Source organism: Urtica dioica, chromosome 10 (assembly GCF_054948205.1).
Source record: "Urtica dioica subsp. dioica isolate 48M chromosome 10, U.dioica_male_clone48M_v1_H2, whole genome shotgun sequence".
NCBI lineage: Eukaryota > Viridiplantae > Streptophyta > Magnoliopsida > Rosales > Urticaceae > Urtica > Urtica dioica.
In genome coordinates, this window is record NC_142765.1 from 22,091,533 (window position 1) to 22,211,678 (window position 120,146).

At 35.6% G+C, this 120,146-nt stretch overlaps 11 protein-coding genes, 1 long non-coding RNA gene, 2 other non-coding genes and 2 pseudogenes across 19 annotated transcripts; 7 read left to right on the forward strand and 9 right to left on the reverse strand.

Annotated features, from left to right (window-relative positions):
- Positions 1 to 8,004: 8,004 nt before the first annotated feature.
- On the reverse strand, positions 8,005 to 13,560 carry CYP77A5P (cytochrome P450, family 77, subfamily A, polypeptide 5). The gene is made up of 7 exons (XM_089629105.1): positions 12,857 to 13,560; positions 11,054 to 11,164; positions 10,525 to 10,741; positions 9,753 to 10,086; positions 9,140 to 9,201; positions 8,937 to 9,008; positions 8,005 to 8,315 (listed from the first exon to the last, which is right to left on the reverse strand). Coding segments are annotated over exons 1-7 (1,179 nt in total). The 5' UTR covers positions 13,238 to 13,560; the 3' UTR covers positions 8,005 to 8,313.
- A 4,675-nt stretch (positions 13,561 to 18,235) lies between these two features.
- On the forward strand, positions 18,236 to 20,922 carry LOC149384047 (Reticulon family protein). The gene is made up of 5 exons (XM_089629098.1): positions 18,236 to 18,383; positions 19,530 to 19,710; positions 20,214 to 20,355; positions 20,454 to 20,523; positions 20,596 to 20,922. Exons 1-5 carry the CDS (start codon positions 18,278 to 18,280, stop codon positions 20,763 to 20,765), a joined length of 669 nt encoding a protein of 222 aa, XP_089485224.1. The 5' UTR covers positions 18,236 to 18,277; the 3' UTR covers positions 20,766 to 20,922.
- Positions 20,923 to 35,128: 14,206 nt separating this feature from the next.
- On the reverse strand, positions 35,129 to 39,953 carry LOC149384048 (uncharacterized; annotated as a pseudogene). Its single transcript, XR_016301548.1, has 7 exons — positions 39,488 to 39,953; positions 39,165 to 39,396; positions 38,759 to 38,832; positions 38,016 to 38,165; positions 36,806 to 37,093; positions 36,160 to 36,345; positions 35,129 to 36,071 (listed from the first exon to the last, which is right to left on the reverse strand). The product of XR_016301548.1 is annotated as an uncharacterized LOC149384048 (transcript).
- Positions 39,954 to 48,316: 8,363 nt separating this feature from the next.
- LOC149384049 (uncharacterized) lies at positions 48,317 to 51,239 on the forward strand. Of its 3 annotated transcripts, none has more exons than XR_016301905.1 (3): positions 48,317 to 48,623; positions 49,389 to 49,500; positions 50,939 to 51,239. It is a non-coding gene; the product is annotated as an uncharacterized LOC149384049 (long non-coding RNA). The 3 variants fall into 3 exon arrangements; XR_016301907.1 differs by lacking the exon at positions 50,939 to 51,239 and adding an exon at positions 49,868 to 49,948; XR_016301906.1 differs by lacking the exon at positions 50,939 to 51,239 and having other exon boundaries at positions 49,389 to 49,587.
- Positions 51,240 to 61,622: 10,383 nt separating this feature from the next.
- Positions 61,623 to 61,703, forward strand: TRNAL-CAG (transfer RNA leucine (anticodon CAG)). The gene has a single exon. It is a non-coding gene; the product is annotated as a tRNA-Leu (tRNA).
- A 2,156-nt stretch (positions 61,704 to 63,859) lies between these two features.
- On the reverse strand, positions 63,860 to 64,330 carry LOC149384051 (uncharacterized). The gene has a single exon (XM_089627979.1). The coding sequence runs from the start codon at positions 64,328 to 64,330 to the stop codon at positions 63,860 to 63,862; it is 471 nt and encodes a 156-aa protein (XP_089484105.1).
- Positions 64,331 to 66,680: 2,350 nt separating this feature from the next.
- LOC149384052 (protein IQ-DOMAIN 17 pseudogene) lies at positions 66,681 to 67,091 on the reverse strand (annotated as a pseudogene).
- A 7,492-nt stretch (positions 67,092 to 74,583) lies between these two features.
- LOC149384053 (uncharacterized) lies at positions 74,584 to 75,051 on the reverse strand. Its single transcript, XM_089627980.1, has one exon. It carries the CDS (start codon positions 75,049 to 75,051, stop codon positions 74,584 to 74,586), a length of 468 nt encoding a protein of 155 aa, XP_089484106.1.
- An 11,854-nt stretch (positions 75,052 to 86,905) lies between these two features.
- On the reverse strand, positions 86,906 to 87,370 carry LOC149384054 (uncharacterized). Its single transcript, XM_089627981.1, has one exon. It carries the CDS (start codon positions 87,368 to 87,370, stop codon positions 86,906 to 86,908), a length of 465 nt encoding a protein of 154 aa, XP_089484107.1.
- A 1,742-nt stretch (positions 87,371 to 89,112) lies between these two features.
- On the forward strand, positions 89,113 to 89,184 carry TRNAH-GUG (transfer RNA histidin (anticodon GUG)). The gene has a single exon. It is a non-coding gene; the product is annotated as a tRNA-His (tRNA).
- A 150-nt stretch (positions 89,185 to 89,334) lies between these two features.
- Positions 89,335 to 95,035, forward strand: LOC149384056 (DNA replication licensing factor MCM7-like). Its single transcript, XM_089629245.1, has 15 exons — positions 89,335 to 89,452; positions 89,535 to 89,602; positions 89,877 to 89,936; positions 90,015 to 90,238; positions 90,326 to 90,503; positions 90,671 to 90,793; positions 90,882 to 90,971; positions 91,201 to 91,343; positions 91,583 to 91,760; positions 91,946 to 92,137; positions 92,352 to 92,524; positions 92,666 to 92,869; positions 93,063 to 93,228; positions 93,927 to 94,148; positions 94,447 to 95,035. Exons 1-15 carry the CDS (start codon positions 89,419 to 89,421, stop codon positions 94,549 to 94,551), a joined length of 2,160 nt encoding a protein of 719 aa, XP_089485371.1. The 5' UTR covers positions 89,335 to 89,418; the 3' UTR covers positions 94,552 to 95,035.
- A 298-nt stretch (positions 95,036 to 95,333) lies between these two features.
- Positions 95,334 to 96,380, reverse strand: LOC149384057 (uncharacterized). Of its 2 annotated transcripts, none has more exons than XM_089629247.1 (2): positions 96,193 to 96,380; positions 95,334 to 95,724 (listed from the first exon to the last, which is right to left on the reverse strand). In XM_089629247.1, the coding sequence occupies exon 2, from the start codon at positions 95,718 to 95,720 to the stop codon at positions 95,445 to 95,447; it is 276 nt and encodes a 91-aa protein (XP_089485373.1). In that variant the 5' UTR covers positions 95,721 to 95,724; positions 96,193 to 96,380; the 3' UTR covers positions 95,334 to 95,444. The 2 variants fall into 2 exon arrangements, with proteins under 2 accessions (XP_089485373.1, XP_089485372.1); XM_089629246.1 differs by having other exon boundaries at positions 95,334 to 95,729.
- A 154-nt stretch (positions 96,381 to 96,534) lies between these two features.
- Positions 96,535 to 99,005, forward strand: DIM1A (Ribosomal RNA adenine dimethylase family protein). Its single transcript, XM_089627610.1, has 3 exons — positions 96,535 to 96,900; positions 97,583 to 97,983; positions 98,529 to 99,005. Exons 1-3 carry the CDS (start codon positions 96,589 to 96,591, stop codon positions 98,857 to 98,859), a joined length of 1,044 nt encoding a protein of 347 aa, XP_089483736.1. The 5' UTR covers positions 96,535 to 96,588; the 3' UTR covers positions 98,860 to 99,005.
- Positions 99,006 to 100,148: 1,143 nt separating this feature from the next.
- On the reverse strand, positions 100,149 to 100,559 carry LOC149384059 (uncharacterized). Its single transcript, XM_089627982.1, has one exon. It carries the CDS (start codon positions 100,557 to 100,559, stop codon positions 100,149 to 100,151), a length of 411 nt encoding a protein of 136 aa, XP_089484108.1.
- A 1,780-nt stretch (positions 100,560 to 102,339) lies between these two features.
- On the reverse strand, positions 102,340 to 105,070 carry LOC149384060 (uncharacterized). Its single transcript, XM_089629587.1, has 4 exons — positions 104,890 to 105,070; positions 104,243 to 104,638; positions 103,231 to 103,645; positions 102,340 to 102,820 (listed from the first exon to the last, which is right to left on the reverse strand). Exons 1-4 carry the CDS (start codon positions 105,041 to 105,043, stop codon positions 102,559 to 102,561), a joined length of 1,227 nt encoding a protein of 408 aa, XP_089485713.1. The 5' UTR covers positions 105,044 to 105,070; the 3' UTR covers positions 102,340 to 102,558.
- A 5,442-nt stretch (positions 105,071 to 110,512) lies between these two features.
- On the forward strand, positions 110,513 to 114,851 carry LOC149384061 (RING/U-box superfamily protein). Of its 2 annotated transcripts, none has more exons than XM_089628902.1 (5): positions 110,513 to 111,297; positions 113,031 to 113,183; positions 113,572 to 113,670; positions 113,747 to 113,902; positions 114,432 to 114,851. In XM_089628902.1, exons 1-5 carry the CDS (start codon positions 110,842 to 110,844, stop codon positions 114,567 to 114,569), a joined length of 1,002 nt encoding a protein of 333 aa, XP_089485028.1. In that variant the 5' UTR covers positions 110,513 to 110,841; the 3' UTR covers positions 114,570 to 114,851. The 2 variants fall into 2 exon arrangements, with proteins under 2 accessions (XP_089485028.1, XP_089485027.1); XM_089628901.1 differs by having other exon boundaries at positions 110,514 to 111,297; positions 113,028 to 113,183.
- The last annotated feature ends 5,295 nt before the right edge of the window (positions 114,852 to 120,146 follow it).

Genomic DNA, 120,146 nt, shown 5'->3' on the forward strand with positions numbered 1-120,146 from the left:
GGATTTCATTTTCCTTCGAAAATCAAATGGAAAATGAGAATCTCTCCACATTTGTCTATGAGAGGATCACATTTGTCTAGGGTAAAAATGTAAAACTTTTTTAAAATGGGCAAAAAATGTAAAAAAAATAATTTAGGGGGTCTAATTAAAAAAAATTCAGGGGTAAAAATGAATTTTTTTTTAAAAAAATGGGTCAAAAGTGAAAAAATTTTAGGGTAAAAAGGTAAAACTTTTTAAAAATGGGCAAAAAATGTAAATAAAAAAAATTTAGGGGGTCTAAATGAAAAAAATTCAGGGTAAAAATGAAATTTTTAAAAAAAAAAGGGTTAAAAGTGTAAATTTTTTAGGTTAAAAATGTAATTTTCTAAAATGGGCAAAAAATGTAAATAAACTAGTCTCTTCGTTACTTTCCCGTCAATTTTCTCTCATATTTTCCATGACTTCCAAACACAATTAGAATTTTGACTTTTTCTATTATTTTCTCTCACATTTTCATTTTCTCTATTATTTTCACTTTCTCTCTTATTTTCCGGATTCCAAACGGAGCCTTACTACACTAGCTTTATTGTGAACATTTTATATTGTGAGTTTATAATACTAGGATCAAAGATAGATCCGCCACAAAGTGAGCTATTAGATACCTATTTATTTATTATGAGCATTATTTGCAAGCATTGTAAAAGCTAATTTGGTCATAATAAAATTGGCCCACCAAATGATAGCATGCACTCTCATTTGACTTTAACACCGCAAAATTACAATGATGAAATATTTTCACGCTAGTTTTGATAGCATTTCCACTAAGAGATTGATAATTAGCACTGTGATCACACATGCTTGTAAAAGTCATGATGGAATTCTCATTGTCATGCCTTATAATGATAATAATGAAATAGAAAACTATGACTCATAAGCTTAATTATCTTCTTTTTAGAGCACCACTACAATCGTTCTTGTTATGGTTCGATGTGTAATTGACTTTTTATTTTATTTTATAAAGTTTAGTGTTACATGTCAAATTTAAGAGCACTAAAATACCAACAGTAAGACCTTATCTTAGAATACTATCATTATCACACAAATTGTTATATAATTCGGTATATGATAAAAATATAGATTTTTTGAAAAGTTCAGCGGTGTATAATTATTTTATCAAAGACGACAAATAAAAAAAATCATATAATTTGAGACTAAAAATTAACATTTATCTATTACTTCAATAATATTAACAACTTCTTACCTATTACATTATTGTTCAGATATTATTAAGAAGAAACTATAATAATTACCCTCCATTAAAATTATAGCTGAACTATTTAAATAATTAAAGAAATACCTAAAACGTATGTCTATGTCTCTATTATATGATACATCTATCATGTCTTAGTTTTAGTTATTTTCTTAATTTTTTAATTAATTAAACTATAATTTTAACGTAGAGTGTTTGGATAGATTATATGCCTAACTTCCCCTATATTTAACTTGTAGCTTTTTATCAAATCATGTTACATAATTTTCTATATATACATTTCATATAACTTAAATAATTATAAGGGATATTGTAATTATAAACTATTATATATATATATATTATTTATAAAAAATAACATATATTGCATATCATATTTGAATACTTGATACACAAATTATGTACAGTAAAAGTACATCATACTGAATTATAAATAAACTCACATATTCCCAATAAAATTATAAGACTAGATAATAGATGTTTCTGATGTACATCATATTTGTTTACAATTAATTTTATTCGTAATGTACTATTTTTTGACATTTTTCAAGGTTATTATTTATATGTTAATCCCAGCCTAAATCTCCCCTCCGGAATCAATCTCTTTGCCAACCAAACAGCCTTGCTCAGGATGGACGAAGAAGATTGGGATGACACTCTCTGTGACTGCGGATCCCGTTCGGCCTCTCACCCTCGTTCCTCAGCTACGATTGGCAAGGTTCTTGCCCCACGCATAGGATCCCTCAAGCTTATCATCACCATCATCTCCTGTCTCTGGTGGGGTGAATCAACATGGTGCTCGAAGTTCCCACAAATCCGATGGCACTTTCTTCATTGGCTTCGAATTCTCCGACCCCAAACAGTGTGCACGCCTCATAGAGAAAAGACCGTGGTGCTTCACTGGCAGTGTCCTCCTCCTTATGCCTTGGCCCGACTCAGAACGATGGAAAGACTGTGCCTTTTCTTCAGTCAGTCTTTGGACCCGCATTTATGGCGTTCCGCTCCAAGCCCGACCTGAAAAAAACATCACCAGAATCGCTTGCACTGGAGGCGATATTGTTGAGCTCAAATGGGATAACTCCTTTTGTTCCATCCTAAATGAGTTCTTCAGGTTCAAATTAAAGATAGATCTATCAAAGCCAATTTGCCCCGGGCGTTATATTTCGGTAGCAGGAAAAGTAATTTGGGTTTCTTTCAAGTTCGAAAAGTTACCTTTCCTTTGTTACGGATGTGGAATAATCGGCCACGACCTTGCCTCCTACTCTGTTCCGGCAATCACCATCCTCAACTCGACCGGCACTCCACGCCACGCCTTCGGACCCTGGCTCCGACAGAGACCGCGTGTGTTTCATGTTTCTACGGACCTACAACACCCGCGCTTGAGCCCCCAAGCCATCACGATGCGCCAGACTCAGCGAAAGCTTCACCACCAAGATTTTTGTGTCCCATTGCCTCAGATTCTTCCGAGATCTGCGTCAATCGTAACAACCCCAAATCATCGCTCCAAATCCCCGAAGATCAAGCGTTAATCCCTCTATCTCTAGGAAAAATATCGCCGAATGTATCGAGATTGAATTCCCCTCAATTCCCGGCCCTAATTCCAGGCGATGAAGTCGCACGAGTCTTTCCCCTTGGATATCGCACGAAGAGTCCTTCACACCGTGTACCTTTTTCTGATTCAGACTATGGGCCTAATATTGACAAGCCCATCTCAAATCCTGATGGGTTGTTAGACTTAGGGTCAAATGGGATAGCTCAAGATTCACTCACTGGTGCTGATCAAAAAGCCCAAGGAAAAAAAGTCCTAATTTCTGAAACTGACCACCATCGCCCAACATGCATTTTTGGGCCCGTGCCATTGTTTGTCGACTCATCCACAAAGAAACACAGACTGCTGTCCGGGGAGGTTTCGATTGGCAATCAACTCGGCCATAGCAAGCCAGCTCGATCTCAGCGAAAATACAAAGGTGCAAAAGGAAAACATGGAGACCTCAAGGACGGCAACGACCTTATCGAAGTAATGGTTTTCGATTCACCGAGCTTAAGCACCCCCAAAAGAAATGGTTCTTTTGAGGGCCAGCCTAAAAGCTAGTTCTCCTTTTCGGAGGGCGAATGAGAAATCCCGTCAGATGTTTAGTGACATCTTTGTTACTGTTTGTCTCTCAGGAGTTTTAGTTATCTTTTCTGATTACTTCGTGCTTTTTCTCTAAACAGTTTAAACTATTTGTAGGAGTTTATCTCCGCTTGAATTTTGTATTCAATCTTCATAAAAATCATCAATAATACAACTTTCGTTTAAAAAAAAAAATGTCATGCAGTAGATTTTAGTTTGTTTGCGATTGAGATTAACATTTTTAAATAATTTATTGAGCGTTATTCTAAATTACGTATACAAATTAATTTTTAAAACAATTCAAATAATAGAAATTAATTTTGAATTAATGATATTTTTGGCCCCTCGTCTTTGACCTCTTTAACACCTTGGTCCCTGATTAAAAAACACTGCAATCTTGACCCATGATGATAGTCATTTTACACTTTCAGTCCTTCTGTTAAAAAAACCGTCAAAACAGATGAAAAATGGATCATGTGCGTATCACGTGCCTTTTAAATGAGGACAAAATCGTAATTTAATAATAAATTAAAAAACAAATCATATTACAATTAAAATTAATAAAATAAAAATAAATAAAAATAAGAATTCTAAAAATAAAAACAAATCATCTTCTTCTTCTTCTTCTTCTTCTTCTTCAGTCATGCGCACCATCAACAGACTGTGTCGCGCGTCCGCCGAGGCCGAGGAAAAGACACCGGGAAAGAGAGAGAGAGCATCTATCAATACCATCCTAACAAAACCTAGTTCATCAAGTCCATTGCCGAAACATAATCCTCCAAGAACACCAGAGCCCCTCGGTTCATCAAAAAGAAATATTGAGCACAGAAGAGAATTTTCTTGTTGATGTCAAAAGACATTTGGTGTGCAATAAAATCCCTGTTTCGCTCATCGTTAGACACCCAATCGACAAACAAAGAACATTTCTTCACATACATAACATCAAAGCGAGAACACTTGAACAAACAAAACCAAAATCAAAAGTCAACCGAAACACAGACCCTAGAAAATCGTAGACCATATACATCTCAACAGCGATTAAGAAGATCCAGAAAACACCAAAATGAAAAACCCTACGCCCTATCAAACGAAACACACCAGAGGACTCGAGAAACACATATATGTATAGAGAGAGAGATATAACCAAAAAAAAAAAACCTAAAAGAGTATCGTACCCGAGAAGTTTAGAACCGAAATAGGTGTGAGCGCAGAGAACAACGAACGATGGAGAGAGGGAGAGAATGAAAATTTCTTCGAAAGTGTCTGTGTGAACGATGGCGTGAGCGCAGAGAATGACTTGACGAACTAGAATAGTCTCTCAAATCTCACACTGCCCAGGCAGAGGGGTCTAATAAATATGACCTCAAATTAGCACTAGTAATACAGATTGTTCTTGGTCTTTATTCAAGCTACACAATCACGTACACACACGCACACATAATAACCCCACTTTACTGGCCTAGAATCGCAACCGGTGGATTGGTCCCTGAAATCTGTGGCACGTTGTTGATGATCTCGGGCTGAACGACAACGGCGCTGGGCACGGAATCGTTGTAGGCAGAGGTCGGCGGGCTCGGAGACGGCGGCGAACTCGGCTGCGACGCGGCGGAGCTTGGCGATGGGTGAAGCGAGGTCGGAAATTCGCGCCGGAGATGAGGTCGCCGTGGCGGCGGAGCAGGAGAAAAGCGTGGGGTTGGGGTTGGGGTTAGGGTTAGGATTGTGGATGCATTTGAGTGTTCTGAGGAGCGGAGTTTTGTGGGCGTTGTTGGTTCGGAGGTGGAAGAGAGAAGAGTTGGGGTTTGTGTGAGGGAATGAAGAGAAGAAGGTTGTGATTGTGGTGGCTCTGACGGCCATGGTTGCAGAGGAAGCTTCCATGAGAGAATATAAACATATATGAAAATATTGGATTAATTTATTGGATATTCAAAATTCCAAATTAATAATTTCCCAAATTAATTCAATCAAACGTGAAAAAAAATAAAAAAATCAATATTGAAATGCCTTACCCTCCACAATTCGCACACGTGACTTGCACGTGATGAGTATCCGTCAATTTTGACAGAAAAATTAACAGAAGTACCAAATATGAAAATTGACTGATCATAATGGGTCAAGATTGCAGGGTTTTTTAATCAGGGACCAAGGTGTTAAAGAGGTCAAAGACGAGGGGCCAAAAATGTCATTAATTCATTAATTTTATGTATTATTTTGTGATAAATTAATACAACCACCAATAAAATATAAATAAAATAAATTTTTCATTTTTTAAAATTAAATATAATTAAATTGCCACTCCATATATGGAGTCATATAAATAGTAAAACGCCAAATCTATTCATTAAATCAATGATATAGTGAAAAAACACAGTTGGTCAAAGCAAATAAAATTTTATTTTGACTCTCACCACATTATTGTGGAGTGGGTTGTAAATGTTCTTAAAACAATATAAAAACCAATTTATTATCTAATTAAAATTTATATAATATATATATATATATATATATATATATATATATATATAATGGATATTGAAATATATTTTTCTTGCCTATAACATTTGGTGTTGGGCCTTCATCCGAACATGTAAACATTATGGGGAATTTCCTAAACTATGAGAGTGTTTGAGAGGATATTTCCATTTTCCTACTATTTCAAAAAATTTACGACTAGCCAATTAAACCCTTACCACAAATTTTCCTATTCTAACCTCACTTTATATACTTAATTATTTTTCATTTAATTTCTCAGCATCAAATCTCATAATTTTCCACCAATCAAAACATTTTAAAAGATATCTTCTTTTTTTTTTTCCTCCTTAGAAGTAAAAACATACTTTATTATTTCTTACATACTTTAATACATATCTAAAATTTGGACCAATCAAAACTTCCATTAAAAAAATCTTCTTCTCCCTCCTCGTAACACTTTCTTTCTCCTCCTCTCTCATTCCCACAATTCCACATCCCCTACAAGACTCTTGTCAATAAATCTACGGAGTTAGTGACAAACTTGTAGCTAAATTCAATATATTTTATATTTTTGTAAATACATAAACTTCAAATTTGTACCAATGTTTCTCACAAATCCACTCGTGCGTATTTTTATTTATCTGTAGTTATGTGAGATCTTTTTACTTTCGTCAAGCATAGCGATTCATGGGTCAGAAATGACTTTTACAAGATCAGTTGATACTAATATCACTATTTACCTAAAATTTACGTCTGAAAGTGCATATTTACCTAAGATTTACCAAACGTTGGCAATTTAACAATGTCAAACATTTATGTTGACTATTTTCCTAATGTTTTGTTAAATAAAATGGTCTTTAGGTAAATAGCCACATTTACAGTTTGACATTGCTAAATAGCTAACGTTTCGTAAATCTTAGGTAAATAGCCACTTCCATATATTTACAAACGTAAATCTTAGGTAAATAACTACTTCTTTTTATTAGGTCACGTCATTTTTATGACTATTTGCCTAAGATTTACAAAAACTTTAGGTATATAACAATTCCAAACATTTTAGTTGGCTATTTACCTAATTTTTTGTAAATAAAATTAAAAGATATGATCTTATAAGGGCTCTCTAGATATATAGCCATATGAAAACTTAAGTTTTTCCATATAACAAACCTTTCGTAAATTTTAAGTAAATAGCCACGAGATTTTATTTACAAATACCAAAAATACGTTAATAGTTGTAAATAGTCGTTAATAATTGTAATACATAGTTTGGTTTATTGGTAATTCTACACCACTTCTAAAGTGAAAGTCGTGGGTTCAATCTCCACTGGTAGTAAATGTCATTTAAAAAAAAAAAAACACCGTGAGCGATTTGGATCACGTGGTGGCCAACCTTAAGGGCCCTCTAGTATATTTTACACTACGCTTCTCAACGTCGTCCATGTGGCTACTTGTAATTGGCCGAAATCATGTTTACTTGTAAATGCGCTTTTTTAATGAGCGTCGTAAAAAATAGTGCCGTTAAAAGCGTAGTGCTTGGGAATTCTTTTCCCTCACTTCTCGGTCATACATCTTTTCTTTTGGGGGTCTGATCACCACGCTATTCAGCTGATTCTTGAGCCGAAGACAACATCCAAGAATGGTGGCTTAAAGACGCCGACTGTACAACTTTGCTGACTATCGAATGAAACAAATGGGATCATGATGAAACTACTCTCTCTCTGAGTTCATGCCTCCCACAATTGTGGCATCGAACTGAAGATACGGTGCATTCCTACAGAGGATCAGAGGGTTGACTATCTCAGCAATCTCGGCAGTGGCGCCCGTACTGAATCAATGGTACGCAGGCCTGCGTAGCGGATTAGGAACTCTCTCGGCTTCTTCAAGTTGAAGAGTATCGCTAGCGTCAATGGGCTAGAGTTGACTGGTGAACATAAATCGCAAGAGCACCATTAAAGGTTTGGAAGATGAAAAAGGCCAATGGTTACATGGTATGGCTGAGAGGTGTTTTACGAATTTATTTCGCTCTTCTAATACTATTGATACTGATTTTATGCCATTCGAGAATCGAGAGGGCTTGTTTTTTTGCGAAAATCCGTTCTTGCCTTCTCACTCGCTCGAGAATGTTTTAACTTTGGTTCCGCTGTATGTTGGTGCTCATGGAGTGCCCTTCTTGTATTGAACTTGTTATATCAACCGCTTTGGTTGAATCTTATTAATGAAGGAATACTCTTTAAACGAAGAAGAAGAAAAAAAATCTGCAACCAAAATATCCGCTAATTACATATTTTACAGCAAAATAGTTCAGGGATATTTTACAGCAAAAAAGGGTATCACAAGACAACAAATGTCAATTCCTATAATTTTAGGACCACAAATTACATTTATTGCAGTAAAGACTACTGCAAGGTTTATTCCGTGTTTCTGATACAAACCTTTTGCAACTGGTTGAATATGCCAACCCAGAATCTACTTCGAATCTGATCTCTGCAAATACCAGGTTATTTCATTAGCATAAAACCATAGCTTATCCTATGCGGTCGATAGATTATTATAGATGCCTAAAAAACGCATTGGATTTGTCAGCTCAAATGATAAACAAAATTCTACTCTCTTTAGAGCCAAGAATATATAAATTCATTATTGACATACAAAAATCTATTAGTAACATTGGCATTCTCGTGGCTGCAAGAGAAATTTAATAAATTATGACGAGTACTACACATTGAATTGGGTTTTGTCATAATAAGCTCATTTAGTGTTTAATAAAGTATGTTTAATATCGCTTATCTTCGCTTAGTTCACGTCTCGGTTCTCGGGGCGTGACAGGTTTCTATCTTGAAAGTGTCGAGAATTATAAACATATACCAAAATATACTTGCAAACTTTTATTTTGTGACCTGTTTATAAAGCAAGAAGAAAAAAAACACAATTGTGTCTAAGGCGGAACGCAGATATTTGTTTTTAAAGCTTTTGAGGATATTTTAGTGTGAAAGATCATAGTAAAATTTCTATTGGTCATATTTTATCAAAAGATTCTCTCATGCAGACATTAGGCTATTTCCAATATATTGTAACAGAAAATGTTGAAACAGAGTGATGACTTACAAGCAAGATCATCCCAATGAAGAAATCCGCCATGGCCTCTAGAATTTGTAAACTCGTAAACAGGACCAGAAACTATTCAACAATGTAAGTAAGTATTGTTGTGAGTGTTCCATATATGACAGGCTAAATTTAAAACAAAAAAGAAAAAAGAAAAAAGAAAAAAAGAAGTGCCCAAATACATTTCAGACACAGTGCTCAAATACCTTTATAACCCCCATGGACCGGATCTTCTGATAGTAATAGGGGTGTGTCGAGGTCAATGAACCTGCAATAGGTAAATCAACACAGGAATATAGGTTTAAGGATTTATTTTTAATTTGTATTTTATTTTTTAGGCTTGGAAGTTGCAAACGGGAAAAGAAATTGAAATCCATAATAATTTAATTTACAACATAATTTTTTTTTCTCCTTTGGATTGAGAAACATTTAAGGGAGGAAATAAGCTGAATTAAACTAGTCCATTGCGATTTATTTAAGAAGGGCATTTTAAAAATTACTGGCCTTATAATTTACTATAAATACTACAAGTAAGTATTTTTTGTAAGCAACTAGTCGATTCTCTAAAGAATTCAGCCCAAGTTTCATTTTATTAGGAAAATAGTCCACCAGACCGAAGCTAATTAAATTAATTGTTCAGTTGATTGGTTAATTTAATTAATTTCGGCCTCGTGGGTTATTTTTTTAATAAAATGAAACTTAAACTATTTTTTTAAAAATATGGTAGATTATTGAGGTACTGACATAATTGCCCATAAATACTATGCCTTGGAGGGAATACAATCGGGGTTTTAAAAGGCTTTAGAAGACGAAACTTACTCAAAGCAACCAAGGCCGGCAGCGAGATGGCCGGCGAAACCCATGGCAAGCCTTGTCTCAACCATGCCCCCGATCATCAGCTTCAGTCCCGACGCCCTCGCTGCATCGATGATCTCTAGTGCTCCCATGACTCCAAGTTTTGCGAGCTTAATATTCACGACATCGGCGAGATTACCCTCGGCTATCTTCTTCACGTCCTCTATGCTCCGACAGCTCTCGTCGGCTCCGACCAACACATTGTATTTGTCTCTGGCAACGCGGCTCACATATCCAAGGCCTTCCCAATCGTCTCTTTGAGTCGGTTGTTCAAACAGAACAGGAGCGACTTTCATTTCTGCAAAGAGATTAGACCAAAATTCATTGATTAATAAGTATGATTTCGATGCTCAAAGTATTGATTTTGAGTAAACTCTTAATGAATTATTTCTTAAGACACTAAATAAAATTTTCCAACTTTTAGTAACTTGTAATTCTAAAATCACTATATAAAAGCTAAACGAATTTCGAATTTTGAGATTTAAATTTTTTTTTTTTTGTGATACTTTCTAATATCATAAAAATAAGTTCTTTAAGCTTGTAGAGTTACTTCATTAAAAACATGAGTGAAATATTCATGAAAAAGATCATGCTACGTAAAAAATAATTTTATGGATTAAAAAAAAAATTAGTTTATAGACCAAAATGTGATTTGCATAGTAGTTTAATTACGGACTATTTGCGGAAAAAAAAAAAAAAAAAAAAAAACTTACAACAACTAAGTGCATATGTTTACCATGTAGTTTCTCAAGAACTTCCACGGCTTCTTCGGGTTTGTATCCTTCATTGGCATCTAAGATAAACTCGCAATCGGGATGGACTTCACGTATGGCCCGAAGAACGTCAATATCGGTTCTTAGGTTCTTTCCCACTTTCAGCTTTAGAGTCCCAAAACCTTCTTTTCGGTACTTCAAAGCAAGTGCAGTGGCTTCGGCAGGGGCCACGATCGGAATCTGCACATGTTAGTTTCACGCGCAATTTTTCTTTAGCTCGCGTCACATTTCATTTTTTTTTTTTACCATTAGTATTTCTAAAACCATGAGAAATTCAAAAAAATGAGTAAATAAAAATCGAATTGAGGTATGACTAACTTGTACCATTTTTTTTTTAACTGACAGGTTTCAATGCCCCATTCTTAAGTTATTTTAGCAAAGGATACCGACATTTGATGTTAAATTATGTAAAAATGTGCGGTATTGATAGGAACGGAAGATAAATTATGATGAAGAAGCCATTAATGCCATTTTCACAATAAAGAACTCAACTGTGATATCAGTGGTTATGGTGTTTGAAACTCCGCCGAAGAGTCTCCAGAGAGGGACGCCGATGTCACTTGCGACCGCGTCAATCAGTGCCATCTCGAGCCCTGCTCTCACCTTCAAATACATAAGGCCCCAAACAAATTAAAACATAAAAAAAATGCTTTTAGTATTATAAAAATAAAAGTTATATATAGGGATTATTTAAAAAAAAATATTACTAAATGGAAGTTTTTCCTGTGATCTATTAGTAAGTCTTCATTCCACTTTTAATTGTTACTAAATACTTTTCATGACATATTTGTTATAAAACTCAGGTTTTCATGATATATGTTGTCATAAAATGAAAAAAAGGCCTTGTTAATTGATAATAACTTTTAGAATAATTTATAAGAAATTGCTATAACTACCCTTGTGAATGTGATTACATACTAGTATACTACCTGATCTATAAGAAAAAAAAACCATTAAAATTTTTCTTAAATTTTATTACTGTTTTTGGTGGACCCCACGGTAGAATAATCCTTCCCAATCCTCACTATTCTCTCTCACACTTTCCATCTTTAGGGCAACTCCAACCCATGCACCATATTTGGTGTTAATTCAACACAACTTTTGTGTTGATTTAACAACAAATTTTTTTCCAACTCCAACCACAACACCAAATTTCACACTAAAAATACTATTCATCATTATTATATTATTAAAATAAAACAATCTCTTTATTAATAAATATTTCAATAAATAATTATAATGTTTATAGTTTTAAATTAAATGATTAAAATTATTTATTAGTTACCAATATTTAACAAAAACTAAGATAAATAAAAAAGAATTAAATCGAGTTTTAAGTTTTTACTATGTCTTTTAAAATTGTGTTATTGTTTTTAGTTGTCATTTTATTTTGTGTGTTTAATTTAAACTTTGTAATCTATATTTAAATTTTTTATGTTTAATTGAACTTTGTTTTAATATTTTTGTAGTCATTTTATAAGTTTTTGTGTTTTATAAATATTTATAAGATTAATATATATATATATATAATAAAAGATTTGGGTTTAATTTGTAAAAAAAAAAAAAAAAAAAAAAATTATAGCGTGTATACAGTGACACGGCATATATGCCGTGCCACTCTACAAATCATCAAATTTGCCGTTGCTTTTACCGTGTGATTGGAACTATATTTACATCAATTTTAGCGTTTTCCCGGGTGATTGGAGTAGCCCTTACTACCAAACATATCCTCAAACTGTTTGTTCCCCAATTTTTCATGTTTAATTGGGCAATGAGCATGATTATACACTAATTGAATCTTTGGACCATACGAAATAAATTATATAAGATATTAACACGCATCGTTCAGGAATAGAAATAAGTATGGAAATTCTCCAAGATCACCAAAAAAAAAATAATAATAATAAAAAAACATCGCCATCTCAAGCAAGTCAAAGAACTCTTCAAAACAACGGCTTTGAAAAATATCTTCAACTCATAAAAATAAGGTTAAATAAAAATATTAGATTAGGAAAACGCCACATCAAGTTTACGTTTTTTTCAATTTTTACCAATTGAACGTAAAATAACTACTAATTCAAGGAGGGGCAAATTCAACTTGAAAAATCACTAATTTAGTTTTCAAAAATAGTAATTAGTCACATAATTAGCTCCTTTTTTTTTTTTTCAGATTTCAAATGTGTAAATTTCCTTCGGTATTGATGATTAAATATACCTATCAATTTTGCAACAAAAAAAAAAGTCAAAATAATAATAATAACAAATCAAGAAGGTATTAAAAAAGAGAGCGCTCACAGAAGCGTAGTCGTGGCCGGGAAGGAGGCGGTGGAGCTCGGCTAGTGCGGCGGCGAGCGTCATCTCCGGGAGGCGGCGGAGCATAGAGCATGCCTCGGCGGCCATGGTGAGGGCAGACGGAAAGTCCTCCGCCGTGACGGCCGGCAGAATCGGCGCCTCTCCCCATCCGACGCAGCCGTTGACCAGCTCCACTCTCACCGCCACGTTCTCCACTCGCTCCACGCGCCACGCCGCCGTCGTAAACGGCGCCGTCAGAGGGACGCTGAGCGGCCTCCCCTCCGCGCGGCTGACGTCCACCACCGCCGTCTCCGTCAGCCGACGGATTCCGAACCCCCGAGCCGGAGGAGCCACCGCCACCGACAGCATCGCTACTGATGCCATAATGCCTCTCTCTCTCTCTCTCTTTATCCAAATGTGATGTGAGGAAAAGCCATCGCTCTTGTTTTTTCTTTTGTCGAATATTAGACTCGGATTTGAACTGTTACTCGGAGAAGGACGTCTTTGTTGTGTGAATTATTTTTAATCATTGGACTTTTTTTTTTTCTTTTTTTAAGACCTGTGTATGTTCTCTGTTCTTCTTGGTGTTTCTGTTCATTATGTTGTCCGTTACGTTTGCTATGTACATCTCCCACTCACTCCCCCAGATGACCCCAGATATATTATTTTTTTGCTCTTGGTCACTCAGTTGTTTCTTTTCTTTTGGTAAGTTGAACGTTTTAATTTATTTTATCTATATATATATACAAAAATTTAGCAATATAAGCCACATAAACACAAGCGTTTGCATTTTAGCCAACGTTTTGTAAATTTTTCGTAAATAGCCAAAAACTGTTGTAAATATTTCGTAAATAACCATATTTACTAGAAATTTACTGCGTTTTTTGTTATTTTTATAGCGTAAATAGATTTACGTGGCTATTTACAAAAAATTAACGAAACGTTGGCTATTTTAAAATTTCTAATGTTTTATATGGCTAAATAGCAATTCGTGTCACGTGTCGTGTTCGTGTCGTGTCTTATTCGTTTTCATGTATTTTTTGACAGACCCAGACCCGACCCATTTATTAATCGTGTCTAGGAGTAAAACTCAAACCCGACCCACTATGTTTTTGCCAAACCCAGACCCAACCCATTAAGACCCGTTTATTAATCGTGTCTTAATGGACCATGTAACCCACGAACTCACTTAGACCCACAAACCTATTTAGACCACTAAACTCGTTTGAACACGTGAATCGGTTTAGGCCCTTAGACATGTTTATTTCAACATATTAAAATTCTCTAAATCAAATTAATTAAAAAATTATTCAGAATAAGTAATTAATAAAAATACTTCATATAATCAACTAAGCCACCAACATAATATTTGTAATACAAAAGAGAAATTCAAACACAATCTTTCAAAAAGCAATGTATCTCCAACAGATCATTAACTAGAGATACACCAAAAAGATCCTTCAAAACGTAGCATAGCAACAATATACAATCTTATAATTTGTATTGTATATAATATTTATTCTTATAATTTAATTTGATAGTTGTTTTTAATATTTTAACTGGGTCATTACGGGTCTTGATCGTGTTTACCCATTAACAACCCATTTAATATTCGTGTCTAATCGGGTCCCAATGGGTTGTCGTGTTCGTGTCGTGTTCACCCGTTATTTAATCGTGTTCGACACGGATGGATCCAGATCCATTTAAGGTTGACCCAAACCCATTTAAACCGTGTCGTAACCGTGCCGTGTCTCGTGTCCGGCCCAAATTGCCACCCCTACGTATATATATATATATATATATATATATATAGGGGTGGCAATTTGGGGGGAATTTTTTTTTATTGGAGTTTAGTCAGGTTGCAGAATTTTGTTCACAAAATATGATTGATTTTACAAAAAATTGGCTACTTAAACCACCTAAACTATAGGAATTGTAAATTAGTCAACATTTAGTAAATACTTTGTAAATAGCCAACTTGCATACGTGGCAGTCTATTAACTACCTTTTTTATATGTTTGGTTGGATTAAATAAGTCTTTTATTAATCTGTTAATAAATTAACTTGGCTATTTACAAGAAATTAACGAAAGGTGAGCTATATCTCAATTCACTATAACCGGCTTCGTTTATGCTTTTAAAAAAAAATGTTTATATATATTTTGTTGTAAAAAAAACTGTTACTTTTAAAAGTAGATAAGTGTTTGATAAACTGTTGTAAAATTGTTATAGTTGTTATCAGAAGCAGATTTAGTGTTCGATAAAATATGTATTAATATTTATAATTAATAATTATATATTATTTATATAAAATGCAATTAATAATAAAAAAATATTTTTAGGTATATCAAAAATATATTAAAGTAGGTGTCTATATATTGTAAAAAATAAATTATAAATTTTGGTAACATAAAAAAATATTTGATAAAAGAATATAAAAATAATTAAAATTAAAAATTAAAATAAGAAAATAAAATAGTTACGAAAAAGTATAAGAAAAAAGCAAAGTATAAAAAGCTTTAAATTTTTTAATTAAAACATTGAAAAACATTTTTTAACTTTTAAAAAAATTATTGTACCAAACACTTAAATATGATTTAATATTTAGAAATAACTAAAAACAAGCTTAATAAACAATGTCAAACAAACAGTGTCATTAATGTTCCTCCTAGTGTGGGTCGTCTTTGTGTATATTATATATTCAATCATATTGATTTCTTAAATAAATATCTAGCTTAGGTGATATGTATATATATATATATATATATATATATATATAAATATATATATATATATATATATATATATTCTAGGTGTTTTTTGTCCGTTTCTTATATTTCCTTCCCCAAATATGTTTGGGTCACTTAATTTGTTCTCTCTTGGCAAGTTTTTATCTTTTTAAATATAATGGGACCTCTCCGCACCCGAACAACCGAACAAGGGCGACGGAGATAAAAGATTACCCCTCTTGTCAACTGATTTTGAGTAGATCATTCTTGTATTAAACAAAATTTGCATGAATAATTATGCGCACTTCTACATCTTTGCTAATTAAACAAAATTTCTGTAGTGCCCTGCAAGCATGAGTCATCTGTGGAATAGTTGACATTTTCCGTGTGACTCACCCTGGACTTCGATTGTAACCAAATTTAGAAGAGTGAAACGAATTTAGGGATTATAATATTAAAATTAGGACTAAAATAGGACTTATTGTGTATTTAATCACAATGCCTTCAGAAGCCTAAATGAAATTAGGAATCAAAATTATTATATGGTTGGGAATGTGATCATAATTCCATGAATAATATAACCTAAATCGCCATCACCTCGATAACACAGCTTATTTATATTTAAGTTACATAATATAATATTATCGTCATTGCAGCTAATCATAGAGCATCTTTTTAGAGGGCTGATTAATCAACGTTATTATTGTTAATTCATGTTTTGGAGACTGATGAACGCCCATAAGGCATGCATAATATTAAATGCTTAAGCTAAAAAAAAAAAATTCTAATAAAGCATGCATAATATCAAATGCTCCCACTAGCTCACACGAAAGGCCATCTTTTTGAAAGGCCACTTAACTGGTACAACTTGCCAATTAATGTATTGGTAAATAGTTATGCTTTACCAACCGATTGGCATAAAAGCTATATGTCAAAAAGGTTCACCTGGGCGTAAAGGTGGGCTTTCGTCGCAACAGAAATTATGTTCAACCAATAAATATTCCGATCTTAATGGATCGGAACATAACATTCTATGAAAAATGCCAAAATTTTGGTCAAGCTGAAACGGAACATGGCGCTATTCACCAAATGAAAAAAAAAAAAAATTATTATAATTTATTTTCTGAAATAAAAAAACTGTTGATGAATATTACCGAAACACTACCAAATTTTTTTTTATATGAACAGTTCTGAACGAAACAAATTTTATCTAGATGCACAATGTGGCCGTTCAGTTTGACTTTGACGCCCAATCTATTGTGAACATCTTGTTTTTGAAAGCTATATGAACAAGAAGTTCCATATCCCCGAGCATAGTACACAATGGTCCGATAATTCACAAAATAGACCGTGCAAATATGAGCTAAAATCATGAAAAAAATCGTGACTGGCCTTCACCGTGGTGAAACTCAATGTTACCAATGCAAAGTCACAACTTGCATGACAATCTATTGTACCGTTGTGCAAATATGATTTTTAAAGCTTGCACGAGGGTCTTAAGCAATCGCCGTCGTGCAAGAATCACGATAAAAAGAGACAATAAGATAGACGTGACAAAATTTAGTTTCATACCAGTGAATCGAGTTTCACGATGCCCTCTTCATTCTAAATTAGTTGCAAAAAATGGTGGACCGATAAGTTCGTGACCGGCGTTCTAATGAGCTTAACCTTGACGACTAGTCACACATTGCGCGTCCGAATAGGAAATATTACACTACTCAAAGGTAATTATATGGTTGACTTTTTTAGGTAGAAATCATATTGTTGCATTTAGAATGAACTTTAACATTGTCTAAGTTATGCGTAGAGATGTAGATTCCTTGTTTTGTCGCCAAAATTAGTTTTGGATACGGCTTATGTCCTTTTTTCACTGCATATGGACAATGTTTTGAAACTAGTTTAGTATAATAAATAACAAGGAATGCGGTTTATATATGAATTTGTACCTGTTCGCGAATGATAACGACGAATAGTCGTATCTGCACATTTGAACGGCAGTTATAGTCGCAAACGACACGATTGTTGGCCAAACAACACTACTAATCGTTCAAATAGACACTAAAAAGTAACCACCATGTCATAGGAAACCGCACCGTTCTCCAGATTCGCCACGATGCTATGTCGCGCTCGCGCTCACTTGCATAAGCAAGACGTGAGAGAGTGACACTTGACAGTCTCTATGCTCCATAACATTTAATAATGGTTATTAATCAGAACATATAAAAAAAAAAAAAAAAAAAAAAAAAAAAAAAAAAAACTCTATTCCTCAGTGTTTGTTCCATTTGAGACTCTTTCCCACTTACACAATTTCTCATCCACAATACATTATTTCGTCTTTTAGTAGTGAACAATCAATAAAAAACCATCATTTATTAAAAGAAGAAGAAATCTTTCAATATATAGCTTTTCTAACATAAACAACACTAATTAATTTGAAGTTAATATGTTGTGCAAGACAACGTCAGAAAATTCAGTCTCAAAATACCCTAATTGTCAATGACAATTTACGTACCTTTGTAGTAGCTCCTCTAAAGCAACCTTCCAAGCGCTATTCCTTACTTTGTTCGAAGCTTACCTTACCATCAAGCTTAGAACCTGAAACCCTTTCATCCATATTTAAGGTTGGCATTGTGTTGGTTAGCTTTCATATTCATCTTCCCAAAGTCGTAGTAACTAAAATTAAAAGAGAATTAATTATGTCGAGTTATCACACGTATGACTCAGACAGCGAAACAACGGGAAGACCACGAAAGCTTTTCGGACGCGAAAGGCCTATACACAAAGTTCTTGGAGGAGGAAAAGGTTCTAATGATTTTTTCTTTTCTTTTTTTCTTTTTTTTTTTGGCCGAAACGTGGGCGGAACCACGATGAACAAATTAAAATTAGTCCAAAATTTGTTTATAATTTTACGTGCATGAAAGTCAGGCATAGCGCTAAATAACATATGCAAAACCAGAAAACTTAGCCTACCTTTAATGCATTGATTGTCGTTTGGACTTTTCTTCTCAAAATTCACTATATGGAATAAATATCCACGTGGCATGGATGTGTATAAACACATTACATAGTTGGATATTTTGACCAGTCGGTTAACCGAAATTTCTTACTTTTATTTTATTTTTCTAAATAAATTTCAGATGTTTATATGTTAAAAAAAGCTCTTATCCTGGTTAACCGAAAAATTGAAAATGAGAATTTATACAAATTAAACCACTTGAAAAATTATGACAATTAAAAAAAAAAAGTTAATACATTTTCTTATTACTAACCGGGACCGAGTTGCAGTAGACCGATAAGGGGCTCAAGCTCCCCTCATTTTATTTTATTAATTTTTTTTTTGTGCATTTTGGTTCATTTTTTCCCTTCAAAAATCAACATATAGAAGTTTCGTCTTCTAATGAACAAAGCGCCATTTAAAAAAAAAAAAAAAAAACACATTTTCTTTTTAACAAAAACGTAAAATAGAAAATAAAACAAAAACATCTCTTTTTGTAGTGCGTGTATATGTATCTCTATTTTTTTTTTCAATCGTCAATGCCACAATTTGTGGTTCAGTTTCCTATATGTTGTCTTGAGTACGTGTATATCTTTTTTTAGTTCCTTTAAAAAATAAATAATCACTTTTACTGCTACAAATATAATGAGTAATAAATATTTTCAGTCTTTAAATTAGACCAAATTTAACAGCTAATAATTTTTTTTTATCAAATTTAGTTTCTTACTCGAAAATGTAAAGGGTAAATTAGACCAATTATCTTAATTAAATGGCCACATTGGCTATTCATTTAAAACTTTAAAAACTATGGTTTATTTTGTAATTGCCAAAACTTAAAAATGGTATTTTGCTTTCTCGCCCTTGAAAAATTAACAATAAAAGTTAATGGTTATGCGATAAACTGATCTTCATATGGAAATTAATTATATATGTTGATATATAAAAATTTGCAGTGGCTGATGTGTTGCTATGGAGGAAGAAAAGGGTATCGGCGGCGCTATTAATTGGAATGACGGTGATATGGTTACTATTCGAGGTGGTGGAGTACAATTTCATCACCCTTCTCTGCCACATCTCTATCACCACCATGCTCGTCTTCTTCATTTGGTGTACCAGCGCCGAAACATTCAAATTGTAACATTTCCTCTCTCTCTCTCTCTCTCTCTCTCTCTCTCTCTCTCTCTCTCTCTCTCTCTCTCTCTCTCTCTCTCTAATTGACATTGAGGAACATACGCTACGTCAATAGTCCCTCTGAATCATTTCATTCTGGTCTCAATGATATCTTTGGTATACTTATTGAAAAAAATTTGCCAACTTGGATAAATTGGTAATTTCTTATTAAAAAAATGAAATTATGATCAAACTATAAAAACACATTTTTTTTTGGGATTATGTGAGTGAGATTGTATTTTAGTTAAAACTTTTTCGAAATTACTAAAAATATATTTATCAATATTTTGTAATTATATAGGTGCATTTTTTTCTTCATTTTTTTTAAAATGATTAAAATACTATGAAATCAATAATTTGATGACGATTTTACTTATAAAATTAGTTTACGAACTAATATTCCAGACATAATAGTTCATTGTTCATTAACTATTTACTCAAATTAACCATATATGTAATATTCGCAGGACTCCACCGAAAATACCTGAAATTGTATTAAAAGAATCAGCCTTCAGAGAAATGGCTTCCATGTTCCACAAAAAGTTCAACCAGTGGTCGTCCAAACTCCTTGACATTGCTTGTGGAAGAGATTTACCACGTTTCTTCTTGGTATAAAAAAAAAAAAAAAAAAAAAACCCCTCAGCTCATCACGTTAACTACAATTAATTATAGGATTTATTACCTCTAATACATATATACTGTTACAGGTAATTGTGTCTCTTTATATTTTATCGGTGATTGGGACATATTTCACCTTCTTGAATCTCCTTTACTTTGGTAAGATTATTTTTGCTAGTCCCTTATTATACAAGTTTGTTTTTTCCTCTGAGATTAGTTGTTCTTTTTCAGGCTTTGTGTGTATGGGAACATTACCATTTCTGTACGAGCGTTTTGAGAACGACGTTGATCGTATCGGTGTGAGACTGATGAGAGAGATGAAGAGATCCTATAGAAAACTGGACTCTAACTTGCTCAACAAGATTCCACGAGGTCCAGTCAAAGAGAAGAAATTTAAATAAGTTCATCATCAACCAATATATGTGTTAAAAAATCATGCGCGTGTGTATATATATAATATATGTATATAGAAAACTGTGTATTGAAACTACAAACCACAAAAGCTGAAATATACTATGAGCAAATATTTAAGGAAATATATATTCGTTTCTTAATTAATCAATCAAATTGCTTTCACTAATAATAATAAAAAAAAAAAATCGACATGCTATTATATATTAGGTAGCCAAAAAAGTTTAGTTTTACGTCTGTGAATATATCAAGCTCTTCCGATGAATTAAAGTCAAAGCGTAATGTTTAATCAACGACTCAGATCAAACCAAAAAAATTGCTTAAAGCCAAACCGTACAAACCGGAACAAAGCTGTTCCGGTCTGTCCCGACTTGTATTTATTCCAAACTAGATTTAAAATTCCCCACCAAAACAGAATTCTGGTGGGGCTTTGGAACCAGAAGTTTCTTCCGAGTCCAAACTTTCGGGTTTAAACAAGACTGCACAAAATAAATTTGTATTTTTCACATGGATTTTCTTGAGGCTCAAAATGTAAAAAAAATAAAAATAATGTAACATTGAATTCGTAATTCACTAGTACAAAATAGTGCACCAGGTGCGACAAAAATCGCACCTGAAAGAACCATAGTCGCACCTGAAAGTATCATCAGGTGCGACTTTCGATACGACAAAGTCGCATCTGAAAGTCCGCACCTGATGCTTTTAGGTGCGACAAGTCGCACCTGAAAGTCATCACTATCAGGTGCGACAGTTTAGGTGCGACTTCTCGCACCAAAAGTCGCACCTAAATATACTCCAAAATAAGATATTAAAGCAGGATATATACGATCAGATGCGACTAGTCGCATCTGATACCTTCGCGGGAAAAGTATCAGATGCGACTAGTCGCATCTGATAGTAATTCCCCGCCTAAGTTGTCCCGCCTAAAAATTTAAAACTATCTGATGCGACAAAGTCACACCTGAAAGTTTCAACATATTTTCAGGTGCGACTAGTCGCATCGGATTGTCAAAATCAAAAGCCAATTTGAGCGAATTTTTTCGGCTTCTGATTGACTATCCGATGCGACTTTTAGATGCGACTAGAGTTTTGCGCATCAGAAAATCAATTTTGTAGTAGTGATTGTCGGTAATATTAAAAAAAATGAAATTAAGGTATATTTTTGGATACCTTGCAGTTCTGGGAAATTCGAAATGGCAGAGTAGAATAGTGTGATAAGCACGCAAGGAATAAGAATGGTAAGGAATATGATAAGGGAAGTGTCTTGACTTTTGTTCTTAAACCCCAGGTATGGGTATGTAAAAAGTATTGGTTTAATAATTAAAAGGTAATTTCTTAATATATTACGATGGTGGATTTGTATAATATAAAATCTAGGTCTAATTAAGGCTACGATGAAACACAATTTCGGTGATTGACCGTTATCCCTGATTGTCTATTTGGAACCCCAAAAAATGTGGAAAAAGTAAAATTTGGAGGAACATAAAAATAGTAAGAAAAATACATGGAAAAATCAAAATTCTTTGCAATATTTGGTAGTGATGAAGAAAATCAAATTTATCTCTTATTTTTTTCAATTTAAATAAAACTAAAAAAACACAACGAGCTTTTATTTTTTACCTCGCATTCTCCGAGTTCCAAACGGACCGTATAGATGGAGATAGGTATAATTCATACAATTATTTATCGTAAAAGTGATAAATATTGATCATCAACAAATTAAATCATACATCCAGGTAATCAAATTATACAGTTTGTAACTAATTAGACTACTTTAAACATGTGATTTTGGATTTAGCCTATATTTGACAATTTTTAGGGATATAGCCAAATGACTTATGTGACAATAATTAAAGTCTGATTTGCCCTTATTTATTAACAAATTCGTCACTTTCTCTCTCCTATTTTTTTTCAAATAATTTTTTTTGCATCAAAACTTCAAAAAATCGTATCTTTCTCATACGAAATCGAAATTGAGTGATATCAGATCTTACAAATTCGTGGCGTCGAGATCTTCAAAAATAGACCCATTGTGTTTGATGAAAAATTATGTTTAATGTATCATATTTACGTTTCCATTTATATTTTTCATAATTTCAAAAAATTTCAATTATTTCTATATTTAAGGTAGTAACGTGATTTTTCTACATCTATGGTATTAAACATGATTTTTCATCAAACACAATGGATCTATTTTTTAAGATCTCGGCATCACGAATCCATAGGATTTGGAATCACTCAATTTCGAGTTCATATGAGATATATATGATTTTTTTAAGTTTTTATGTAAAAAAAAATGTAGAAAAAAGTAGGAGAGAGAAAATGACGAATTTGTTAATAAATAAGGACAAATCAGACCTTAATTATTGTCACATAAACATATTGACTATTTTCCTAAAAGTTGTGAAATTTATGTTAAAAACAAATTTCATAGTTTCATTTTGACTATTTTGCTACACTGACCTATAAAAAAAGGAGCACGGACCTTAACTGCAAGCTTGATATTTTTTATGATTATTATTACTAATCTGATGTGGCTAGAGATTGAACTACATGTCAATTCAAATCGTTTTTCATCGATTACTACTCTTTGAATATATTCTTGGTTCATATGATATGAATTTTGAACAACTTGAGAACATGGCTAGCATTATAAAATATAAATTAATTGTGCAGATTTATTAAATCATTTTCCATGGATAACAATAATAAGAAATATGCAAAGTATTATGATCACCAAGTTCCATTCAGATCAAAAACCAATTCTAATAACATGGATGTCAGCCTTATGAATATGAATCATCTCCAATGTCTGATCTCCTAGTATGATTCTCTCGATCAATGATGAACACTGAGACTACCACTAACTCAAAAATTGTTCTTAAGTGAACAAGGTGATTGAAATCAAATTTCGAGCAACCAAAAATAAAAATTAAGCACCGCCAGCAAGATGGGAGAGCGGAGGCGAGGCTTGCCAAAATAGAATGGGATGATTTCTATTTCTCTCTCGTTGACCTAAATACGAAATTCAAACATTTCAAAAGTTTGCAAGCTGTGATTTGATCCAATAGCTAAGAATCTTCTCATGATCACCTTGGCTCTGAATATGCAGTCTCCTCCGTGACTTACACAACACCATCGGTGAACAAATTAAGTCATATAAGTCAATCTTGAGTTAAGACATCATTAATCCATTTCAAAATTTCCAAAGATCGAACTGAAGAAATCACACGTTTCAATTTTTTGAAAAATCCTAGCCACATAAATTGGAGGCCAATGACCACCCGTGATCAAATATCAAATAAAGTGTGTTGTTACATTATATGTTGGTTTTATTTTTTAGTGCAAGTTGTATGGAAAGATGTCGGTCTTCATGCTCCAGTTTCTGGTAAGACATCATTCCTCCTGTGCGCAGACAATATTTCTGGCAAGTTTCCGATTTTGCCAGATTTCCTCGCTGGTGACTTTATTGCGTGATATTCTTGCGAGAATGGGTAAGGAAACCCTAGATACACTTCCAGGATTGTAGAGCTGTTATAAAAGCCACGCGCTTCCCCCTTAGCAGCCTTGACGCTTTATCAAAATACTTAGAGCTCCTAGACGTGACAGACCGACGGATTAGGAGGCTTTGTGTGTTGATAAAAGCGGTGTAATTCCTCAAACATTATTCGAGAAGATTGAGTGTTTGTGAGATTTGGGTTCTGTGTTGACATGATTGAAGTTTCACGTGCGTTGAAGACTGAAGTTGACCGAGCATAGACGTTTGCTCGAATAGTGGAATTGAGAGGGGTCTCAAATTCAGGGGGAGTCTCTGGTCTAGGTATTCACTTGTGGTAATAGTTTATAGGGCCTTGATTTTGTGTTGTAATCATATAAGACCTTGCTTGTATTATTGACTACTATATAGTGAAATCCTTTCCACTGGCAGAGTGCCCCCAGACGTAGGTGATGTTGCACCGAACTGGGTAACCATATTGTGCGTCTTTTATTTATTGCACATTTGTTGTTTATCCATTATCTGTGTTTAAGCAAGTTGTCGGACACATTGTCAATACATTGTGTGCGACATCTTGTCTTCGTGACTAAACAGAATTTCAATTGGTATCAGAGCAGGCACCTAGATCTTTGGGTGGTTTCCTGGGTATTTTATTCTGTTTACCAGGGATGGATAGTTTCAGAGAAGGAGGGTCTGTCAATCGTCCTCCAGTTCTTGATGGAACCAACTATGGTTATTGGAAAGCTAGAATGAGCGCCTTTATGAAATCCCTCGACATCAAGACCTGGAAAGCTATGATCCACGGTTGGGAAGCTCCCGTAACTGTTGATGATAAAGGGGCAGTGACCGGTCCCAAATTAGAGAATTACTGGAGTCGTACAAAAGATGAGGCATCCTTGGGTAATTCTTGTGCTCTCAATGCTATCTTTAATGAGGTTGATATAAATGTTTTCAGGCTTATAAACACGTGCACGAGTGCCAAAGAAGCTTGAGAAATCCTTGCTGTTGCCTATGAGGGAACCACTAAAGTGCGAGAGCAAAAGTTTCAATACATCACTACGAATTTTGAAGCGCTCACCATGTTTGAAGATGAATCGGTTGCCGATTTCAACGTGCGTATTTGAGATCTCACCAATGAGTCTTACTCTCTTGGAAAACATATGACGGATGAAGACTTGGTCAGAAAAACCTTGAGAGCATTGAGTTCAAAATTCAAGATGAAGATCACTGCCATAGAGGAGGTTCATGACCTTAAGAAGCTGAAATTTGATGAACTTATGGGATCTCTCATGACTTTCGAGCTGTCTCTTCCCAAGATCGAGAAGAAACACAAAGGAGTGGCTCTCAAAAGCTCTATCCTTGATCAGAAGGAGCAGTTATACTCTGACTCGGATAATGAGATTAATGATACTATAGCTATGTTGGCCAAAACCTATGGTAGAGTTATGAAGAGATTCAGCCAGATGACCGGGAAGAATGTCCCTCAAGATGTCGCAGACAACTTTCAGCAAAAGTTTCAGAAGAATGGAAATTTTCACAGAAATGGAAAAGGTGATGAACGATCTCACAATACTGCTAGAAAAGGGAGAGGTATACAGTGCCATGAATGTGAACGCTTTGAGAATATTCAGAAAGAGTGTCCTAACTTCTTAAAGAAGCATGAGAAGGGCTACAATGTCACTCTCTCTGATGAGAAAGAAGAAGATAGCAACTCTGACCAGATAAGCAATTTTGTTGCTTTCACAACTTCTATTCCTATTCATAACTCTGAATCCTTTAGTGAAGTTGCTGGTTCCTCAAAGAAAATTGTTACTGGTGATGAATTTTCTGATGATGCTATGAATGATGCTTATAACGTCTTACATACTAAATGGGTTGAAGAGTCTCAGGTTCTTGACAAGCAAAGTGCTCTCATCCTGGCTCTTACTGAAGATAAGACAAGACTCTTAGAAACCATTGTCGATCTAAAGCGCGAAGTCAGCCGCTTAAATGGGGAACTTGACCAGATGACAAAATCTGTCAGGATGTTGAACTCTGGCACCGACAGTCTTGATAAAATTCTCACAGTTGGAAAGCCTACAAAGAACATGAAGGGGCTTGGGTATACTCACGGTGCTTCCACGTCTCAGACTTCTTTTGTCCCTCAAAAGTCTACTGCCCAGATGCCGCGAAATATGTCTCAGACATCTGGTCGTGACAAGTTCCAGAATCGACATCAGCAACATCCTTATAGACCAACCAGGTCTCCTGTCAACAGACCTCGTTGGGTCTGCCATCACTGTGGACGTAGGGGTCATATTCGGCCATTTTGCTATCGCCTATATGGGAGGAATCTTCATCGGCATTAATCCTCCCACAGGCAAACCAAGTCGTTCCCCCCCATCTCGCATGAAATGGAGAGTAAAAAATGCGTCCTATCGCGCCAACATTGCTTACACCTCCCAGCGTGCCTCCACTGGTAACGATTGGTACTTTGACAATGGTTGTTCTCGACACATGACAGGTATTCAGACCTTTTTATCCAACATAAAACCTTACTCTAATTGTCATGTTACTTTTGGTGATGGAGTGAATGTCAAGATTATTGGTAAAGGTCAACTTAATTATCCTGGTTTGTCTTGTTTAACAGAGGCTTTGTTGGTTGAAGGCCTCACTGCTAATTTTATTAGCATTAGCCAACTCTGTGACTTGAACTTACGTGTTAATTTTACTCGTGATGAGTGTGTTGTGATAAATGAGGAACACGATGAGCTTATGAAAGGAACCAGGACTCCGGAGGACTGTTACATGTGGTCCCCGGTCAAAGACTTTCAAGTCACCAAGTGTCTCATGTCCAAGGCAGATGAAGCTAAGTTATGGCATCAAAAACTCGGTCATCTAAATCTCAGAAGCATGCACAAGATTGTCTCTGAGAAGGTTATTTTCAGGCTCCCTGATCTTAAGATTGTTGAAGGAAAAATCTGTGGTGATTGTTAGATAGGAAAACAGGTCAAGAAGTCGCACAAGATGGTGCAACATCTTACCACTTCACGTGTTCTGGAGCTCCTACACATGGACTTGATGGGCCCTATGTAGATTGAAAGTCACGGTGGAAAGAGATATGTGTTTAACTGTGTCGATGACTTCTCCAGGTACACTTTGGTTGATTTTATTCGTGAGAAATCTGACATTTTTGTTGTGTTTGAAATTTTATGCAAGCAAGTGCAATGAGAAAAAGGGAGAAAGCATAAAAGGAATAGCTCATGAATTTTCTGCCCCCATCACCCCACAACAAAATGAGATTGTTGAAAGGAAGAATCGCACTCTTTAGGAAATGACTCGAGTGATGATGCTTGCCAAAGACATTCTTTTTCTCTTAAGGGCTGAAGCGCTCAACACAGCCTACCACATTCATAACAGAGTTACCATTCATCCGGGTACTACTGTAACTCATTATGAGATATGGAGGGGGAGAAATCCAAACGTCAAGTACTTCCATGTCTTTGGCTCAGTGTGCTACATCCTTGCTGATCGGGATCCTCGTCGTAAGCTTGATCCCAAAAGTGATGAAGGTATCTTTCTTGGGTATTCCAGAAACAGTCGTGTTTATCGTGTCTTTAACAAACGCACCAAGTCTAAGATGGAGTCTATAAATGTGGTTGTTAATGACGTTTATGATGATTCTAAAAGTGATGATGATGTGGATGAAGTTTTATCTAGTAGCACAGATGTCAGGACGGATGTTGGTGACAAAGTGGACGACATTGTGTCTGAAGACGATTCTCCTCGTGATAAGTCGTTCCCTGACAAGGAAACTGAAGTTTTGCCTAAAAAATGTGCTCCTTCTACAAGAATTCAGAAAAATCACCCTGTGGAAGAGGTCATTGGTGATATTGAAGATGGGATACGTACTCGGACGAAGAATCCAGTCAACTACAGAGTAATGATCAAACAGATGGAGGATGATATTTTTATATCTCAAAGTAAGTGTGCCAAGAACATTGTGAAGAAGTTTGGCCTTGAAAAATCTTCTCACAAAAGCACTTCCACTGCCACTCATGTTAAAAGTACTAAAGATGATCTTAGTGAATCTGTTGATCAAAGCATGTACAGAAGTATTATTGGAAGTCTTTCATATCTCACTACCAGCCGTCCAGATATTGCTTACTTTGTTGCTGGCAGTAGCAGCACTCTACTCTTATAGTTGAAATAAATGATTGCTGAGTATGGTGTCGGCCAAGATGTCAAGACATTGTTCTGCAACAACATCAGTGGTATGATTATCTCTAAAAATCAACTAGCTGACATTTTTACTACGATTTTGGATGCTGATTGTTTTGAAGATCTTCGGTCCTCACTTGAGCTGTGTGTTATTGTTCAATAGCAATTACTGGGTCTAGGCCAGTATTGTCTTTTGATGGCCTTTGATTATTGGAATTTCTTCTCTTTTTATTCGTGGGCCCATTTATCTGGTTGGCTCATTCGACGCGTATACAGGGCTCTTATGCCATTTTGGTTCATAGTTTGGACTTCGTACTTGTTTTGGCCTAGTTGCTTTATGGTTACATTGAACTTGGTTATTGATTTATTCTGAATTTCGTATGATTTGTTTACAATTTTATTTTACATCCGGGAATATGTTAGACTTTGTGTTCATGTTTTCTAATTTTTATTATTAATCCGAATTAATCTTTGAATTTATAGTTATTTTGTGATGATTATGGTTAAAATCATATATTTAAAACCATTATTGTTTTTATTCCGAATTTCTAATAAATTATTTTCAATTTTTATTTAGATCCGGGAATATGTTAGTTTAGAAGTTTAGATCCGGGAATATGTTAGAGTTTGTGAATATGATTCATGACTGTTATAGTCTAATTTAATTTAGTAAATGTGATTCATGAGACGGGCGCAGAGGTATGAGTGATGTCATGTCATTTACGTCTAGCAATGGCGTTGATGACTTGTCCTACAACTTCGGATCGATATCAATTGGTCATCAAGGCACGGAGTCCTCATATGATGACGGGTCTTCCAGTTACAACCAGGACTACTATCCACCACCAACTCTAGCTCCCCGCATGGTGCGACCATTTCCAGGTTATCCCCTCCACTCCATGTCTGTTGCTGCAGCTCAATATGAGTACGACTATCACTTGGACAGATACTTTCGTGCACATGCTCATTACATGAGTTGGTATGATTACTGTATGGTCGCTATCCAAAGTAGTCTTTTTATTTCTTTTATGTTGAATTTGAACTATGGTATTTGGTGGATTGTGTTGAACTTAATCATTATGGTTTGTACTATTGAACTTAGTTTTTGTTGTGTTTGTAATTTGGTAGTGTATTGAAACATTGTACACTATTTTTAATTTTATGAATTTCATCCTACGTACTTTATATGTTTTTTTGTATTTTTTTCTGGATTCCTCTCGGTAAATACCGTATTTGACGGTATTCCTCTACGGTAACGGTAAGTTCAACGGTACCGGTTTCTTTTTTTCCTGCTTTCCCCGGTATTCCTTTACGATACCAGCGGTTACCAGTAAATTCTGAACCTCGGAACGGTAACGGTAACGATATTTAAATCCTTGATTTTGAGAGAGAGAGAGAGAGAGAGAGAGAGTTTATTTCAATTTTGTTTTAATATTTTTTTTAACATTTTAAAACCAAGAAAACACTTGGAAATTATTAAAAAAAAAAAAGTAATAATTGAGAGAGGATATTAATTTAATTTCCCTCATTTTGTGATCATGTGAGAATCACGTGGCTCATTTAACAACTTTTTTGACGGATTTCCTAACAGAAGGACTAATGATGAAAATGCGACTATCGCGATGAGGCGATGAAAATGCGACATAGTTGAGGCACCAAAAATGACATTTTTGCTTAAATTATTCATTATATAATTGTGGTGATAAATATTATAAACCAAGAATCTAATTTTAGATTATATAAATGAACGAAAACAATTAAAAGTAAATGAACGAAAGGGTGTGGACTAAGAATCAAGTAGTATAACGAAATTTATAATATAAAAGTTGAAATTAAACGACTAAAATAATTAAATCAAAATAAATAACGCTATTTGTAGTGATTATAAAAAAATCACCGAACAATTTTTAATAGAGTTTAATATTGGTGAATATATAACTTACTTGATTTTCTGGAAATGACAATGAGTTCCTTTCTACTAATTTCTTAAAAAAAATGTGCTTCCATGTATCAATAAAATAACATGGGTTACCCTGTGAAGTTTTTTAAGCTGAAAATAAAAAAACAAAATTAATTTTGTAGAGTTTAATATTGGTGAATATATAACTTACTTGATTTTCTGGAAATGACAATGAGTTCCTTTCTACTAATTTCTTAAAAAAAAATGTGCTTCCATGTATCAATAAAATAACATGGGTTACCCTGTGAAGTTTTTTAAGCTGAAAATAAAAAAACAAAATTAATTTTGTAGATGTATTTATTATTATAAATAAAATAACATCTTCTATATTATAACTTTTATGTAATTCATTTTTTATTAATATATCACAGAACTCCGATAAAGCCGTTAATGTTAATCTTAATTTTGAATAAATTCAAATAAACTTATGTTTGCGAAAGTATGTGAACTTTTAGGATATAGATGTAGGCAAGCTGATAAATGTCGTAAGAGACGAAAGGGATATGAAATCGGAAGCAACGAGTTTGAAGTCAAAAGCATCCGATCACCCGACTCCCAAGGAGACAGAACTCAAAAGCCTTGTTACCTCTCCACCTCCGAGACTCGATGCATCGGAGTCGACGAAAGCCAATCCTCCTCCGCCTCTTCCGGCCGAAGAGGAAAATCCGGCTAAAGAAATTATGGACGTCAAGTCTTTTAGGGGCTATTAGAATTGTCGGATGAGCTTCTTCAGCATAATAAACTAGAGGAGCTCTCGGGACATTGCTATATGGTTAGCAAAGAGCCTGAACGAACTGATGATCAAAGACAATGCACGGAATTCGTGAATTTTTCTCATGTCAAAGGCAAGCGAGTCCTGCATTCTTGGGTTTAATTCTATGGGTCTAGATTTTTCAAGCTTTTTGTTACACCTTTTTTTTGTGTGTGGCATATTCAAATTATTTTGAAGATGTTGGTTGTTGTTGTACATAAAGACACTGCAAAACAAAAACATGCCGTCCACCCAAAATGTAAGAATCTTCTGGCCATACCATTCCGTTTTTCAAGGGATATTATCACATTAGTCATTTTTTTACCTTCACTTTTCAAAACTCTCAATTTTTCTCATGTTCAATTTGTACCATGTTCAGTCAATTATGCCTTTTTATCACTAACGCACGCTTCAGTCAAGACAATTTCTAAAAATCACAAATCAAAATCAAACGTTGACAAAGCAAAGCTTCCACTCGGCGCCACTGAGCCTGAGCGAGTCGTTCCTGAAGTATTTGAAGCCCAGTGCGTGGACTAAGATGGGACTTGCTGATGAAAACAGCGAGATTTCACTGAACGAACGCACCCATTCTCATTCATGATCTCGATCATATAATTCATGTCCGTTAAGAGGCCGAGCTTGAATTACTTATTCACAAGGGCGAGCTTGTCGTACGTGTCCACAAGGACGAGCTTGTTGGCGAAAACATAGTATTGAATAATGTGACGGTGAATGTGGTATAGAAGGCGACTAGGAATGGGTGTGACGGTGAATGAAGCCATCGAATATCTCTTGTGGCCAAAACCCAATTTCTTCGTTATTCTTTCTCATTGCAAATCGCCATGTTCCGGTAGCTTTGTCCTGAAAGAAACGTAACATGAGAGATACATGTAGTCATAATAAAAACAAAGCAATTGCGAGATATTCATATCGGTTGTAAAATATATCAAGTAAATTATCTTCTTTAAAAGGAAAATGAATCTTTCAAAATATATATTCGCAAAATCTTGGAAATATATATGAAAAAATTCTTATAATTGTAACTGCTAATCGATTAATCAGCATACTGTATATGACTAAAAATCGTCAAAAATATAACTCAATATTATAATGAGTGAAATTTCTTACATTATAAACGTAAAAGTAATTATGAAAACCCTTTCCACCGCGTCTAGAAACAGGTGTCATACGTACACCAAGCGCATATCTAGGATTGGTTTGAACAAAACTTCCGCACAATGAATCATAGATGAAGATGTAGTCTGCAAAGGGAGAAAGATCAACGTGTATAATTGTAATATTAATATAATAAATGAATCAAGTCAGGGGAAGGCTTACCTTAGTGTATACATATACACGAGTTTGATTATCATATCTCATAGGATTTACCTGTAGAACAAGACATAATTAGCTAACTAAGTCATCAAAAGTAGAGAGATTGCTAGTTATTCAATGTTGCGTAATTTTTTTATCAATAACCACCAGCAATTATTTTCATCATTGAAAATACCTAAATACCTAGTAATTATTCATATTTGAGGCGGGAAGTTTCGGTGGGTATTTACGTCCTTTCTGCGGTATAAATAATTGTTAGTGGCTATTTAACAAAAAATTACGAAACTTTGACTATATTAAAATTTTCAATGTTTCATATGGCGCTATTTATCCACTGGACTTTTTTTATATTGATCTTTTATATCCAACAAATGAACAATTTAAAGACACATAATTTTTAATATAGGAAGACATGAAAAAGATAAATGGTTAAATATTTAAATTAAAAATAAAATTTTATTTGTGTATCTAAAAGTTCGTATATTATATAGACTTTGTAGCTAGATACATATAAAATTTAAATAAAAAATGGCGTGATAAATAATTCCAATTGAAAAGATGTTGTACATACAGAACTAGTCTCACCGTCCATCCAACTTCGATGCTTTCACGACTATTTCCTAAAGTCATTAATGTTGAGCTGTATTGAGTGGGAGATACTTTAGGACCATAAATGGACATTGATGTTCTAGCTCCATAAAACTTCGTATGAATTAGAGAGTTTGTTCTGACCACAACTCTCTGATATTTTATTACCATATAAAACAATTTATAAATATACATATTTTTATATATTTGTAATATAACATTTGAAGATTTGTGAATTTATTACGTACGTAAGTTTTTCCACCATCTGCTAAATTGCAGTACTTTTGTTTGGAATTACTACTTCCATTACTTGTCCTCCGAATCGGCACCGTTCCTGTAGGACATCCTCCACCCGGTAGCTCGATGATCCCGGCTGAGTTGTGCTTCTCATTACCAGTCGGAAATAACTTTGAAGGCACCTGATAAAATGTATTATATTCAGTAACTTCATAAGCATAATTAATCTCTTTTAAAATTAAAATCATTAACACTTAACAAACTTGATAATGATATGTGTGGTTTTTCAGCAAGGGGTTACTGAAAGCTGATTGTTCGAAAAAGTCCACGTAATCGTACACATCTCCAAAATACTTGTTGTACATAGGCTATTATTTTTAGTACAAAGTGGTACATAATACAATAAATTTACCAAAAACACGAACATAAATACCTCTAAAGTTTTGGCTGGTGGCTTAGTAAACAATTTGGGTTTTTTCTGGATTTCAAACCCTTCTTTCAATGTTGATTTCATATGACGTTTCTCATAGTTTACACATATGAACGAACACATTCCGAAAGCAAGAACTAACAACATCATCTGGATTTCAAACCCTTCTTTCAATGTTGATTTCATATGACGTTTCTCATAGTTTACACATATGAACGAACACAGTCCGAAAGCAAGAACGAACAACATCATCTTGATACCCATCGTTAATTTGCAATTCATCTACATAACATCACAATAAAAAAAAAATTCTTCTGAAATTCAAGAAAAAGAAAAAGAGACATATTTTAAAGAGGTTGAATATACCTTCTTGGACTACACCAATGGGGTTAATGGGGTTACGAATCAATGCGAGAGAGAGAGAGAGAGAGAGAGAGAGAATTCAAAGAGATAGAGTGCGTATCTGCACAGTTTTTTTTTTTTTTTTTTTTTTTTTTTTTTAAATGTATCTGCACAGCTATAAATACAAATAATCATGCTAATAAATTTCTAATATATAATAATTTAAGTGCATTCATAAACATATAAAAGAATCATTGACCAGACATATGTAAGATAATTAATATATGTAAGATAAGATCATTGACTAGACATTCCAAATAAAAGAATTAAATATTTATTTTAATTGACTTACAATTACAACTATATGAGACTATGAATATGGCCAAATACGCTATATATATTTTGTTTGTTTAATTCTGGACAGTTTTGACATTACTCTTATTCTAAAAATAATTTTTGTTTACAAAGTAGTCCATTCAAATTAAGTATTTAGCAAAATAGTCAAGGTTTCATAAGTTAGTGTACTCTAACCACTTATAATGTGAAAATACTAATATATTTTTTATTATTTTTAAAATAATTAATCTAAGTGTCCAAAATTTTAATCCAATGCACTTAATATATATGCCAAATTGGTTCAAAAAATTTACTTGTACCTTTAATATATTTACTCCCTCATCCAAACAGGCAACACAATGTAAGTCTAGTCATCTGCAAGAAGCAACTAAGTGTCAAAAAATTTAATCCTGTTTTCAAAAAAAATTAATCCACTCTTTGATAAACCAGAAGAAGAAAAAGAACAAGGAGATGTCAAAAACTTTACCTTGCTTTCAAAAAATTTAACACACTCTTCGATAAATAGAAAAAAAAATGGTGACGGAAATTGACGACGACGACCAAAGACTTTGGATAAAGTGCAAATTACGGAAAGCAAATTTATGTTTGACTGCGACTACCAGAAGCGCTCTGGATCCCTAAACAGAATGCCGAAATAGAGCCAAAAGCTCAAATCTCAGCCGGAAGTTTCGACGTCGAAGATCAAGAACCAGAGGGGCAAGATTTGCATCCTCTGCATCGATGGCAGCGGAGGAATGAGAGGAATCCTTTCAGGGAAAGCCCTATCTCACCTCGAAGCTTCGCTGAAATCGAAATATAAAAATTCAAACTCGAGAATCACCGATTACTTCGACGTTGCCGCCGGAGCCGGCATCAGAGGAATCTTCACTACAAACCTATAAATTCCTTGCCAAACAAACTCGCCCGATCTCCGACACTGACAAACCTGTAAATTCCTTGCCGAACACGAAAAAAAAAAAAAAAAAAAAAAAAACTTAACCGATCCACCAACGGAGTTCTCCTGCGAGTTTTCGGCAATTCCAACATATTACTTATTTTTATTTTTATTTGTCAGGGTGGCAATTGCTTAATAGATGGTTTTTGATTCGTGACTGGCGTGTGTCGGTGAGGTGTCACATATTACTATTAAATATTAATCAATGTTTAGTGATTATTATTGCAACAATATTTATGATTTTTTTTATTGTGCTGATTTACTTCTCTCTGTTATCCACAAAAATAAAATGTTCTCAAAGCTCACAGGCTTATTTCTCTTGCCGCGTTTTTTTTTCTTCCACGAAAAGAAAATGCATGATTTTGATTTTTTTTTTATCTACTCGGTGCTGTTGCGAAGTGTAACCCACACAAAAGCGTAAATGGAGTAGTCATCATTATTACCCTATTTCTATACATACGAGGTAGACCTGCACATGCACGTCAGCCTTTAAGTGGTAAAAAAAACAAACTATAAATTTATAGTAAGCGGTCTCATGGATCAAATTTACATGGTGAGCACAAAAGAAACGAAAAAGCCTTCACAGATCTCGACTTGGTGACACTCATTAGTAAATAATCATTTATGGTGAGAACAAGATCAAGCTCCGCATAGTGGTGCAACAAACTGAAAAACAAAATTAGTATTATAATTAAATAAAATTACTGATTTTCCAGTCTTGACTTGGATAGGAGTCTAGGTCGGTTATAACTACCTGGTGTACAGTGTCGTGGTAAAAGTCGTTCAACTTGACGGCATGTGCGAGGCTTCCCGTAAAATCTTGGGATCTACCAATGTTAGCACCGGCATACTCCTTGTATGGGAACGCGTAGAGATGACCTACAGCTTCATCTGTGTTCTTGATGAATCCCGATTTCGCAGCAAGGAACACCAATACACCCTACGTTTCAACAAACAAAAAACAAAAGTAATATATAAAATTCAAAACATAAGGGAAAGGATTGCAATACAAGCTTCACACATTTCCAAAAATGATTGCCAAAAAAAAAAAAAAAAAAGACAGAAACTACTCTGTAAATGTCAGGCAAATGAAAATTATCCGTGTAAAAAACAAAAGAATCTCAGGACTATCCAATCTCTTTATCCAACATGGAAGAATGTTACTAATAATATTAAAGGACACGTCCGGAAAACCTTTCTGCAGGTTCATCATATTTAAGGTTATCAAGGTTCTTATTCAGTGTTCCACTAATCCAAAAGCACGCAATTTTCATTCAAGGTTCTTTTTCAGTGTTCCACTAATCCAACATACTAATTCCATCACATCATACAAATCAACGAACAAAGAAGGCAAAAAGAATATACATGTATAGAGGACAATGCCAACAACATTTATTTACCTGCCAGTAAGTCAGGAAAACAACAGACTTGATTATGATGAACTTGGGAACCGGGTTGAATGGTTGAAGTAGATCTTTGCAAGCAACATAAAACAGTGCCAATGCATAAAGGGCCATCGTGTGTACGACAGTGTGTAGATGATAGTAAGATAAAGATATGATTGGTTTGGACTAAAATTTCCGTCCTTGTATTTTCCCTTCACGTAAAGTACGAGAGTGACAGCTACTAATATGGGTTTCAGAATCACAAACTGCAAACATCCTTGTTTACACCTTCCTATAAAGCGCCTGTCAACACAATAACAATTGTTAGCCTACGTCCAGCAAATAATCTCAAATATCAAGCTACTAAAATATTAAATATTTCCAAGAAAACATAAAGACCCGTATGGGTACTAATATAATTATTTTATTTCCTTTGTTTTAATAATTATGATTTCAGTATAAATAATTCATAAGGGTGGTCATTAGGGCTATTAAGACTTATTAAGTTTTTTTTTTTGGTTCACCTCTCCAATTGTCAGCCGAATATATAAAAAATATTAGTAATCTGCGCTTGAGCTACCACGGGTGGTATCAAATTGGGAACAGATCAATTTTCGGGGACTATGACAAATATCAGCAATTGATGGCTCTATGAGCGCATGTCAGAAATTACAGCTTTGTTGCGAATACTTTTTGACAAGCTGACTAGTTCGACAGAGTAGAAGGAGCAATTGGAGAAAGCCCAATTGGAGTCTCACACAACAAAGAGACTCAATACTAGTTCCCTTGCTTTGGATTTGTGTCCATCGGGTCTGAACGTTGGGGGTCAACAAACGAGCCGGTTTGCAATTCCATTCCTGACCATATCTGGTCGGAGAAACCAGCCAAGCCAATCTAGGTAGCAGCAAGCAAAAGGCAGCCTGGTTTTTCACACTTGGAGGCTTGTAAACATGAGTGAGAACGAGAATATTCTTTATTATTCAATATTTCTTTTCAATTGCTCAGCACGTTTGGTCATTCCTTTATTTCAATTACTCAAACAATTCATAGAACGGCCTACCAAAAAGGTATATTGGGACAAAACAGATAATAAAAAGTTTATCGATGTGCGAGGCAGTAGTAAAGCAAATAAAAAACAGAGGGTTCAGCAAATTTAGTGACAAATGAAACTTATTTTCATTATATGCCCAAATTTAAAGGAAAACAAGTGTTCTTGTGAGCTTACCCATCCAATGGCATCGGAAGCAAACAGCAGGTCATCAGATACCACGAAGGTTAAAGAACTCGGCCACTCAAACTAAGGACAACAGCTCCAGGGCCACCGACCCATGCCAAGCAAAGTGAAAGAAAATTGTATATCACCCACGCTTCATAGCTGAAAATAGACAATAATAGCACATACAGTTATATGAGTGGAAATCAAGAGTTTTTTTTTTCTATATTCAATTCACTACCTTTAACAAAATTGTGATATTAATAACGACTGAAGAAGTTTTAGCAAGCTTGGGTGAATCGGAAAAGCACAAAAATAAAAATTTCAGATTTTCTTTTCCTAACTCAACAAAGTACAGTCACCAAACAGCCATTGAAAAGTTTCCATCTAAACCCGAGAACTACCCGCCAAGTAAAAAAAAGAAAGTTTCCATGAAGACCAGCATAAGCTCAATGTCAAAAAAACATTCTTAATACAAGAAACCAACCAGACTCCAAAGTTAATAGTTTGATGCCAGAATATTGCATTTATAAATTAAATCTACTAGAAAAGCAACTTCATTCCACATTGATCGTGAAAAATATATGATTTTCATAACGAAATGATCGACTAAATCAAATTCTCATGTGTAACTTCTAAGAAAATGCAACCAAGCAGCTTCAGCAACTAAGGCCAGAAAGAAAACTAACAGCAGTCACCTAAACTAGAGCAGAAAATTTACACATGCGCTAATAGCAGAGAGTAAGACCACTTACACTTCTCGAATTGAATTGAAATAGATTGAACTTTCCGGCAGGACGAGGGACAAGAATGAAGTCCACGCATAAACCTGTCAATCATAAAAAATAAAATAAAAAATAAAAAATAAAAAATAAAAAAACTCACATGGGTTCTATATTCTTCATGATTAAAAGACAAACTAGCATTCAAGCCGCTTATGAAATTTTGGAAACAGACCAACAGCTGAACCGGTTACAAATGAAACAGAGAAACTAATTCATCATCATCAACTGTACTACGCCAAAACACTCAGCCATGCAAAACTAATGCTTAAGCATGTATGTTAAGTGGCTATTAACCAACACAATGACAAAACAAGCACTAAGACTCAATAATCGATGACAGAACAAAAAATTATACTAAAATAAATTAAGAACTCACAGGAACCATAAAGATGATCCGGAGTCCGGACTATGTATCTCTGATAGGTAGGTTCGGTATAGTTCTTTAAGTGCCTATAGATATGGAAAACCGCTAGAGCTATTGCTCCGACAGTGCAAAAGAACGCGATAATGCTCATATAAATTGGCACTGAAACCTCCATTTTCAGCCAAACCAGCTTCCAATTACTCTCTCCGCGAGAATCACCAATGACAATTGCTGAAACTTTAGCCTGAAAAATTAGGGAAAATCCGTAGACAGAAGTGATATCAGAAATAAGCCTACATATATACATAGACTCACGCTATTGAAACTAAATTTACCTGGTAGATATTCTCTTTGCTCTGTAGGACTTGTTAGAACTACTAAAGAAAACCTTGACCTTCAAGACTACCAACTTCTTTGAACAAAATTGAAAACAGAGAAAGGCAATGGGAAACCTAATCGACCAGTGCAAACCCTAAAATTGTAAATTCCGCACCAGAATATGGGGAATTGCGAAGCGAAATTAGGTGGCGAGGGAAAAAAATCTTCGACAAACGGACGGGAAAATGAAATCTCAAGGAGGAAGAATTCCTTCAGATCCGATGATCAACCATATGGAAAGTCTGAAACCTACAGAACGAAATGACAGAGAAGAACGAGACAGAAGTCAGAATCGTATTTCTTGCTTCACCACTGGCAGCCAATAATGGCGGCTCTCATCATCTCACTATCGCTGGGATTTTTTTATTTTTTTTTGGGCGATATGATTAGGAACTAATAAAATGAATTTTACGGTTTTTTTTCCTTTACATTTTTTGTTTAAATGAATGACCTTCTCTGGAATAATCAACGTATGAGAGACATACACGTGTACGTCAATGAGACATGCATCAACTCCTAGCCGTTGATGAAATTGATACCACGCTATGCTACCCTTTTGTAAAGTCTCCAACTACTCTTCTCTAACGCTGGTTTTTTAAATGCGTAAATTATAAGAACTGAAAAAAAAAAAAAAAAAAAAACTGGATTCTTAGTAAGGTGTTTATATTTTTTTTATCAGCTTTTATTTTTATTTGTTAGGGTGGCAATTGCTTATTTCATTAATACATGATTTTTGATTCGCGACACGCGTGTTTCGGTGAGGTGTCACATATACTACTAATCAATGTTTAGTGATTATTATTGCAACAATATTTATGATTTTTTTTATTGTGCTGATTTACTTGTCTCTGTTATCCACAAAAATAAAGTGTTCTCAAAGCTCGGGCTTTTTTCTCTTGCCGCGTTTTTTTTTTCTTCCACGAAAAGAAAATGCACGATTTTCATTTTTTTTTTTCGGTGCTGTTGCGAAGTGTAACCCACACAAAAGATCGTAAATGAAGTACTCTATCATTGTTTTTGTTACCCTATTTCTATACATACGAGGTACACCTGCATATGCACGTAAGCCTTTAAGTGGTAAAAAAAAACAAACTAGATATTTATAGTAAGCGGTCTCATAGATCAAATTTACATGCTGAGCACAAAAGAAACGAAAAAAACCCTCACAGATCTCAACTTGGTGACTCATCTCATCATTTCTAGTAAATAGTCATTATTACGACCTACAACTTTTGACAAAAGTAAATTATTATATATACGGAAAAACTCATTGAGTCATATGATACTTATATAATTAAGTTATTTAATTATTAATTTTAACATTTATATTTATATATATATATACAGGGACGAAGCTAGGAATATAAATTAGGGGGGGCTAATTTGCAACAAAAAGTTCAGGAGGGGCTGATTTGTAAATTTTGAGGGTAAAAAATGTAAAAATAAATTAAAAATTGGGTAAAAAGTGCAAAAAAAAAAATTTTGAGGGGGGGCTATAGCCCCCTCTGGCCACCACTTGGCTATATATATATATATATATATAAAACAAAAGAATTAATGAGATATTAAATAAATAGTAGAGAAATTTAACATGTATTAAATATTCTTTTTATCTGACGCTAGCTCTTAAGTGTTAACCCACCAAGCAAAAGAAGCAAACGAAGTAGAGAAATTAATTTTTAGCACCCTATTTCGATTTCCATGCATATATACTAGGCTGTTCATGCACGTAGGCTTTAATTGGTAAAAAAAAACAAACTGAAAAGCAGAAGTAGCAATCGTGTTAGTTCGTCTCAGAGATAAAATCTTTATATATACTTTGGATGGGTTTTTTCATTCTCACAAGACACAAAAGCCTCCGCGATCGCTTCCTCTTCTCGATCTCTCTCAGGTACCCAGGTCAGGCATCCAGAAACTGCTTTCGATTAATTAGGTATTTACAACTTTCCTCTTGCTGATTGTCTAATACTTTTCTTATTTGATTCATTGCTACTTTCTTCTTAATGGTAGTACTTTGATCTGGTTCCGAGAATGAATATTCGAATAGCATTTTATTCCAATGAAAAATGAAAACTAGGTAGTTACTGTTTATTCAGTGTCGTTCGTTGTTGATATTATGATCCTCATAGTGGCAAGATCAAGATCATAATATCAACAACGAACGACACTGAATAAACAGTAACTAACTAGTTTTCATTTTTCATTGGAATAAAATGCTATTCGAATATTCATTCTCGGAACCCGATCAAAGTACAAGCATTAAGAAGAAAGTAGCAATGAATCAAATAAGAAAAGTATTAGACAATCGATCAGCAAGAGGAAAGTTGTAAATACCTAATGAATCGAAAGCAGTTTCTGGATGCCTGACCTGGGTACCTGAGAGAGATCGAGAAGAGGAAGCAAGAGGAAAGCAGTCAGCTGGAGAACAAGATCAAGATCCGCATAGTGGCGCTGCCCAGGATGTGGCCGGGCTGAATGTGACGCTCAGAAGGTTTCTGAAAGAGGACAGCCCGAGTCGCGAGATCCTCCACACCGACCTCGTCAAGAACAACGACCTCCTGGCTTACGCCATGAACCAGACCGACCGCCAGCTCGTGGAGGAGCTCTTTGCCGACGGGCACGACAGGAAAAGTGGATGTTCCTACTCGGACGAGGGCAGCCCCCCTGTCTCTGCACGAGAACACCGTCATCGAGGACGACACGAACCTCTCGGCCTCATTGCCACCATCCGGCGCTTCAGTTCGCCCCTGAAGGTAATTTATTTTTTAAAACTAATAGTTTTTTATTTTAATTTAAATATTTTTATTTGTGGATTAATATTTATTTATTTGAAAATTTAAAGTTTTTTTTTCATTTGTAAATTAATATTTATTTTCTTTTTAAACTTATTGTTTATTTTTTAAAATTAAATACTTATCACATGTTTATTTTTGGATATTAAATAATTGAATTTATTGGTATGAATTCCTACTTGATAATTATTTTTTTTTTACAGCTTCGCACGTGGTTCTGTTTCTGGGTGATGATGTCATTTCTTGGCATCGCATCCGGTGACGAGAATATGGGGGGGTATACAGATAGTAGCGCCATTGACAAAGAAATGGTGGCAATGATCGTGGTGGCGGTTCTCCTTGGTGTACTAATTATGACATGGTTGTGGTGGAGAGAGCATGGTGACGATGGGGGTAAACTGGCATCCAGCTTCCCCATCGTGCACTTTCGTGCGAATGAAGAGGCGGCGAATAGAGAAGATTAATGCACCATATGCATCACCGAATTCGTCGAGGGGGAAGAGCTTCGTAGCTTCCCCCAATGCAACCACCTCTTCCATTTTGACTGCATCAACAAGTGGGTCAAGAAACGGAGCCGACGTTCTTGTCCAATATGTAGAAGGCGTGTTTAGTATGTATATATATTTGTACTTTTATCGCTTTATGTAATTCTAAATTTAAAACAATTAAAAATAAAAATAAATAAAATTAATTATAAATAAACAACGACTACTACATAGTAGATTCAAAGACGTGAAATAATTAAGACAATCTTCAAATCGCACGACTTAAAAAGTCCAAATTATGAAATTGCATTGCATGTCGTTTCTAAAACGACTCTAAAAAACTTTTTTAAGTCACTAGAATAACAACTTAAAAAATATCTACATTAATAATTTGGGACGATAAAAAAAATCAAATAGTTATATATATTCTAAGACGTCGACTCTAAAGGATATATAATATTGAGTATTTTTTTGTAAAGGACTTTATAACATCTACATAGATTTAATTTATTTACTTTTAGGTCATTTTATAAACCTGTCGAATATGTTTATGTTGAGATAAGTATTTATATAAAATATTTTGACACGTGTTCTTTGATTTATTTTTTTGTTATAAAAAGCTCTCTTTAATATTAGTCTAATATTTACAGAAAATCCACGTCTATTTTTATGAAGTTTTAAAAATGTTGCCCAGTTTATCTCACGACGTTGTTTTGTACTTCTCTGGTTCTCAGCTCACGCAATTGACGATTTTCTGGTTAGTGTAACCACTCTTTGCTTCGTGTTATTTTGTGGAGGTTATCTTGCAAATTTTGTCAGAGTGGTTGGAACAAGAAGCGGGAAGAGAACATCTGCCATGGCGAAAAAGAAAGTTGTCTCGATCACTCTCTTTGTGGTGGCCGATTTTTCTCTCTCTTCCTCCCCTTGGAATTAGTGATTCAATCCCAAAACACGACACGATGAAGGAAGCCATAGAGTTTCAGATCACCCAACGTGGTGTTCGTGTTAAGGGAATGTCCTCTAGAAAGAGTGTCAATGGTCAGTCCGGAGGTGCTCAACCTGAGAAGACTCTCCCTACAAGAGAAAATATTATTGCTAAGAAGAAGGGTGTGATGATTGCTCCAAGGAAGGCTGTTTTGTCAATCCAAGATATCATTGGGTCTGTCTCTTCCAAGCACCGTCTGCTGATCACTACGATGAAGATGTTCCCTCCAAAGAACAGGGTTAAGTTTCTCCAAGTGAAGCCCCTCTTGTGTGGATTCAAGGTATTTCTGGTTCTGTCCCTACTCCCCGTGGTGATTAAGAAAGAAAAAGAAGTTAGGGATGTTGATATTGATGAGAACCCAGAACCTAGTGCTATGGATGAAGATATTGTAGAGAGTGATTGTGATAACTTGGGATCTCCACTTTTTTCCTCTGATCCCCACATGCTGATGCTATCATTGGATTTCTTAGGCTATCTCATTATGTTGGTGCTTACAATCCGGTCGGTGAGAAGGATGTCGCACAAGATGTCCTTGCATCTTTCGTGAAACTGAGGTAGTAAGTATGCCTCCTAGTTATACAACTATGGAGATAGCAGAAGAAGTTGTTGTTGCTAGTACTGCTGATAAGGTTGTCTCTGAGACTGAGAGACCTTCTGAAAAGACCTTTGGAAAGAGGAAAGATGTTGGTGATGATGAAGCTTTGGCATCCGTTATGACAGAAGAAGAAGAAGAAGCATGTTGGGAAGAAGACTGTATAGGACAAGGGTCCTGTGACATAAAATGAGTTTGTGAAGACCAAGGCTCCTAAGAAGAAGAAGAAAAGCAAGCCTGTGAAGAAGGGTTTGAACTATAAGAAGCTGAGACAGAAGAATGTTGAGGAAGAAGTCACTAACATCCTAAACGACATTGAGGAAGAATGAGAGGTAGCTCATCCTGAGAGTTTGTCCTTGGCTAATAAAAGATCTGTTGGAGGCCAAAAGTTTCCTAAGGGTGTTCCTCCTGCCCATCTGGACAAGGTCTCCTTCCACGAAGAAGATCGTATGAGGAAGTAGAGTTGCGTGATATTCTTGCAAGAATGGGTAAGGAAACCCTAGATACACTTCCAGGATTGTAGAGCTGCTATAAAAGCCATGCGCTTCCCCCTTGGCAGCCTTGACGCTTTATCAAAATACTTAGAGCTCCTAGACGTGCAAGACCGACGGATTGGGAGGCTTTGTGTGTTGATAAAAGTGGTGCAATTCCTCAAACACTATTCCAGAAGATTGAGTGTTTGTGAGATTTGGGTTCTGTGTTGACGTGATTCAAGTTTCACGTGCGTTGAAGACTGAAGTCGACCGAGCATAAACGTTTGCTCGAAGAGTGGAATTGAGAGGGGTCTCAAATTCAGGGGGACTCCCTGGTCTAGGTATTCACTTGTGGTAATAGTTTCTCGGGCCTTGATTTTATATTGTAATCATATAAGACATTGCTTGTACTATTGACTACTATATAGTGAAATCATTTCCACTGACAGAGTGCCCCCAGACGTAGGTGATGTCGCACCGAACTGGATAATCATATTGTGCGTCTTTTATTTATTGCACCTTTGTTGTTTATCCATTATATGTGTTTAAGCAAGTTGTCGGACACATTGTCAATACATTGTGTGCGACATCTTGTCTTCGTGACTAAACAGAATTTCAAAGTGGGCACATCGTCTCATGTTATATTCAAGGAGTCTTTGGGACTAAAACAAGTTTTGTCACTATAAAAACGTTTGCTTAAAAACACCCTTTGAAACTTAAAAATCACGAACTTACTTTTAAAACAACGAGTTTTAGCGAAATGTTCTTGTTATGCATACCATTTTAACGAAATGTTCTTGATTTTGCATATCAATTTGCATCATTATTGAAAAACAGATATCTTGTTTTCGTGTTTTTTTTATGATGTTATAACGAATTAAGCAACACCAATATGTTAATCAGATTAGTAAAATTAAATAAACCGTAAATAAAGAGACAATGAATTGATAATCCAGTTCGGTTAATCGTATCTATTTCTAGAGGGATGAAACTCCCGGTGGAAAGTGAGCTTCATTAAAAGAGTAAGTATAACGACGGACAACCAGGAATGATCACCTTTCAAGTTTCTTAAACTTCAAAACTACCCAAGTGAATTCTAATCCAGACTCCCATGTGTTTGAGCTTCTCTCACTTTTACTCATTCACCAAGTGTTTGAACAACGCTTATAACAATGCGTGTTTTACAATATCATAAATGGAGTTTTCCAAAACTAGGAGTAAAAAAATGCAAATGACTTTTTTGGACTTTTTTTTAAAAGGTAACAAATAGGACCTCTGACACTTTTTTCATTTATGTAATTACCATTATATCCTTATTTATTTACCTTTTGTAAATGTCAATGTCTCATGGACCCCACTTTCACCTACCCCCTCTCTCTATTCTTTGTCCTTATATGTTATAATAAAGTACACATAAATAATTAATAAAATAGACACATATTTTTTATTTTTATGAAATTAGTTTGATTTAACTTCCCTGAAAATAATAAAGTACACACATAAATAATTAATAAATTAGACAAATTTTTTATTTTTATGAAATTAGTTTGATTTTATTCCATGAAAATATTAAAGTACACACAATAATTAATAAATTAGACACATTTTTTTTATGAAATTAGTTTGATTTAACTTCCATGAAAATAATAATGTACACACATAAAGAATTAATAAATTAGACTCATATTTATTTTTATTTTTATGAAATTAGTTTGATTTAATTCCATGAAAATAATAAAGTACACACATAAATATAATGTGGAAAATAAAAATATAAAAATATAATGTGTAAATAATGTGTCATGTATTGTGAAGTGTTGTTGACACACATTAATTTTTACAATTTCATCATTTCAAATGGGAAAAGAATGTTAATAGTCTAAACATATGAACATAGGTGAATGAGGTTTACTTACCTAGAAGATTATGAGGAAATAATGTATCATGTATTATGAAGTGTTGTTGACACACATTAATTTGTACAATTTCATCATTCAAATGGAAAAAGAATGTCAAGTAGTCTAAACATATGAACATAAGTTAATGAGGTTTAACGTCATGTCGTCCGACATGTCGTTTACCCCTCTAACTTATCATTAACGTGGAAATTGATTGATAACTCATGTATTAGCGTCGTTAGTCCTCCAAATCAACTCATTTAACAGTCTATAAGCAAGTTTATGAGGACCAAACGAGATAAAATGAACGAAAGAGAGCATGTTTCATGTAATTGACACGTATATCTAGGAAATCGTGACTTCTATGTCACAAAAAATGGGGATTTCGTGATTTTCTTGTCACGAAAAATGGGGATTTCGTGACTTTCCTGTCACGAAAATGGGGATTTCGTGACTATCCAGTCACGAAAAATTGGGATTTCGTGACGTATCTATCACGAAACAAACTCTTCAAGTCACGAAACAGTACGTTTTCATGACATTTCATACACGAAATTGGATACTTTGATGAAATTTAATGAGAAATCTCTCTTTTATTTCATTAAATACGTCTTAAGGGACCAATGGTTGTTATAAATTTCAAAATAAAAAATTGAAAAAATACATGGTAAGTCAAACTCTACTTACTTACAAGATCATGATGAAAGAATGTGTCATGTATTGTGAAGTGTTGTTGACATACATTAATTTGTACTATTTCATCATTTCAAATGGGAAAAGAATGTTAATAGTCTAAACATATGAACATAGATGATGATGTTTAACGTCATGTTGTCCGTTATGTCGATTTCCCGTCTAACTTCTCTTAAATGTGTGGATTTTATTGATAACGCATGTGTTAGGATTGTTAGTCCTCCCAAATCCACTTATTTAACAGTTTAGAAGCAAGTTTATGAGGACCAAACGAGATCAAAGAATCGAAAGAGAGCATGTGTAATGTATAAACTTTTGTAACCGCTCGACTTGTGAATTTGAATAAATGGACGAGTTTTAATTCAGATTCTTGTTGCATATGAGACGTCCTTAAATTTTAAATATCTTGGAATATGATAATATTTAAGGTCGATGAAATTTCGGAATGAGAATATTCGAGTAATCCAATATTATTATTCGAAACATACTCGGAGATTTAAAAATCTCAAGAGTAAAAATAAATTCCGGAATCCCTTAAATATATTCAAGATAACGAGAAATAATAATAATTTTCTCGGTTATTTTTCAAGATTATTTTTTAATTAATTAAGGACAGAATTGTGAGAGTTTATTTTGAAAGGACTTATGTGCAATATTTTGAAGGACGAGATTGAAAGAAAAAGAGGAAAATGGGGTCGTTTTAAGAGAATTGTGGAAATATTTGAGTGGGCCACCTGTACACGCGTGGCGTAGCGTGAGAGTGCCACTTAGGCACTTATTCCACTCTCCTTCTCTCTTTCGCTGCCACCTCACCACCCCACTCTCTCATTTTTTTCTCATTCTCGATTTCTCTCTCTCTCCTCTATCTCTTCTTCTTCTTCTCCCTTGCGTCTCTCGGCCGAACGAAGCACACAAGAAAAAAAAAATTTCTCAGCCCTGAGTCCCACGAGACCGAGCTCCATCTTCACCGTCACCAAGCCTCGTCATCACCGCCATCCTCTCTTACTCTTCTCCTTCCTTTCCTCTTCGCGCACCACCCAGCACCGAGCCACGTCGCCGCGCGTCCACGCCGAGGAAGAACAACGTCGCCGAGGACCGCCGTGGCGCCGGAGCAAGGAAAAGACGCCGGAAAGGAAATAGGGACCCTCCGAGAAAGCTAGAACCCGTGGGTTGAGGTGAGATTTCTTCTCCTTGGTTTGGATTCAAAGCTAGGGTTCTTAGATTCAAAAATTGGGGATTTTGAATCCGGATTGAATTCAGTGAAATTGCTTGATTTTAATCGATGTTTGAACTCGGTTGTTGATGTTTATGGCTCGAATTTAAGAATTGATTTCGTATTTCCTTGGTTTGGTATGAATTTGGCCGAAAATCATGATGAACTAGGGTTTGAGTTGGGGCTTTTGATTCCTGCGTTTCAATTGATGTTTCTGAGACGTTTTTAAACCTGTTTGAAGCTTGGGTTTTGATGAATATAGCTGTTTGGAATTTTGTTGAATTTTTGGACGATTTTCAGTGTTTTCACTTGTCTTGGCCGTGTGTGTTTTTGGTTCTGAAAGTCTGATGGTTGTGTTGGTTTGATAGTTGAAGCTGTGATGATGAATCTGAGAATCTATATGTTTTGGGTTGAGTAGTGGCTTGGCCGTGAGTTGTTTGATGTGTTTGGTTTGGTCATTTGTTTGTTTGGCTTTGATGAAGATATGTTTGACCGTGGACTTTATCATTGGCTGATTCGGTCTGTTTGTTATGGGTGTTTATTTCTGAGCCTCGGGTTGTTGAGTTTGTGATCGTTGTTGTGTTAGGACGGTTCCGGTTAGTTGGGTTTGTGTTAAGTTCGTTTGGTTTGGTTATGGGTTCGGGTTTTGAATTGTGATATCGGGATTTGGATTTTGAAACTGATAAGGGTTTGGAATTTAAGATGTTAACTCGTCGTTGGATTCCAGGTTGTATTACAGATCTTGACGGACGAACGGGAACCAGACGAGTCAAGAGCGACGAGATCAGTTTCTGAAGATATCAAGTGATAGAGTTATCGAAATAAAGCTCGATTAACTCGTGAGTTTTAAATCGCTTATAGCGTTTAAATACTCTTAGATATGTACTTTCAGAATTTAAATAAATAATTTATAAATTATTTATTTAACGATGCTTATGAATTTAATTTAATTATTCGTTTGGAATTCTCGGTTATTTTTAATTTCGGATTATTTGATTTATTTAAGACTCGTGATTATTCGTTGAACATTATCTCGTATCACTCTCGATAGGAGGATACGCGAGTCTTGAATAAACCTCCGAAAAACCGGGGAATAATAAATTAAATTCTCGAATTCCGAACCGACTCTAATCCCGACAACGAACCCTATTATCTTTAAGTAAACTCGAATCCAATAACTAACAGATGTTCAACTCCGGATGCTAGTTCTCTCGACGTTCGACAAGTGCCTAGTGTCTCGAAGAACGTGTGAAGCAAGACATCTTCAGGAATCGTCAAGCTTTCTGTCGAACAATTCCGGGTAAGTGTGGAGACATAAGTCAACTACTTACCAAGGGTATAATCCTGCTTGTTTGTGCATTTGCTTACTAGTAAACAAGAGTAGGTAAAAGCCTAAAAATGAATAAACTCGAAAGTTAAGGCTTCGGCCACTCTTGCTTGAAAACTTAGCTCGGGTTCACCCGTTAGGTTCAAACGCTAACTTAAACCAGCCTTGTTTGCTTTGTGTGTGGTTAGACTTCTCTTCTAACTCTAGGAAGTAGGTTAGAATCGAGAGGACGGAAGAGCGATAGACTCTCAAATTCAATCGAGAGTAGAAAGTTCGGAAGTCACATTTCGAGCTTTCAACTGAAAACACTAAACGAGCTTCAAAGGGGAACAATAACTTCTCTCGGGGTTTATCCCGTCACGCTCTTCCGTATATAAGTTTAACGTGTACGCTGCTAGCTGCAGTGTACCCAAACTTTAAACTCGTGTCGGTGGTACTCACAAGTCCCTGACTTGTGCTTGGCGGGCCATGTCGGTCCGTGCGCCGAGTACTCGAAGCAATGGGTGAAGGTCGCGCATCGCGAGCTCATTGCTTGCTGGAAGACTCACCGGAAGCTGCCTTGAGCACACCGGGGCGTAGTGGGTGATGGTCGCGGTTCGCGAGCTCACTATGTCAGAGACCAGTGGCGCTGACGTCATGATGAAGGAAGTACCACTAGTGGATCCCAGACAAGTGTTAAAACTTAGATCAGTTGACGACTGCTGCTCGAAGTTGGAAACTGGTCTCTAGTCGGACCGGAGGTTATAGCAATGAGGAGTGTATAACCTTGCGGGACGGCTAGTATTCTAGGATGCGCGCTCATTAGTCACTTTTAGGTGATAGCTGCATCCTGCATTCTTGTTTGCTTGTTCGCACGTCACATGCTTTGCATTAGCTGCTTTTCTTTCATAGGCTAGACTCCCGCTTGCTGAGTCATTCGACTCATAGTTTTATGTCCCTTGGTAATGTAGATAAGGGCAAGGCGGCAATGTAGACGACCAAGAAGGAAACTGAGACGGAACGCGTATCTCTTGACCTACGGGCTATGGGTTCTGGCTCGGGAAGTAGACCTCTATATATATAATGTTTTGAATAATATCGACTCTTCCTTAAATAATATCCCGTGTATATATGTAAAGTCGGGAGCTTCTATGTACATATATGTGTATGTATAAGGGTCGATATACGACTTCTAGTTCTGAAAGAAAAACGAAAAATTTCCCGAGATTTCCGATAACCACTTTTGTTGTAAACGTTTCCGCACTTTTAATAATATCGTATTTCGTATATTATATGTTTTGTAAATTATGTATTTACTTTAAATGTTTTATTTACATTATATTATTCATATATGATATGCTCCCGCTACATGATGTTGGTTCCGTCGAGTCGCGGCTTGCGGGCGAGGTGACGACGCTCGCGGGTCGTGACAGCATGTTTCACGTAATTGGCTCGGATTTCGTGACTTCTCTTCCACGAAATTATGAGAATTCGTGACGTATTTATCACGAAAAATGGGAATTCGTGATCTTTGTGTCATAAAAAATTAGAATTTCGTGACTTCTATGTCACGAAAAATGGAGATTACGTGACTTATCTGTCACGAAAAATGGGGATTGCGTGACTTACCTGTCATATAGATTCCACAACGGTACTGTGGTACCGTTGTGGAATCCCGGACATTCCACAACGGTACAACTGTACCGTTGTGGAAGCATATAGATTCCACAACGGTACTGTGTTCCGTTGTGAAATTTCCGTTGTGTAATCCAACATTTGTAGTAGTGACTTCATGACTTCTATGCCACAAAAAATGAGGATTTCATGACTTCTATATCACGAGAATTTGGAATTTTGTGACGTATGTGTCACGAAACAAACTCTTCAAGTTACGAAACAGTGCGTTTTTGTGACATTTTAGTCATGAAATTGGATACTATGATGGAATTTAATGAGAAATCTCTCTTTTATTTCATTAAGTATGTCTTAGGGGACCAATGGTTGTTATAAATATAAAAATAAAAAAATTGAAAAAATACACGGTAAGACAAGCTCTAGTTACCTAGAAGATCTTGAGGAAAGAATGTGTCTTGTATTATGAAGTGTTGTTGACATACATTAATTTGTACCATTTCATCATTTCAAATGGGAAAAGAATGTCAAGTAGTCTAAACATATGTCAATGGGGTTTAACGTCATGTCATTTGGCATGTCGATTTCCTTTCTAACTTCTCATTAATGTGGGAATTTATTGATAAAGCATGTATTAGGATTGTTAGTCTCTCTAAATCTACTCATTTAACAGTTTAGAAGCAAGTATACGAGGGCCAAACGAGATCAAAGGATCGAAAGAGAGCATGTTTCACGTAATTGGTTCGGATTTCGTGACTTCTCTGTCATGAAATTCAGAGATTTTATGACGTCTTTGTCAAGAAAAAAATGGGATTTTGTTACTTTTATGTCACAAAACATTGGAATTTCGTGACTTTTCAGTCACGAAAAATTGGAATTTCGTGACTTTCCTGTCACTAAAAATGGGGATAATGTGACGTATCTGTCACGAAACAAAACTCTTCAAGTCACGAAACAATACGTTTTCGTGACATATCAGTCACGAAATGGGGATAAAACTCTTGTTTATTTCATTAAATACGTCGTAGAGGACCAATGGTTATTATAAATAAAAAAAAATAAAAATTTGAAAATAATAAAGTATACACATAAATAATTAATAAAATAGATACATTTTTTTTTATGAAATTAGTTTTTAATAAATAATTAATAAAATAGACATAGTGAAGTGTTGTTGACATACATTAATTTGTACAATTTCATCATTTCAAATAGGAAAAGAATGTCAAGTAGTCTAAACATGTGATTATAAGTTAATGAGGTTTAACGTCATGTCATCCGACATGTCGTTTTCTCCTCTAACTTATCTTTAATGTGAGAATTTATTGATAATTCATGTATTAGCGTTGTTAGTCCTCCAAATCAACTTATATAACAATGTAGAAGAAAGTTTATGAGGACCGAACGAGTTCAAAGGAGCAAAAGAGAGCACGTTTCACGTAATTGACTGGGAATTCGTGACATCTTTGTCACGAAAAAATGAAAATTTGTGACTTCTATGTCACGAAAATTTAGAATTTCGTGACTTCTATATCACGAAATATTGGGATGTCGTGACTTATTTGTCACAAAAAATGGGGATTTCGTGACCTTCCTGTCACGAAACATTGGGATTTTGTGACGTAGCTGTCACGAAAAAAACTCTTCAAGTCATGAAACAGTACGTTTTCATGATATTTCAGTGCTATTGCTACCGTACATAAGTCACGAAAACGACCCCAATTTTGTGAAATAAGCTTTCTTTCGTTGTTTTTATTTCATTTGTGACGTAAATACATGCTTCCAGACTGTTCAATGAGTGAATTTTAGAATATCAACCCTATAATATATGATATTAATCAAACTTAAGATTAAAGAGAAGTTTGATGCATTTAAAGGATTCGCTTGGATCACGAGACTACGACATGGAGTAATTTTTACAACGTTTTAAATACCTAAATTACAAAGTTTATGAGTTTAGACTATATCTTATTATGTAAATTTTAAAATGACGACATTATACGAATAAATGTTTGAACAAAACTTTGAAAGACATAATATCATGATCTTCTATGTAGAGGCTGACTTACAATGTTTTTGTTTTTGTTTTAGTTTTTTTTATAACAACCACTAGTCTCCTATAAAGTACTTAACGAATAAACAAGTGATTTTTTTTTCCTAAATTCCCTAAAAGAGCCCCATTTCGTGACTCTGAAGTCACGAAACAATTCTATATCGTGACTGTAATAGACCTTTTTCGTGACAGAGTTCTCGTGTTTCGTGACCAAAGTTGCCACGAAAGTCTCAAATTTCGTGACATAGAGGTCACGAAAGTCCCAAATTTCGTGACATAGAGGTCACGAATGTCTAGAATTTTGTGACACAACAGTCACGAAAGTCAAAAATTTCGTGACACATAAGTCACGAAAATGACCCCAATTTTGATAAACAAGCTTACTTTTGCTGCTTTTATTTCATTTGTGACGTAAATACATGTGTTTAGACTATATGATATTCTTTAAATTTTAAAATGAAAGCATTATCTCATTATCCATGTGTATTCATGGATTATTAGTTCTCAAGTTTCTTTGTTATTTTATTATTTTAATTTCCAACGGCACTCTTCTACCACTTTAAAAACAACTATTTTCGGGTAAATTTTTACTTAAATATTTAAAGTACAAACAAGTCATAAAAATTTGACAAAAAAGTCACGAAATACATTTGTTTCGTGAGAAACAGGTCACAAAAATTGGACTTTGGTGACTTTTTGGTCACGAAAAGATTGAACTTTCGTGACTACTTGATCACGAAAATAATGTATTTCGTGACCACTTGGTCACAAATATAATGGATTTCATGATCATTTTGTCACGAAATTGGAAGATTTGGTGACAACATGGTCACGAAATAGGGTCTTTCTTATACACTTTCGTTTGAAATAATTTGTTCCTTTGACATATATTTGCTTACAGACTAGTAGTTCATTGAAGGTTGGATTAACTTTCAATAGAATAATACATCAAAGTATCCATTAATTTTGGATGAATTTAAAAAAAAAAATTCAAAATTTATTGACAATTTTGTCACGAAAGTGCTAAATTTCGTGAGTATATAGTCACGAAAGTGCTTACTTTGTGACTATATTGTCACGAAACTGAAAATTTCATAAAAAACTTTGTCATCAAATTGTAGTAGTTTATGATCCTCTAATCTACACAATTAAGAGTTAAAATTTCAAAGCTTCAATCAATGTCCATATGCCATCACATAACATCACTTTTTATTTTATTTACACGCAAATAATTTAAGATAGAAAGGAATCAGAATCAAATACAATACATCTAACATTATATTTGTTAGAATGATATAATATTTTTAATGAAACAGCGACGGGGAACACCCGCTAAACTCCGACACAACCATCATGCTCTTCTTTGCACCATTCAGCTCGGAACCGGCGTCTGAGTCGGAAAATCCCTTGCCTGCACACGATGTACTCGTACGACGTGAGGTTCATATTTATGTATCTAATTTCATAAAAATAAAAAAATGTGTCTAATTTATTAATTATTTATGTGTGTACTTTAATATTTTCATGGAATTAAATCAAACTAATTTCATAAAAATAAAAAATGTGTCTAATTTATTAATTATTTATGTGTGTACTTTATTATTTTCATGGAAGTTAAATCAAATTAATTTCATAAAAATAAAAAAAATGTGTCTATTTTATAAATTAGTTATGTGTACTTTATTATAACATATAAGGACAAAGAATTGAGAGAGAGGGGTAGGTGAGAGTGGGATCCATGAGATATTGACATTTACAAAAAGTAAATAAATAAGGATATAATGGTAATTACATAAATGAAAAAGGTGTCAGAGGTCCTATTTGTGACCTTTTGAAAAAAAAAAATTCAAAAAAGTCAAAACACTTTTTTTACTTCTATTTAGAGCAATTTCCCTATCATAAATATATAAACCAACTCCGTAAACATGCTCCAACAATGACAGTCAAGAGCAACATAGTAACATCACGCAAAGGGCAAGATTTTTCGACAATGAACTCTCTCGAAAATCCTAAGTGCAGTGGCAACCCAGGTGCTAGAGTCAGGATGCCATAGCCTCCCTCGACTCAAAAGTTCAGCCCAAGAAAACTTTTCAGCCCAAACTTTTTTTCGGGTGGATTTTCAGCCAAAAAAAAAAACATTATTGGGCACATCCAGCGTAAGCATGCAACAAAGCAACCCTTAATTCTATAAGAGAGTCAGAATATATAATCCTAAATGTAGAAAATAATGGTCCACTAAGATTGTGGTCACGTGTAGCTTATAAGGGACAAACATATATTGTAAACTTATTGACATTTTTTATGCTCTCATATATTTTTTGGTATTTTTAATGTGCCCATGAACAGAATTGTGGGCATGAAAAGCAAGATATACATGTGGTCTCGTGAGCTTTATCACAGTTATTTTCTTTTTCGCTATTACAGATCAATCTTTATTCCTCGCTCAAGTTATTATCTTGCTCTTGATAGATATATTTAACTTTTGTTCTTCTTCCATTTTCGACACACAGCACCACAAATGGTTCCCTAAAATATTGAGCATAGGTTAAATCATAAATGTGCATCAAGAGATATATACCCCTTAGGGGTTTATGTTGGTAAAGTGTTAAACATGAATTAAATTATAATTTAAAGCATCAATAGAAGCAAAATATTATAGCTAGGGATAGAAAGATCTTATTAGACATAGGAAAAGAGAAAGAAAAAAAAAATTACTATTCTCTCCCGATGATTCCTAAATAAAGGCTGTAATTAGCTATCTTTCACTAAATCGCATTACTTGAAACAAGGTAATAAATAAATTAAAAAAAAAAGAAGAAGAAGAAGGGGACATTACTAGAAAACTTTGACATATATCAATAAAAAAATTATTTGCCATACTCACTTTTCAAATTTATTATGGACTTTGTAAATTCTATAACATACTCTATGGTTTTCCATAGTGGTATAAAATTCTATTTGCCTTATTTTTGTTGATGTTTGTAATTTTTTATTTTCTTATAATGTGTTGCATATTTGTTTCTTAGAGTAAGAGTTGCTTAGAGTTTCAATTAAAAACTTCGATGGTATATATGTCGTGATCACGGAAATATTTAGAAGTGAAATTGTTGCCGGGGTTTTTTTTTTCAGTTTTGCGTGACTAAGGGGCTGTTTGGTAACATTTTTGTTTTTTGTTTTTCAAAATACAAATTCTGTTTTGTTTTGTTTTCTAATTTTTAAAAAATAAAAACATGTTTGGTAATTGCGTTTTTGTTTTTAAAATGAAAAAACAAAAACATGTTTGGTAATCACATTTTTATTTTTTTAAATAAAAAATAAAAAACATGTTTGGTTTGTCTGCATTTAAAGTATAACAAAAATCATGGGGTAAATTTGTTATTATTTAAAGTATAAAATACGAAAAAAAAAAATTAAAAATTAAGGTTTTTTTTTGTTGTTTTTTTTTTTTTAGAGAGCTATAGCATGAGCTAATAATTCTGGGAATGGGTTATAAACATATACAGTAATTTAGAAATAAGATTACTAAATAAGGCTAAATAATTCATTTATCTGTTAAGCAACAAATTAATGTGAAATTATTTAATAACAAATTTTTCTCGTAAAATAATGATAATTGTTTGTTTTTATTTTTTTTTTGCGGATAAGATTTCTAAACATAAAGAAAGAAAAAGAAAAGAAAAGAAAAAGACTATAGACCTGACGAGATTTGCAGTAGTCAAGGTCAGTCCAGGAATCCTCGTCAAAGACCTTCCCTTGAGGCCACGAAGGATTCAGAACCATAGCCGAGATCGACGATGTGATCACCACGCGCTTCACGCCCGCGTCTCTGGCGGCGCGCAGGACGTTGACGGTGCCGTCGACCGCCGGCGAGAGCAGCTCGGCCTGCGGGTCCCGCGGGGCTTCGAGCGTGCAGGGGGACGCTACGCCTCGGCAGCCTCGGATGGCGGCGGAGACGGCGTCGGCGTCGAGGCGATTGGCGGAGAAGATGCGGCGTCGGCGTCGAGGAGATCGGCGGAGGAGATCGGCGTTCGAAGAGAAGAAGAATCTCGAGAGTTTTTGTTTTTAAAAATTTTGAAAACAAGTTTTTTTTATTCTCCCGTTTTTGTTTTGTTCTCTCCCCTATTTTTAAAAACAAAAAACAAAAATGACTTTATCAAACACGTTTTTTTTTTTTCTTAAGGTCACTTTTTTATTTTTAAAAACAAAAAACAAAAAATAAAAACGTTACAGCCCCTAATATTCTGCCACACCCATATGTCGTGCAAAGCAGCAATTGTTGTATAGCGTTCGAGAAAGTTTTGGTAGTTGATGTTTTTAGAACAAGCATATTTGAGAAATTTTTTGGTATATGATACTCTTGGAACAAGCATAAATATTGGATAATTTACAAGAATACACCCTGAACTCTTGGTCGATTAACAATGTGCACCCTCAATTTCGATTTTCAACAAAAATTACTCTGAACTATCATTTTTCTTAACTTTTGCCCATTCCGTCAAAATTTAGCAGTTACCATCCATAAGATACGCACGTTTTAGTCACATGTTACCTCAATTGAGGGTAGAATAGTATTTTTTAGTATATTGAATTAATTTTTAATTTTTTCTATATAAAATCTCTCTCTCTCTCTCTCTCTCTCTTTCTCTCTCTCTCTCTCTCCTATCTCTTCTTTTCTTCTTCTTCTCTTCCCCCGCGCGATACACACCTGCAACAAAAGGAAAAAAAATTGCTACCATAAATAATCATCACCATCACCACCATAAACATTTCTCTTTCCTTCTTCTTCCTTTCTTCTCTTCGCGCGCCATCACCCGAGCCTCCTCCACCGCGCGCGCTCCAGTCGAAGGAAAAGTGAAGCCGCCGCGAGCCACGGTTACGCCGGATCGGGAAAGGACGTCGGGGAAGGCGCGAGAGCTCACCAAGGAGGCTGGATTTTACGAATTGAGCTCACCAAGAAGGCGCGAAATCTCTCTCCTCGGATTGGATTTTGGTTAGGGTTCATGGTTCATATTTTGAGGGTTTTGATTTTGTGTTGATTTATGAGAAATTGATTGCTTTTATTTGGTTATTGAGCTCGATTAATGATGATTATGACTTAGATTTGTGGATTGAATTCGGATTTTCTTGTTTTGGTATGGTTTAGGCCGAAAATGTGATGAGCTAGGGTTGAGAATTCGAATTTTGGGGGTTTGATGATTCTGAAATATGTTGATATTTTGGATTGATTTTCTAGCTCGGATTTGCGACTGGAACTGATTTCCTTTTCGATGAAGACGATGCAGGGGAGCCTTCTCGAAGAGGTCCCGAACCCTGGAAGCACCGACGCCCACGAAGACCTCGACGAACTCCGAGGCCGCGCACGAGAAGAAGGGATATTCTGAATAATCAGCCACCGGATCAAACTCGAGACCAAGGGATCTGGAGCGGGGGCTGGGCAAGGACGGCGAGTCTCACCGGACTGGTTCGCGCAGAGGCCGGGGTTGCTTTGGATCTGGTGCGCGAGCAGAGGCGGAGAACCCGGATCTGGAGCGGGGGCTAGGCAAGCGAAAAACGAGGAGGCACCGGCGAGCTGGGAGATCGGTCGCGAGACCCGGGCGAAGGGCAAGGAGGCGCCGGCGAGCCTGGAGAGCAGTCGCGCGCGAAGAAAGGGGCGCCGCCGTCGCCGGGGTTGGAGAGAACCGGCGCGCACACCAGCCCGTGGAACTCAGATCCACTGTTTTTGTTTTTGTTTTTTTTTCTTAAATAAAATAGAGATTTGATTTAGATTTGAATTAATAATAATAAAAAGAAATTGAAATAATAGAGGGTATTTTGATAATTTCATATAATTTAAGTCACATATGATATCCACGTCATAAAATTGTTAACGGAGTTAGTTAAAATTTGACGGAAGGGGCAAAAGTGAACACATATAGGAGTTCAGAGTAATTTTTGATGAAAATCCGAGTTGAGGGTGCAGGTATTCTTGTAAATTATCCATATTTTCTATAATATTAATCCAATGATCAAAACATAATTAGTGTTTTCTTACATGGAAAAACACCTTTCTCCACCATCCAAATTATACATGCATGGAGATGTAATAATGTCTGCAGGGATCATATAATTAGAGGAATATGAGACACCATTTTATGTAACAGAAACTGCACTATATAGTTATTGCCTCCCCCAGATATCATAATGTCATAATTTAATATCGTGCATTATGGAATGATTTATGGCCACACAAATAATACTAGTTTAATTGCTTGCAAAAAGAGCATGTGCTCTTTCTCCACATTTCCATAAATACAACCACGTGTACACTTGCATTTGGCTGTCAATCTCCAACGTAACAGATTAAATTCATGCCATTTTCCACCCAGAAACGAAAACTTTCATTACTAGAAAGAGTGGGACACAAACTGCACGACTAAGCCCCAAATATACTTTTAAGCTTTAACCATGCAATATGATCTGTACATATCTTCACCCACTAATCTTCGTGTGAAAGCTCTGATTTGTTTTCCCGGCCAAGGAAAGATAAATAAGAATTGCACCAGTGACTTTTGAATATTATGAATTACGCAAGATTAATTAATTTATTTCACCAGCCCTTTTTAAACTTTATAAATATGGCAATTATTTGATCTTTATGTAAAATAATAAATAAGGTCATTTGAGTTGTACACTTGAGATTTCGTACGTTCACATATTGATTGCAAAAAAGATCTACAATTTAAATTTTTCACAAAGTTACGAGACCTTTATGCTAAATAACCAAGAAAATTCGAAGACCACCTGTGCAAACAAACAAGAAAATAAAAAGACCACCCACTAAAATGCTAATGGACCTATACATTTTAAGCAACCAATATGTATCACATACATTAGAATATTATCACTGGCATTTGCTATATATATACGTATATAGCTCAACTCACACTCATATAGCACAAACATAGCCTAGATGGTGAGGCCATGGAGATACTCCGAAGGCAGCGGCGATGGCGGTGCTTCGATCGTGGTTTTGTGGGGTTTGTTGGCCACTCTTTGTGTTGTCACCGCCGTGATCTTCACTTGCACCGACGGTGTGTCCAAAGACAAATCTTCTCCGGCCGACACAGAGCTCTATGGCGGTGGTTGCGCTGCCGGATGTAGCGCTGGCTGCGGCGCTTGAGATCCCGATTATTATTATAAATTATATATATGAAGAAAAATATATTATTAAAGTGGCTGAGAGTGATTGATGATTTTTTTTTTTTTGGCGTGATCAGATCTATCTTTGTACTTATTAAAGCTCTAGATCATTTTCTGGCGAAATATTTGTTGCCGAGAACCTTGACTACACATGAGAGCTTTCAAGCTACATTTTATAATAACTATGGGTTTGAAAGGCTTATTGTCCATACCTGTCTCAACAGCTTTGTTTTTAGAATTTCAGTCTTAAAAGACTGTATATATGTGTAAGAACCTTGAAGAATGTTTGATTAGCCTGCTGGTAAAAATGATCTTCCTCTAGGATACAAAGATAATTTAGACAATTATTCTATAAATAATTTAGAATGGGATTTGATTAGCCTGCTGGTAAAAATGATCTTCCTCTAGAATAATTGTCTAAATTATCTGATAAATAAATAAAAATCACTTTTATCAGATAATTTAGACAATTATTCTATAAATAAAATTTTAATTTTCTTATTTTCTACCAATAGATTAAATTATATATAATTAACATATATTAACGGTTGGAGCGAATTGATCTTCCACGTGCTTGTCTGTTGGAGCGAATTGGAACATACACTTTTTTATTAAAAAGATGATCCCACATACTTGATTAAAATATATTCACGGTTGGATTAATACTCGTATATTCAATTATGATCTTTGTTTTTAAAATAGTCGTATTAGAGTTATTAGTGTGATTCTATTTCGTTCTATCCTTTTGTGTAAGTAAATTGAACGATATCCAGTGAAATCATTTAACATTCGTCAAGATGGCCGAGTTGGTCTAAGGCGCCAGTTTCAGGTACTGGTCCGAAAGGGCATGGGTTCAAATCCCATTCTTGACATTCTAGATTAATTATTCGGTTTCTTTTTATTTTTTTTTATTTGCGCAAATAGTTAATTTTTCATATTTATGACGTTTTAGTCACCGACCCTTTTATTGGAGCATGTTAATCCCCAGTCTATTGATTTTATGGCATTTTGGTCCTTTTCAAACATAAATGTTATAATGGAATTATACACCTTGTCAATAAAAAAACATGTTTATAAGCTTTAACCTAATGTCAATTTCATAAAACAAAATTAGTAAATTATATTTTGACCATAATAACTGAATATATATCAAAATAGTTTTAGACAAATGTTAGTAAAAAATGTGATGATTCGAATGCTTTATTGCCGCAAATCAGAAGTACACCTATAGATAAAGTTCTTTTCTTTTGAATCTCTCGTTATTAATTATTATAATTAGATAGCCATTGCACCCTTATTATGCTACAGTTAAGAGTTACAATATATAATTTACTCTGTTAAAGTGTCTTCATATCAATATCAGACTCATAATCAGGTCGCGCAGACGTTTAGTCTTGTAAATATTGATTGATTTCAATAGACATAAAAAATAAGAAACATGCGAAAACAGGAATATAAGAATAAAATGATCAACAGCGCAATGGCAGAGAAGAATGATAAGCATGGCATTACATCACAACTTAACTAAGCAGTTCAATAGATAGCACACAATTTGTTTTTCTTATCATTACATAATATTTCTTACGTTTTTTTTTTCATTACTAATTCGATTTCCGTATAATCATTATTAGGTGACGAGGGAAAGCGGTCCGGCGGTGAGGTGAGCGACGGCATTGAAGAGGGGATTGAGGATGCCGATGAGGGTGAGGGTGCCTTGGAGGATTCCGGTGGGAGGGTACGAATTATAAGATTAGAAACCTACTGTAAATATCGTTATCCTTTGTTGCACACAATCCAATTTGATTTGATTTAGAGAAGTGTAGAGATTTGGTTAGAGAATGAGAATTGATAGATTGTTTGTAAGATAGTTACAAGAAGACTAGAGTAATAAATGAAAGAGATGTATTGTTTACATAAAGATTAGAGAGTAATAAATCCAGAGAGAGTTAGCTAGAACCCCAAACCTTTGATTAATTTTATGTTACTCGCCTACTATAACTAACTATGACGGGGCACACGGGGTTACAAAAAAAGTTTAAGGAAAAGAATTCGTGGGTAATTTTTTCCTTCTTCGAAGATGTTGCTCGGATCGTATAGAATCATACTTAGTCAACATGTTTCTCTAAGTATCTTAGCAAAAAAATTATATTTGGTCAAGTGTAGGAGTTTATTAATATGAAGTAATAAAAGCTCATGTGGCCAAGCTCAATGGGATTGTAAGTTTTCCCATTCCATACTACGGACAAAAATATGTTCCACCAATTAAATTTGTGATATCTTGTTGCAAGGATCCATGACGTGATTGAGGAAGAAGAAGTGATGATTGAAAAGGGAAGAAGTTCAATCTTTGTGTTTTATGTTAATCTGAATGAGCTGAATATGATAGATTGATGATGGATGACTGCGACTTATCTGGAATTATGGATTGTAAATAAAAGATTGTCATTTTCAAAAGCATGAAGTAGATTTCAAGTCCAATACATCGCTGTGAAGCAGCTTGATTATAATAGTCTTTACGATGGACACAAGAAATTAGTATAGAACTTTATGCGAGATACTCAGTTTGCATCATGGATTATACTGAGAGAGAGAGAGAGAGACGCAATCGTAACATAATTCAAATACAAGTTCATTGTAAATTTACATAAACTATCCCCGATAGTGAAGTTGAGTTATTGTATATTCTACTTTGCTTTCTAGTAATTTGTTATCATTCAGGGCACTATAATCAGAAAGACCAAAATTAGATTGCACTACTGTTTGTCATATAACATGATTCGTTTACGCCATACAATACACATATATAACATCTAAAATTAAACAAGAAAACAAGGACGAGTTAGTTGAAATAAGATATATTAATTAACAAGAAGAAGATTACTGTATATAATATTAAGCATTGCGTTGCATTAACACCACAACTTTAGATCTTCTCCTTTCTCTGCTACAGACAGTATGATTAATAGATAATCATACTCTATTTAATTATTTTTATTAGTTCTTACTCCATAGATTTAGTAGGTATATTTTAAGTAATGAGGCTAAGCGGCCCGGCGGTGATGACAGCGACGGTGTTGAAGAGGGGTTGGAGGATGCTGACGGTGGTGAGGGTGCCACGGAGGATTCCGGTGGGAGGGTACAACCGACACCGCACGATGGGGAGACGAACCGCCACATAGCACTCCGAGGGGTTGAAGAAGAGAGACTGGAGCGTGTTGTCGAGGACGAGCTCGAAGAAGCCGTTCAAGTCCGTCACGGTCTCTACGAGGGATTGACGCCTCCCGCCGCACACGAGGGCCACGTTGGTGCCGTTCAGGATCGGCACAGCTTCCGGCGGCGGGGGCGGCGGTGGAAGATCGCATGTCACGAGCCCCAATACACGGACTTGGATCACCGGAGTTCCGTTGATGATGATCAACCCGTTCGACGTCGTTGCCGTTGTTAAGGCCACGAGGACAAGGAAGAAGAGGAGAGTTTGGCGGCCAGATATAAATGCCATTTTTTTTTTTTTGCTAGGTCAATGAGTTAATATTTTTTTTTTTTTGCTTTAAAAGTGTAAGGTTGAGAGGATTTGGTATGCATATCTTCTGTATTTATAGGTTTTCCGAAGAAGTATCAAGCAAGCAAAACGGTTGCATTGTAATTTCAATTAATTGAGTAATTAAGGGCCTGTTTGGTAGTTAACTCAAAAAGTTTTTGTTTTCTATTTTTTAATTTTTGTAGTTGTACTGAAAAATTATTTTGCAGTTGTTTTCAAAAAGCTGTTTGGTACAGTTTTCATTTTTGTTTTTGAAAAATTGAAAAAACTGTTTGGTACATTAATTTTCATTTTTGTTTTTGAAAAAATGAAAAAAATGAAAACTATTTGGTACACCTTTTGAAAAATGAAAAAAATGAAAACTATTTGGCGGCGATGGTGAGGCTAGGTGGTGATTGAAGAAGATGGTCGGATTTTTTTTTTATTTTTTCAAGTCTTGCGCGCGGGTGAGAAGAATGAGGAGAGAAGAGAAGAAATTTTTTTTCCAAAAACACCTTTTATTTGTTTTCAGTTTTCTTTACTTTCAACTTCAAAATTTTTAAAAAAATTTTTCCGAAAACACCTTACCAAACACATTTTCAGTTTTGTTTCCTATTTTCACTTCTTGGCCTAAGCTATCAAAATTTAAAAATTTATTAAATAATCAATCAATTGTAAATTTTAAGTAAATGGTCATTATAGTGATGTGACATTGTTTGGACATTATTAGCATTTCATTTATACTTTTGAAGTTTGATAGTTAATTATAATTATTAACGAATATTTACAACTATTAATCATGTCTTCTTTACTTTGTAATTACCAAAATTTCGTGGTTATTTGATTGAAATTTACCAAAGATTGACTGTATAATTAAATTATTTTTCATAGTTATATATCTAGAGAATATTGTAATTGAGTTTGTTATAATCCCATATGAAAATTATTTAATTGTTATATTATATACTTTACATTTGATTGTTATAATTAAAAAAATTTGTATATGATCATATCATTTTATGTTGAATGTAAACAATGTATATACTTGTTTAAGATGTTATATGATTGAATTTTATATAATAAAAAATATAATAATAAAAATTAATTTAACTTACGTTTGTGACAAATATATATATATATATGATATTTTGATTGTACCAAAAGAGAGGTATCAATTTATAATTAAAAAAATTGATGGGCGGAATTAGAGCTGCCGAATAAAAACTGCGGAGAGGCCATTGACTATAGCACTTGTAGCATCACCAAACCTGGCTATTTAAAGATGAAACTAAAAAGTTAAAATACAAAATTATATCATGCATGACTTTAAGTATATTCTTACATGCTGCTACTGGTCAACCTGGATAAAAATATAATAATTAAGAGTTTTAAATGGACAGTTTATCCACATGCAGTCTATATTAGGTAAGTAGCCATTGATTCCTTCTAAAAAAGTAGCCAGGGCAAACGAGCTAAGCCACGTCGCAGCATACCATCACAAGTATAATCCAGCCCACTACTAGTAGTCTAGTACTCTTGTTCAAAATGTTATTATTGAAACCAAATAAAAATAAATATATTTATACTTATATTTACATTAGCATTTGCATTTTTCGTTGACAAAAATACGTAACAAAAACATGTTTTAGCGAGAATATATATCGTATCAAGTAAAATATCTCAATGAGAACAAGATTTAGATATGTTTTAAACTTGTTTAGGAAATGGTTTCGCTGTTAATTTTTTTTTATTATTTTTTTTTTATGAAAGAGTTTTCGCTGTTATATAGTACAGCAAATTTTACGGTAAAATTTGCTTTCCAAATGAAGAAAAACAATAAAACACCGCGTCTGTGTACAGAGCGCCGTCTAATGTTGGAATTTACAGTATAAAGACGAAGACGGCAATCTATCTGTCAGCACCGACTATAGTATTTCATAGTGCTTTGTAAATGAGTGGCTTCGATGTAATCGATGGCTTTTAGAATGCGCCATCTTAAACTTTTAACATTCCCATCCATGCAAAACTCAAAAAGTGCTATTAAATGTTTTTATTTTTTGAAGTAGTGCCACGATATGAATTCTCGGACAAGATGACCAACCCCCACCACTACCACAGGTTAAGCTTTTGTGACCAGTCGCATCGAGGTTATTCCACATAACCATCAATCCGTTTGATTCTAACAGTCTTGACTAGACAAAAGGAATCACGATGGTACTGCGAGAGACTTGTGCTGATTTTATATTATTATAGGCCCTTTTCGATTGAATGTCTACGGAATCATTATTTCGCTGTTGTTAGGCTCGGAGGATGAGGCGAGCAAACTTGTGCTTCACTTTTCCACACGTCGACAATCCGGGAACGAGAGCCGCTTCTTCGCCCGGTCCCGCTCCGGCGTCCCCTGCCTCTGCCTCGGCGCGCTCTGCGACCGAACCCTCGCCTTCGCCGACTCCGTCGCAGCCATGTAATTCGGAAGCTGCGCCACCGCCGCTGCAGCCACCCTCGCTCGGCCGTGGCTGTGGTCGAGGTTCCCGGGGGTGTAACGGTAATTCGACCACAGGCTCGGCGTCTGCGGGGCCGGGCCGAATCCCGGGCCCGACGATCTGTCGTCTCTCGAGTAGCGCGGGCTCGCGGAGCGGACTTGGATTGGCCTGGACTTGGACGGCGAGGGCGTGGCTGGTGAGTTGCGGTGGAGAGGCGAGCTAGGGCGTTGATGTTGTTGTTGTTGTTGGTATTGCTGTTGGTTTTAAAACCCCTCTCTATTATATTTAGGGTTTTAAATTTATTTTATCAAATTTAATTGAAACAAAATAGTTACTTTTAATCAGATAATGACACGTGTATCTCCGTTTATATACTAACAGATTTAGTAGTAACGGATGGCAAAATAGTAACGTTAGGTATTTTTGCCAAATAATAAAAAGATTGAGTATATAAATCATGGTTTGATTAAACATTGGGTATTATTGTCACCATTTTCTATAAAAAAAAATAAATAAAAAATAAATAAAAAAGCCACGGCAAACGAGCTAAGCCACGTCGCACCATACCATCACAAGTATAATCCAGCCCACTACTAGTACTCTTGTTCAAAATGTTATTATTGAAACCAAATAAAAATAAATATATTTATACTTATATTTACATTAGCATTTGCATTTTTCGTTGACAAAAATACGTAACAAAAACATGTTTTAGCGAGAATATATATCGTATCAAGTAAAATATGTCAATGAGAACAAGATTTAGATATGTTTTAAACTTGTTTAGGAAATGGTTTCGCTGTTAATTTTTTTTTTATGAAAGAGTTTTCGCTGTTATTTTTTTTTATTATTATTTTTTTTTATGAAAGAGTTTTCGCTGTTATATAGTACAGCAAATTTTACGGTAAAATTTGCTTTTCAAATGAAGAAAAACAATAAAACACCGCGTCTGTGTACAGAGCGCCGTCTAATGTTGGAATTTACAGTACAAAGACGAAGACGGCAATCTATCTGTCAGCACCGACTATAGTATTTCATAGTGCTTTGTAAATGAGTGGCTTCGATGTAATCGATGGCTTTTAGAATGCGCCATCTTAAACTTTTAACATTCCCATCCATGCAAAACTCAAAAAGTGCTATTAAATGTTTTTATTTTTTGAAGTAGTGCCACGATATGAATTCTCGGACAAGATGACCAACCCCCACCACTACCACAGGTTAAGCTTTTGTGACCAGTCGCATCGAGGTTATTCCACATAACCATCAATCCGTTTGATTCTAACAGTCTTGACTAGACAAAAGGAATCACGATGGTACTGCGAGAGACTTGTGCTGATTTTATATTATTATAGGCCCTTTTCGATTGAATGTCTACGGAATCATTATTTCGCTGTTGTTAGGCTCGGAGGATGAGGCGAGCAAACTTGTGCTTCACTTTTCCACACGTCGACAATCCGGGAACGAGAGCCGCTTCTTCGCCCGGTCCCGCTCCGGCGTCCCCTGCCTCTGCCTCGGCGCGCTCTGCGACCGAACCCTCGCCTTCGCCGACTCCGTCGCAGCCATGTAATTCGGAAGCTGCGCCACCGCCGCTGCAGCCACCCTCGCTCGGCCGTGGCTGTGGTCGAGGTTCCCGGGGGTGTAACGGTAATTCGACCACAGGCTCGGCGTCTGCGGGGCCGGGCCGAATCCCGGGCCCGACGATCTGTCGTCTCTCGAGTAGCGCGGGCTCGCGGAGCGGACTTGGATTGGCCTGGACTTGGACGGCGAGGGCGTGGCTGGTGAGTTGCGGTGGAGAGGCGAGCTAGGGCGTTGATGTTGTTGTTGTTGTTGGTATTGCTGTTGGTTTTAAAACCCCTCTCTATTATATTTAGGGTTTTAAATTTATTTTATCAAATTTAATTGAAACAAAATAGTTACTTTTAATCAGATAATGACACGTGTATCTCCGTTTATATACTAACAGATTTAGTAGTAACGGATGGCAAAATAGTAACGTTAGGTATTTTTGCCAAATAATAAAAAGATTGAGTATATAAATCATGGTTTGATTAAACATTGGGTATTATTGTCACCATTTTCTATAAAAAAAAATAAATAAAAAATAAATAAAAAAGCCACGGCAAACGAGCTAAGCCACGTCGCACCATACCATCACAAGTATAATCCAGCCCACTACTAGTACTCTTGTTCAAAATGTTATTATTGAAACCAAATAAAAATAAATATATTTATACTTATATTTACATTAGCATTTGCATTTTTCGTTGACAAAAATACGTAACAAAAACATGTTTTAGCGAGAATATATATCGTATCAAGTAAAATATGTCAATGAGAACAAGATTTAGATATGTTTTAAACTTGTTTAGGAAATGGTTTCGCTGTTAATTTTTTTTTTATGAAAGAGTTTTCGCTGTTATTTTTTTTTATTATTATTTTTTTTTATGAAAGAGTTTTCGCTGTTATATAGTACAGCAAATTTTACGGTAAAATTTGCTTTTCAAATGAAGAAAAACAATAAAACACCGCGTCTGTGTACAGAGCGCCGTCTAATGTTGGAATTTACAGTATAAAGACGAAGACGGCAATCTATCTGTCAGCACCGACTATAGTATTTCATAGTGCTTTGTAAATGAGTGGCTTCGATGTAATCGATGGCTTTTAGAATGCGCCATCTTAAACTTTTAACATTCCCATCCATGCAAAACTCAAAAAGTGCTATTAAATGTTTTTATTTTTTGAAGTAGTGCCACGATATGAATTCTCGGACAAGATGACCAACCCCCACCACTACCACAGGTTAAGCTTTTGTGACCAGTCGCATCGAGGTTATTCCACATAACCATCAATCCGTTTGATTCTAACAGTCTTGACTATAGACACAAGGAATCACGATGGTACTGCGAGAGACTTAGGCAGTACCATTTATTGTACCAAGAGATAAAGGCAAAACCAATAGGTGTGCTCATTAAGAAAAATTATAGACGATCAACTTCCTTTTGGATTATCCCCTGCTCGTGAAGTTAAATTTCTAACATAAGCTACTTCGTTTTTCTAGTAATCTCATTCTGTTTTAATCGTGAATGAAACGTTGGATTAGATTTTCAACTAGGACAAGGAGAAGGAGGGTTTGGCTAGATATCGTTGCCATTTTCTAAACTAAATTAATCAATGAGTTTGTGCTTTTTTAGGGTTTATAAGGTTGAGAGGGTTTGATATACATATCTTCTATATTTATAGGTTTCAAAAGAAGTATCATGCAATTCGCTAAACTGTAATTTTATAATAGAGTTCGTTATAATCCCAAATTAAAATAATAGTTTTCTATTATTATATTGGGTAATGTTGTTACAAAAGATCTTATTTGATGTCATTTTATGTTGAATAATGTAACACTTTTGTCATGTGAACATTCAAATATCTCATAGACATAAAATATAAAATTAATGTAGGGAAAAAAAAATGGTTAATTGAAATGAGATATATGAAGTAATAATGGAGAAGATTATAATATTAAGCATTGCGTTGCATTACACCACAACTTGGATCCTCTCCTGGCTACAATAGATCATCATACTCCTTTTCATTCTATCATTTATTTTTCCTTATCATTCCATTGGAAGCTCTTATTCATTATCACTTATTAGTACTCCATATAATATTTAGGCATATATTTAAGTAACGAGGCGAAGCGGCCCAGCGGTGATGATGGCGACGGCGTTGAAGAGAGGCTGAAGGAAGCTGACAGCGTTGAGGGTGCCTCGGAGGATTCCGGTGGGAGGGTAAATGAAGCACCGTGCAATCGGGAGCCGAACCACAACGAAGCAGTCCGAGGGGTTAAAGAAGAGCGACTGAAGCGTGTTTTCGAGGACGAGCTCGAAGAAGCCGTTCACGTCTGCCACGGTCTGTGCGAGGGATTGACCCCTGCCACCGCACACTAGGGCCACGTTGGTGCCGTTCAGGATCGGTTCAGTTCCCGGAGGCGGGGGCGGCGGTGGAATATCGCATGTCAAGCGCCCCAATACACGGACTTGGGACGCCGAAATGCCGTTGATGATGATAAACCCGTTCGATGTCGTCGCGGCTGTCAAGGCCACTAGGACAAGGAGAAGGAGGGTTTGGCGAGATATCAATGCCATTTTCTAAACTAAGCTGATCAATGAGTTTGAGTTTTTTTAGGGTTTATAAGGTTGAGAGGCTAGGATATGCATATCTTCTCTATTTATAGATTTCAAAAGAAGTATATCATGCATGCAAGGGTTACACGTTGTAATTATTTAATTGAGTTTGTTATAATACCAAATTAAAATACTTATTTTTCTAATATTATTATTATTATATTGGATGTATTGTTACAAAAGATTTTATATGGTGTCATATATATACTTGTTTTAGAAGTTAGATCAATTATATTATATATTATACACAAACATGAATATGATTAAAAAAAAATACTTGTATATATAAGTTTGTTACACATATATTTGATAAGTTGATTGTATAATAAATAAAAACGTTTTGTGAAAAATAAATGTATAGTTAAAAATAAATGAATACGCCTTTTTGAATTCCTCACTTGCAGCATGTTTTTAAGTACTGAAGAAAATTAAATTGTTTTGCTGTAATGTATTAATGAGTTATACAATATGAGCATAAATTGCTAAAAGAAAGGCATTAATTTATAATTTTAACATTGCTATGCGGAGTTAGAACTGCGGAGAGGCCGTTGAATATTGCTTATCAAGTACCAGACTATCTATTGAGAGTTGAAATTATAAATATAGACATACATGTATATATATATATATATATATATATATATAAATAATTATACCATGCATGTTGTTCAATTATTTGCTTACGTACTGCTACTAATAATTTAGAGTTTAAAACGGACAGCTTTTCTACATGCACTGCTATTTTAGGCAAGTATGCCATTGGCAAGCGAGCTAAGCCACGTAATATACCATCTCAAAGATAATCCAGCCCATCACTAGTACACCCACTTGTTCATTTCATCATATAATGAAATTGTTATTAATTAATAATATATTTATGTAACATATATATATATTTATATATAATATATATATATATATATAAAGACCATGATTACTAACAAGTCGTGGGTTACTAACAAGTGTTTATAAATCATCAATTAGTTGTGAGATGAAATCTTATGATATTTCATATGATATCAAAAGCTCATCCATTAGGATTCGACTCAAAATGAGCAATTGTAAATAGTCGCAATTTTTTAGAGGAGTATGTTAGAAATCTCACTTTGAAATTGAATAGATATTTAGTAAGATCATGGACTACTCATTTCATCGCCAATTGATTTTGAGATTAAATAACGTGATGAAAAACCAACTAAAGTCAATTGTATCGAGTAAAATAACACGGTGAATCCTAAGAATCATGTCGGATTATATATATAATTGAACAATCTAACTATAAAGAGATCAAGTAAACAAAATATAAGTGGGAGTGTTCAGAATATGTGAAGAACTCCATGATCAAAATGGTGTATGAATCATAATGAGAGTAGCCATTTCTTTGTCTTTATTCTGGTTCTTATAGCGGTGGGATTTCTTGGTCGTGGGCTGTTGATGATAGTAGTTGTGTTGCTTCTTTACTTATTTGCTCTATGTTGTGTCGTTTCCTTATGAGCACTGTCGTATGGGTTTTCTTCTTTACTCATTTGGTCTGTGTTGTGTCGTTTCAATATAAGCACTGTCGTATAGGTTTAGTGTCGTCTGCATCTGTATTGACAAGCTGGCAATTCATTGTGCCACGCTGTCACTTGTAACGAGCCAATTACGACTCTCATATATAATGCTCATACGCTTCGTTCGGAAGCTTTGAGATTCTCTGCAAATTTAAATCTCCGATTTCCTTTTCATAGGTTGATAACACCCATGTCTTGACGGTTATATGATTTTTCAATTTTATCATATTCATTTTTGTATCATAATATGGGATAACAAGTCGTTTTGTGACGGAGACAATTATTATATGAATATTTGGCCACGTATATATAGTATGAATACAAACATCTATTATATCCATAACATATTTGAGTTGCATCTATAGTAGCTGGGTCTCAAAAATTAGACCTGCAATGATATGTTCAAAATTCTGAAGATGAATCAGTATATTAGGGCTTTCACTGCTAATTTAAGTATTTTCGACAAGATATGTTTAGACACATAGGTCTATAGTTTATACACAATATGTGATGTCTTCTCCGAGAGATTAGCAGATGATAACAGGTCTACCAGTTTGTACTCCGGATAACGACATATAATAAGTATTGTTAGATTTATCTACAAAAATGTTAACACTTGATCATCGTCTAGCCGACCTCAATTCTGAGTGGTAATTAATAATCTTGATGTCATTTACACCACGCGAATCTTTTGGCTAATAATTACATTAAATATGATCTCTTTGAGAAGGCATTAGTCATTAGTATGAAATCTATAGCTTGGCTAAAGAAACAAAAGATGGCTCTTTAATGGTTTAAAGACCTGCTATTTAGCCCTCTTCAATAACTTTATCCTCGTGTCGTAAATATCTCCGTTTCTTCGACAAAGAGTTATACTTGCTGCAAAGATCTTCCATAAGGGAAGTTCAAAGGTCACTCTCACAAAGCTGGACTAAAAAGGACGAGTGGAGATTAATTTGTTTTTTTTTAATCTTGTTGAATTTTGAAAGTATTTATTTATTGCATTGAAGTTTTTGAATCTTAATACTTGTAATTTGTGCTTAAATGTCCAATACAATGGATCATATATTGTTTAATGTAAACTTGAAAACTAGTTATCTTATTACTTGTATTTTCTTATCATTCCGGATATATTAAACTTAAACTTATATTTCACCAAGGTTTTAAATGCCAGTGAAAATTGGCGACTTTCTCCGATGAAGACGTGTTTTGTCGTTTCGTCCTTGGATGTCGTTCAAAAATCGGCGAAACGACTTGTCGTTCGGCTGAAAAACGGCCGACTCCCTTTTCGTTTATTTTAAAGAACAAAACTGCAAGCCATTCGAGGAAATTCGAAGAAAGGAGAAACGGAGAGTTTTGGATATATTCTTTCATTCCAGTCAAGCGAAAAAGACGATCCAATTTTCTACGACAATCGGTGAACTTTGGTCCTTTTGATAAATATTTTATTGAATTATATTAAACAACTATTTTAATATATTATTATAACTGGAGGCATGTATTTATATTCAAACCTATTTAAATTTATTTTTAATATAATTTGTTATTCTAGTTAAAAATTTAACATAATTAACATAATATATATTTAATTATATTATACAACATTTTTTCGTTCGGTTTTTCATCGCTATGTCATGAAAAACAGCGTTTGAAAATGGCATACCAATTGTCATTTTTCACTTTTTCGGACTTTTAATCGGTGTGACGGTTTTCTATAAAGCATGAAACTCGAAACGGCATCGAAAACGACATTTCGAATCTTGAATTAATTTTACTATTGTTTTTTCATGTAAATATTGATTTTCCGTCGAAATAATATAAAGTAAAATGAAATGAAACAAAAGAAAAGGGAAGGGTTATAATGAGATATAGGAAGTAATGATGGTAAACGATAATTATCAGAGCACAACTTAATTAGAACATCATACATATTTTATTCTAGTCTTTTTGACTCATCTTCCCATTACAAATTCTTATTCATTATAACTTATTATAGTACTCCATATAATTATTCGGTACACTTAAGTAACGAGGCGAAGCGGTCCGGCGGTGATGACAGCGACGGCGTTCAAGACAGGCTGGAGGAAGCCGATGAAGGTGAGGGTGCCTCGGAGGATTCCGGTGGGAGGGTAAATGAAGCACCGCGCGATCGGGAGCCGAACCACCACGAAGCAATCCGAGGGGTTGAAGAAGAGAGACTCGAGCGTGTTTTCGAGGACGAGCTCGAAGAAGCCGTTCACGTCCGCCACGGTCTGTGCGAGGGATTGACTCCTCCCACCGCACACTAGGGCCACGTTGGTGCCGTTCAGGATCGGCTGCGTTCCCGGCGGTGGGGGCGGTGGCGGAACGCCACATGTCAAGCGCCCCAATATTCGGACTTGGCTCACCGGGGTCCCGTTGATGATGATCAACCCGCTCGACTTCGTCGTGGCTGTTAAGGCCACGAGGAGGAGGAAAAGGAGGGTTTGGCGAGATAATATCAATGCCATGTTTTTTTTTTTTGCTTAGCTTGGTCAATGTACTTTTAGGGTTTATTAGGTTATGAAGCTTGAAATATATATACCTTTCCTATTTATAGGTTTCAAAAGAAGTTTCATGCATGCAAGGGTTACACATTGTAATTGTTAAATGAGTTTGTTAGACTACCAAATTAAAATACTTATTTCTCTATTATTATATTGCGTATGTTGTTTTAAAAGATTTTATATGATGTCACTTTATGGTGAATGTAAGCCAAGGAAAAAAATGCCGATTTCGTTGCCGTTTCGAGCCTCCTGATTTACGGAAATTCGTCATGCCGATGGAATTTCCAACGGAAAAATTGTGGAAATGGGCAAGTAAAATGTCGTTTTCAAATGCCGATTTCCATGGAAATTCGACGTGCCGACGGAAAACCGAACGGAAATAATGTTGTAAAATATATTAAAAATATATACATATATACATTACATACACATATTTTTTTTATTTATATATATCTTGTTTATTTTTTTGTTAATAAAGAAATTTTCTTTAATGGGCTTATTTATTTATTTATTCATTGTTTATTTATCTATTTATTTATATCGTTTATTTATTTATAAAATACGTATATATATATACACACTTTGTTATATTATATAATGGGCTTATACAATTATATATACGTTTACTTGCATAATGCAAGTTGTTATATTATATTATCTCAAGTAGCATTTGATATCAATAGGTGTTTGTTTTTAATGGGCTTATAGTACCATATATTTCTTTCATTCAGCCCATGGACAGTTTTTTATTTTGGCCCACTAGGGCACATTTTATATCATCTTCTTCTCCAAAGTAAAAACGCCACACACGCAGACAACTGAAAAATTTCGGAGAGTGACACCACGAAAAGGAATTTCCACATACTCGACCGATTTTCGCCGAACAAACGCTGATTTTGAACTCCGGTGTGACGAAAACGAGGAAAGTCGCCGATTGCCCAGGAAATTCGCCGACAAAACTTCGTCTTCTTCGTTGGATTTGCAGTGGCCGCTCCTCTGTTTTTTTTTCTTTTCTCCCGACATTCGACGATATTCAGCGACAAATACATGTTTTTATACTGAGACTTCAACGACATTGAGCGATCGTTTTTCAAGGAAACGGCGTGTCGTTTCGCCGATTTTCCAGCGACAAAACACAACGAAACGAGCTTTTTCCCTGTCGTCCGCCGCTATCCCTCCGGCAACGAATTTCCCGGCGAATTTCCTGGATTTTCGGCGGCATTTTAATCCTTGATGTAAGCAATGTATATACTTGTTTAATATATGTTAGATAAGCTGAATTTCACAAAATATATATATATATATATATATATATATATATACATAATAAGTTTCACTACTACAAATGTTGGATTACACAACGGATATTCCACAACGGAACACAGTACCGTTGTGGAATCTATATGCTTCCACAACGGTACAGTTGTACCGTTGTGGAATGTCCGGGATTCCACAACGGGTCACTGTACCGTTGTGGAATGTCCGGGATTCCACAACGGTACAACTGTACCGTTGTGGAATCTTTATGCTTCCACAACGGTACTATGGTACCGTTGTGGAATCCCGGACATTCCACAACGGTACAGTGACCCGTTGTTGGATCTCGCCGTGGTCAAGGCATCAACTCGCCGCGGCCAAACTCTTCCACAACGGTACAATGTACCGTTGTGGGAGATCTGTAAAACCAAACATTTCGCCGCGGCGAGCTTAAGCCTTGGCCGCAGCGAAATGTTTCCACAACGGTACAATAACCCGTTGTGGAAACATTTCGCCGCGGCCACGTATATATTTCGCCGCGGCGAAATGTCGCAGACTGGAACTTAAAAACTTCCCGCTCGATTTTTTTTTCAAAATTTCAGAAATTTCATTCTCTTCTTCTTCTCTTTCTCTCTTCCCGACCAAAACCCACTATCTCTCTCTCTCTCTCTCTCTCTCTCTCTCCAACCCACGCCCACTCGCCGCCCCTCCTTCTTCCTCCGCCGCCGTCGCCGCCCTCTCTCTCTCTCTTCTCTCTTCTTCTTCTCCGCCCTTCTCTCTTCTTCCTCCAACCTTCTCTTCTTCTCACCTTTTTTTCTTCCCCGCAACCCTCTCCTTCTTCTCCGCCCTTCTTCTTCTTCCCCGCCCTCCTTTTTCTTCTCCGCCCATTTCTTCTCCCCCGTCCTCATTTTCTTCTCCGTCCCCTTCTTCTTCTCCGCCCTCCTTCTTCTTCTCCGCCTATCCTTCTTCCAAACCCACTCTTCACAAACCCACCAAACATTCCGACCCACCCCCACACAAACCCACAAACCATGCCTTCGACCACAACCCACATCTCCGACAACTTCATTGACTCACCACGCCCCATGCTCGTCGTCTTCACTCCGGGTAAGTATTTTTTATTTAATTTGTATTTTTATGTTGAAATTAGGTTAGAATTGTTTATTTGTGTCTAAATTATATAGATATTGAATAATTGAATTTGATATTTATGTAGAAAATGAGTGTGGAATTGAATTTTGGTTTGAGTTTATGTTGGATTTGAGTTAGAATATTTGATTACCTTGAGTTTGAGTTGGAATTGAGTTAGAATATTAGATTGAATTTCGGTTTCAGTTTGTGTTGGAATTGTTTTGAATCGAAATTGAATTTCGGTTTAAGTTTATGTCGGAATTAGTTTGAATTGAAATTGAATTTCGGTTTGAGTTTGTATTGGAATTGGTTTGAATTGAGATTATGTTTAATTTTGTTTTTTCATAGATTATATCTACTACAACCAAGGAAGTGGATAAAAAAGTAAATTAATTACATGTTATTTGAAGTATTTCATCTACACGAATATTTTTTTTCTAATGTTTTTTGTTGTTGTAGTAGACAATAACAAAAACCTTGCCTCCGACCACAACCCACATCTCCGACAACTTCATTGACTCACCACGCCCCATGCTCGTCGTCTTCACTCCGGGTAAGTATTTTTTTTTATTTAATTTGTATTTTTATGTTGAAATTAGGTTAGAATTGTTTATTTGTGTCTAAATTATGTAGATATTGAATATTGAATTTGATATTTATGTAGAAAATGAGTGTGGAATTGAATTTTGGTTTGAGTTTATGTTGGATTTGAGTTAGAATATTTGATTACCTTGAGTTTGAGTTGGAATTGAGTTAGAATATTATATTGAATTTCGGTTTTAGTTTGTGTTGGAATTGTTTTGAATTGAAATTGAATTTCGGTTTAAGTTTATGTCGGAATTAGTTTGAATTGAAATTGAATTTCGTTTTGAGTTTGTGTTGAAATTGGTTTGAATTGAGATTATATTTTATTTTATTTTTTCATAGATTATGTCTACTACAACCAAGGAAGTTGATAAAAAGGTAAATTAATTACATGTTATTTGAAGTATTGAATTTACACGAATATTTGTTTTCTAATGTTTTTTGTTGTTGTGCGTATAAGGATTTTTTTTTCGGATTTCAAGCTTGACAACCAAGGAGCCCGAAGTAACAGTCAATCAAAGTTTACGTAGAATTGAAGAAGTCATATACACCGGATAACTTAAAAAAAGTTCGAGAAGAGTGGATATTTTATGTACAAACTTTTATTGAATGTGAATATTAGTTTGATTTTGGATGATATAGATATTTGTTTTGGATGTTTTTTTTTATATATATTTGGTTTTGGATGTTATGAATATTTTGTTTTGGATATATAATTTCATTTCAGGTTTTTTAATTAGAAAACTACAAAATAAGCTCTCAGGTACAATTTCGCCGCGGCTACGTGTACAGTTCGCCGCGGCGAATCTTTCCACAACGGTACAATTGTACCGTTGTGGAAAGATTCGCCGCGGCGAACTATACACGTTGCCGCGGCGAGATATTTAAATCTGTTAAATTTTTCCACAACGGTACTGTACCGTTGTGGAATCCCTAAGATTCCACAACGGTACTGTACCGTTGTGGAATCCCTAAGATTCCACAACGGTACTGTACCGTTGTGGAATCCCTAAGATTCTACAACGGTACTGTACCGTTGTGGAATCCCTAAGATTCCACAACGGTACGAGTACCGTTGTGGAATCATTACACAGCGGAGGATTCCACAACCGTACAGAACCGTTGTGGAATCATTCCACAACGGTACTGTACCATTGTGGAATCCACTGTTTGTAGTAGTGTTTGTGACGTACATTTATCTGATATTTTTATTGTATAGTAATTAAAAACTTTTATTGGAAAAATAATATATAGTTAAAAATAAACGTCTATTTGATTTACCCACTTAGAGCTTGTTGATTTAAGAAATTAAAGAAAATACATTAACATTCTAGTGGAGTTTCATATTAGACGTTTATCGGGGTTGGTTATAGTATGTCGTATACGATGGGACTGTGTACTCCTTGGATGTAAGTTGCTCGAGCTAGAGTATACTAGCTAATTTGAAACATGAAATTGATAAAATAGTCAATCTTTGATTTATTACTCTAGCTAATTTGAAACATGAAATTGATAAAATAGTCAATGTTTGATTTATTTTGTAGATTAGCTAATTAACCACATTAACCAACATAAATAGACAATAATACCTTTCATTTTAGCTTCATTTCAAAAGAAAGGTTACCAAATATAAATTAATTAATAAAAATAAATAAATTAATAAAAAAAATATGACAATAAATAAATATTTCATTAATAGATTAAAAAAAATCTCTAAAGATATTACGAGATCTTCACTGCCGGTCTTAAACGCCAAGTCAACTTGTGTAATTTTCTGTCGATCTTCACCGTCGGTCCGTCTCGAACCATCAACTCTCCGGCCGGAGACACAGAGTTGCCAATTATCTTACAAATAAAAATCAAAATTAATACGAATAAAACATATTAACACAAATTAACACATTCCAACAACATTTCAACACTAACTCATAAATCAACACAAATTAACACAAACCAACACTAATTTTCAAATCAATAGAAATCAACATAAGTCAACAGATTTAATAACAAATCAATACAAATCAACACGTATCAACACAAATTAACAGATTCCAAAGACATTCAACACTACTTTTAAATCAACACAAATTAACAGAAATCAATAGACTAATTTTTTTACGGGTTTCTTTCTTTAATGTGAATAATTTCATTGCCCGACATTTTCAACAGTTTCCATGACAACATATACACAATCTAACACAAATCAATACTAGTTTCACAAATTAACTCTAATTTCAAACCAACATCAATCAACACCAATTTCAAACCAACATCAATCAACAAAAATCAACACAGCCGAACAAAAACACATAAAAACACGATCGACATAAACTCTAAAAAACACGACCAGAAAAAACCAATAACAAACAATCAAGAAATTTCAACAACAAAATACCCACCCGTGCCAGATCTGAAGGGCGAGAAACCACCGGGCCTGGATAGGACCGGGTGTCGTGGAGTGCGACCACCCGTGCCAGATCCGAAGGGCGAGGGACCACCAGGACTTTGTCCTCACCCAATGCTCGCCAGCTTGCACTAGTACAAAATATAGCATCATGTGCGACTTTTTTCGCACCTGAAAGTGCAAAAGTCGCACCTGATGACTCTTTCCGGTGCGACTTTAGATGCGACAAAGTCGCATCTAAAAGTCCGCACCTGATGATTTTAGGTGCGACTTTCCGCACCTGAAAGTCGCATCTAAAAGTTCGCACCTCAGCGGGGGAAAACTCACGCAGAGAAGACGCTGCCGAGTCTGGATAGGACCGTGCGCTCCAGATCCGAAGGGTGAAGGACCACCGGGCCTTCATCCTCACCCGGTACTCGCAGGTACTCACCGAGTCTTCGTCAAAGAGAGGGAGAGAGAGAGAGAGAGAGAGAGAGTTCTATATCTGATATAAATGTAAAATCTCTCTCACGTCTGACTATTCAATATATATACATATATATGTTAACGCCGTTTTTGGGTTAAACACTTAGAATCACATGTGGCTCGATCTAGGACCGGACCCTATGATCTCACGTGGATCTAGAGATGGTGAAGTTGATCGCTTCTTGAATTGTTTCGTCTGAAGTGGTTTTCGAGTTCGCTTTACTCTCCGAGATCTTCGTATTCTTCGGTTCCTTCGGGTTCTTCGGGTTTGTTGTTTTCTTTGAGCCCTTCAAGTCCTTCGGTTACTTCGGCTCCTTCGGGTTAATCGAGCCTCTCACCTAAGAAACAAAAAACGTAAGCTTAAAGAGACGCAGAGGGTTTCCCCTCGACGCGCGCCCCGACGCTCAACATTAGTCCAATCGTGGTGCCGAGGTGGGTGATATCAAGTTCGTCTCTAAGGATTTTAGAGAGAGAAAGAACGAGTTGTGATTTGGGCAGCCTTTTTCCAAGTTTTCATTACTTACCTTATGTCTTGTGAGGGTGGGGTATTTTATAGGTGAGCTTTGAGGTTGTGGCCAAGATATGGAGAATCATTGAAGACCATTGAGAATGGCCTAGCATCTGAGCATTGACTTCGTCCAAAAATGTGACTCCGATCATCGTCATGAGACTATCGGCATTGAGTCTTGCCGATAGTTTATGAGATGATCGATGGTTTGCACGCCGAGGTTCTACACGCCGATCAGTCTGATGGGCTCGTGTTCGCCAAAGGTCATGATCGCCGATAGTTTCACGCCGATAGTCTCGGTCATGAAGCTCGCCGATAGTTTTATGGCGATGGTCTCGGCCATGAAGTTCCCCGATGGTCTAACGCCGATGGTTTTGTGTCGATAGTCTCGGTCATGTAGGTTCACCGATGGTCTTGTCACTTGGAGGCTCGCCGAAGGTTTTCGAGAATTTTTACTTCATAAATCGCCTCGCGCGATATTAGTTATGAATTTTCCTCGATGGCATTCTTGATGACTTGACTTTAGGATTTTAGCTCTTTGTTATTGGTCTTTATGTAATTCACTTCGAGGTTTTCCATAGAATCTTTTTGTCTAAGGATTATCCCCTAGTTGACGTTGCGGGACTTTTCTTGGGATGTCGTCTCAAAGCTATTCACGGTTCAACGCTATTCATGGGATTTGGCGACGCATCGACTTTAGTCCAATCTTGACACATCAAGTTAATGGGCTTCGTTATTGGAGGGATGACCCAATATTTCGTGGGCCTATTTTTTCGGTGGTCCGCTAATTTCGCATCTCGGAAAAATAACGGAATAACAATATATATATATATATATATATATATATATGAATCTTTCTTATTTTACATTCTAAAATAACGGAATAACAATATATATATATATATATATATATATATATATATATAATCTTTCTTATTTTACATTCATATATATATATATATGAAATACAAAATCAAAGAAACTTAACGTTTTAATCAATTTTGATTTTCTTAAATTATATTTTTTATTTAAAAAATAAATATTAAAAAGGGCAAAACTGGAAGTAAAAATATTGGCTGAAACGTCGCGTCAGCGAAATTAGTTATTTCTCAAAATAAATTTAAACGTTATCTAATATGCAATCTTAACGTTTGAATTTGACTAGTCCGTCTAATTATTCAAATTTTAAAGATGTATAAGCTCCAACAATAATTTTTTTAACCTGATATATTGATTAGTTTTACAGTTTGAGCATAAATTGCTAAAAGAAACGTATCAATTTAGTATTTAAAAATTTGCTAGCCGGAGTTAGAACTGCCAAATTCAAACAAATTTGTAATATATAAATTTTTTAACCTAATGTATTATTGCACTTACGACCTATCTATTGAAAATTGAACGTATAAATATAAAAAATTATATCATACATTCTGCTCAAGTATTTGCTTACAGCTACTAGTCCAGCTACTTACAAATATAATAATTTTTAAAACAGACAGTTTTTCTACATGCATACTATTTTAAGTACGAGCCATTGACAAAAACGATTAAAGCCACGTCGTCTCATGCCATCACAAAGATTCTCCTCCTATGCCCATACTAGTACTCACACTTGTTCTTATAAAATGAAAGGGAAACTGGATAAACTAAAGCTAACGAGGCTTCACTTTTGAAAATCAAGGTCTTAATTGTGCAGTTTAGGTAAATTAAGGTGTTAGACATTTGAAAGGTTCAAATACAAATACCTTAAGTTAAAATATGAACACGTAACTCCTTAACGCCTCTTTTCCTTCTCCCATTTCCTCATTTCATGGCCAAACACATCTCAGTTTCTCTATGAGAAGCTAGGGTTTCGAATATCGTTGAAGATCTTGCAGTTTCGTGGACTTTTTTTTTTTTTTACAAATTTCTTACTTTATCGGATATTTTTTAAACAACATGTCAACCTAATCCATTGCTCTTTCATTCGCTCCTCAAGTTCATTGCCAGAAGCCTTATTGACAGAAGAGCACTACGCTGGTGTCAGTTAACCGGATTATTTACCCTTTGTACCAATATCTAATAAAATATAACATCTTCTTACGATACCTTTGAAAAAAAACATCTTCTTAAGATGATGCATATGCCAGCAAGAGTTATTACTAAAGGTTAAATGTGATCATCGTAATTTAAAGGTGAATGTATAGATCGCGGGTAAAGGAAATTGGCCCCTCTCTGACCTCATATTATTACCAAGTAAAAATTAATCGATCATTAATTTAATTTTATTTTGTTAAAAGGGTGAATTAGCTAAATAGCCAATTTAAAGTTATGAATTTGTAAAATAGCTAACGTTTGTCTTAATTTAGTGAAATAGCCAAAATGTGCAGTCATCTGGTTTTTTTTTTTTTTTTAAATTGACCCCAAGATTAATTTTTTTGAAAGTGATAAATTGCTTATATTAATTGTTAAAAAATTTAATCTTGGTTGTCAAAATTTTTTTGAAAACGTTAACTTGGTTATTTTGCTGAAAAGTTGAAATTTTGACTATTTTGCTAATCAATAAGTTTCAAATGACTATTTTGTACAATTTTTCCTTGTTAAAAATATTTAAAACCGATTAAGTTTAACCGATTATATCCAAGTTAACCGTAGTCTACAAAAAAATGAAAAAATTGCAGAAAGAACCAAAAGGCACCTTTATTAAAAACAAAATCAATTTAGACAAAAGAAAAAACAGTGAAATCAAAATTTCATCGTTATTCATCGGATACATTTAAAAAAAAAATTAAAATTTAAGGAGAAACATCGACTCCAATCCAAAGTGTTGTTGGTCGTAAATATCATTGGATGAAAAATGAAAAACAATGAATTTATTTTAAGAAAAAGTATTTTCGTCCAAAAATATATTAGAAGTCCATTTTAACAAATATACAACTACTACATGTAATCTTGGATTTTAGCTGTTTATAAAAGCAAAGATGGTCTTACTGTTACCGTTATCGTACCGGGACTTCAATTTTAGGGGAAAACTGCTTATCGGAGTGGAAATCGAGGGAAATTCAGACAAAAAAAAAGAAGGAGAAACCGATACCAGTAAGAAACCGCTTACCGTAGAGTAAATGTATAACGAAATAATATTAATGGAATAGTAGTTAAGAAGAAAAAGTATACATTAAACGTTCAAAGAACAAGTCATCAAGAAACAGATAGCATGAAACCACTTGCATTTCATTCCCATATTATTTGGGAAATAGGTCATTGCCAGGTATCACTTAAGTAGGATACAATTTTTGTTTACTGTCAAAACATGTCTTCTAATCCAATAGTATCATGCATTATCAAGTCGAGGTTGGCAGTTTTCGAACCCAAAGGCCTCATATATGGGAGTAGTCATGTCTGATAATTATGTAAGAATTCAACAGATATTCACGTGCACATGGTTCACAAGTGTGGAGGGAACCAGCTAAAGGTTCAAAGATGTTTTTAGCACTACAACAAATACAAAGTTTAGCAGCGACATTTGTCGCGGCTGTAGACCAAAAAGCAGAGGCGGCTCAACCTTTTTAGGGGCCTTGGGCGATGGATAAAAAAAGGTCCTTTTTTATCAAAATATTTAGGATAAATTACATAAATGCCCCCTGAACTTTTGATCATTTAACAACGTAGTCCCTACTTTTATTTTTCTTACAGCGTCGCCCTTGAACTTTGACAATTTTACAAACTTAGTCCTTCCGTCTATTTTTCTCAACAATCCATCCATTTTTTCCCATGTGATTGGCATGTGACTATTTAAACAGGGACAAAATTGTAAAATAACAAAAAATATTGATTTTATAATGATTTAATATTATTAAAAATTATTATTTATTATATAAAAAAATAAAATAAAATAATTATGTAAAGTATGAATTTTTAATAAAAATGAATTATTATTTATTATTAATTTTCTATTATCGTGAAAAAAAGTATAATGGAAATGTATAAAAAAAATATTAAAAAAAGACAACAAAGAAAATGAAAAATGAAATTTTTTAATTTTAATCTATTAATTTTAAATATAAAATAATTAAATAAAGGATATATAGGTAATTTTAAATATTCAAGTTATTACACAAGTTAAAATAGACGGAATATACTCCCAAAATTTGACGGAAGGACTAAGTTTGTAAGATTGTCAAAGTTCAAGGGCGACGCTGTAAGAAAAATAAAAATAGGGACCACGTTGTTAAATGGTCAAAAGTTCAGGGGGCATTTATGTAATTTAATATTTATGTTAATATAAAATTGAAAAATTCAATTTATAATTTTAAAAGTTAAAAATGTAATTACCAAACTATACTAGAATTAAATTTAATTATGTCATTGTAATATCTTTTTTTACATATAATATGTTTTTTTGTAAACACAAATTCATAATTTAAAGTTTATACACATAAGCGTCTTAGGCCTACAAAATATAGAATGATGCTTGTCATTTGTAAAATTGTAAAAGGAATGGTTCTTTATTTTCTTGGAACAAGCTTTTGTTTTATTTTTTATTACTTTTTCAAAAGAATTAATTCATAATAGCATGTATAAATGTATGTTTATGTATATTTTCACACATCTATTTCAGTTTTATATGAGTGCAGTACGTGAGATTTTCCTAACTCTACATTTTCGATTTATATTTAAAGTCTGAGGACCTGTTTTTTTATATTTTTTTTATTGAAGTATGTTGGCTCCTTTTCTTTTGACTTGAATATGAGCTTTATTTCTGAAGAAGACCTGTTGCTTTATTTCAAGTCAACTTGAAAAAATGTGCCTCCTAAAACAAATATTCGCTGTACATAAAATATGGGCCTATATTATATTGAAGAACAAAATATGGGCCTTGCTCTGAAGGGGCCTGGGGCGACTGCCCCACTCGCCCCACCCTTCAGCCGGGCCTGCCAAAAAGTTGCGGCTAAATGATTTAGTCGTGAAAAATACCGTGGTTGTTGCCTCGTCGCTATCAAGTCGCGGCTAACTACTTCCGCGACTATTTAGCCACGACTAGTCGCACGCAATAGTTGCAGCTACAAATGTCATGAAAACGTTACATTTGATGAAAAATAGGTCATAAAAAATTGTTTTCAATGCCATTTGTTGTCATACCTTTGGATTAAATGACATCTATTGGATAATAAGAAATATATTACCAAATTGTCATGCTTTTGGAATAATCATTTCAAATACATCGTAACTTAAAAAAAATATAGGATTAAAGTAGAATACAAAGAAGGGTCAATCATAATGAGATATATGAAGTAATGATGGAGAAGAAGAATAATAAGCATTGCGTTGCATTACACCACAACTTGGATCTTCTCCTTGCTATAATAGATAACCATACTCCTTTTATTTTTATCCTTTATTTTTCTAGTCTTTGTTTTCTTATCATTTCATATTGGAAGCTCTTATTCATCATAACTTATTAGTACTCCATATAATTATCAGTTATATATTTAGGTAACGAGGCGAAGCGGCCCAGCGGTGACGATGGCGACAGCGTTGAAGAGAGGCTGAAGGAAGCTGACAAAGTTGAGGGTGCCTCGGAGGATTCCGGTGGGAGGGTACACCCGGCACCGTGTGATCGGGAGCCGAACAACAACGAAGCACTCTGAGGGGTTGAAAAGGAGCGTCTGGAGCGTGTTGTCGAGGACGAGCTCGAAGAAGCCGTTCAAGTCCGCTAAAGCATTTGCGAGAGATTGATTCCTCCCGCCGCAATTGAGGGCCACATTGATGCCGTTCAGGATCGGCTCACTTCCCGGCGGCGGGGGCGGTGGTGGAATGGGACATGTCACCTGCCCCAATATTCGGATTTGTGTCACCGAAATTCCGTTGATGATAATCAACCCATTCGACGTCGTCGCCGTTGTTAAGGCCACTAGGACAAGGAGAATGAGGGTTTGGCGAGATATCAATGCCATTTTCTTTAAATTAAACTTGAACAATGAGTTTGTGTTTTTTATAGGGTGTATAAGGTTGAGAGGCTTTGATATACATATCTTCTCTATTTATAGGTTTCAAAAGAAGTATTATGATAGGGGTGAATTGTAATTTTTTAATAGAGTTTGTTATAATCCCATATTAAAATATTAGTTTTCTATAATTGTAATGGGTAATGTTGTTACGAAAGATCTTATATGATGTCATTTTATGTTGAATGTAAACAATGTCTATACTTGTTTAATATGTTAGATGAGTTGAATGATACAACAAATCTAATTATACCAAAAAAAAATTAATATCAGTTTGTGACAAGAAGATATCTGATCATTTGATTGTATACCAAGTAACAACTTTTTTCCTAAAATTAATAAGAAATGTATAGGTTAAAATAAACGTCTCTTTGAGTTCCACGCTAGAGCTTTTTTTTAACTTAAAGAAAACAAAAAACAAAGAAATAGGTATCGATTTAGAATTTCAAAATTCATATGCTGATTTAGAGATGCCAAATAAAAACTGAGGAGAGGCCATTGACTATTGCACTTGTATCAAGTACCAAACTATCTATTGAAAGTTGAAACTCTAAATGTATATTAAAAAAATAATTATACTAGATACATGCTGTTCAATTATTTGCTTATTACACAATGCTACTAGCCATAATAAAATAATAGTTTAAAACGGACAGATGGTCTACATGCATGCTATTTTAGGTACGTAGCATATCCAACCCATACTCACACTTGTTGAGTTGTTGTATAAAATGAAATTGCAATTATCGAAACAAAATACATACAATATATATGATGAAAATTACACTACTGCAAAATATGATTTAAAGGGCATTATTTTTTACAGTTCTCCAAGAAAAAACGCCATTAAATTTTTTTATTTTTAAATTGTTATATGCTGCTATGTGTGCTATGCTACAAAGCGTCGTGAGATATATCACACGACGCTCTTAAATAAACGCAGTATATTATTTTGGCCCAATCACACACCACCAAATAAACGTGTCAAGAAAACAATACACGACGTTTATATAAAAACGCTATGTGTAATGCTAGTCAAATAACAGCACGCACGTGGACGTGTCAAACTATACACGGCGTTTTTTTTATATAAACGCCGTATATAGTTTTTAACTTACTCGATTGTGTTCGTCGATTCATTCCAGACCATCTTTTTTTCATTCTCTCTCGCAATTTTTTCCCTAAAACTTCCATTAACGTTTACCTTCTCAACTTTTACTGTCTCCATTGATCACATTCCGCCTCGTTCCACTTTTGTGATTGATTTATCACGAAATTCTTCAATTTTTTTTACCGATTGATCACGAATTTTAGAATTTCGTTATAAATTCATCACGAATTCTCAAAATTTCATAAAAAGTCCATGTTTTTTAAGACGTTTTAAAAAATGTCTCCAAATTTTTAAGAAAAACAACTCTACGTCACTAAAAGAATGACTTACAAATGAATTCAAAAAAATTCATTTATATATACCAACCTCAATGCCAATTAAAACGTATCACCTTATTAATTTAAAGGTTAGTAAATACAATATTGTCAAGTTACAAACTAAAGTTTCATTCTTCACTCACACATCCCTCCAATAGCTTGGAACAGACGGGAACAACTACTAAGAAGAAAGAGCTGGTCTAACAACTCTTTCAATATATCAAAAATATGTCTACATTAAACTTGTAACAGAAGAAACAAAAGTGGCTGTAGTTTAGTGGTAAGAATTCCACGTTGTGGCCGTGGAGACCTGGGCTCGAATCCCAGCAGCCACACTTTTGTTGTTTTACAATCTTTTTTCTGGACGGTTTGATCATGCTCTTAACGGAAAAGCCATCGATCATGACCGTCCATTGCAATAACATTAACCCGCCAAAACCTCTCTTACGTCAATAGATACTCCCTTTTGCCGCCAAATACTCAACTCCGATTTCCCTCTCTCTCTCTCAGAGCTCTCAGTCTTGCTCTCGCTTTTTTCTCTTAGGCTCTTCGGTCACTCTTAAGGTACGATGATGAAGGACGTCGATTTTGACTCCGACAAAGGTAAACCTAAACTACTTCTTCAGATCTGAATTTCTATTCGCCTCACTTTTTTTTCTTTCTGATTCGATCTTCAAATTCTCAGTCCTAGCCAAGGACTTTCTCTCCAACTTCGCCGACATCGATGGAGACGCCAAATACATGACCATCCTCGTAAGTTTTGATTGTTTCTATCGTATCTTCTTTCACTCTATAATTGCATTTGGCTGCGAGAAATAAACCTAGAAATCGTGCTTCTCTTTTTTCATTTTTGATAACTTTGGTGGTTTTTTTTTTTTTTGGTATATCTTTCAGAAAAGCATTCTGACTGAATTTCTTACTTTCTATTCGCTAAGCTTTTTTATTCAGAAATTGAGTGAATACTGTTTCGTTCGAAATTTGTGTCGGCAAAACTATAACTTGTGCTCTGTTATGTTTTATTTTTCAGCAAGAAGTAGCAAACCGCAAAATCCGATCCGTACAAATCAATCTCGATGACTTGTTTAATGTGAGTTCATAATTTGGTTTTGATTTAGCCTTGCCTGCAGTTTTTTTTTCCTATGGGTATTGATTATTGCATTTTTAGTGCAAGGATATGGACGAAGAGTTTTTCCGAAGGGTCACCGAGAATACTAGGAGATACGTTGGAATATTTGCAGATGCAATTGATGAGCTCATGCCAGCGCCTACAGAGGCATTTATTGATGATGATCATGATATATTGATGACACAAAGGTCTGATGATGGACCCGATACGATGGATGGTTCTGATCCTAATCAGAAGATGCCTTCTGAAATCAAGCGCTACTAGTAAGCTATGAGCATATCTTTTATTCTTCAATTTGGTATTTTAGCTCACCTCCTTGTTGATTTAATGATAGTTAATTATATTTCCAGTGAAGTTTATATCAAAGCATCTTCGAAAGGAAGGCCTTTTACCATTAGGGAGGTCAAGGCTTCACATATAGGTCAGCTCGTAAAAATATCAGGCATCGTAATTCGATGTTCAGATGTCAAGCCACTGATGCAAGTTGCTGTGTACACATGTGAAGAATGTGGTTTTGAAATTTACCAGGTGATCAATTACTTTGATCACATAAGAATGTTACATGTGTTACATTTTCATTTAATTTTGTGGGCTTTGCTCGATATTTGCGGTAAAGCAACATTATTTTAATTTTTTTGGTTTTCTATCTCTCTATGTAATCTAATGCTCTCGTTTTCCCTTTGTGACGCTAACAGGAAGTAACTGCTCGGATTTTCATGCCCCTATTTGAGTGCCCATCCAGACGTTGCAATATAAATAGAACAAAGGGTAATCTTATCCTTCAACTCAGAGCATCAAAGTTTCTGAGGTTTCAGGAGGTTTGTGGTTAGTCATAACTTCATGATCTTATGTTGAATTATATTTTTCCACAACAGGGGCTAACATTTTGATATGGTCAATTTTCAGGCAAAAATTCAAGAACTAGCTGAGCATGTTCCAAAAGGGCATATTCCAAGAACAATGACCGTTCACTTGAGGGGAGAACTCACAAGAAAGGTTGGTTATCTCAACCAGAATTTTTCTCTTTCAAGATAAATTTATCTGCACATAACATTGGGTTGACATTACAACTTTTAAGGAGAAAAATGCAGACACATTAAAACACTACACTTTCAATTACATTTCGGTGTGAACTGAACAGCTTCAGTTGGCATCACTATTGCTTGCAATATGTGGGTCTTTTTTAGTTACTTTAATTGATTTCTCTTTTATATACCATTTTTAGGTGGCTCCAGGTGATGTTGCGGAATTTTCTGGGATATTCCTTCCTATGCCTTATGTTGGGTTTAGAGCGATGCGGGCTGGCTTAGTTGCTGATACCTATTTGGAGGCCATGTCAGTTTCACATTTCAAGAAAAAATATGAAGAGTAAGCGTTTCCAGTTCTCAGTGTTGTACACTTGCTGATTCTGAATTTATGATAGTTAACACTCCTTAACACTGTTTAGGTATTATTTACCTCACATCTGTGTTTATATCACTTTACTTGTTTCAATCTCTGAAAATAAGCTCTTAGACTTTTCTAGTCAGTCATTGAAATCAGATGTTTCTTCAATTTTCTTGTGATCCTGTTATCTCTCATGATGTTTAAATTGCATTCTGGCGCAGTTACGAATTTGCAGGAGATGAAGAAGAGCAAATCGCTCGCTTAGCTGAGGATGGAGATATATACAACAAGCTTTCACGTTCCTTGGCTCCTGAAATTTTCGGACATGATGATATTAAGAAGGCTCTACTTCTGTTACTCGTCGGTGCTCCACACAGGAAGCTAAAAGATGGAATGAAGGTATAATAATTGACTTCGTATATTAAATTAAACATACAAAACTTCATGTAAATAAGCAACAATACAAAGTGGAGATAAATAGCTTGTGTGATTGAGGTTATTTCTTGATACAATTATGATTTTTTAAGCGGTTGTCGAATTGGGCTCCATATGATTCTTTTTTTATTTATTTTTTTTTATTGCAGATTAGAGGGGATTTGCACATTTGCTTGATGGGTGATCCTGGAGTTGCAAAGAGTCAGCTTCTTAAGCACATAATTAATGTAGCCCCGAGGGGAGTTTATACCACAGGCAAAGGAAGCAGCGGAGTTGGTTTGACCGCTGCGGTTCAGAAAGATCCAGTCACAAATGAGTTTGTTCTTGAAGGCGGAGCTTTGGTGAGCCATACTTTGCTCTGTTTAGTGTACATCATTGCTCGTTTAACCTCCCTTTTTTTTCTTCTTTACTTTACAATATTACTTGTATACATTTTTGCACTCACGATCCTCAAGCTTATCAGTTAAAAGAAACTATGGAATTTGGTTTTAGCTGAAATGCCGTTTACTATATTTCTCAACTTTGATTTGATTTCGAGTATTGTGGGCTGTTCAGGTGCTGGCAGATATGGGTATATGTGCTATTGATGAGTTTGATAAGATGGATGACTCGGATCGGACAGCGATCCATGAAGTCATGGAACAGCAAACCGTCAGCATTGCCAAGGCTGGAATAACTACATCCTTGAATGCAAGAACTGCTGTCCTTGCTGCTGCTAATCCAGCATGGTATATTTCCTCAATTTCAATATCTTCCTCATTTCTCGAGTTTATATATATATATATGTGTGTGTGTGTGTGTATGTATGTATATATGTATTTAGATGTATAATTCTCTCTAATCAATCCTTGTTTGTGTATATCTTGAAGGGGGAGATATGACATGCGTAGAACTCCTGCCGAGAACATCAATCTCCCTCCAGCTCTGTTGTCAAGATTTGATCTTCTGTGGTTGATTCTGGACCGAGCTGATATGGATAGTGATCTTGAGATGGCTAGGCATATTGTTTACGTCCACCAAAACAGAGAATCTCCATCTCTTGGCTTCACTCCACTCGATCCATCTGTGCTTCGGTAAGTCTTACACACTACATACTATTACTGTATGTATATATGTCATCAAACTTCCCGAAATGAACATATTTAGGTCCCCTTATCGTCTTTTTGATGCTATAACACAAAGTTTAGCCAGTTGGGTGTAGCTGGTTATCTATGATTTGTTTTCATCTGATATTTTCCTGTATTATTTGTGTGGATGTGTTTCCAGAGCATATATATCTGCGGCGAGAAGATTGTCTCCAACGGTACCGAAGGAGCTCGAGGAGTATATTGCCACTGCCTACTCTAGCATCCGCCAAGAAGAAGCTAAATCTGATGCTCCCCATACTTACACAACCATCAGAACTCTCCTCAGTATTCTTCGCATATCAGCTGTAAGTCTTATTTCTAAATTCACTTTCTGAACTACATTCACACCAATTCCCTCGGTTCATTACAGGACAGATAAAAGTTAGAAACATCATTTTATAGTCGGTACTCATTTACTTGTACTTGAAGGTTAGAAAATATAGAAATGAAATGGTTTGGCATGGGTTATTATAGATTTCCGTTTTTTTCTTGTTGGATAGATTTGGTCCTTACTCCTTATGTTCGACTTGTTATGAAAAAACTGATAGGACCCAAAGCACAAATCACCACTACCATTGATGAATTCAATTCAGTACTCAAAGAAGTGAACTAAACAGCTGATTACTCAAATTATCTAACTGAGCAACTCTTCTCATAAACCCTAATGATCTATATATGCTAAAAATAAATAATTAAATAATGCGATCAAACATGCAAAACGACTAATTTACCCTCCCGACAAAATTATAAATAGGTCATCAGGATTCATGAGAAGAGTTATTCAGTTAGTTTATACTCCGTAGTTGTATCACAGTTAGTTTATCCCGACAATGTAGAGTGATGCTATCGGAGGGTTGGTTCACCTCTTGAGTATTGAACCGAATTTATTAGTAATACTAGTGATTTGTATCACAAGTCTTGACAATAACATTGCTCTAGTATTTTGGCGTTATCCAAGATATGATATGATATGCCAATGTGAACCGAGTTCATTTGTTTGCAGGCACTTGCGAGGCTGAGATTCTCGGACACGGTGGCCCAGAGTGACGTGGACGAGGCTTTGAGGCTAATGCAGATGTCGAAGTTCTCGCTGTACTCGGACGATCGCCAAAAATCAGGGCTCGATGCCATCTCCGATATCTACTCCATCTTAAGAGACGAAGCTGCTCGCTCCCGCAAGATGGACCTCACCTACGCTCATGCCCTCAATTGGATATCTCGAAAGGTCACTTTTCAATATCTCTCACACCATGACTTACATGGAGAATCGGACTCGAGTGTTTCTGCGAGACAAAGGACAAAAATATGTAGACAAAAAGTTTTCAAAAAGACATCTTTTTAGGAGTCTTTTTATGCATCTTCAGAAAATTTCATGCATTAAGCCTAAAACTTTGAAAAGACTCCAAAAATGTCTTTTTGAAAAACTCAATCATATGTTTTTCTTTATTCATCTGCAAAGACTCTTTAATATTCAGGTCTTGATCACATTCATAATATTTTTGTTTTGGTTTTGGTTTGAGCAGGGTTATAGTGAAGCCCAACTGAAGGAGTGTTTGGAGGAATATGCGGCTTTGAACGTTTGGCAAATCCACCCTCACACATTTGACATCCGATTCATCGATGCTTGATTTGTTTGCTTTTGCTTGATTTACCATTTTACCGCATTTGAAACCCTGTTTATGCGTTTCATTTGTTTAGTTTTTATGTTCTATTTCTACCTAAGAAAATTACCTAGGCATGATTAATTAGGAGATGTTTTTTTTCTCATTTTATTAGTACCGTGGTAAGTATCGATTTAGGAATACTAAAAATTTAGACTAGATCATGTCTGCTTCAACCGCGAGAACTAGACCCTCGGATCGCTCTACAGGCAAAAGGGTGTCATGGCTATGCTGAAGAAGAATTACAAGACCGTCCATCGTTATACTTGTTTTTTTTTTTTCCTAGTTTGTTTTCTTTATTTTAATTTTTTGTTTATTTATAGCCTTTACAAAGGTTGATACTATTGTATAATGTAGTTTCGACTAGAGTTTGAAATGCCAATTTTGTTTTGGTTTTCAGTGGCTTCTTGTAATTAATTACTGAAGGAATGATGCAACACTTTGTGTTCAACCCTTTTTTTTTTTCTTTAAAAGTCATCGTCAGTTGCAAATTGCTATTCAAAATCCTTGATTTCCTTTGTATAACATTAAATTGCTATGAATACCATTTAAGTCTCTAGTGCTATACAATATGTATAACCAGTCAAATTAATCAAAATGCCAAAAGAGTAGGTGATTGTTACAATCACATTCACAAAAAGGCATGATTGTTTTTCGGAGAGACAGATTTTTTAAGCCAAAATTAATTGCCTTGATGCTAAATTTGTGACATACACAACCAATCTCATGATCTCAATGACTACTTAATCTTATGTAAACCAAAGCTTGCCTGTAGCAGTTCTTGAATAAAAACAAATAGCTTGCTATCAACAAAAACAACATAAACAAAGTCCGGTCTAAAAATAGAAGAGAATTCAGTTTCAGTTTCTTTTGGTCTTCTTCGGCTTCTCGAGAACCTCATTGTCGTCCTCGGAGGAGCTCATCTCGAGCGGCTCATCGGGAACTTCGATAGGGACATTGTTTTTGGTGATGTACTCCTTCAATATCGCCATGCTTGCCTCTTTTAACCCACTAAGCTGCTCGGAAATAGCTCCTCCTCTGTTCGAGCTCGCAGAGTGCTTTTCGGAGCCAAGGCAAAACGCCACTTTAACCAAATCAGGCTTGCAATTACTTGCCTCTTGAGCTTGTACCTCCATTTAACTTTACTACAATCAAGCAATTGAGTCACAGTAAGCTTAAATAATATACCTTCTTTTTTTCTTTTTCTTTTTTAAAAAAAGCAATAAAAAATATATCAAGGGTTTTTACATCTTGAGAGTAAACATAAGACGAATTTGTTTATATATTTATTTATCATTAAAAAAAAAAAAAAAAAAAAACCCATTTTTTAAAATTCTAGTTAACATGGAAGTGATAGTTTTTAGAACTGTAGGTAAGCAAATCTTACTAATCCATTATCCATATATACTCTTGTGTTTATTATGGCTCAAATTTAAAACCTTTGAAGTTTGAAAAGCTAGCAACTACACACTTCTCACGCCCAACATCACAGCATTGTAAACAATTACATCCACTAATTGTTTCGTTTCCCTAAAAAATGTGAAATTCCCAACTTAATAGAATAACTAAGAGCAGAATAAAAAAATAAAAAACAGTAATATGCATTACCAGGCAATAAATGCTCGAGATGATGACGATGGACTTGGTGGCGGATTCGGACGGAGAGGGAAACGATACTCGATTATTAGCAAAATAAAAAATAAATAAAAAATCTACTATGGCAAAATCAGTATATCCTAATCATAACGAAAAAACAGAAAGAAATTGCAATACAACATGAATGAAGCAATTTTTCTGAAGGCAATGATAATAGTCATTAAGCCAAACGACTTGGTTGAAAAAGTGGAAAACTTGTCGTATGCAAGGGAAAATTGTCGTATAAACTATTTGTCGTTTATCGTTTAATACAAGAGAATGAAACCCTTCTAAGACCCTAATTCCCAACTCTCTCTCTCTCTCTCTCTCTCTCTCTCAAGCCCCAAGAAAGAGAAAGCTCGAGCGTCCATGGCGGGAGGGAAGGCGAGGAAGGAGAAGCCGCGGCAGAGCGCCGGTTCGGCGCCGTACCAGGGAGGTATATCGTTTCACAAATCCAAGGGACAGCATATCTTGAAAAACCCGATGCTCGTCGACTCGATAGTCCAGAAAGCCGGAATCAGGTCCACTGACACCATCCTCGAAATCGGTCCCGGTACCGGAAACCTAACAAAGAAGCTTCTCGAGGCCGGAAGCTTCGTCATCGCCGTCGAGATCGATCCTCGCATGGTTCTCGAGCTCCAGAGGCGTTTCCAGGGATCGCCTTTCGCCACTCGCCTCAAGGTCACTCGCTCGCTACTTCTCGTTTTCAATTGAATTTCGCGAAGGAGAAAAAAAAAAAAAAAGCCTCGATTGATTGATTACATTATTGACTGAGTTTAGCTTAGTTTTCTGAGCCTCCACTGTGTAGAATTTTTGTGCTCTTCTCAATTTTAATCCATCCTGATTTTGTCGATTTCATCACTTTGAGAGTGTTCATCGTGACACCAGTCTTCTGGTTCCAAAGTCCAAATAGTGTCGTGTCAATGGAATGCATTAATTGTTGTTATCGCTTTTTTTTTTTTGCATGTCTACGAAACCTTTCACAGCTTAGTCAGGCATTTTTTTTTTTTTTTTTTTTGTGCTTGTACAGCCAACATGATTGAATTCTAAGGGTCTTTTTTGTTAGTATTCTGAAAGATTTATAGAGAGAGACAGAAAGATTTCGTTACTTCTAATTTTTATTTTTAAGTTAGCCTAATAAATTCATATATTCTTGCTTGGTGTTTGAATGTAGTTGAGTGAAATAACTTAGCTATGAGAAAACTTTTGGTGTTTGTTTGTGGTATTTATATCTTATTATCCCAAAATGAAAAAATTCCGATGAACAATAGAAATTTTCCGTCCTCTTCCGGTTCCGGTGCCCCGGGATCAATGATTCTTTTGCATTGCGTAACTAACGATGTAAAGACACGTGTGGAGGCAGGTGATCCAAGGCGATGTTCTGCGAACGGAGCTTCCGAACTTCGACATATGCGTGGCGAACATTCCGTACCAGATCTCGTCGCCGCTGACGTTCAAGCTTCTGAGCCGTCCGACTTTCCGGAGCGCGGTGATCATGTTCCAGCGCGAGTTTGCGATGAGGCTTGTGGCCCAACCGGGGGACAAGCTCTACTGCCGGCTCACAGTGAACACGTCTCTGCTCTCGCGGGTCTCGCACCTCATCAAGGTCGGAAAGAACAACTTCCGGCCGCCCCCAAAAGTCGACTCCTCCGTCGTCAGGATCGAGCCCCGGACGCCCCCAATCCAAGTCAACCAGAAGGAGTGGGACGGCTTCCTCCGCGTCTGCTTCAACCGCAAGAACAAGACCCTCGGATCGCTCTACAGGTAATTTTATGCTTTATTCGCTCCCTTGCGTTTTCACTTAAACCATGTTAGGGCCTCGGTTATTAGGGGGTATTAGAATAATAAGGGGTCCATTAGGAAAATAGTCAACTTAAACGTTTGACATTGCTAAATAGCCAACGTTTGGTAAATCTTAGATAAATAGTCACTTTCATATGTTTAAAAACGTAAATCTTAAAGTAAATAGCTACTTCCATATATTAGGCCATGTCATCATTTATGGCTATTTATTTAAGATTTACTAAACGTTGGCTATTTAGTAATGTCAAACGTTTAAGCTGTTTATTTTCCTAATTTTTTTAATAATAAGTGTAGAAGCCAGGGGTTTTGTTAGAACATCTAGAAGTTAGTAGAGAATAGATATCAAGAAGAATCTGAAAGTCTTTTGTTAGGTAGTTTTTAAGTTGGAGAGCACGGACCTCGCGAATGTCCGATACCTTTTTTGTATTTCTTTCACTCATATACCAATCGATACAAGAATTTTTTTTTTATTATTATTAACCCAAAGCTGTATCTGTTATGTACAGGCAAAAGGGCGTCGTGGCTATGCTGGAGAAGAATTACAAGACTGTCCAGGCATTGAACAACAACTTGGGTCAGAGTCATAGTCAAATCCCGAAGGGGGAGGGTAAGATTGAATTTTCGGGGATGGATTTGGATGACGATGACGACAAGGATGAGGATGGGATGGAAGTTGAGGAAGAAGAAGAAGAAGGTGGGCCGTCGGAGTTCAAAGAGAAGGTTCTTAAGGTCTTGAAGGAGGGCGATTTTGAGGATAAGAGAGCTTCGAAGCTCACTCTGCAAGAGTTCTTGTACTTGCTCTCTTTGTTTAACAAGGCTGGCATTCACTTCTCCTGATTTCTTCTTCTTTTTTTGGCATCGTTGTAGTTATTTTTCTTAGTTTTTTTTTTAATTATTTATTTATAGCTTTTACAAAGGTTGATGCTATTGTATAATGTTACTTCAAGGAGAGTTTGAAATACCAATTTTGTTTCGATTTTTAATGGCTTGTGTTATGGGTCGTTTTCCCTTTTGCAAGAAACATGACAACCCATCTCAGAGATAGAAGAAAAGAGACTCGCCAGACCCGGCTCAAGAAAAATTAAGACAACCCGAAAAGGCTATGTCCAAAGTAAGCTCAAAAGTGGCAAGTAACACCACCATCTCGAGAACCGGCAAGCGACAAGGCCGTCCTAAGTCCGTGTGACAGGGCAATCCTAAGTTCGAGCGATAGGGCCGTCCTAAGTTCATGCGACAGGGCCGTCTTAACTCTCGGAAAAGATGAGTATAACTACCACAACTACATCAAATTAAGCCTTTGTGACCAGTCGCAACGTCATTATTCCAAATGATGAATATGTAGATATTATCGGAGGCCCGATAGGTAAGTGATTGGAGAAGATAAATTTTCTCTTTTGAGGGGGAGGGGCGAACCCAAGCTTCGGACGAAGACTAGATAAGAAGAATTCAACAGATATTCACGTGCACAAAAGTGGAGGGAACCATCTAAAGGTTAAGGCTAGAGAGTTGGTGATGAGTTTTGACCTTCTTTAAAAATGTTTCTAGCACTACAACAAATACAACGTACAGCCGCGACATTTGTTGTAGTTGTAGACCGGAAAGTTGCGGCTAAATGAGATCTGATCGTGATCAATGTCGTGGCTGTTGTCTTGTCGCTATTAAGAAATAGCCGCGAATTATCGCGGGTATCTACTTCCTTGACAATTTAGCCGCGACTAGTCGCACGCTATAGTCGCGGCTACAAATGTCATAGAAAAACTATTCTTAATGCCATTTGTTGTCATATTTTTAGAATAAATTACTTCTGATAATGAGAAATATATTAACAAATGGTCACATTTTTTTAATAATCCTCTTTCAAATACCTCGTAACATAAAACAAATATAAAATTAAAGTAGAATACAAAGTAGTTTCAATATGAAGTAATGATGGAGAAGAAGAATAATAAGCATTGTGTTGCATTACACCACAACTTGGATCTTCTCCTTGCTACAATAGATCATCATACTCCTTTTAATTTTATTCTTCACTTTTCTAGCTAGTCTTTCTTTTCTTCTTATCATTCCATTGGAAGCTCTTATTCATTATAACTTATTAGTACTCCATATAATTATTAGGAACATATTTAGGTAACGAGGTGAAGCGGCCCGGCGGTAATGATAGCGACAGCGTTGAAGAGCGGCTGAAGGAAGCTGACAGCGTTGAGGGTGCCTCGGAGGATTCCGGTGGGAGGGTAAATGAAGCAGCGTGCAATCGGGAGCCGAACCACAACGAAGCAGTCCGAGGGGTTGAAGAAGAGCGACTGAAGCGTGTTGTCGAGGACGAGCTCGAAGAAGCCATTCACGTCCGCCACAGTCTGTGCGAGGGATTGACCCCTGCCACCGCACACTAGGGCCACGTTGGTGCCGTTCAGGATCGGCTCAGTTCCCGGAGGCGGGGGCGGCGGTGGAATATCGCATGTCAAGCGCCCCAATACACGGACTTGGGACGCCGAAATGCCGTTGATGATGATAAACCCATTCGATGTCGTTGCCATTGTTAAGGCCACTAGGACAAGGAAAAGGAGGCTTTGGCGAGACATCAATGCCATTTAAAAAAAAAAAAAAAATTAACTTGATCAATGAGTTTGTGTTTTTTCTAGGGTTTATAAGCTTGAGATGGTTTGATGTACAGATCTTCTCTATTTATAGATTTCATCATGCATGCAAGGGTTACATTGTAATCTTTTTTTTAATTTAGTTTGTTATAAATCCATATTAAAATATATGTATTTCTATTATTATATTAGTTATGTTATTTCAAAAGATTTTTTCTATGATGTCATTTTATGGTGAATGTAAACAATGTAGATATGCTTGTTTAATATGTTAGATGAATTACATATTACTGTATAAAAGAAATGTTGTTATAAAAAAATATGTTAATATAGATTGTGACAAGGATATATCTGAAAATTTTATTGTTTACTATGTAAAATCTTCTATTTAAAAAAATGTATGGTTAAAAATAAAAATCTATTTGAATTCCCCAGTTAGAGCTGCTTGTTTGTATGTAGTTAAAGAAAACAAAAATGAATATTGTGGTGGAGATTTATATAGAAGTTTCTCGTGGTTAGTTATTTTATGTCGTATAAGCTGAGAGCGTTTAATCCTTAGGGTGCAAGTTGTTCGAAAAATTTGAAGATATATAAGTTCCAAAAATATTAATTTAGGAAATTTTACTAATTTTACGATGGTTTAAAAAGACCGTTGTAGAAAGTAAATTTCTTCGAAAGTTATCAAGAATTTTTTTTTATTGAAACTCACATTCTACACATTTTTGAACTCTTGTAAAAAGTGAACGCAAAAACAAAGGTTTAAGAATCACGGTCACCCACAGTTTCGGTACAAAATTATATTGTAAAAATTTGGAATTCTACAATAATTTTTGTAGTATTGTAGAATCTTGAGATTCTACACACCATTACAAAACTGATTTAAAAACTTACAACAGTTATTTTTTCGTGGTAAAATATTGTGTGTAGTAGTGTGTGGTGAGTTATACAATATGAGCATAAATTGCTAAAAGAAATGTAAATGCCGAATAAAAACTGCGGAGTGGCCATTGATTATTGCAATTATACCATAAATATCAGAAAAACTACAAAGTACCACTGTCTATTGAAAGTTGAAACTATAAATATTAAAAAAAATTATATCATACGCTCAATTACATTTTCTTACATACTGCTACTAGTCCAGCTATATAAACAAATATAATTTAGAGCTTAAAACGGACAGTTTTTCTACATGCATTCTATTTTAGGTACGTAGCCATTGACAAACGCGCTAAACCACGTCGTAGCATGTCATCACAAAGATAATCCAGCCCATACTGCTACTCCCACTTGTTCTTATAAAATGAAATTGTTATTATCGAAACAATACACAATAACCATATGCATACATAAATACAAACACACATATAAAAACTAAGACCGATCATCTTTAAATCGACAACTATACTTCTGAGTCCGTCACGACGACATGTGGAAGTTTTTTTTTTTCTTTTTTCTCCTGCCTCTCTCTGCATGTGAGGTTTTTTCTTCTTCTTTTTTTCTTTTTTTTTTCTCTCTCTTTTTATCCTGATTCTTTTGAACTCCTCTGATAGTCCTTGGCGCCATTTCAACAAAAAGACGAATGACTGAAACAGATCTATATCAACATGACTGAAAATTATTTATGTCAACAACGAAGAGTAATTCTGACTTCTGATACGGTTTTATAGCAAAAACAAGAGCAAGCACAACAGAACTGCTCGAGAAGTAGCAGTGTAACTTATTGCTGAAAATAACACCAAAATCAACCTACGCGCCCGTGATGGATATAAATATCAAAAGAAAACTCGTACATTTATTCAAAACAACTTAAAAGTATCGAAACCACCCAAACAGGTGCAGCAAAATTCGGCAATGTACAGAAAGAGCTCGAGTCAGTCTCGTCAACGCTAACAAAAAAAATAACCAATGGTCCAGCGACTTGGATCGAAATCTACGGCTATGAGTCAGTAGTAACCGGTTTAACCCTTGAAGAAGCCTTCTCTTCTCTTTCTCTAACACAATTTGCAGCGATGTTAAATCGCCGCAGTCCCGTTGCCTTGGCACGCAATCTTTCCATGAAACCAGGGGTTTCCCTGAGTCTCTCCTTGACGTAACCAACTAGGGCATCGTCGACTAGCTTCTCGGCCTTCTTAGCCTCCTTGGTCAGGGCAAGGAGGGTCCTCAAGCAGTCCTTCCTGTTTTCCTCTCGGTGCTCAAACCTATAACGGCAAGGAGCGAATTAAGACGATAAGTGTGCATACAGTACAATATTTATTCATTTTTTTGCAGTGCATTTCATGCATTTGGTGCCTTGATTTCTTTTGAATCAGGAGGGGAAAGCAAATGGAAGAGGTCAAGAATATGGTTCTCTTCGACACTTTTTTATGACTCCGAGGATTAGTGGGTAACTAGCTCGCAGAGAACCTTTCTGATTTGTTCTCTAGTGAAAGACCAAAGCCTTGTCTAATCAGGCTATTTAGTTGACGTTTAGATTTTGACTTACTATTTCTATAATACGAATTCAGTTGAGCTCGTTCAACATACAATTTTGCGGTTCTCAAAACATCATTCCCAGGTAACTGTAATTCCATCAACTTTCTTATGAACAATGCAGCGAGATGAGATTTACCTCTCACTGGTGATCACGAGCTCGTCGGTCTCTGGGTGGTAACGCTTTTCAACCAACTCTATGAGCCGACGGAATTCATATTTCGATAGCCCAAGAGCTTTCACCTTAACCCACAGTTTGACCTTCCTATTCTTGGGATGCCAAGAATTACCACCGGGGGCAACGACTACCCGTGTCTTCCATCTAAGAATAGGCCCCTCGTCTTGTGAGACAGTTAAACTCTTCTTCTTGTCAACACCTTTCTTATCATCAACCTTCCGGGGAGTTGCGGCTTCAAGCCTCCGCGTATATTCGTCCACAAGCTTATCCTCGTACTCCTTAAACCGCTTGTAAGCTTCTTCGGGTTCAATCTCTCCTCTTTCACACATATCCCCAAGTTCATCAAACCTTGCTTCAACCATCTTTCTGATATGGTCTGCAAAATACAACACAAAAACAAAATATGCAATTCAACTTATAGTCAAGAGTTGGAAAAATTTATCTTGCAATGGTCTACTATAAAGTGTTATTCCTACAAAAAAGAATGCATTGCCCATATAGTCTTCCTCAACAACTTGCAGATCTCTGATAGTATTCCAGGAAGGTCAAATAAATGGCATAAGATCGGGTGAATCTTTGAAGACAAACCTCTTTTATGCGAGGAACTTTGGGATTCGACTGAATCTTTTGCTCTTTGGCTTTCTGTTCTAGTTTTGGTGTTTTTTAAATTTTCTCAGGCAGACCTCATTCGAGACTGCACTAGCACTTTTTTAAGAATGTACTTTGCTTGGGCCTCCTAAAAGCCTTCTTTTTTTTCTTTTTAATTGAATTACTTATAAAAATAAAATAAAACAAAACAAAAAAATGCATTGCCCAAGTAACCATTTTCTGTTCTGAATCTGATTATACTAACTATTCAAGTTTTAAGTGTGCACTGTGTAGAAACATATCGATATCCCCTACCAATATAATCCCAGATCACATAAACATTGAAGACAAATAATTTAGCCCCGGAACTTAACAGGATAAATACCTGGAATAAGCTTATCCCAATTGAGCATCTCCTCGAGAATATCCTCACACTGTCTCGTGTCCTTGACAATCCCTTGCTTGATTCCATCCTTAACGAGCTCATTCCACTTCTTGTCGGTCATGTAAAAGTACTCGTCCTCCTTAAGTTTCTTCACAACACTGCTTTTCGGATCGTACAAATTATCAATCTCCCTATCGGTTTCATGGAACTTATCGAAATCACGTTCAAAGTCGTTGGCTGAAATCTTTTTCAGCGGCTTCGTTTGAAGGTTCCGCGACAGCTCATCATCCGAGTCAGCATGCTTAGCCGTCAACTTCCTCCGCAAAATCGATTCGAAGATCGATGGAAGAGCATCCTCGTTACCCTTGAAGTAATTCTCGATCTGTTCCTTCAACTCTAAAAATAAAATTAAAAATTCATATCACATATAATCCAATCGTGAAATCCGAAAACCAATGTCATATGGTAACCTTAATATAGGTAGTCTTATATCAAATTACACGAGTAACAGAAATACACAATCTAATTCCCTAACTTAGGTTTTTCATGTGTAAGAACAAGATTCAGTAAAATAGCGAAAAATTCAATCATCCACTGTTTTTTCGTTTCTCTTTTCGATACTTGAAATGGAAAAATAAGTGACATACCTTCGTTGGAGACATCTTCAACGGAGTCAACCTTGGAGGAGGCGATCTCGGAGGAGAAAAGCCTGGAAGGAATCGAGGGATTAAGGTTCGGTGTGGACCGAAGAATACGAGCTCGAGCGACGAGAGAGAGGTTTCTGAGCAGAGATGGGTTCATGTCTGATTAGGGTTTTAGACTAAGGAGAGTGAGGTCCTTCAATTTGTTTTCAGAGAGAAACTTGAAAAATAATAGAAATTTTGATGAACTAATCTCATTACTAGCTTTCTTAATAAAACAACTCGTTAGTGTAGCAAATTACATTAATAGGCTTCGTATTAAATAAGTCGTAAAAAAAATTTTTTTTTTATTTTGTTGGATAAAAATGTCCGTAGTCTTTTTCTTTTTTTTTTTTAGCAAAAAAATCAGACTTTCATTAACTTGGCATATCAGCCCTTAAATCAGCGTACAACTAGGGAGGAGCTTCATTGCGCCACATAACATCAGAATTAAAATTAAGAGTATCTAATAAGTTTGTGGAATAATACAATCGCAATTCAAAAAAGAGAAGTGGGTCTCTTTGAAGTTGTCACGTAGGAACATGATTTCCTCGATTAACATACCAAGCTCGGTTGCTGGAGGAAGATTTTGCTGGATCATGTCATTCAAGTCTATAGTTACTCAACACTTAACTCGAAACTGTGCATTATACTAATTTCCAAAATAACTCCATTTTTACACTTAATTTATTTTATAACCCGAGACTGTGCATTATTATAATTCCCAAAATAACTCCACTTTTGCACTTAATTTATTTTATTCATCGCATCATCGTGTGTCTTTCCATTTTCACTTTTAAAAGTTCGATAATCACATTCATAATTCATTTCATATTTAAAATTCATTATTATTCTATTTTTTTGCGAATGTTGAGATTATTGAATAAAACATTGAATGTAATGGGAATACATCTTATCATATTGAAAATAATATTAAATAAAAAAAATGTTGGCATTTGTAGAATTCAACGAATTTCGAAACCTGCATAAAATATAATTGACAAATTCCACTTCCAAAGACCTCAGACGAAATTAAAATAATTTCGTAATTTTCTACAACATGAATCAAGATATCCGAAAACACGATGAAAATAAAATACAAAATGAGTTTTATTTAATGGATTCTAAATGTAATTATTAGGCCTTTGGAAGTAAGATAGAGACACAATAGATGTATATAATAAGTATTTAGAATGAAAAATATATACTGGAATGAAGGGGAGAAAAATAAAATATTTAATTTAAGGACATTTTAGTCCCAAATAAAAGAAAAATCTATTTTTATAACTTGTTAATAAATAAGAAGTCTATTCATATAACATACTATAATAGTGAATCTTAGTTAACGCAATTTATCATAACTAATCATTTTAACAAATAGATTTCATTTTTGAAGGTTATAATGTCCAAAATTGAAAATTGACGACTTGAAAACTTATATCATCTCCAATGATAACACCATTTTTGTGTGATTTTTAAACTAAATATAGTGTAATTTGTACATCAATTTTTATTTTCAATGGTACTACACAATAGTTTACACTTTAGAAAATATTCTAAAAATATAAGTTTATAAATCTAAGATGCTTTTATATTGAGTTTTTCAATTTCATTAATTATTCAAGATACGTCTAAATCAATGATTAATAAGACCCACAAAGAAGCTTGATCCCGGCCGACAAGAGCCGAAAGCCCTTCCAAAACGGGCTCAAGCCTAGCCCACACCCACACCGTAGCCACGCACAAAGCAGGCCGCGTGCGCCACGCAAGGGAGAGCGTTTGTTGCTGCTGACATCGCGCGCGCTCCAAAATCCTTCCGCGCGCGCCTCAAAATTGAGGCGCATTGCGCCCTTCACCTGACGCACCGCTCCTAGCGCATGACGCGGCGCGTCTGCCTCTGTGAGGCGTGCATGCAAGCCACTACGCGTGCGTGCGCCAAGGCTTGCCATGCACCGAGGGGCTCCTTTACAGCCTCACAGGCACTATAAATACCATTCCTCGGAGGGGCCAAGGTACGCAATTATTTCTCAACACGATCACTTGATTACATAGTCACAAAATGATGCCGAGGACCATCCGCACTTGCTTTCAGTATGTCGATTCTCTCAAATATTTTCCACGAATAACGGCGCACCCACCTCCCTCATAACAATTAGACTAACGATGATCGTTGTAGCGGGCACCAGATGCACCGCATCTCGCCCATTTAGGCTTATTTTTTTTCTTCTTATTACTCTCAGGTCTTTGCAGCGAACGAAGAACTTTCTTGAGCTAGGGGAGGGAACTCGTGACTTTCGAGTTTCTAAAAATCTGGCTCAGGTGCGCGGCGTGCGCCCACAGCCATTTGGTCAGACCTTGGGTCGAACCGTCCGAAGCCTTCGACGTTGTCCGATTTTCAGCGACAACATATACGACTTTCCTTAAAATGGTTATTTAAAAATAAATAAAATCTAAATAATTAAATAAGCATAAATAGAGGATAAATATTTATTGGATAATTTAATATATATTTTACTAAATTTTTGTATAAATTTATTTTTTAACTAAAAATTAGCGCTTTAGAGCACATTGTATCGTTGAAGCGTATCGTCGAAGATTTCACTATAAACATGTCAGTTCATAAAAATGTTACAAATAAATATTTAAAATATAAGTAAAATATAACCAAAGTACAAATGAATAGATAACAACTAAAAAAAAAAATCTAAGCTATAAATTTTAGGTGTTACATAAACACTGCCAAAACAGAGCATCACGTGATTCTTACGGCAATCTCGAATACTCGAGGCATCCAAACTAGGCACAAACTAGACCGAACTGGTTCTCCGAAATAGCACATTATTTTTTTGGCTTATTAAGTTATATAGCCACACGGTTATAGTGAATTGAGATATAGTCCACCTTTCGTTAATTTCTTGTAAATAGCCAAGTTAACTTATTAACAGATTAGTAAAAGACTTATTTAATCCAGCCAAACATGTAAAAAAATGTAGTTAATAGGCTGCCACGTATATGCAAGTTGGTTATTTACAAAGTATTTACCAAAGGTTGGCTAATTTACAATTCCTATAGTGTAGGTGACTTATGTAGCCAATTTTTTGTATTTTTTTAAAACTAGAAAGCCGAACAAAAAACTTTACCCAAGTATGCCTAGCGCAACTTGGAACTCTAAAAACGCCGTAAATGGTGAACTAAATTAAAACGCACTCTAAAAATTAAAACCTATATCTAAGACATTAAGAACTAGATCAGAGACATAAAAGTTAAAAAAAAAGGGTTATTAAGTTATATAGCCACACGGATATAGTGGATTGAGATATAACCCACATTTGGTTAATTTCTTGTAAATAGCCAAGTAAACTTATTAACAAATTAATAAAAGCCGTATTTAACACAACCAAACATATATTTTAGGTAGTTAATAGGCTGCCACGTATGCAAGTTGGCTATTTACAAATTATTTACCAAAGGTTGGCTAATTTACAATTCTCGTAGTTTAGGTGGCTTACTTAGCCAATTTTTTTTAAAAAGGGTTATTAAGTTATATAGCCACACGGATATAGTGGATTGAGATATAGCCCACATTTGGTTAATTTCTTGTAAATAGCCAAGTAAACTTATTAACAAATTAATAAAAGCCGTATTTAACACAACCAAACTTATTAACTCATTAAAAGAAAAGTATCGACTGTCCTTCCGCTTCCCTTCCGCCGCAACTTATAAGCTGTCTCCCAAGGCCACGCCGATTTCGCCTAGATCTGCAATGAGCCACTCCGGATAGAGACACATCGGTCTTCACGGTCTCCTGAGGACCACCCTGCTGAACGAGGAAGCCTCTGTTATCGATGTCACCGGATGGAGTTTCGCTAACCAGTCGAGATACAGATCCACGACCGGTGTAACGGGTCAAAGTAGAAAGAACAGCGCCGCACGCATCGGGGAGAGAGTGAGACAATGAAACTGTTGACGCCGTACGAAGAAAAGAAAAACGTCCTCCACTTGGTCCGAGTCGTGTAACCGACGTCCGGTCCCAGAAGGAGGCGGCGGCACTTTGAGTCTGGGGTTTTCTCTAGAGAGAAAAAGACGAATATCTTATGTATCCCCAACAACTATCGGAGAAAAAAACGAACAAGAAAGATTTGTACCTCAACATAACATCTATTTTTTTTGGCAGTTTTTAATATATAAAATTGGATATATTTTTCAAAAGCTATGATTTTAGTTTCTACCTATCCAACTCTCCCTTATATTTTAAAAAAAACATTTTTTAAGTTTTAGAATATTTTTTATTTTGACAAACTTTTAGAATAATTAGTTAAACAAAAAATTAAAAACAGAGGAGTTGTTTGGTTTGTGATTCAAATTTTGTTTTCTGTATTATAATTCTAAATTCTAGAAAACACTTTTAGAAAACATGTTTGGTTATAGTACTTAGAAAACAAATTTAGAATTATGTTCATTTTTCTTTAAAATTTGTTTAGAAAACAATGAAAATGTGTATTCTATTTTATCTCTCTTATATTTTAAATTAAACTCTAAAACAATTGAATTTAAAACATAACCAAACAACATTTTAAAATCTTCTGAAACGTAATTCTAATCTGTTTTTTAAATTTAAAATTAGAATCAGAAAGCAAAATTTAAAAACAAAAAACAAATTTAGAATACTAAATTAAACGGCCATACAAATTATGAAAAAAGAAGAAGCTGACAACAGATTGAAAAGCAATACCAAACACGGCCAACATCAGAGTTTATCTACCATCAATCCGGTCTGATCTACACAAGAGTTTTAAACTAATAATCGGGTTAAACTCTACCCACAGTTTACATGAAATGGTTCACTTTTGAGGTTTTCCAGTTTTTTTACACAGCCTGAAATAGAAGCATCAATCAATCAAGTTTCCATTTATCAGGATTTCTCAGTTTTAAATTAAATAAATAGTAATGGGAATCGAAAGAAAGAAGACACGTGAATTTGTTTGTTGGATTTGGACCTGAATTCGGTAATGCTTGACTTGACGCACAAGACACGCATTGAGAGTCAAAATCAGACCATCCTTCAGGTTAGCCAAAAGTACTGTAGGGAATGCAAATATATAATTAGTTTAGTTGGAAGAAAAAAAAAAGGGGATTTAATTAAGCAAACAATAACTAAATTAAAATAAAATGAAATTAAAATATCTCATTCCAATGCATGAGAAATTTTTGGACTCATGTGACTGTCTATGTGGGGTCCTATCAAATTCTGTCCACAGGGACTCACTAATCCTCAAATCTGACTTTCATTACCAGACAACATTTACTGGGAAAAATAGAGAATAATATATGCTAGTGTCATAGTTAAAAATAATTTACTCGCTTTACTTTTTGGTTCTTGTTGAAGAGACAGTGATGACTTAAAGTAAGGTTATATTTATGACCATCCTTCTTCTTCCTTTTCTTTTATACGTACCTTATTTAATGCACAAATTGGAAACGCATATGTTATGTACATATAACGCTGCTATGGCTATATCCTATAATTTTTTTTTTAACAAAAAAGAATTAGAAATAAAAAAAGAATAAAAAGCGGAAAGCAAAAGTTTGAAATTCACAGATTCCAGAGCATTCTTTTTTATCATATCTCTCTCTCTTTCAGTCTTTAGCTGGTGGATGATAATATGCCCACAATACCCAACAAGCAGACAAAGCACAGCCCACCTAACAAACCCACAAAAAGAAAATCCTCTCTCTTTTCATCATCAATTCAAAACTTAATAATAAATAAAAAAGAGGAAGAAGAAAAAAAGTAAAAGCGAGACTCTCTTCTTCTCTTCCGCTAATCCAAAAAAAAAAAAAAAACTTTCCTTTTTCAACTTCCATTCATCAATTTAACTTAGTTATTCAACAAAAAAAAAACAGAGTAGAGGTAGAAAAATGGATGTTGATTATCGAAGACAGAGAAGCCAATTCGGAGCGGTGATCTCCGAAGCAGATCCGATTCCGAGTCAAAGCCAGAGTCGTAGCAAATCCACAATCTCGTCTCTCCTTCTCTCCACTTTCTCCAACAACAGCGACGAAGAACAGTCATGTAAGAACGACGACAAAAAGAAGAAGAAGAAGAGCTCGTCGAGGCTGAGAGGGCTGGGATGCTCTGCGGCGTCCTCACAGCAAGTCTCTGTGCCCGCGGTGATCCGTACCTCCGCCGACTGGGAGGCCCACCGCAAGAGAAAGCCCAAGAAAGGGGGAAAGGACAGAAATGCCCTCCTCCTCGACGGAAGCTGCCAGGACGTGTGGTGCGACGCGGCGGCCTCGGTGGACTGCGTGGTGGCACGCGCCAGAAATGGGTCTCGGGGCAAAATCGACTCCGCCAACACTCACAATCACAGAGAGGTATGTGGGGTTATTTTCGTCATTTCATTCACCTATCTACTTGCTTTGCTTTGCATTGAATATTGCGTCTCTTGGGATTCGTTTGTGTTGTGCCTTTTATTTTCCTCTTGTCATCGTTCGTAGGCTTTGCGGATTCTGTGAGAGCTTTGCATTTAATTTTAATTTATTGAATGGGAATTTGGCTGTTCTTTTTGGATTACGGTGACAATAAGAATCGGAGATTGTGTTGTTTCGTCGTGACCTTTTGTTTATTAATTTATTCCACCGATGTTCAGCTGGTTTAATTTAATAAATTATAATACTTGTAGTCAAAATTGATATTTTTGAATTTTTTTTTTCTTGGGAACTATTTTATTTTCTTGTTTGCTGCCCAAATAAGAGGATTGCTATATGTTTCTTTCAATAATATATTATATATATGAACTTGTTTAATACGCGTACGTATTGACTTCACGGCATTATAGTAACTAGCACCCATAATAATAGTAGTAAAAGGGAATTAATTCCTTTAAAGAGAAGACGCATTAAAAGCCTTGACAAAGAAACGTCGCTGGAAGAGGAATCGGAATTAAAGCCTTGACTTGAACGTTTACTCAAATCACTAGGAATAAATAATAAACATTAGTAATGTAAATGTTTTTTTTTTTTGTTTGAAGGGAAGTGATAGCATTAAATCCTTGTAATGTGTTAGGAAACGTTAAAATTAGCTCAACAGATATCAAGTTTGTGGGATACAAGAAACGCTTGGAACGAGGAAGAGAAACACGGAATTATCTCATCGGTTGGAGAAATCGAGAGGCGACTCAAGTGCTTGGATATCAATACAGAGAACGAGAACGAGAACGAGATCGTTCATTTTCTCACGATGAGATAAGAAGAGAGAAACCGGGGCCATTTCGCTTTTTGTTCATCCCATCAATCCCTTCGTTATTGATATTCTCGAGCAGAAGTTTTCTTCATTGAGCTCCAATCTAGCTAAAGTGGAGCTCGGTGAAGAGAATTCTTGAGTTTGGAAACTTCTGCACGAGAATATAAATAGCGAAGGGATTGATGGACTGGACGACCATAAAGCGAAATGGCGCTTAGCCCGTACAGAACGAGCCCGTTTCTCTCTTCTTCACTTCTCGTGAGGAAATAAATGGTCTCGTTTTCTTTCTCTCTATTGATATTCAGGCACTCGAGTCGCCTCTTGATTTCTTCAACCGCTGGAAGCAGAGGAGATAATTGTGGGTTTCTCTTCCTTCTCCCCGGCATTTCTCGTCACCGCCGGCTTCAATGGTCAAGGTCAATCGGCCTTGGACAATCGTGACTACTATCTCTTTTTAAAGTCAAGATCATCGTGTTGCAAACGAATAGAAATCAATTACATATATTAATAATACATTATTGCTTGTCACACTCGTGATGTTACGTTGGGTAGAAGTTCCTTTTCAATTTCTTAATGTTGGTTTTCTATGAAAGGGAAAAATCATTTGAATATGGGGTTTTCTTATTTCGACATATTGATGGAAGATAATGATATAACAAAAAAAAAAAATATTTCCAACTGCGGTAGCAAAAAAAAAAATGTAATTAAATGTATTCAGTTCATTTTATTCTCCTTCTAGGTTGATCATCGTAATACACCAATTCATTCCCTCATAGGCATTTTGTTCCATTTTTCGTTTTTCTTGTCTCCATCATGGTTAAACTCTCTAGATATGGTTTGATGAAATCGGTTATATTCGCAGCAGCGTTCTTGCATAGTGAGAAGAACGGTGGCACCGGAACCGGCCTCGTTTTTCGATACGGAGACAGAGCTGTTGTCGGAGCGTGCAGGCTCGGACGTGTTCGGAGGCCGCTATTTTCGCCACGTTCGACACCCTTCTCCCGATGGCCTTGCCGAGGTGTGTTTGTGTGTGTGTGTCTACTTGTTTCCTCGTCCATTCTTATTTTAACATAAATAACTTGAGGCACAAAATAAAGAGCGTTGATCTCTGGAAGAGAAGCTCGTCCACTTATATCGCCGTGCAAGAATAAACTTGTACAAATACAATCTTCAACGAACCCAAATACCCACTGTCCTCAGACACTGAACAAGTTCTCTATCGATGTTCAGTAGATAGAGAGAAAGAGAAGCCCTAACGATGGAGGCTCATCAATTTTGTTCTAGGTTGTAATATGCGAGTTTTGAGTCTACTAACACCTTTGGAACAGATTAGTCGTCATAGTAAATATAATTATATCCGTGTAGTTTTCAGTTAGGAATCTGAATCTCTTGCTGGGTTGGTGCAGATTATGATGCTACAGGGTGGTCTGATAATGGGTGGAAGAGTAGACATACAAGATCGATTCAGGGACATGAGACTCGATGTTGATAACATGTCGTACGAGGTATCAATTGATCAACGATCACATAGATTTGCTCATTTTCAATCCTATCATAATTTTGCTTAAAAAAAAAAAACAGGAACTCCTTGACTTGGGCGAAAGAATTGGGTACGTGAGCACGGGACTGAAAGGAGACGAAATAGGTCGATGCATAAGAAAGATGAAGCTCTCGATCTCCAATGAATACTCTTCGCGTATGGCAACGCAAGTGGATAGAAAGTGTAGCATTTGCCAGGTGAGCTTGCTTGTAATTATACTCTTTCCTTCTTATATGGATTTTCTATTACTCTTGGTTTTTTCATGAGGCAAATATCACCTGAACTATTTTGCATCTGGCATTTTGGTCCCTGGACTAATTTCATCAACAAAATTTAATTGGTAGCATTTTAGTCATTTTCATAAAATTGCCAAAGAATATAATGAATTCGAACTCGTAAAACATATAAACAAAGGTAAATGAGTTTATAATTTCAAAAGGTTTCACTCCATGTGGTAAGATCATAATTTAATTAATATTTTTTTTATATAAAATTAAAAAAATCTTATTAAAGCTATTAGAACATGTATTTAAGTTTTTTTAGGTGACAAATGTCCATAAAAGTTACTACTATCTTTTTATTTACAACAAAATCAATAGTTTGAGGACACTCTTGCTCAGAAAATTAGTTTAGGGATGATATGTGCATAAATAAATATTATTCTATTGTAAATTTGAGGTATATTTTTATTAAAACTTTAAAACATACTTGTCCATCTATGTAAAGGAGGAATATGAAGGCAATGATGAAATGGGGAAGTTGGACTGTGGTCATGGCTTTCACATGGAATGTATTACACTTTGGCTTGCACACAAAAATACATGCCCTGTTTGCAAGTCCGAGGCTGTGGCTCGGCCGCGCTAAGTCTCTCTCTCTCTCTCTTTCTCTCTCTGGTATATAGTTTTCATGAGCAAAGTTATTCATTCTTTGGTTTGGATACTTTTCCTTCTATTTTTGTTTGTTTTGAAATGATGGCCTTTACTTATATACTCCAACTCAAAATTTAGTCTTGAAATTGTGAGATTGTTTTAAAAAAAAAAAATCGGAATATGATGACCTTCGCTTTTGCTTCATGTAAGTGGTGAAAAGAGTGTGCAACACATAATTTAGTATTATTTATTTATATGCGTTGAACCAAGGTTTAAATTGCCGGGCGAAATGACGTCGGCATCGCGAGATTTGGAGGAGTCCGGCAAAAAAATTACGTTTTGTCGTTTCGGGTAATTTTGTCGTCGAAATTGCGTGGGCATGTCGTATAAATTGCGTCTCGTCATTTCGGCAACATATATTCAGAACAAAAACTCTAAAAAACTCGACGTGGACCGAAGAGGCGACTCGCGCAACATCGACGACAAAATTTCGGCGATTTCGGCGCCACTTTGCCGGCATGTCCGAAATTCGTCCATACCTTGGTGTCGACCTGCGTTATTTGAAATGTCGACCTGCGTTATTTGAAATGTCAACACTGGATCGATCGAAGAAGAAGAAGATAGGGAAACCCTACAATCTAATAATGTAAAGCATAAAGGGCTTAAGTAAAAGCCCAAATGAAAATGTCCAATAATAATAATAATAATAATAAAAGCCCAAATGAAAATGTCCAATAATAATAATAATAATAAAAGCCCAATGAATATCCAAATAAATATGTTATTTGTTACACTGACCCTATACCTATAGCATATGCATATGTTAATTGTTAGGAAAAAAAAAAAAACAAGAAAGCAAAAATAAGTGTCCCTAATAAATAGCATATGATAATATCATATAAATATAATTATTATATACAATAAAAAAATCGCAATAATACAAAGAAAAACTAAATCTTAGATATATTTATATGTAGCTAATTTTTTTTATTCTAAACAAACACACATATTTAAAAACATGTGCGTTATTTTTATAAACTATCCTGCAACATTATTTCCGTCGCAATTTTCGTGTTTTATCAAAATTTTCGTCGGCACCGCAATTTCCGTCGGCATTTTTTTAAGTAAATTTCAGCATTTTTTCCGTCGCAATTCTCATCAGTCACCGCAATTTCCGTTTTTAGAGACCATCGGCACGAAATCGGCCGTCGGCATTTCAATCCTTGAGTTGAACGCATATATTACACTTAAAGGTATTAGGATATGAACACGTGTTTGATCGGTATAGAAATATACTAGCTCTAAACTCGTGCCCGCACGAGATATCATTGTCCAACAACAATAATAACTAGACCATTAACTTAATAGACCACTTTTCGTTAAAGTTTCATTTTATTTTCTAAATAAATTCAATGAACTGTTAGTTAATTTAATGTACTTTGACTTGGTCGAAGTATTTTCAATTAACTATTTTAGTTCATTTAATTTATTATTTCGGTTTTGTGAGATATTTTCTTAATAAAGTAATATTTTGGCTAGAATCTTAAAAGAAATCAGATACCGTCTAGTTGCAACAAATTATTTTAATAATAATTGTAATTTCTTATAAAAAAAGAAAAATCACTTCATTTAGACCACCTGAAATGTTAGGATTGCTAAATAATCAATCTTTCAATATATATATATATATATATATATATATATATATATATATATATATTTAAATAGATGATGTGACAATTAAACTAAATTATTACTTTCAATTTCGCCCCTTTTTAATTGAGAAATTTCATTAATTAGACTTAAAAATTGATTAAATATCAAGATTAGACCCTAACTTTTTAAAAGATCTAAAAATGGACTTTTGGACCCAAAACGGACAAATATACCCCTGTCCTCTATTTGAACTCATTCGCGGCTCTCTCCCTCTCTATTTCACTCGTTCACTTCCAAAACAAAGAAAAAACTGAGAACTCCTACGATATTGTACGACGGCATACGATCTTGTACGAGCCAGTACGATATAATACGATAGAGGACGATGGCGTAAGATGGAAACGCTTCAATCTTCGGCGGCGGTGAAACACAGAAATCCCAAGCTCAAAAGTCATCTAAAAAGGTAAGTTTTCAACTAATTTGTTGTTAAATGTCTTTGGAAATAGTTAGAATATGGTTTATGAGTTAGTATTAATATTATTTGAGTTGATTTGAGTTGATTTGGGTCGGATTTAGAATGTTAGGGTTTGAAATTAGGGCCAGTGTACGATGAGATTGATGCATCGTACGATGTCGTACGATGCTGTACGATGTCGTACGATGAAATGCATAGAGCTGTACGATGCGATACGATGGTGTACGATGGGTTTATGTTTTCTCAAAAAATTATCGTACGATGCTGTACGATGTCGTACGATGTTGTACGATTCTATACGATGATGTTTTAAAAAAAATTAATTTCTTGTTTTACGATGATATACGATGCTGTACGATGTTGTACGATAGTTTTAAAAAAAATGAATTTTTTGTTTTACGATGCTATACGAGTCTGTACGATTCCATACGATGAATTGTGATTCTGACCTAATTTTGTTGTTTTTTTAGGACAATTTGAACTACATATACAACGTCTCATTCCCGGGGCGTATCACCTACGGTGGGACGGGGATCTTGAAGCTGGTACTGAGTAGATTCGATGAGCTCGGGATAAAAGAACGAATCCTCGGGACTCCGTTCGAGCAATTTTTTACGGAGAGCGAGCTTGGTTTCTCACCGGTGCTCGTACATACTCTCCTTCAGAAGAAGATCGAGGCGACGGTACGGGGGGAGATACATTTTGGGATCCGAGGCAAACGAGTACGATTTGGACGCCTCGAGTACGCACTCGTCTCGGGGATGAGCTATGAAGACGGTCCGACCAAAGCCGAACAAGACGAGCGAAACAACGATCGATTGATCACGGATCACTTGAACGGCGTTTCCGGAAGCAAGTTATGCGCGTTGATCAACGCGTTCACCATATGTCGAAGCCCTGACGATGCGTTCAAGCTCGGGCTGCTCGTATTCGTCTATGGGTATCTTCTGGGGCAGCCGGCCAACAAAGCCATCGAAGAAAGGTGGCAGAAATTTCTATACATCGTTCAAGACCTCCCCTTCTTCTTCAAGATGCCTCGGGGAAATTTGAGTTGGGCAGAGACGTATTCCAGCCTCTCGGTGAACCTACGGCGTTATCACGAGACACTGCAAAAGAAGTTGAAGGACAAGCCGGACGTGGCACAGAAAGAGGCCAAGTACACATTGACGGGTAATCTCCATACCCTTCATTACTGGGCGTACGAGGCTATCCCAAAAATCGGGATGAGGTTCGGGTCGAACCAGGGTATTCGTGTGCCCAGGATGCACTCGTGGTCTAGTAATGTGATCATCATGGGTAAAGACATCGAGACCGTCCTGAATAAAAAAACGGTAACTTTTTATTATTTAACGTTTATTAATGTATTTTACATTATTTTGGAATATTGGTAACGTTTATTAATGTATTTTAGGTGGGTGTTCTTCAAATGCTGAGACCAAGGGCACCAGAGAAAGAATTTTTCACTCTCCTCGAGACACAGACGAGCAAATGTCTGTATCCCATAGACGTCGAGGGAGAAGATGCGACAGAGCCGCGAGATATCGAAGAAGAAATAGATCGAGTCGCGACTGTTGCAGAAGATGTCATCGTCGGAGACTCCGACGAAGAACACGTGTCAGACACTCCTGCAATGGGATCGAGGCCCACACCGACCACTCCCCCAATGAGATCGAGGCCCACACCGACCTCTCGCGCCGACATTCCCGAGCCCTTTGTCATAACACGGGAAATGTGGGAAGAAATGCGAGCTTCCCAAGAACAACTGCGAGCATCTCAAGAACAACTGCGAGCATCCCAAAAACAAATGATTTAGTCACAAGGGATAGTCTTACGTGCTCATAGCACGACCGGCCGTAGAGTTGAGCGCATGAGTGTTAACCAGGTTAGATTTTGTGACAAGTTATATTTAAATCAATTTAACGTTTTAGAGTTGAGTTTAAATTTAATTTAACGTTTTAAATTTGAGTTTAAATTTAATTTAACGTTTTAGAGTTAAGTTTAAATATAATTTAACGTTTTAAAGTTAAGTTTAAATATAATTTAACGTTTTAAAGTTGAGTTTAAAATTTAGAGTTGAGTTTAAATTTTATTTTAACGTTTTAGAGTTAAGTTTAAATTTTTGTGACAAGTTTAAATTTTGTGACATATTTTATTACTTTGACTTTCAGCTTTCTATGTGGAAGATGCTGAACATTTTGTTCGAGGACGTAACAGGCTTGCCTGGGGGTGATATTCCCACGACCCAAGCTGATGGTCGTAAACACCGGACCCCTCCTCCTCCTCCTCCGGCGGCTAGTCAAAAGCCGGCGTCTCCATCGCACGAGGCAGAGCCGTCTTCTACGCATCGCGAGTCATTGAAGAAGTCAGAGCCGTCTTCTACGCATCGCGAGTCATCGAAGAAGTCGAAGAAGCCGTCTTCAACGCATCGCGAGTCGTCGAAGCGATCGGAGATCAGGCCGGTGACTTCTCCCAGGTTGTCGACGTCTTCGTCGAGTCCTCGTAGAGAAGACATTTCGGATAAGCTACGCCCGCTCACAACTCCTCTAAGGAAAAGACAGAAGGCACAGCTTACTCCGGCACGTCCAGATCGGCAAGTGCGACAGAAGTCGTCGCGTTGGGCCGAATTCACTGATCCGACGAGGCCCAAGTATTTGGAAAAGCCGATCCCCAAGTTCAAGCCGTTGAAGGACGCGAAGCAAAAAGAGTTTGATAATTTCGTTAAGTGGGTGCGGACAAAAGTTTCCATTTTTTGACCGTTGGACCCCAAAAAATAAAAAATAAACATTGTTTTTTAACCCCTTCATTTTGTTTCTCTATAAATACACCATTATTTCTCACATCTTTTTCCATAAATCATCTCAAACTCTCTCATTCTTCTAAATCTCTCTCAAAACTTTTCAAATTCATTTCACCACAAGATTTATTATATAGTTATAAATTTTATCATATAATAATAATATTATTATATACTTTAATGTCTCGTAAATCGTCTAACTCGTCCCGATCCCACCATCCACCTCCTCTACCCCAAAACACACCGCCCACAATTCCTCCACCATCCCATGATTCCCCGACCATCCAATTTCCTCAAAATTGGTTAGGACTAAACCAAATTCCTAATTTTGAAAACACCGAGTTTGTCCCGATTCTATTACCTTCATCTTCTTACCAACCTTCATCATTCAACACAACCCAATATGAGACCAAGTTTAACCCAAATTCCCCTTATGGTCAACCACCTAGTCAAATCCAATTCCAAGTCCAAAATTCCCAACAAGCCTATATACCACAAGAGGATGACGATGAAACCCAAGATCCTTACCAAGTATACTGACACTATGAAAGTCAACATCATAACCACGAGGAGGAGGAGGCCGATGAGGATGAGACCACGGAGGTGCAACCACATCATCCTCCAATCCAAATACCACAACCAAGACA

Excerpts from the sequence above, each read along its gene's own strand:
- CYP77A5P (XM_089629105.1), bottom strand. The coding sequence starts at position 13,237 with ATGGCATCAGTAGCGATGCTGTCGGTGGCGGTGGCTCCTCCGGCTCGG. Across the intron at positions 10,087-10,524 it reads AGTTCTTGAGAAACTACATG|AAATGAAAGTCGCTCCTGTT; the intron begins GTAAACATATGC and ends ATCTCTTTGCAG. Across the intron at positions 9,009-9,139 it reads GGTCCATGGGGGTTATAAAG|TTTCTGGTCCTGTTTACGAG; the intron begins GTATTTGAGCAC and ends ATTGTTGAATAG.
- LOC149384047 (XM_089629098.1), top strand. The coding sequence starts at position 18,278 with ATGTCGAGTTATCACACGTATGACTCAGACAGCGAAACAACGGGAAGA. Across the intron at positions 20,356-20,453 it reads ATTTACCACGTTTCTTCTTG|GTAATTGTGTCTCTTTATAT; the intron begins GTATAAAAAAAA and ends ATACTGTTACAG. Across the intron at positions 20,524-20,595 it reads CTTGAATCTCCTTTACTTTG|GCTTTGTGTGTATGGGAACA; the intron begins GTAAGATTATTT and ends GTTCTTTTTCAG.
- LOC149384051 (XM_089627979.1), bottom strand. The coding sequence starts at position 64,330 with ATGGCATTTATATCTGGCCGCCAAACTCTCCTCTTCTTCCTTGTCCTC.
- LOC149384053 (XM_089627980.1), bottom strand. The coding sequence starts at position 75,051 with ATGGCATTGATATTATCTCGCCAAACCCTCCTTTTCCTCCTCCTCGTG.
- LOC149384054 (XM_089627981.1), bottom strand. The coding sequence starts at position 87,370 with ATGGCATTGATATCTCGCCAAACCCTCATTCTCCTTGTCCTAGTGGCC.
- LOC149384056 (XM_089629245.1), top strand. The coding sequence starts at position 89,419 with ATGATGAAGGACGTCGATTTTGACTCCGACAAAG. Across the intron at positions 92,870-93,062 it reads CTCGATCCATCTGTGCTTCG|AGCATATATATCTGCGGCGA; the intron begins GTAAGTCTTACA and ends ATGTGTTTCCAG. Across the intron at positions 94,149-94,446 it reads TCAATTGGATATCTCGAAAG|GGTTATAGTGAAGCCCAACT; the intron begins GTCACTTTTCAA and ends TGGTTTGAGCAG.
- LOC149384057 (XM_089629247.1), bottom strand. The coding sequence starts at position 95,720 with ATGGAGGTACAAGCTCAAGAGGCAAGTAATTGCAAGCCTGATTTGGTT.
- DIM1A (XM_089627610.1), top strand. The coding sequence starts at position 96,589 with ATGGCGGGAGGGAAGGCGAGGAAGGAGAAGCCGCGGCAGAGCGCCGGT. Across the intron at positions 96,901-97,582 it reads CTTTCGCCACTCGCCTCAAG|GTGATCCAAGGCGATGTTCT; the intron begins GTCACTCGCTCG and ends GTGTGGAGGCAG. Across the intron at positions 97,984-98,528 it reads ACCCTCGGATCGCTCTACAG|GCAAAAGGGCGTCGTGGCTA; the intron begins GTAATTTTATGC and ends TGTTATGTACAG.
- LOC149384059 (XM_089627982.1), bottom strand. The coding sequence starts at position 100,559 with ATGGCAACGACATCGAATGGGTTTATCATCATCAACGGCATTTCGGCG.
- LOC149384060 (XM_089629587.1), bottom strand. The coding sequence starts at position 105,043 with ATGAACCCATCTCTGCTCAGAAACCTCTCTCTCGTCGCTCGAGCTCGT. Across the intron at positions 104,639-104,889 it reads TGAAGATGTCTCCAACGAAG|AGTTGAAGGAACAGATCGAG; the intron begins GTATGTCACTTA and ends TTTTATTTTTAG. Across the intron at positions 102,821-103,230 it reads CTCGTGATCACCAGTGAGAG|GTTTGAGCACCGAGAGGAAA; the intron begins GTAAATCTCATC and ends TTGCCGTTATAG.
- LOC149384061 (XM_089628901.1), top strand. The coding sequence starts at position 110,842 with ATGGATGTTGATTATCGAAGACAGAGAAGCCAATTCGGAGCGGTGATC. Across the intron at positions 111,298-113,027 it reads ACACTCACAATCACAGAGAG|CAGCGTTCTTGCATAGTGAG; the intron begins GTATGTGGGGTT and ends TTATATTCGCAG. Across the intron at positions 113,903-114,431 it reads GAAAGTGTAGCATTTGCCAG|GAGGAATATGAAGGCAATGA; the intron begins GTGAGCTTGCTT and ends ATCTATGTAAAG.